This window comes from Lontra canadensis, unplaced genomic scaffold (assembly GCF_010015895.1).
Source record: "Lontra canadensis isolate GAN:19392208 unplaced genomic scaffold, GSC_riverotter_1.0 scaffold5, whole genome shotgun sequence".
In the NCBI taxonomy this organism is placed as follows: Eukaryota; Metazoa; Chordata; class Mammalia; order Carnivora; family Mustelidae; genus Lontra; species Lontra canadensis.
Genome location: NW_022630999.1, coordinates 15,192,361 through 15,334,631, shown reverse-complemented (window position 1 = coordinate 15,334,631; position 142,271 = coordinate 15,192,361). Strand labels below are relative to the sequence as shown.

General features: G+C 45.1%; 1 protein-coding gene, 1 non-coding gene and 1 pseudogene across 6 annotated transcripts; 2 read left to right on the top strand and 1 right to left on the bottom strand.

Moving 5' to 3' along the window:
• Positions 1-21,022: 21,022 nt before the first annotated feature.
• On the top strand, positions 21,023-22,020 carry LOC116864416 (annotated as a pseudogene).
• Positions 22,021-33,840: 11,820 nt separating this feature from the next.
• Positions 33,841-33,943, bottom strand: LOC116864466. Its single transcript, XR_004382022.1, has one exon. It is a non-coding gene; the product is annotated as a U6 spliceosomal RNA (small nuclear RNA).
• Positions 33,944-36,148: 2,205 nt separating this feature from the next.
• On the top strand, positions 36,149-88,141 carry SH3TC2 (SH3 domain and tetratricopeptide repeats 2). 5 transcript variants are annotated; one of them, XM_032851491.1, is made up of 17 exons: positions 36,149-36,399; positions 46,379-46,477; positions 49,916-50,025; positions 53,222-53,327; positions 55,529-55,672; positions 56,763-56,964; positions 57,766-57,839; positions 60,191-60,386; positions 68,172-68,305; positions 70,713-70,754; positions 70,878-72,575; positions 72,682-72,862; positions 79,744-79,894; positions 82,919-83,041; positions 84,231-84,381; positions 86,070-86,266; positions 87,902-88,141. In XM_032851491.1, exons 1-17 carry the CDS (start codon positions 36,321-36,323, stop codon positions 88,091-88,093), a joined length of 3,879 nt encoding a protein of 1,292 aa, XP_032707382.1. In that variant the 5' UTR covers positions 36,149-36,320; the 3' UTR covers positions 88,094-88,141. The 5 variants fall into 5 exon arrangements, with proteins under 5 accessions (XP_032707382.1, XP_032707380.1, XP_032707383.1 ...); XM_032851489.1 differs by having other exon boundaries at positions 49,916-50,043; XM_032851488.1 differs by lacking the exon at positions 36,149-36,399 and adding an exon at positions 36,475-36,671 and having other exon boundaries at positions 49,916-50,043.
• Positions 88,142-142,271: the final 54,130 nt, after the last annotated feature.

The window sequence follows — 142,271 nt, the reverse complement described above, 5'->3', positions numbered from 1 at the left end:
AGGTTCAGAAAGAAAAAAAAAAAAAAAGAAAAAAGAAACAAAAAAAAGAAAACCAATAATGAAAAAAATTTAAAAAGGAAAAAAAATATATATATTAGATAAACTAGTTAAAAAACGTTAAAAAAGAAAAGGGTAAAAGTTTAAAAAAATTTAGCAGAAGAAGAGAAAAAAATTGAAAAAGAAAAAAAAATTAAATTAACTGCAAGGCTAAAGAATCATGGGGAGAAAGCCATGAGTTCCGTGCTTTGCTTTCTCCTCCTCTGGAATTCCGCTGCTCTCCTTGATATTGAAACTGCACTCCTCGTAAGTGAACTTGGTCCTGGCTGGGTTTCTTGTTGATCTTCTGGGGGAGGGGCCTGTTGTAGTGATTCTCAAGTGTCTTTGCCGCAGGCGGAGTTGCACCGCCCTTACCAGGGCCCGGGCTGAGTAATCCGCTCGGGTTTGCTTTCGGGAGCTTTTGTTCCCTGGGCGCTTTCCGTAGAGTCCGGAGGACGGGAAGGAAGATGGCGGCCTCCCAGTCTCCGGCCCGGAGGAGCCGAGAGCTCGGGGTCCCACTCCTCAGTGCGCCCTCAGGGAACAGCGTCCAATTACTCCCGTCTGCCTGGCCTCCGGCTGCGCTCCGAGCTCACCGAGCCTGCGACCGGTTCAAGGTAAGCCCGAGCTGTGAGCTCACTCCTCGGCTCCGTCTCTGTAGCCGGCTTCCCCGTTCTAATACCTGCGAGCTCTGCGACACTCAGACACCCCGATCCTTCTGTGACCCTGCGGGACCTGAGGCCACACTGGCCCCGCGTGGGCTTCACCCCAGTTAAGCCTCTGGAGCGATGTCCCTCAGCGGAACAGACTTTTAAAAGTCCCGATTTTGTGCTCCGTTGCTCCGCCGCTTGCCGGGAGCCGGCCCCTCCCCCCGGGGTCTGTCTTCCCGTCCCTTTGGATTCACTTCTCCGCCAGTCCTACCTTTCAGCAAGTGGTTGATTTTCTGTTTCTAGAATTGCTGTTCTTCTTCTCTTCGATCTCCCGTTGGATTTGTAGGTGTTTGCAATCTTTAGATAAGCTATCTAGCTGATCTCCCGCAACCTGAAGTAGTCTCAGCTGCTACTTCTCCGCCATCTTGACTCTGCATCCCTTCTTCTTCTTTTTTTTAAGATTTTATTTATTTATTTGACAGAGAGAGAGAGACACAACAAGTAAGCAGAGAGGCAGGCAGAGAGAGACTGGGGGAAGCAGGCTCCCTGCCGAGCAGAGAGCCCAATGTGGGTCTTGATCCCAGGACCCCGAGACCATGACCCGAGACGAAGGCAGAGGCTCAACCCACTGAGCCACCCAGGCGCCCCAGGATATCCTTCTTTTTTAATGGCTAAATATTATTCCATTAAAAAATAGATATTTGGGGTGCCTGGGTGGCTCAGTGGCTTAAAGCCTCTGCCTTCAGCTCAGGTCATGATCTCAGGGTCTTGGGATTGAGCCCCGCATCAGGCTCTCTGCTCAGCAGGGAGCCTGCTTCCTCCTCTCTCCCTCTCTGCCTGCCTCTCTGCCTACTTGTGATCTCTATCAAATAAATAAATAAAATCTTTAAAAAAATAGATATTTAAATATATACATTTGCTAATATTGTTATTTATATATATCTCACATATGTATCTTACATTTTCTTTATATATATTTATGCCTCATGTTTTCTTTATCCAGTCATCTGCCCATGGACACTGAAGTTGTTTCCGCGTCTTTGCTCTTGTAAATAATTCTGCAGTGAACATGGGGTGTAGATCTCTCTCTAAGGAGGGATTTCATTTACTTCAGGTAAATACCCAGAAGCGGAATTGCTGGATCATATTGCTGGTAGTTCTATTTTTAATTTGTTGAGAAACTTGCATACTGTTTTCCGTAGTGGCTGTACCAATTTACATTCCCACCAACAGTGCCCAAGAGATTCCTTTTCTATACATCCTTGCCAACACTTGTTATCTCTTATCTTTTTGCTAACAGCCATTCTAACAGGTGTGAGGCGATATCTCATTGTGGTTTTGGATTTGTGTTAATCTCATGATTAATGTTGTTCAGGACCTTTTTGTGTACCTGTTGGCCAAATGTCTGTCTTTGGAAAAATATCTGTTCTGTTCCTTTGCTGATTTTTTAATCAGAATCTTGTTATTTATTTATTTATTTATTTATTTTTGCTATTGAGTTGTATGAGGTTTTTAAAAAATATATTTTGGATAATAACCCCTTATCAGATACATGATTTGCAAACATTTTCTCCCATTCCATTAATTGCCTTTTCATTTTATTGATGCTGACTTTTTTCCCCTTCGAGTGCATAATTACTGCTCAACACGTGTTTTTATTATTAATATTCAAAACAGGGCATAACACCTAGAACAAAGAGGTGGTCCAGAAATGTTTGATGAGTATATGACAGCTGCATGAATGAGCTGGAAATGAGGAGCCACATTTTCACTCTATTTCTGCCATCGACTTCATCTACCACCAAGCTTACAGCTCCTCCTGACTATCGGCCTTCCCCAAACCTGCCTCTAATTTCCTATCATAGCATTTTTCCGTGGGGCTTTGCCTCCATCTGGAAAGCTCTTTTCATTTACTTCTGCTGTCAAAATTCCATCCTTCAAGAGGCAAACAATATGCCACCCCTCCTCTGTGAAGCTTTCTCTGTTTCTCTATTTTGTAGTGTTTCTTCCTTCTCATATTTGCAACATATTTCATCATTGATGATTCCCAAATTTATATTTTCGGTCTGAATCTTCCTTATGAGCTCCAAACTAGTGTCTTCAAGTGTCTACTCAGTATCTTTATCTGGATGTCTAATAGACTCAAATGTAATCTGTCCACCCCTTACCCCTCCACCCACACAGCTATGCAGGCTCTCCCATCTCAGTTAAAGGCAACTCGATCTTTCTACATGCCCAGGCCAAAACATTAGTCATCCTGATGCATGCCTTTCTCTTACATCCTACTCTTAGTCCATCTGGAAATCTTTTTAGATCTTCTTGGAAATATCCAAAATTAGAACACTTCTCACCACCTCCACTGTTACCACCACGGTCCCAATTGGGGCCAGTGGACTCCACCCCTGCCCTCCCCTCACGCACAATCCATTTTTACAGAGCAGCCAGAGTGAGTCTTAGTAAAATATAGGTCAGAACATCAGTCTCCTGCTAACGATCCCACAGGAGCTCCACGTTTCACTTAAAGCAAAAGCCAACGTTCTTGAAACAGCCTATCAGGCTTTACAAAACCACACATCTCTCTGACCTCCTCTCCCACTGCTCTTTCGGTCTTGGACATTCTCCTCTTGTCCCTCCCAGATTCACTCTCCAGCCTTTTCTATCCTACTCTCTTCTCCAGGAGACTGGTTCCAGGAATCTCCAAACTTTCTCAACAGTCTTTGGCTTGTAGTCTGGTCAGTCGATGGCAGGTGCTGGTTTGCCATGGGGAGATGGGAGCTGAGAGAGGTTGTTATTTATCTCTCTGTTTCCTTCCCTGCTAAGCCTGGTCATGGCCATGACTCTGTTCTTTATCAAAGACCCCATCTGTTAGCCCTCTTCTACAGCCTGCCTTCTCCAGGCTCCAGGAATCCTGCTCTCTACTGCTGGCCCCTTCTGGCTGAGGAGTGCTATTGCTAACTCTCAAGGGCTTGACCTTGCAGGTTTACGTTACCTCTGTCCACAGCTTCGTAAATAGTCTTTACACTTAACACTCTTCAGTTACTCCTATTAAGGTGCTCTCTGCTTCCTGCCTAATATTGAATGATCTCTTACCCGGCCTAATGTTGTTGAAGCAACACTTTTGGGATATTGTGATTTATAAGAAAAACGTATATTTGTCATTAAGATGATCAAAATATATTTCTCATATATATTTGGTCTTCGTGTGGAGTTCACAACTCTCCAAACTCTTCCAACTTCCTTGGTGCTGAAAGTGATAAAGATGTCTCTTTTATGTTAATAAGGTGGCTTTTGAAACTAGCCGAAGGATGGGTTGCCAGGAGAACCAAACATGTAATTAGACAATTGGAACTTTTTTAAAAAAGATTTTATTTATTTATTTGACACACACAGAGAGAGAGAGAGAGAGTGCACAGGCACGGGGAGTGGCAGAGGGAAAAACAAGAAGCAGGGAGCCCAATGCAGCACTAGATCCCAGGACTCTGAAATCATGACCTGAGCCAAAGGCAGACGCTTATCTGAACGAGCCATCCAAGTGCCCCTAGATGACTGAACTTTCAGTCCCACCTCTGACCTCTGGGGAGGGGAGAAGGCCTGGAGGTTGAATCAATTGCCAAAGGCCAATGATTTAATCAGTCATGACTACCTAATGAAACTTCCATAAAAATGCAAGAGAACAGGGCTGGGAGAGCTTCCGGTTTGGTGGACGCCTGGGGATTTGTAAGAATGATGTACCTGGAGAGGTCATGGAAGTTCTGCACCTTCCCCATACCTTTCCCTATGCATCTCTTCCATCTGGATGTCCCTAAGTTATGTCCTTTTATAATAAACTAGCAGTCTAGTAAGGAAAATGTTTTTCTGCATTCTATGAGCCATTCTAGCAAATTAGTCAAATGCAAGGAGGAAGTTTTGGGAACTTCTGATTTATAGCCAGGTGGTCAGAGCACAGGTAGTAACCTGGGTTTGCAACTGGCATCTGAAGTTGGTGTGTGAGGGGTGCAGTCTTGCAGAACTGAAACCTTAACTTATAGAATCTGATGCTGTTTCTGAGTAAACTGTATCTGAATTGAGTTGAATTCTTGGATACCCTGATTGTGTCTGAGAATTGCTCATTGGGGGTGTGGGAAGCACCACTCCTCCCACGTTGGAATTGGTATGACAACCAATTTTACTTTCCATCCTGGTCTTCCTCTAGCATGCTAGGCACACTATTGCCCTAGGGTCTTTGCATTGGTTCTTCCCTTTTCTTGGTATATTCTTCTGGATGTCCATGGATCCCTCCCTCTTGTCTTCAAATCTTTGCTCAGTTGTCACCTTCTCAGGGATCATGTTTCTTTGTTCTAATAAAATTGTAGCCCTTCTACCCTGGCATTTAGTCCTTTTAAAAAAATAATGCTTATCATATAACTCATGATGTTATTTATTTATTTTTCACTTATTTATTGTGATTTTCACTATCTTTATCCTCTCACTAGATTATAAGATCCTTGAGGGCAAGGGTTTCATCTGTTTTCACTGATAAATATCCACTATTAGAATAATGCCTGGCATATGGTAGATGATAAGTGAGTGTTTGTTGAATGAGTAAATGTTTGAATATATCCTGCTTTGTTTTCAATGGGTCCCTTCATGAACTATATAACCCAAGTGCTTATCTCATTACTCCAACTAATAGTGCATTCTCCAAGAGGAATAATTAGCATTTATACCTGAGATTGCAAGGCAGAAACCCTTAGGCTGGACTTAGCCTACAGGCAAGTTTACTTAAAGTATTGGCGCACACCAGGTTTCAAGTACTATTTTGATTCATCTTTCCAACATTAAGATATGGGGGATATTTCACTTGAAGATGCGGATTCCTGGTTTCTATGCAAAAAGAGAAGTTCTGGTCATATTTTACATCATGTTTCTCATTCTTTAACAGCTGAATAGGGCCTTTCCCCTTAGACTGGGAATGTCCTCCCCTATGCCATCAGGGCTATACCTCTTCCTAGTGTTTCCTTGACTCTTCTAAAGCTGGTGTCATTCAGCAACTCCGCTAAGCTCTTGTAAACAAAGAAGTCTGCAGCCTCTTGTGGTCATGTATATACCAAGGAGACAATAAATGTTTGATAATGATGATGTAGAAAGGAGTCAAGTTTCCATTTCACCTACTCTTTTCTTTGGCAACTTCTCTTCATTTACTTGTTCTATCAGTTAGTGTTGATGCCTCCAAATATAATTATGGATATGTCTTTTTCTTCCTTTTTTTTTTGTTACATCACTTCGCTTTATGTATTCTCAAATTCTATTATTACGTGCATACATATTTTTGATTGTGTCACTCCTGAAGATCAAGACCTGAAATATATCAGAGGAACTGAAGGACACTGAGGACAGGATCAACCAACTTGTGGTTGATGAGCTGAAAGATGCTATCTGTCAACCTGACTTAATTAACATATGTAGAACCTGATGGCAAAGTTAAAAAAAAAAAAAAGCAAAATAAGCATTCTTTTCAGATATACATGGGAACATTCACTAAGGTAATTTATATTCTGGGCCACAAAACTAATCTCTACAAATTTATAAGAACTTAAATAACACAAAACATGTTCTTTGATAATAATAAGATTAAACTAGAAGTGAGTAAAAGGAAGATATAGCAAAAAGCTCTAAATAATTAGAAATTTAAAAAATACACTTCTAAATAACCCATGGATCAAAGAAGGAATCATGAAGGAAATTCTAATGTATTTTAAGTTAAACAAATGGAAACACAACATATTAAAAAAATGTGATGTAGCTAAAGAAATGCTCGGGGAAGATGTATAGAATTAATTACTTATGAAGAAGGAAAGTCTCACAACATTGGTCTTCATTACTACCTTAAGAAATTATAAAAGGAAAGCAGGTTAAACACAAAGGAAGCCAAAGGAAGGAAACACAGAGAGCAGAAATCAGTGAAGTAAAAAATAGAAAAACAATAGAGAAAAGTCAATGGAACCATAATTTATAAATTTCTAGCAGTCTAATCAGGAAAAAGAAGAGAGAATATGCCAGTTAGCAACATCATAAATGAAAGAAAGGACTTTATTATAGATCCTACCGAAATTAAAATGTTAGTGATGGAATATTATGACCAACTTTATGTTGATGAACTTGAGAACTTACATGAAGTGGAAAAATTGCCTGAAAGACCGAAATTTCCAAAGCTCACTCAAGGGGAAACAAAAAGAGGTGCATGGGTGGTGCAGTGAGTTAAGGGGCCGACTCTTGATTTCAGCTCAGGTAATGGGCTCAGGGTCCTGGGATCCAGCCCTCCTTCAGGTTCTATGTTCAGCGGGGAGTCTGTTTGAGGAATCTCTCTCTCCCGCTGCCCCTCCCTGACTTGTGCTCGTGCATGCACATCCTCTCTTTTTCTCTCTAGAATCAATCAATCTATCTTAAAAAAAAAAAAAAACAAAGAAATATAGGCTGAGTAGTGCTATATGTATTAAAAAAATTAAATTTGTAGCTATAAAATTTCCAAAAAAGAAAACTCCTAGGCCATATAAGTTTGGTGGTGAATTTTGGCAAATACTAAAGGAAGAAATAATACCATTCTAGAGAAATTTTTCCAAAAAAAAGGAAGAGGGTAGAATATTTTCCAATTTATTTATGAAGCCAATATTAACCTGACACCAAAATCAGACAAAGACATTACACGAAAAGAAATCTAAATCCCAAATATACCTCATGGACAGAGATGCAAAAGTCCTTGGCAACATGTGAGCAAATCAAATCCAGCAATGTATTAAAAGGCTAACACATAATGAACAAGTGGGGGATGCAAGGTTGGTTCAACATCTGAAAATCAATCAATGTAATTTACCATATCAGCAGATGAGAGAAGAAAAATAACTATTTCAATGATGCAGATGAAGTATTTTAGCAAAATTCAACACCCATTCATAATAAAATCTCTAAAGAAAAAAGAAGCTATGAAACAGAAATCTGTTCACAACGTCCCTTTGCCGAAAACCCTATACCATTTCTATTGTTCCTGTCCCCTATAACTCTAGTACTTTGCCAGCTTCCTACACCAGCATTCACTCATTCATTCAAGATCTCTCAGTATCTACTGTGTGGGAGTTGCTGGGGGACACAGCAGTGGGCAAAATAATAAAAATTCTCTACCTTCATGGAGCTTACATTCTAGCAGGTTAATGCGGCTCTTCCTGGCTCCTCGCACAGTGCTCAGTGGCCTTTCATTCCCTCACACTTGTCGTTTCCCTCCAGGCACAGGACCTCTGAGGGACATGCTAGGACCTCTGAGGGACATGCTGGTCCCTCTGGAATTCTTTTCCTTCCTTCCTTCCTTTTTTTTTTTTTTTTTTTTTTTAAGATTTTACTTACTTATTTTAAGGGGGGGGACACAAGTAAGGGGGAAGGGCAGAGGGAGAGATTTGCAGGCTCTCCATTGAGCAGGGACCCTGATGGACGTGGGGCTCGACCCCAGGACCTTGGGATCATGACCTGATCCAAAGGCAGATGCTTAACAGACTGAGCCACCCAGGCGCCCCTCCCTCCCATCTTTGTCTGTGTAACTCTTACTTATTTTTCAGATGTTAGTTGGAGTCATTCTGTGGGGAAGTCCTCCCTGATACTCTTGCCTAGATGCCTCTTCTTTTATATACTCTTACTGTGCTTACCTTCCCCCTCATTATAGCCCTTATTGTATAATTATTTATGAGACACTCTGACCTCTAGGCTTCTGATGGATTATGGGTTCTGTGAAGGCAGGGGCTCTGTTTTCACTCACTAGCACCCAGTACAGAGTAGGTGCTCATTCAATATTGTTTAAAAGCCCGAACTTGTGCCAAAACTTTATTCAACTTTTTATTCAACTTTGGCCTGGAATGGGATAAGAACTGGTCTAAGAACGTGCTCGGGAAATAGCATCCAAGATGTGGAGAAAAGGGAATCCTGGTTCATGGTGGTGGGAATGTACACTGGTGCAGTCACCGTGGGAAACTGTGGCGTTTCCTCAAAATATTAAAACTAGAAATACTATGTGGTCTAGAAATTCCACTGCTGGGTACTTCCCCAAAGAAAAGGAAAACAAAACACTGATTTAAAAAGATATGCACCCCTATGTTGCTTGCAGCATTATTTACAATGGCCAGGATATGGAACCAGCTTGTGCCCATCGATAGATAAATGGGTACAGAAGTGGTATTTACACACAATGGAATGTTACTCAGCCATAGAAAGGATGAAATCTTGGCATTTCTGACAATATGGATGAACTTGGATTGTATGATGCTAAGTAAAATAAGTCAGACAGAGAAAGACAAATACCATATGATTTCACTGATATGTGGAATCTAAAAAATAAAACAAATGAACACACATATAGACACAAACCATAGAAACAGCTGTTAAATACAGAGAATGAACTGGTGGTGGCCAGAGGGGAGGGGGTAGGGGATGGGCAAAATAGATGAAGGGGATTATGAGGTATAAACTTCCAGTTGTAAAATAAAGAAGTCAGAGGGATGAAAAGTACAGCATAAGAAATATGTCAATAATATTTAATAACGTTATACGGTGATAGACAGTATCTACACTTACCCTGGTGAGCACTGCAAAATGTATAAAATGGTTGAGTCTTTACGTTGTATCCTTGAAACGAACATAACATTGTATGCCAACTACAAGCCAATTAAAAAAAAAAAAAAAAGGAAAGCGGCGCCCAAGGAAGCATTAAGTAATTTATCAGTGGTCTTTAAATTAGTCATCCACCTGTCTAACCTTGTTTGGATTCAGCGTGTACTTTTTCCGCTTCCTTTGTGAGATCTCACGGGAGGCTTCTGAAGTTCAGCTCCTACGTCAGCCGAATTCCTCTGCTCTTCTGACTTATCCAAAAGGCAAATGAGGCTCGTTTTGTGCAAGTAGATTTGCGCATGCTCTTCCCAGACGGGATGCTCCATCTCTAAGGTGCTGGGCTCCACCGGGGCCATTTCCCAGATCCCTTCTGACCAAAGCTTTGGGAGCAGGGGCTGGGGCCCCGCACACTCACTGGCGAGGAGTCGCTCCCCCGTGCTGCTGGGGTTCCAGCCCCACCTTTACCCAGAGAGCCCAGGGAGGTGTGCCCAGGGAGACGCTGGGTGGGGATGGCTTTCTCATTGGCAGGCAAGTCAGTGTGGGCCCAGTCAGTCCGGGGAGAACGAGAACAGCAGCCTGGATGTCTGGGATGGTCTCTGCCCTCCTCCCCCACCCTGGCCTCCCCCGCAGGAACCTGACTGTGTATCTCAGTCCTAGAATGTGAGGAATGTGCCAGAGCCTGATAGGCCTGAAGCGATCTGAGAGAGGCAGGGAGGAGCGCTGCTCCTCAGTCAGAGGCCTGAGAGGTTGACTCTGGGTCCTGAGAGCTGGGCTGCCCCTCCCCTCCTCCCTGGGCCTCCTGCAGCAGCAGGATCTCAAAGGCTCCATTGTGCACTGAGCTGGCTTTGGGTGCCTCCCGTGTCTGCTAGGAGGTTGGAGAAGGGACACTGTTAGAAAAGTGCCCCCACCAGCCTGTTCAAGCTCATGTCCCTTGGTCTTTCACCCCTGAAGGATGGTGTAGACACAGACGGTTGTTTCTGCCTCCCAGGAAGCAGTCTGTCCTCTGTCCGTTGGCTTTTACTAATTTTTTTCTTTTTTTTTTCTTAAAGATTTTATTTATTTGACAGCAGATCACAAGTAGGCAGAGAGGCAGGCAGAGAGAGGAGGGGAGGCAGGCTCTCCGCTGAGCAGAAAGCCCTATGCTGGGCTCCATCTCAGGACCCGGGGATCATGACATGAGCCAAAGGCAGAGGCTTCAACCCACTGAGCCACCTAGGTGCCCCTGTTTTTTTTTTTTTTTCCAAAGAAACAAACAGCTGTGTAGTTTTATTGATGTTCTCGATTTTTTCGCAGTTTTATTGAGATATAATTGACATACAGCATTGTAGAAGATGAAGATATATAACACAAGGATTTGACTTACCGTCAAATCACAATAAATTTAAGTTAAATGTCTATGTGTTTGTTCAGTTTCTATATGATTCCTGCCCTTCCTTATCTTTACTATTTTCTTTCCTCCTTCGCCTTGCTTGTTTTGTTTGTGCTGCTTAAACAACTGATTTGAAACTGTCCTCTTTTCTCATATAAGCATGTAATGTGCTGAAGTTCCTTTTAAGTACTGCTTTTGCTGTATCCCCCAAATTTTGATAGGTTGACTTCATTGCAAACTATTTTTTAATTTCCCTTGTGATTTCTCCCTCATCCTTTGAGTTATTTAGGAGTGTTTTGTTTAATTTGCACATATCTGGGGATTTTCCTGATATTTCTCTTTTACTGGTTTCCAATTCAATTCCTTTGTGTTCAGAAAACATTCTTGAATGATTTCAATTTTTTAAATTTCTTGACTTTTTTTTTTGGTCTCAGAATATGTTCTTCTTGGTGAATGTTCTGTCTGAGCTTGAAAAGGCTGTCTATTCCAATTTTGGGGAGGCATTGTTATATAAATGTCAATTGGACCAAGTTGATCAAAAGTGTTGTTCAAGTCTTCCGTATGCTTACTGATTTTTGGTGGTGGTGGTGGTGGTTTTTTTTTTTTTTTTTTTTTTTTTAAGATTTCATTTTTATGTAATCTCTATACTTAACGTGGGGCTCAAACTCACAACCTGGAGATCAAGAGTCACACACCCTACTGACTGACCCACTCAAGTGCCCCAGTACATATACTTTTTTTTTTTCTTTTTAAGCAGGCCTCATACCCAGCATGGAGCCTAATGCAGGGCCTAACTAATGTCCCTGAGATCAAGACCTGAGCTGAGATCAAGAGTCAGATGCTTAAATGACTGAGCAACCGGATGTCCCAACTTTGAAGACTGATATGTTTTTAAAATAAATTAACTCCTTTATTCATGTTCCTATTTATCCCTGGTCATGTTCCTTGTTTTGAAATTCACTTTAATTGATATGAGACATTTCCTTTGATTGTTTTTTTTTAATGTGTTTTAGTATTTTTTTGATTGGTGTTTGAATGGCATTTCTATTTTTATCCTCTTATTTTTAACCTAGTTTGTCTTTATATTTATATATTTGGTTCCCTTTATCCACTCTGGCAATCTCTGAATTTTAAATGGAGAGTTTAGGCCATTTTCATTTAATGTAATTATTATTTGTTTGGGCCTACTTGTTGTTGTTGTTGTTGTTGTTAATATTTAAAGAGAGAGAGAGAGAGAGCACATGTACACACCCATAAACATTTGGGGGAGGGGCAGAGGGAGAGAGAATCTTAAGCAGTCTCCACACTCAGCGCAGAGCCCAAATCAGGATTTGATCTCAAGACCCTGAGATCATGACCTGAGTGGAAATCAAGAGTTGATGCTTAACTGAATGAGCCACCCAGATGCCCCAATTATTATTATTTTTTTGGTTCCATTTGTTCTTTGTTCCTTTTTCCTTTTTTCCTGTCTTCTTTTGGTTTGCCTATTTTTTAATGATTATATTTAACATTAGGTATACTTCTAAAAATTTTAAAACACACCTTAGCAAATTTAATAGAATCATACAATTTCTGCTATCACACTACCATCGAATTAATCTAGAAATTAATAATAGAAAGATAACTGAAAAATCCCAGCATATGTGGAGATTAAACAACACACTTTTAAATAATACATGGATTCTAGAAGAAATCTCAAGAGAAATTCATGAGAAACTTAAAAAATATTTTGAACTCAATGAAATTGAAATCATAACTTATCAAAGTTTGTGGGATGCAGTGAAAGCAGGCTTAGAGAGAAATTTATAACACTGAATGTCTAAAAAAAAAAAAAGGAAAGACTAAAATTGATATCTAAGTTTCCACCTTAGGAAACTAGAAAAAGAAGAGCAAATAAAATCCAAAGTAAGTAGAGGAAAAGGAATAATAATAATTAGAGCAGAGATCAGTGAAATGGAAAATAAGAGGTCAATAGAGAAAAAACAATGAAACCAAAAACTGGCCTTTGAAAAGATCATTAAACAGATAAAAAGTAAAATAGATGAAAAAAAGAAGGAGGACACAAATCACTAATATCAGAAATGAAAAGGGGTCATTATTACAGATCCCATGGAAATTAAAGGATAATAAAGGAATACCATGAATAACACTATGCCCACAAATCTGATAATGCAAACAAAATGGACCAATTCCTTGAAATGAACAATCTGTCCAAAGTCACACAAGAAGAAATAGATGATTCAAATAGGACCGTATCTATTAAAGAAATTGAATCAATAATTAAGAACCTTCCAAAACAGCAAGAACCAGACCCAGATGAGTTCATGGGTGAATTGTACCAGATGTTTAAGTTAGAAATTATACCAAAGCGCTAAAATCTTTTAGAAGATAGAAGCAGAGGAAATACTTCCTAATTCAATCTATGATGCCAGCATTACCTCAATACCCAAACCAGACAAAAATAGGCCAATATCTTTCATGGGCATAGATGCAGAAGTTCTCAACAAAATATTAACAAATTGAATCAAAAAAGTATAAAAAGACATTTTTACCATGACCAACTGCGATTTATTCCAAATATGCAAATAGGTTTAATATTCAAAATCAATTAATGTAATCTATCCCATAGAAAAATCACATGATTATATGAATAGATGCAGAAAACGCATTTAATAAAATCTAACACTCATGCATGATAAAAACTCTTAGTAAGCTAGGAATAGAGGGAAACTGTCTCAACTTGATAAAAACTACAAGAAACCTACAGCTAACATCATACTTAATTGTGAGAAACTCAAGACTTTCCTTCTAAGATCAGGTAAAAGGTAAGCATACCCTTACAATTCTGTTTCAACATTATACTGGAAGTCTTTGCTAATGAGTAATGCAAGAAAAAGAAACCAAAAGTATACAGGTTGGGAAGGAATACTTAAAAAACTGTCATTCTTCACCTATATATAATAAGTGATTATATCAAGGTTGTAAGATACAAGGTTAACATATAAAGTCAATTGCTTTTCTAAATACTAACAGTGAACAAGTGGAATTCGAATTAAAAACACAATACCGTTTACATTAGCACCCACCAGAAGGAAATACTTGAGTTTAAAGAATTTTTTTTTTTAAGATTTAATTAATTTATTTATTTGTCAGAGAGAGAGAAAGCACACAAGCAGGCAGAGAGGCAGGCAGAGGTGGAGAGAGAGGCAGGCTCCCTGACAAGCAAGGAGCCCGATGGGGGACTAGATCCCAGGACCCCGGGATCATGACCTGAGCCGAAGGCAGCGGCTTAACCCACTGAGCCACCCAGGCGTCCCGGAAATACTTGAGTTTAAATTTAACAAAATATGTACAAGTTCTTTATGAGGAAATGTGATAAATGAAATCATTTATCTGACTCTGATAAATGAAATAAAAGAAGAACTACATAAATGGAGATATATTCCATGTTCATGAATAGGAAGACTCAATATTATTAAGCCGTTAAGCTGTTCTTCCTAGTTTGATCTATAGATTCAATGCAATCTCAATTAAAATCCCAGCAAGTTATTTTATGGATATTGACGAACTGATTCTAAAATTTTTTGGAGAGTCAAATGACTCAGAATAGCTAACACAATATTGAAAGAGAAGAACAAAATTGGAGGACTGATGCTACCTGATTTCAAGACTTACTATAAAGCTTCAGTAAACAAGACAGTGTGGTATTGGCAAAAGACAAATAGATTAATGGAGTAGAATAGAAAGCCCAGGAAATTGACTTCTATAAATATAGTCAACTGATCTTTGATAAAGGGGCAAAGGCAAAAGAATGGAACAAAGATAGTCTTCTCAACAAATGGTGCTGGAATAACTAGACACATAGACCTGTGTCTGGTGTAGACACAGACCTTACACCCTTCCCAATAATTAATCAAAATGGATGACAACCCTAAACGTAAAACATGAAACTATAAAACTCCTAGATGATAACATAGGAGAAAGCCTAGATGACCTTGGGTATAGTGATGCCTTCTTAGATACTACACCAGAGACATGATCCATGGAAGAAATAATTGATAAACTGGACTATATTAAAGTTAAAAACAAAATGAAACCACTGCTTTTGGGAAAGACAATGTCAAGAGAATGAGAAGACAAGCCACAGACTGGGAGAACACATTTGCAAAGAATGTATCTGATAAAGGTCTGGTGTCCAAAATACGCGAAGAACTATTAAAACTCAACAATAAGAAAACAGCCCAAATAAAGAATAGGCCAAAAACCATAACAGACACCTCACCAAATAAGGCATGCAGAAGGAAATAGACATATGAAAAGATGTTCTTCATCATTTGTCATTAGGGAAATGCAAATTAATACCACTACATATGTAGTAGAATGACTAACATCTAGAACACTAACACCACCAAGTGCTGGTGAGGATGTGGAGCAACAGGAATTCTCATTCATTGTTAGTAGAAATGCAAATGGTACCGACAATTTGGAATACAGTTTAGTGGCTTCTTAGAAAACTAAATACACTCTTATCATAAGATCTAGTAATTGTACCTCTTGGTGTAAAGGTAGTTGGTCTAGGTAGTTGAAATTTTGTGTTCCAGTAAAAAATTGCACATGGATGTTTATAATAGGTTTATAATTGCCAAAAGTTGGAAGCAACCAAGATGTTCCTCAGTAGGTAAAAGGATAAATAAACTGTGGCTCATCCAGACAACAGAATATTGTTCAATGCTAAAAAGAAATGTTATCAAGCCATAGAAAGATGGAGGAAACTTAAGTGCATATCACTAAGTGAAAGAAGTTGCTCTGAAAAGTCTATGTACTGCATGATTCCAACTATATGACACTCTGGAAAAGGCGAAACTATGGAGACAGTGAAATGATCTGTGGTTATGGAGGAGGAGGGTTGTAATGAATACACAGAGCATAGAGGATTTTTAAAACAGTGAAAATATTTTATATGATGTTATATTGATGGCTCTATGTCATTATACATTGTTGAAAGCCATAGCATATCCAACACCAAGAATGAGTCCTGGGGCACCTGGGAGGCTCAGTGGGTTAAGCTTCTGCCTTTGGCTTGGGTCATGATCTAAGTGTCCTGGGATCCAGCCTCGCATCAGGCTCTCTGCTCAGCAGGGAGCCTGCTTCTGCCTGCCTCTCTACTTACTTGTGATCTCATTCTCTCTGTCAAATAAATAATAAAATTCTTTTTTTAAAAAAAAGAATGAGTCCTAAAACTATGACTTAGGGTGATTATGCTGTGTTGATGTGGGTTCATCCTTGGTAAGAATTATACCATTCTGGTTGTCATGTTAACGACGGAGGCCGTGCATGTGGGGGTGGGTAGTGGGTATATAGGAAATCTCTGTGTCATCTTCTTAACTTTGTTGTAAACCTGAAACTCTTCCAAAAAAGTTTTAAAAAATCAACAGAGCCTCACGGACATGGGAGACTATATCAAAAGGTGTAACACTATAGACTCCCCGCCTAACTGGACTCCTCAAATAAGAGGAGAGAGAGAATGGGGCAGACATCTTCTCAAAGGTACAAATTCAAGAAGCTCCACAAGATAAATTAGAAGAAAACTATATCTAGTCACATCATAGTAAAAGCACTGAAAACCAAAGGTAAAATGAAAATATTGAAAGAGCTAGAGGAAAAGACACACGACATACAAGGGAATATGACAAACTCTCTACTTTGACCGAACTTGAATGAAGCTCTTGAGTCTTCTTCCTGATTAGGTCCCAACATTAGGCTCTGTCCTTGGTCCACCTGCCTAGTCCAGGGTTAAGAAGAATTCTGCTGATTGGCTAACAGACACATGAGAAAATATTCCTCATCATTAGCCATCAGGGAAATTCAAATCAAAACCACACTGAGATACCATCTTACACCAGATAGAATGGCAAAAATTAACAAGGCAAGAAGCGACAAATGTTGGAGAGGCCGTAGAGAAAGGGGAACCCTCTTACACTGTTGGTGGGAATGCAAGTTGGTGCAGCCACTTTGGAAGACAGCATGAAGATCCCTCAAAAATTAAAAATAGAGCTACCCTATGATCTTGCAATTGCACTACTGGGTATTTACCCCAAAGATACAGATGTAGTGAAAAGAAGGGCCATATGTACCCCAATGATCATAGCAGCAATAGCCACAGTCCCCAAACTGTCAAAAGAGCCAAGATGCCCTCCAACGGACAAATAGATAAAGAAGATATGGTCCATATATACAATGGAATAATACGCCTCCATCAGAAAGGATGAATACCTAGCTTTTGTATCAACATGGATGGAACTGGAGGAGATTATGCTGAGTGAAATAAGTCAAGCAGAGAAAGTCAATTATCATATGGTTACGCTTACTTGTGGTACATAAGGAATAACATGGAGGACGTTAGGAGAAAGAAGGGAAAAGTGAAGGAGGGGAATCGGAGGGGGAGATGAACCATGAAAGGCTGTGGATTCTGAGAAACAAACTGAGGGTTTTATAGGGGAGGGGGTAGGGGAATGGGTGAGCCCGGTGATGGGTCTTAAGAAGGGCACGTATTGCATGGAGCACTGGGTGTTATATATAAACAATGAATCCTGGAACACTATATCAAAAACTAATGATGTACTGTATGGTGACTAACATAACATAAAGATCATAATCATAATAAAAAGAAGAATCCTGCTGAGTCAGTTTAGCAAAAATTCCTTACTTAGTATCTGATCACCCTTGATGTCTGATCAAATTCCTCATCTGCCCTCAATATCTTATCACTCTGGCTTGCCTTCAGCAAGAACTCTGTTGAGCAAGCTTAGCGAGAATCTATTCCTGATGTTTTGTCTCAGTAATTTTCCACTTACTTCCCCCTATCCTACTCCTTGGCTATAAGTTTTCACTTTTCTTTGTTGTATTTGGGGTTGAGGCTGATCTCTCTTCCCTACTGCAAAACCCCATTATAATAGTCCCTTCTTGAATAGACCATTTCTTATCATGTTTAACAAGTGTCATGAATACTTTTTCCTTACAAAATAATTCCAAAAATGTCTGACTTCTCGTCACAAACCATGGGGGCCAGAACCCTGTAAAACAAGACTCTGATTCATTGGCAGTGATTGTCAGAACTAAAAAAAAAGTTGAGACCTAACAAATACTCTTCATGAGATATACACTTTAAACATAAAAACAGATTAAAAACAAATGGATTGGAAAAGATATGTAAACCGTAAGCAGCAACAAGCCTGGAGTGGCCGTGGTATTGAAAAGATATGCCATCATTACTGTGTGGGCTCAGTAATAGATCCTTAAAGTCCAAAGAAGCAATTGAGAGAATTCAAGGGAGGAATAGAAATTCTACCGCAGCTGGTGGTCTTAACACCCTCAGTAATGAAAAGAACAACAACAAAAAATCACACACAATTGAAAGAACACAAAAAATTCAGTTAAAAGGAAAGGTCATCCGAAAAACAATCATCTTGACATAATCAATGTTTAGAGAACACCATATCTTAGCACCATAGATTTTTTTTTTCCTCCTGCACTTGGTACCTTTATGGAGACAGACCAAATGTGTGGAAGAATATGAGCCATACTCAAACTCATACTTCATCTGCATACGGTCTAGACACCACAACCAAATACATCGTTGTAATTAATTTTGGCTATGACATTTACTTGTTTATAAATCTTCCATCACTCACCGCTGCCTACAAGGTTAATTTAAATCTCTTCAGGCTGACATACGAAATGAAGCCCAATCTGCCTGCCATGTTCCACCCCCTACCATCATGACTCATGATACTCCCGTATAATTTTTTTTTGACCATAGCTCATATATACTCTGTATTATCTGCTAAGCATACATTGAGTATTTGACTGCCAAGTCTTCATCTGTTTCTTTCCCACTACTTTTGATACCCTTTGTCATGTTTTCACCTGGGATCATCTACATCCTCCCAGGTTCAGACTGCCTCAAAGGTATTTGGGGGCCATGTGAGAACGTCATGTGTTTCCATCAGTTCGCCAGCTGTATGACTTAGGACACATTGATTTCTCTGCCTATGCCTCAGTTTTCTCATCTGTAAAATGTGTATAATATTAATAATTGCCTAATAGGATTGTCATGAATCTAAATGAGCTAATGCCTGAGACCCTTAGTGTGGTTCCTGGCCCAGTGTGTATGTGTATAATCAATACGTGCTAGTTCTTATTTTGTGATTATTATTGGTGGTAACTTGAAAGACCATTGTAATTGGATGGTGGGACAGGTGTCAGATTTTATAATTTTCTTACGGGCTTTTGCATCTCGGCCAGCGTTTCCTTAGCATAATCTCCAAGCTGGCTGTTGTTCGAGAGTTTAGAAACATACCCGCAGCTCTGTTTGCAGAGATGAGTTGGATCTAACCAGGTCTAATTTCATCAAGTCTTTTTTGTGATAAAATGGATTGTCTATACTGGCCCTCCAATATCTTATACCCCTCCCTGAACTTCAGTAAATTAGTACCACTCAATTAATTTATTACATTTTAGCCGGCTTAGTTGTAGAGGCTCCACTCTTGCCATGAGGAACATTGCCCCCTGTTCTGCAGTGGTGGCGTGAGAACTTCCCCTGATTTCTACAGTGTCTTCTGTTGGCTTCTCCACCTGGTCACCTGTGGCATCCCATCCCCAGAGACTGCACATTGTCTAGGGAAAGGGAGGGTGAGCCAGGAGATGGGGAGAGGTGGAAGAAGGAGGGGAGAGGGAAACTGGCTCATCCCCCCACCCAAACACGCTCTAGATCACAGATCTCCCCAAAACACATCAATAAGAGAAAAAGCCCACAAACCACATGGCCACAAAGCCGCAGCCAGGGTGTGGAGGTCCTGGGAATCATCCTGTGGGCTATGCAGGTGGTCTGGCCACTGGGTGTCACTGTTAGTCTGTGTTCCTTTGATTTGGTGTCAGGTTTCTGGCATTTGCTGGTCTCCTTCCACTTCCCACAGCCTCCCTCCCTGTGCTGGTCTATCTCCCTGGGCAACTTTACTGACTGCATAGACAGTTCACTGAGAGTGAAATGACCCAGAAGTGGATTTCTGATCTGCACATGGGAAAGTAGTCTGTTTGTCACAGAAGCAAGCAGTAACCAGTTCTACAACAAGAGCACCTAGGATGTGAACTCTAAAAACACAGAAATATCTCATTGATTTTATCATTTATTGCTATTCTTTCCTCCTTTATATAGTATTTGCTTTTTATCTTATTAATCTATATTCTTATACTTTTCTTTAGTTCTTTCATTCGATAAAATTGAACATTTAGTTGAAGTAGAAATTAAATCCAGAAAGAAGGATTGGGAGGAAAGACCTGAACACACAAAGCCTTTAAAGAAATAGAAATCATATTTAACAAGACCTGTTATTTTTACTTACCCTCTTTAGAACTTGGTGTGCATTTTCAATCTGAAGATTCATGTCTTCAATTCTGGAATATTCTCCATCATTTTCCTTGTGAATACTGACTCGTGAGTCCCTCCTGTGGAAGTTTTAGTAGTTATGCTGGACATCTCATTCTATCTTCCATCTTTCTTGGTTAATTCTTCCATTTACTTGTTTCCCTATGCTACATTCTGAGTGATTTCTGCAGATCTGTGCTCGGGTTCATGAATTTTTTCCTCTGCTATGCTGAATCTTTTGTTTGACTTATCCAGTGAGTCCTTAATTGAAGGACTTTGTTTTTTGTTTCCAGGAGTTGAATTTTGCTATTTATCAAATCTGTCTCTTTCTCTTCTCATAATAGTCTATTCTTTCATTATGGTTCCTAAGTTTAAACATATATATATATATATAATATTTAAGTAGGCCATGCCCAGTGTGGAGTCCAACATAGGGCTTGAACTCACAACCCTGAGATTGAGAACTGAGCCAAGATCAAGAGTCAGACATTTAACCAACTGAACCTGTGTGCCCCAGTTTAAAAATATTTTAAATTACTTTGACCTGCTTATTCTTTCATTTCCAAGTCTATTATTTCCCATTCTTGCAATGCTGATATATGGGCTGGCTGCATCTGCTGGTTTTCTGTCTCAGTAGTTAATTTCCTTGTGTGATTTGTATCTCTCTGTGATCTACGGTTGACCCTTGAACAATGCAGGGGTTAAGAATGCTGACCCATTGCACAGTTAAAAATACGTGTGTAACTTTTATATCCCCCAAACTTAACTATTAATGCCTACTATTGACCAGAACCCTTACTGATAACATAAACAGTTGATTAACCCATATTTTGTATGTTCTATGTATTATATACTGTATTCTTACAATAAAGTAAGCTTGAGAAAAGAAAACGTAGTTAAGACAATCATCAGGAAGGAGAAATGGTGACCCCAGGAAAGAGCGGGGCTCCTGCTGGGAGAAGGAGCCCTGAGGAAGCATTTATGACCTTCTACAATGAAATGAAACGAATAGAGAAGAGAGATTTAGTTCTAACATCCAAAAATCAGCTTGAAAGACCACCTCTTCTGGCTCCTCTAACTTCACTTTGAACCCATTTGAGGTTCTTCAGATGGATCCTGAAGTGACGGATGAAGGAATAAAAAAGAAGTTTCGACAGTGCTCCATATTAGTGTATCTTGACTGGAATCGAGATGATGTTGACAGCACAAAAGTCTTTTGAGGCTGTGGACAAAGCTTACAAGTTGCTCCTGGGTCAGGAACCAAAGAAAAAGGCTGTGGATCTCATTCAAGCAGGAAAAGAATACACAGATCACACAGAGAGTGAAAGAAGCAATGAAGGGCGAAGGAAAACCCACAAATGTGGGGGAGGATGATTCTGAGCTGTTCAAACAAGCAGTGTATAAGAACAGACCAGGGCGCCTGCCTTTTGGCTCAGGTCATAATTCCAAGGACCTGGGATAGAACCTCTAACATGCTTCCTGCTCAGTGGGGAGTCTGCTTCTTCCTCTCCCTCTGCCCCTCCCCTCCTCGTGTGCATGCACGGGTGCGCTTGCGCTCTCTCTCTCGGTCTCAAATAAATGAATAAAATCTTAAAAAAAAAAAAAACGAACAAAGAACAGACCATAAAACTCTTTGCTGACCTGGAAATTAAAAGGAAAGAGAAGCCAGAGAGATGCATGAAAGGAAGCAACAAAGGGAAGAAGAGATAGAAGCTGGAGAAAAAGCCAAATGAGAAAGGGAGTGGTAGAAAAACTTTGGGGAAACTCGAGATGATCGTGTGGGCAGCTGGTGAACCTTCCAAGCATATCCAAAGGTGCAGAAAGAGAAGAAAAACTGACCCTTCCTGAGACAACCGAAAGTAGAAATGAAGCAGCGTGAACCACAGAACCTTCCCCCAATTGTCTCCCTCCTGCTTTGAAGGACTCGTTCTTTCTTCCTATTTCCACCCCAACACAGAGTAGTATTTGCTTTTTATTTAGTCCACTTGTTTTCAATACAATTTAATAGAGATCAGAGTAAGTTCTTTGCACACTGAAATGAGGGGTTTGGTTTAAAAAGAAACCTTCCCCCACTCCTACCCTTGGACCAGCCACCACAATTGCTTGCCTTCCCTTCCTGCAGCTTAAAATGTACCATTTTGTACTTCACTGAATTGTGATGATTAGAAATTTCATGTACAGATTGTGGAAATCAGCCAATTAAATGTTTTGAGTTAAAAAAAAAAAAGAGAAGGCAGTGCCTGAATGGCTCAGTGGGTTAAAGCCTCTGCCTTCAACTCAGGTCATGATCTCAGGGTCATGTGATGGAGCCCCGCATGGGGCTCTCTGCTTGGCAGGGAACCTGCTCCCTTTCCCCTGCCCCCTGCCTGCCTCTCTGACTACTTGTGATCTCTGTCAAATAAGTAAATAAAATCTTCAAAAAGAAAAAATAAGAGAGGGGTGCCTGGGGGGCTCAGATGGTTAAGCATCTGCCTCTGGCTTAGGTCATGATCCCGGCATCCTGGGATTGAGTCCCACATTGGACTCCTTGCTCAGTGGGGAGTCTGCTTTTCCCTCTGCCTCTCTGTCCCTGTCTCTCATGAATAAATAAATAAACAATCTTAAAAAAAGAGAAAATCATAGGGAAGAGAAAATACATTTACAGTACTCTATTTATCAAAAATACACTTAAGTGTACCCATGCAGTTTAAACCTGTGTTATTCAAGGGTCAACCATACTCTGAGCTACTCTTTAACATTAAAAAAAAATTGGGTTTCTCATGAACCCTACACTGTGGAAGAGTAGTTTTTGGGATTGTGTCTGTTGTCTCTCTAGAGAATTAACATCCAGGGGCTAGTTTTTGCCCCTTGACTGGCATACCTAGAGCCTTTAGGATAAATTCAGATCTCATACCTTCTCAAGAAGCACGACTGGGTTTTGATTTTTCCACACAAGTCCTCAGGCAGACGCATAGCTCCTCTGGGGTGTCCTTGGAAGGTGGGAGGAAGTTTTCAAATCCCTTTTTGATGGAATAGCAACACTTCCAGACTTCAAGTTGTATGCAGGGAGCAACCTTCCAGCTCCCTGCTTGACCTAAGCCCAAAGTCATCTCTAGGAAGGAGGAAGGGGAATTAGAATTCCAGCCCCAGCTCCGACTCATCTGACTGAGAACCCCCAGGGATCCATGGCATCTGCTCCCATTTATTCATAGGCCTTCAATTTCTATGGTTGTTTCTGGATCCTAAGGATTTCTCTTTCTTTCTTTAAAAGTAAGTATGTATTAAAATATTTATCTTTGTCACATTTTTATCCTTCCTTGACCTTTAGTGACTCAGTTTACCTTCTGGTTTTCTTTCCTTCTTCTTTTATTTTTTTTTTTCCCCAGTAGAACAATCTAGGTTATTTATTTAAGCCATCTCCTGCCATAAGCAAAGCGATGGAAGCTCAGTATATGGGTCATCACTTGATATAAGTAAGGAAGTGAGGTTAAGGTCCCATATACTTTACTGGTCCCTGGGCAGAGTAATGGTTCAAACCAATGCTGTGGTTCCCACTGGGTAGTGGTCTGGGTTCTCCTTATTCATCTCCTCATAGCCGGTCAGAAGTGGATTCTCACGAGGGTTAAGGATAGAGTCTGATTACCATCTCCCCAGGGAAAGAGCTTGGCTCTCCTGTGGAGACAGGGTAAGTGACGCACTGGGGTCTTTCCTGTTCTCCGTGATGTGACTTCAGGAAGACGTTCAGCACGCTCACCCCCATGCTGGGGAGTGTCACAGAGTAGGTGAGGGCCTTCCCCCTGTGAGCTGACCCCTCCTCGCCATGACTACCATGAGACACAGGCAGCCGCAGCTGTGCCCTGGACCGACCTAGCAGCCCAGAAAGTTGGGACCCAGCTGCTGCTGCCATTTTCTACTTCCATCTCCCAGTTTTCTTATCAGAGGTCTTCAAACAGGGTCATGTGAGCTGTGGGGCGAGCAGGATGAGCTGCGGGGATAGTGACAGTTTCCTCACTCTGAACCCTGCCATCTACCCTGCTTCCAACAGGGAAACTCTTCTTGTGTCCTACGCTATAGCAACCAAGCTGGGTGACCCTGGCAAGTACTTCATCCTTGTGTACCTCAGTTTCTTCACCTGTAAAAAGGGAACAATTACAGTGCTGACTCGCTGGACTATTGTGGGGACAAATGAGACATACACAAAGCACTCCATGCCTGGTTCAAAATAAGCATGCAGTAAGTGATCTTTGTTGTTAATTATTGAGATCCAAGTTATATCTCTTCTAAAAAAATGATTCTGAGCTAAAAGAAAAGTCTTTTCAGATAGATGGGGCTTTAAAAGCTAGATAGATATGTTCTAGACTGGTTCTTTCCTAAAAGAACTTCTAGTTCAAGAATTCTTTATTTCTATGCTAACTCTACCAGCAGGAAAGCTAATTTGAGCCCAGCTTGGCTAGCAAAGTTAGTTTTAGCCAAGCTTGGCTTGTGCCTAGCACGACAGGCATAAAGATCTCTATTGTTTATGATAATTTTCTTCCAGCCCCCTGACATTCCTTCAACCCCACTTCCCATCCCATAGCAATTCTTTCTTTCCTTAATGCTGCACAATGAACTTGTTGTAACAGCTGTACAAGCTTCCTTCTGACTTGAGTCAGCCTTGCTTCATGGTTTGTCAACGTTGTATCACCCGTCCCTCGATTTTTTGCTGAAATTGCCGAAGTATAAAGAAATTGCATCTAATGGACCCTTTCTAACCTTTACATATATGGTAACCTTTTCTCTATTTCTTATGAAAGTGGGGGCCGTGTAGTCTCAAAAGGATAGGGTTAGGGAAAGGGCTTTGTTCTGTTTTCTAATAGAAAGTGCTAGTGGGAGGGACATTTTCATTCTGACTTCAACCTACTTGGCAAATGTTCTGTCCAGGTCCACACTGATGAGCTAGTGACAGTGCTACTTACTTGTGAGCATAATTATGTTATGAATCAATGAGATGATGAGTCAGGATTCAGCCATGAAGAGTGAGGGGTGATGGTCTTCTACCACCTCCCATTGTGAAGGGCAAGAAGTCGCAGGTCTGAGGCCTTGCAGTGACTCCCCCTCTTCTCCCCACCCTCCTTGAGCCTTATAATTCAGGTGCAAGAAATGCTAGCATTTTCAGTGATGATATGAGATGTTCTCTTTAGGTTTCAGAAAATGACAGAAAATTGGAGTGGGCCTGCTTCTCTGTAGGTTGCCCATATTGATATAACATCTGCTACCAGCTGATTGTACAATCAGGCCAAACTGATTTGAGGCCAAACTCCTCAAGATCAATAGGGTCTTTTTAACTGTAAATAGGGTTGTTCTAGTCCTATCCATGAATTTGGAGATATGGTCACAATTTAGCCGATAACATGGATAATAGTTGTTTGGTACAATTTGTATAAGAAAAAAAAAACAGGGTTACATAGAGCATGTTGTTTTATACTTAGTGGAAGCAAGGTGAATAGGAAGCCAGGCCTGACCAACCTCTTAACCATACTGAGGTTTGAGGATATAATGTGGTTGAGGAGTCCCTCAGAAAAGGAAGACTTGGATTACTTTAGCTCGGTTAGAGGGGTTGGTGACCAACTTAGCTTTCCCTGGAGGGTCACAAGGAAAATGTGGGCTCTTTTTTCCAAGGCCTTTTGAGGGCCAAAATTTGATACTTTCTTCAGAAGGCCAAAAGCTGCCTCATTATCAAAATGAACCAATTTCATTAGTTAAAGGCAATGCTCTATTTCCATTACTGTGAGTTAATTTATATATACAGTGTGAGGTAGGGATCCAACTTCATTCTTTTGCAATTCTCCCAGCACCATTTGTTGAAAGACTATTTTTTTCCTCCATTGATTTGGTACCCTTGTGGAAAATCAATTGATGTGGGCTCAATTCTATTACAATGATTTATCCTTATATTAGTACTTCACTGTCTTGATTACCATTGCTTTACAGTAACTTTTGAGATCAAAAAGTATAAAATTGAGAACTTTGCCTTTTGTTTTCAAGACTGTTTTTGCCATTCTGGGTTCCTAAGTCTCTATATGAATTTTAGTGTCAGCTTGTCAATTTCCAGAGAAGAAGCTGCTGGGATTTTGATAGAGATTATGTTGAATCTATAGATTAATTTGGGGAGTCCTGCCATCTTAACAAAATTAAGTCTTCCAGATTCATGAACATAGATGTTTTTCCTTCACTGAGATCTTTAATTTCTTTCAATGATGTTTTGTAGCTTCCAGAGTATAAGTTTTCTACTTGAGTTTTCTTCAAATGTAAAAGGTGGTGGCTGGACAAGTGGATGGAGAAATCAGGGGTTTCCCAAGCCTGTGATGTTATATCCTGGCATTTTCTGCGCTTTACCTGTCCCCCTTCCACTTCTGTTGTTAATTAATTTGTTGCTTATTTGTTATCTTTCTCCTCCAATGAAATGTTAGCTCCATGAAAGAAGTTACCCTGTCTGTTGACTCTACCAGTGGGCTACTCTCTCCACCCCAACCTAGATCCCAACCTAGTGCCTGCCCATAGTTTGTGCTTAATCAACTCTTTTGAATGAAATCCTCAGGTCATCTTCAGGATTTCTTCCACTCTTCCTACTCCAGGACTCTACAAATGTAGATTGTATCATTCTTTGCCAGATGAAAGATTAGGAATACTCAGTGGTGTCCCAGTCAAGAGCCCAGCTCTGGATTCAGTCCACTGAGTTCTGAATCCCGACTCTACCACTTGCCAACTATGCAAACTTTGGAAATCTACTTGGCTTCCTAGACCCTCAAGTTCTTCATCTTTAGATGGAGATAATGATAGGACCTGCCTCTCCGGGTGGTTGTGTGTGTTAAATGAGTAATCCTTTAAAATACTCATGTGGTGCATCTGAATGAAATTGTCCATGTATGTTAACTTGCATTATCGTTATTCACGTATACCTACCCATGTGACAAGCCCATCAGCTCTCTTTTCATGCAGGCCTGCTGGACCTTCCCACAGTTTGTTTCTGTTAGCCTTTCCCTGCCTGGGAATGCTCGGGAAGCTCTGTTGTCCTGTGGATTGCAGGGCGTGGTCCTTCCTCTCGGCCAATTACAAGGATGCTAAATGAAGCTGGTCTTTGTCCCAGGTTTCCCTCTCCTTGCAGAGAAGCACTCATGTAGAGACCTGGCTGAGGAGAGCAGGCCTCCTTCTCAGTCTCCATCCCTTCTCTTGAAAATGCAATAAGCATTTCACCCTGCCTCTTCCTTTCACAGGCTTATGAGGATCTGAATGAAAGGGCTTTCAAAGCAGCCTAACTTCATAGAGGAAGGTGACCTGGTCTTGAATTCTTTCCCTTTATTCCAGGATAAGATGAATTTCCCTCTCTCTGACCAAATGTTTCCCCCAGTTGTGTGGACTCAGTTTAAAGAAACACATACCATGCTTCCCAGTGCTTCAAATTAACAAAATGCTTTCAGGGATCTTTCTACTTTTCTCTTCACAGCCGCTATGGAAAACCCTTATGTCAAGAGTTCCTTTCCCATTTGACAGCTGACGAACCTCACCCTCAATCCACCAAGCAGCCTCTCAGCCTCCCGCTGAGGCAGGCACAGCATCAGGCTTGGATGTGGGGCCCCTCACCTTGGTCTAGACTCTTTTTCACCTTGCTCAGCTGGATGCTGATAGATCAGGCTTTTAGGGGAGACCATTGAACTGTGGGCCATCTAAAAGCCCCGAATAATTTCTATTGAGAAAACAATCTTTTCCTTGCATCATTATGAGGATGTGAAGAAAGGGGTTAATAGGAATAAAAATCTATCCCCATGAGGATGTTCACAACAATTGGACCAGGAAGGTGCAGGAGGAAGGCCTGGGGCTCTGCTGGGAAAATCATCAGAGGAGGAGTATCTTGGCTCCCTCCTCTCAGGGAATGGACTTGAGATCTGGGAAAGCAGAGGATCCCTTTGTTTAGAATTTTGTTTTGAACTTTGTTTAGATTCCAGGAAGCAAGGCTAACAACTCTCACCCAGAAATAGGAAAATGATAGCCATCCACATGCCTAACCCATCGGGACTCACTTGTTCTGATTTTGTGCAGGGGAAAGAGGGGCCCTTTCTGGGACAGCTTTGCCCATGCCTGTTGCTGGGGCTGCCCTCCTGAAGCCTCTCTTTCCCACAGGAGTTCCCATCTTTCTAAGTTGTGGCTCCAGCCAAGAGTCAAGCAAAACAGGCCAGGTGAGGATTGTCATTCTCACAATGTGGGCTAAATCCAGGCCAAGAGTGAAGCAGGAGCCTATTAAGATATATGATATTATATATAAGATGATCCTCTAGGGAATAAGTGTATTATGTATATAAACCATGTGTATAGAATCCATGTATATATAATTTACCCTCCAGAGATGGGATCAGACAAGTGTGGTCTAGAATGCAGAACCAGACTTTGGAAGGATACTGCAAATTGCCTGTGGTTGCCTTCAGGGAGGGGACCGGGCTTTGGTTAGGAGCCAAGTGGTTTGAAAGTGGACTCACCTTTTATTCAATATGCAGTCTGAACTTTTGCACACATACATGACCGTGGTTGTGATGACACTGTTTTAAACAGAGTACCTGGCCTTCCTGCAGGACATCACTCCTTGCCACGCCCTGCACGGGCTCCTCTTCACCCTCCACCGCTACAGACATGATCTCTGAAATTCCGCTTGGCAGCTTCCACCTTTTGGTTCACCCACTCCCCAAAATTGTCCAAGCTGCTGGACGGTCTCCTTAGGACTTTGTGACGTGGTCTCTCTGATCTCCTATCTCCGTACGTCCCTCTGGGCCTCCTCATCGAGCCTGACTCCAGGGTGGCCCGTTTCAGTCACCATCTCACTGGCCCTCCAGATTCTTGCATGCTAGTGCCCCCTGACACCCTTGCTTTGTCAGCTCTGAACTGTTGTGTGCTGTCCCTGCTCCATTTTGAGGCTCCTAGAAGAAAGATATAACACCCCATGACTGGGTTCCAGCGACCCACCCATTCTTTTCTGATCAGCTTCTTATTATGCTTACCCCCCGTGGACCCCCTTGTTCTCCTTCTCCCTGGTTACATTGTGGCCTTCACCCATGAGTTGCTCTGAACGCGCACCTCACTCCTCCGTACTCTCGACACCTCCCCACACGTCCCACCTCAGAGGAATCCTATCTCCAAGACAGGCTCTGCGCCCACCCTCAAGGCCGTCCCAGTTTCCCTCCTTCTGGACTCTTCCACATCGGTATTCTTCTCTCTGAATCTCTATTCCTCTCTAGTTCATACTGGTGTGACACAGAGCTCTATTCCGGGCTTTGCTTGATTTAATAGTCTCCTTCCCCCAGCACCCGAGGAAACAGAAGGCATGCGTGGTGAACGTTGTGGAGTCTGGAGCTCCACCTATCACGACTGGCCCACTCCTTACCCCGTTGCTGGAAGCTTTCAAGGTCGACGGCTCTCAGCCGATCCCTCTCTGGGGCTCACCTCCAACAGAAGAGCGCCATCTCCAGTCCATGCTCCCCACGGGGGGCAGCTGCCCTCAATGACTGGCCATTATGAGGGTGTAGCCGGTTCAGTGACTGGTTGTTAATCAGGAGCCCTTGGCCCAGGATGACTCTGCATGACCCACCGACCCCTGAGCTCCCTGTGGGAACCAGCTGGGGACTCTCTTGAGTCTGCGTTGCAGGCCACTCATCCTCTGTTTTCTGCACCGCCACCCCCAGGGATCCTGCGAGCACAACTCCAGAAGCTTCTTACCTGCCAATCTTCCGCCTCAGAGTCTGCTTCTTGGGAACGGACCACAAGGCTTTTTAGGATTGGGGGAGAAATCTTGAACAGGGATGGGAAAGATCTGTATTCAGATTGATTTCATCTGCTTGGAACATAGAGGTCAGTCTCAGAAAATTAAGAAAAAGGAACTAAGAATTTTCTTAATTTTGTTTTCGTTTGTTCATTCGTTCGTTCCTTCCTTCCTTCACATAAGAGGGCCTATTCTATGTCAGGCACTGTGTCGCATGGTGGAAACAGGGCAGCAGAAATGTGAAGGGGAGATGATAAATGAACACCCAGACTTAGAACTATTAGTTCTTTTTTTCAAATAGATGCCTGGCTATATCTCTCACAACTTGTATTTGTACAACTGAGTTTTTTTTTTTAAGCTACCAATCCAAAAGTTTACACTGATCAAGGAGCTTAATTAATCTCGTAGTTCCAAATGTCAGAAGTCTGAAGTGGGTCTCACTAGGCTAAAATCAAGGTGTTGGCGGGGCTGTGTTTCTCTTGGAAGTTCTAGAGGAGAATCCATTCTGCACCTTTTCCGGCTTTTAGAGGCTTCCCACACTCCTTGCCTTGTGGCCCCACGGTTCCATCTAAAACCAACATTGTAGCGACATCTTCAGATCGTTTTCTCTGATTCTGACCTCTGGCTTCTAGTTTTCTTGTCTTGTCTTCTTCTGACTCTGACCTTCCCACTGTCCTTGCTGTCACATCTAGATGATCCAAACAATGTTCCTTTCTCAAGTTCTTCCACTTAATCCTATCATCAAAGTCCCTTGAGCCAGGTAAAGTAACATATTCACAGGCTCTGGGGGTACAGATATCTTTGGGGGGCATTATTCTGCCTGTCATGCTGGATAATTAATATCCATATTTAAGTTTGAGAAACACTGGCCCATTGTATTTAAATGGTTTTCCTTTCCTACTTTCTCTGCATGTTCACATATTGTTGAAACCTTCTTAAATTAAGACCATGTATGATAAACTTGTTTTTCTCATTTGCTTGACCTCTGCACATATGTGGTTCTGTGAAGGTTGAGACAATTCTGATCTTTATTGCTAGACAGATGTTGCTGGAGGGAGGGGTTGGGGGCTGGGATGCTGTGTATATGTGTCTGGTTATTTACTCCTGGCTGTCTTAAGTGGTGAAGCCTACTGTGTATGCTGGTGCTGGCTGAAATGTTTGAGAAAGCTATTTCTGTCAGTTACTAGCAGTAAGACCTTGGAGAAGTCACATGACTGTTCTCACACAACTCTTTCATCGCTTACAAAATGGCGGGTCCAACTCATGTTACTGATACAAGTGTGAGGATATAGTAAGATGGAGGATTTAATCAACAAGGAACTCTTGAATGATTACATCAATTTTTGGTTATTTGTGGATGCTGAACCTTGACGATGAGAGGGACTCTCTCACCTCACATTCTTTTCTTTTCTTTTTTTTTCCTTTTGTCTGTTTTTTAAAGATCTACTTATTCATCTGAGGGAGAGAACACAGTGGGGAGGGAAAGAGGGGGAAGGAGAGAGAGAATCTCCAGCAGATTCTATGCTGAGCATGGAGTCCAACTTGGGACTCCATCCCATGATCCTGAGATCATGACCTGAGCTGAAACCAAGAGTCCATGACCCAAGTGACTGGGCTACCCAGTTGCCCCCTCACATTATTTTCTTTGAGAGAGCCAGAGTCCCTGCATGTGGTCCACCCTTATGGTTAAGGCTTTTAACTAACTTTGGAGTAGATCAGGGGTTCCTGGGTGGCTCAGTTGGCTAAGTATCTGCCTTCGGCTCAGGTCATGATTCTAGGGTTCTGGGATCAAGTCCCACATCGGATTCCTTGCTCAACGGGGAGTCTGCTTCTCCCTCTACCTGCCACTCACCCTGCTTGTGCATCCTTGCTCTCTCTCTCTCTCTCTGATAAATAAATAAATAAATAAAAATTTTTAAAGAAAAAAAAAACTTTGGCTTAGATCAGAAGATTAAGAAAAGGAGAGCTAGATGGACATTAAGACCCCTGAAGTCTACACCTGGGCCTGTCCTTCATCCCTGTGAAAGAAACCCCTGGGGCATTATTTGCTGAAATCTGGATGCACATTAGAATTACATGGAATGGGTCTAATCAGTGTTTCTGTTTCACTGGGGCTGGGTAAGATCTAGGAACCTGAATCTTGATAAATCTCTCCAAGTGGATAGAATGGGATCTCTATCTCCTGACTCCTGTAGGCTAATGTAAGCTTGGGATCCATTAGCAGAAGAACAATACATGAAACAAAGGAGGGGACAGTGTCTCAGAGCTGTGTACAGAACACACAGTTTTGCTGCATAGTAGGATGGAGATCTGGGGACCCCACTGCCAGAGGAACTTGAACAAAGTCATCACGGGAACAAGACCTGAATGGGTGGGGACACAAAATGACTTTATGTAAGGAAAGCCCAGAAGGGCAAATGGTTCACTTTCTCAAGGTCACCCAGTGAAATTTATCAATGAAAACACCTGCAAAAGAGACATATATTTCCTTTTGCCTGAAACTGATTTACTAAATCACAGTTTGGTTTACTGATTTCAAGCTTGAAACTGATTTACTAAATCACAAAAACCAAATACCATAGTGATGAAAACAGTTGGGCATGCGGATTCATTTTTCTTTCCTAACTGAACTGCTTGCAAAACTCGCGTCTATCAAAAACAATGGCCAGTCAAGAAGTAAGGAGAGAAATGCAGCTAGGGTGGCTAGGTTGGATGCCTTCTTTGCCCGAGGTAATGAAAGGAATCTTCCTGATTATCTGAGGACAGGAAGACCTGGTTTTACTTGGATGCATTTCCTTGTAGGCTTTCTGATAGGAACTGAGATTTTGTCTCTGTCGTGGCTGATAGGTACATTCTACTCACCAATGATGTCCCTTCTTCCTCAGAGCCGTACGCATGGACAACATGCCAAAGACTGGTATAACAGTGATCACACACACACACACACACACACACACACACACACAAGATTTGCACAAGTGAAAAATCAACACCTATAAACACTTTTTAAATCCTTACAATTGTTTTGTGAGGCAAAACTGTTTTTGTGATCTTGCCGTGACTATCGCCATCATTGTTATTTGCAAAGGAGACTCCATACCAAACAGCATACAACTTGGAAATGGCAGAGCCAGGATTTGAACTTCAGTCTTCTGGCCACAAATTTAATGCCCAAACTGACCTCTGAGTGGTAACAACACAGAAGTGTGGAGTTTCCTGGGGCTGTCCTAAGAAACTGCCTGAACTGGGGGGCTTCAAACAACAGAAATATATTTTCTCATGTCTATTGGGGGCTGGATCCCAAATCAAGGAGTCTGCATGACTCTGCTCCCTTTGAAAGCTTCAGGGAGAAGTCTCCCTTGCTTCTTCCTGACTTCCGGTGATTTGCTGGCAATCCCGGCACTCCTTGGCTTGTGGATGTGTAACTCTACTCCCCTCATTGTTTCTAGGGCTTCTGCTTCTGTGTTGGTGTCCTCAGAGGACTTTCTTTTTATAAGGACACCAGTTATTTTGGATTAGGGGCCCTCCCCACTCCAGTATGACCCCAACTTAAATAATTATATCCTCAACAATCCTATTTTCAAATAAAGTCACCTTCTGGGGGTTAAGTCCTCCACATATCATTTTTGGAGGGGACAGAATTCCACCCATGACATTGTCTTCCAGCTTTCCCCTTGAGTTATAGTTCTACAGTCCATATTTTATTATCCCAACTAGATTGTGAACTTCCCAGGAAAGAAAATTCAATTTTACATCTGAAGGGTCCAGCTGGCTGCTCTTGGGCTGGATCTGGACTATGGGCATGTTTGTCTGCTCTGAAATACTGACCTACACAGTGCTGTGGAAGATTTTTTGAATTAGTCTGTGAGCATTCATTTTTTTAATTCTTACTGTTCTTACTGAAGTATAATTAACATACAGTGAAATATTAGTTTCCAGTGAACAACATACTGATTCCACAGTTCTATACAATGCTCAAAATGGTGGATGCTTCACGAATGTGCAGGTCTTCCTTGCGTAGAAGCCATGTTGGTCTCTGTATCGTTCCAATTTTAGTGTATGTGCTGCTGAAGAGAGACTAGTCTGTGACCATTAAAAAGTTTGGGAGCTTCACATGCAAATCTTGATGTCAGGTTTCCATGACAAACCAGAATGTCTGGCTACTCACCAGAGGAACATGGCACCATAGTCTTCATTGCCTGAAGCCTAGCAGGGGCTTCTTAGGTGGGGCAGTGACCTTCTTGTACCACAGATATATTTATACCCTAGTGATTCTACTTCTCTGGAGAGCCTCAGTTAATACACTCTTCACTCAGAAATATGTCTAATATCTAAGCCCCTTTTACGATGTTCACTGCTATCACTCTGGTGCAGGCCATCATTATCTCTCAACTGATCTAGCCACCCAGTCACCTCCAACCTATTTTCCAAGTAGCAGCCAGGGTGACCCTTTAAAGCTGTAAGTCTATCATGATACAACTTTACTTAGTAACCTCCATTGTCTCCCATCCCACTCACAGGAGAAGCTGAAGTCCTTAGATAGCCTTCAAGGTCTTATGCAATCTGGCCTACAGTTGCTTTCTCCAAGCACATCTCTATATCCTGCCCTGCCTCATAGCCTCCAACCACACATGCTTTTCCTTCCACTTGACACCCATGGTCCAGCCTCAGGGCCTTGGAACCTGCTTCTCTCTCTGCCTGGAAAGCCCTTTGTGCAGGCTAATCCATCTGAGTTACCCATATATAAGATAGCACTAGTTTCTTGCATCTCAAGAGAAGCAATGACTTTATCCAGAATGGACTTGCCAAAATGTGTGTCTCAGCCAACTGCCTCAGGGCGTCATCCGGGACAGATGGGCTTCTTTTCATTGGTTTTGGTCATGTGCAATTTTGGCCTCTGTTGCTGCACCTGTGTAAGAATGGTGTGCAGGCTACTCAAGGAGAAATGATAAATCTGAGTATTGGTCATCATGTGCACATTAAACCATGCTTTCTCTTCATTGTCCGATTCTCATGTACCTCCCAAAATTTTGAGTGACTATTTTCTCAAGAAACTCTTGCTCTTTTATCTTAAGTCTGAGAAAACATCCTAAAACACTGCTTTGTGAGGGAAAAGGCATGAGACATTATGGGAAGTAGATCCTTTAGGCAGATGTGTGCAGAGCAAACATCCTCCACATGATCCCCATGTGATCAGAGAGATCCTGTCTGTCCTTCCCCCAACTTCCTGCCCCAGCCCACCTCTCCTGGGCCTTCCATCATGGTTGGAAAGCTCTGAGGGTTCACTTCAGATCATGTACTTGTTTTCATCATCGTCACAGAAAGAGCTCGTATGTCAGAAGAGTAAAGCTCCTGATCTGTGGAATCAATTAAACGGGGCTCCAGTCCCAAATGTGACATCCTAGGTAGTGGGGCTCTGGACAAGTTATATGCCTCTCTTTGTGAGTTTCCTCACTTAGGATAGAGCTGCTAGGGCCTTCATTATGGGGCTGTTACGGGATTTAAATGCAGTCGTGTATACTGAGTGCCAGGCCCGTGGCAAGCATTCAGTGCCGGGGAGTCAAGATGAGTCAGCATCGAAACTGAAGACGAACTCTGTCACCTGAGGCTGAGCTGCTGTGTGCGGTGGACACTCGTGATGGCTCCAGGGAGACTGACCCCTGGGCCATCCTTCACACCATCACCCCAGTGCTCCTCCCAGAACATGAACATGGCCAGGCCACCCCCCTCCTTAAAATGTGTGTGACACTGACCTCCAGGCCAGCCCAGACGGAGCCCGCACGCCAGCCCTTAAGACCCTTGCATCCTGTTGGCCGCCCCTCCTCCCTCCTTGGTTCACTCACCACCGAACTTTGCTCTAGGCATTAAGAAAATAAGTAATTAGTGACCCATGAGCTTGGTCACTAAATCAGTCGTGTCTCTGCTCAGTCTTGTGGACATTCAGCCATATTTTCTCTGCCTCCTTTGAAAGATGTCACGGGAAGTTTTCTGTGCTGTGTCTGCTGTATTCTCCGGCTCAGCTCCTTGGCCACAATGGGAAAGAGGCTGGTCTGGGGTGGCCAGGTTTTTGTGCATACTCAGAGCCTTATCAGATGTGGTCCTCCAGCGTCTCATCTGTAAAGGTGCTGGGGTCCATTGGGGCTATTTTCCAGATCCTTTCTGACTAAAGCTTTGGGAGCAGGGGCTGGGGCCCCGCACACTCACTGGCGAGGAGTCGCTCCCCCGTGCTGCTGGGGTTCCAGCCCCACCTTTACCCAGAGAGCCCAGGGAGGTGTGCCCAGGGAGACGCTGGGTGGGGATGGCTTTCTCATTGGCAGGCAAGTCAGTGTGGGCCCAGTCAGTCCGGGGAGAACGAGAACAGCAGCCTGGATGTCTGGGATGGTCTCTGCCCTCCTCCCCCACCCTGGCCTCCCCCGCAGGAACCTGACTGTGTATCTCAGTCCTAGAATGTGAGGAATGTGCCAGAGCCTGATAGGCCTGAAGCGATCTGAGAGAGGCAGGGAGGAGCGCTGCTCCTCAGTCAGAGGCCTGAGAGGTTGACTCTGGGTCCTGAGAGCTGGGCTGCCCCTCCCCTCCTCCCTGGGCCTCCTGCAGCAGCAGGATCTCAAAGGCTCCATTGTGCACTGAGCTGGATTTTGGTCCCTAGTGTGCCAGGGAGGAGGCGGGAGGAGGGACACTGTCGGGAGGGTGTCCCCTCCCAGTGCTCTTCTGGCTGGTGTTCCCAGGGGCCTTGGCCTGGGGAGAATGATACACACATGGGTGGCTGCTTCTGCATTCCCGGGGAGCCAAGTCTGTCCTGGGGCCCAGGTGAGTTTCCTGGGGGGGGGGGGGGGGTTGGGTTTGGCCTGTGGCTTCGCTTGAGGTGGTTGGTCCAGTGAAGACTCAGGGATCTGCTGGGTAAGGAAAGCGACTTTTCTAAAGACGGGGAGATGGCTCTGCTTTCTGACCCCCTCTTCTCCTTCCCTCATTCAGTATTTGTCATTCTGGCTTTGTAAAAAGGGAGTAGATCCTGGGAAACGTCTACTTTTCCTGAAGAGAGACTTTGAGCTCACTCTGTGAGGAGACGGTGCTGTCTTGGCTTCAGCTCGCAGGGTGTGACTAACCCTTCCGTCTTTTCTTCCCAGGATTCCCTAGGTCAGGAAGGAACCTCGGGCAGGGAGTGCCTCTGGGGCCCATGGGTGGTCATAAATTTGGCCTCTGTCACTCAAACCTATTTTAATCAGGGTTGCTGTCACTAGAGAGAAACGTGCAATTTCCTACCTCCTACCTATTAGAGTGTGATTTTTTTTTAATTATTTTTTTTTTACGTCAACTTGAAGCCTTGGAGACCTGTCGCCTTAAGAAATTGTCAAGTCATCTGGGACTTGACATCAGGTGATCTGCCATTCCAGTTTGCCTGGACCCGAAGACTTTCTCAGGGTGTAGTTACTGCTAAAACCAGAAGAGTCCCCGGCAACCGAGGTGGTTAGTCACCCTAATGGAAGCTCCTTGCTTCTTTTAGGAGCAGGACCAAGGTGGGGCCCTGCCATCTTGAGTAGAGAATTTATCAGGATGCGTGGCAGCTTTGCAGGAAGGTGGCTGTCAGGGAGGACTCCTTGGAAGATAGGAGAGCGTCACACCAAGGAATCATTCCTAACCCTTGTTAGGATTCCATGTCTTCCTAGAGTACCGTGTGGTTCCTTGGTCAGGGAACCCAGGAGAACCCCTAGCCAAGGCAAACAGATTTGTAAATGATGCCCTTGGCACAAAAGGCACAACCTCTAGCTATGAAAACATTTTGCTTCTCCAGATTTCTAAGAATCAGAAACTTTTAAGATCCTTTCGCTAAATCCTGTGTCCATTGTACCCCACAGGAGCAGATGCCGAATGGAGTGTAGGGAAACATGAGGGATCCCTGGTCTGCCAGCCAGGGACCTGAGTTCTAGATCTGACTCAGTCTACCCACACTTGGGCAGGCATAATCATGGTGAATCCCCGGGTCTTTGAGGCCACAGTGTCTGGCTTGATCGTTGTTCTTAGACTTGACTTGAGCAATTTACTTACCCTCTCTGTTTTAGTTCCCCTGTCTGTGGATTTGTGATATCATTATGCATTCTTCATAGAGTTGTGGTAGGGATTAAGTCTATGTGTGAAACACTTAAAATGACCTGACACACAGTGAATTAAGCACAAGAAATGTCAACCGTATTAATTATACTTCTATGACCCTAGCACATCAAGCTCTCTCTTAGGCCTTTGTTTGCTCATCTATAAGAGGAGGGATTGTAGGCATGGCCTGCAGAGGTGCCCTCGGCAGCTCTGCTCCGGCTCTCTGAGCCCCAGGTGCAGATCTGCTTCTGTCTGATATCCTGTCCTCAGCCCAAGATTTCATGTACAAGAGTTCTGAGGCTCAAAACCAACCAGCCAATCAACCAACACCAAAGAAAGCATCCTCAGAGTTCTTAGGACATTATCATCCAGTGATTTCATTGTTTCACCTGGTTTGGGGCATCACTAAGTGGTTGGCATCCTGAATCCACTATTTCTCTGAGTCAACTTGCTATTTCCTTTATCGAGGCTTCTCATGCCATGTCCCCAAACTGTTTTCTACACTTGTCAGGGCCTTTCCCTAGGGAGGATGATAGGGATGTTGTAGGTCTGAGGACCGTTGATATAAAGACCCCCTGTTACGCTCCCCTATTTATCCTAGAGAAATGGAACAAAGTATGAGATATATCCTGGAGTGACTCTGTAGTTCTGCGACTTTGGGCAAATCTCTTACATTCTTCAAACCTCAGTTTTCCTGTCTGTAAACTGGATTGAATGGGACTATCTGTCACATGGAGTTTTGGGTGAGGATTACATCAGATAATTCATCTCATGGATTTGGTGAACGGTTTGGCTTCTGATTACCCCTTAGTACTTGTGGGCTGTTTTATTGCTCCCTAGTAAAGACTATTCCTACAACCCTTCTCCCTATTCCTGGCTCCACTGTGCTCCTGTTTCTGGCTGCTTCTGCCATTACAACTGTTTAAGGGGGAATCAACAGGGAGAACCAGCAGTCCTCAGGGGAAGGGAGGCAGGAAAGGAGGAGGCCCTTGGTAACACTGAGCCCTGGACAGATGCCTAGCTGGTTTGCTGCGGTGTCACACGATGATGAATGTTGGCTCTGGCCACCTCAGGTGACCTGCATTCCCACACGTGGGCTCTGCCTGTGGCATCTGTTCCCCGTAATGCTTCTCATTGGCTCACATAAATCTCCCCAGTGCACATGGTGAGAGGTGCTGGTTCTGGTCAATTGCCATCATGTCTGTCTTTCTGGAACCTTGGAGAGTCTGGCCGCTGTTTAATAAAGTATAGTTGCTCACAGAGGATCGCAGAGTAAGTCATGTCAAAGTTCATTGACCTAAAAGCTTCTAGCGCTGCCCCATAATCGTCAACACTTTCTTGAAGAAATTTAGCAGACTTACACTCCTAAACAGGGGATGTGAGAGAGAACATTTGCCTATATTGATCACTGGTGTTTTTAACTTTCAACACTTTTGGTAAATGTGAATCATGAGTATAATATAGGAAATTGAGGGAGAATGCTGGTAATAGTGAATGATGCCTCATATTTGAACTTTAGAAAGCTTGTGAGGCATTTTGAACTTACTGATAATAGAGAATTTCAGAACAATAAACCCACCATCTAGCTCTAACACATTTCTACATTACACCATATCCACTTCAGAATATTTTTATTTCATTCTCTTACTTAAAAAAAAAAAATCAGGGGTGCCTGGGTGGCTCAGTGGGTTAAGCCTCTGCCTTCTGCTCAGGTCATGGTCTCAGGGTCCTGGGATCGAGCCCCGTATCAGGCTTTCTGCTCAACAGGGAGCCTGCTTCTTCCCTTTCTCCCTGCCTTCCTTGCTGCCTACTTGTGCTCTCTCTGTCTCTCTCTCTGTCAAATAAATAAATAAATCTTAGAAAAAAAAAATCATTGCAGGGGCAAGGAAGGTCCCCTGGTAGTTCTCCCCAGTCTCAGTTCCCTCCCTCCCTTCCTTCCTAGTGTTAATCACTTTTATGAATTCAGTGATTTTGTTCTTTTAGTACATGTCCATGTGCCCCTATCATTGCAACTAATTTTTTTCTGAAGATTTTGATACTGAAACAAAATGATACAGTTACGCACCTTGCTTTCCCCCCCCTCCCTCCATGTGATGATCGGAGAGACATCCATGTAGGGAGATGGAGCCATGGTTGTGATTAGCATCTGTCCTAACAAGGACAGTGTAGGGTTACATATTAAAACCTGCCAATCGTGTAACCATCAGGACAAAGAAGGAAAAAAAATATGCATGCAGGGAAACCCTTCTTCAACTTTTCTTCTTAAAGTTGGGGTGGAAGGTGGGGGCTCATATCCAGCAAGTTGCTGAGAGTGAGATGTTTCCAGATTATCGACTTCAGACTTCAGAGATCAGAGGTCAGGTTAATGTCATGATGGCAGCACGGTCTGCCCCCGGGGATCTGGAGGGCCTCTGACTCTGTCACAAACTTGCTACGTGACCTTGGTAGAATCACTACTCCTTTGTTTCTTTGCAGTAAAATGAGGAGGAGAACAAAATGATCTCTTAAATCCCTTTTATCTCTTCATTTTCTATAAGTATTGCCTCTTCCTTATTTTTATCCCTCATCTGCGATATGTCAAGATGCTTTCTCTTTTCTATCTTTAAAATACCACGTCATTCACGATATCCCCTCACCTCTCATTTGCCAAAATCACAGCGCACAGTCTTACACATATACTCCTGGATTGCCGTACAGCTTTTAGCTGGCCTTCCTCCCTCTCGTCTTTCTTTTTCCCCTGTCCTTCTCATGCCACCCCAGGTAGAATTTCCATTGTTATTATGGTATTCCCATGCTCATGCCTCCCTATTGCTGGCTGTATCTATTCTAAATTCCTCTGCTTGCTTTGAAATGCCGTCCCTATCCTGACTCTGCCTTATTTATCAATTTTAGTCCTATGATCCCTGACCTCTCTGGTACGTACAGGCTGGCTTCTGCTGTCTCTGTGTATGCAAAGTTCATTCCCCCTTATCTTGCTGATCTCTGTGCCAGTAATTTTGCCCCCCCCCCATATAAATCTACCAAGAAAATGAAAAGGAAGCCACAGACTCAGGTATAATACATGAAAACCACACATCTGATACTTGTATCCAGAACACTAAAAACAAACAAACAAAAACCACCCTGGGACACCTGGGTGTCTTAGTCAGTTAAGCATCTGCCTTTGGCTCAGGTCATGATCCCAGGGTCTTTGGATTGAGTCCCACATAGGGCTCCTCGCTCAGTGGGGAGTATCCTTCTCCCTCCGCCTGCTTGGCCTTCTGCTCTCTCTCTCTCTCTCTGGCAAATAAATAAATAAGATCTAAAAAAACCCACCCTTATAACTCAATAATGAGGAGGTAAATAACCTAATGCAATGGAGCAAAATGTTTGTAAAGACACTTTCATTCAGAAAAATGTATGTATGGTAAATAAGCACATGAAAGAAATGCTCAATATCATTATTTATTAAGGAAATGTCAACTGAAACTGTGAGATAAAGCTACACACCCACAGAATGGCTAAAATTAAAAAGCCCGGTACTTTCAGAGGTTGGTGGGGGATATGGAGTAACCAGAAACCAGAACTCTCTTACATTGCTGATGGGAATGCAAAACGGTATAGCAGTTTTGGAAAGGAGTTTGGCAGTTTTTAACTAAATGTCAATTTTTTTTAATTAGTACCTTTTTATCACCCATAATAATAATAAGAACAAAAATGAAACTAGCTTATACCAAAAGTAACTTGTTGATTCATAAATGAAAAGTCCAGGGGTTGTTGGCTTTAGGTATGGTCAGATCAAGATAGCCAAATTATATTATCAGAAAGTAGCTTTCCTAAACTCCTAAACTTTAACTGGGTTTGGCCTCAACCTCAGGCACACCTTCACCGGGGCGGGTAGGCCCCACCAAGCTGTCATAGCCACAGCTCCAGCTGCAATGGAAAGAAATCTCTTCTGCAGAGTGCTGATGTGGGTCCGAGGACTAGTTCTCATCGGCTCCACCTTGGTTATGTGGCCATGGGATAACATAACGTGATTGGCTTATGCTTAGTCCGGTGCTCACTTTTGGAGCTGAGAATGGAGTCAGCCCTGCTTGAACCCCATGGACTGGGTTTACGGGGCTCATCTGGCTAATGAGGAAGCTCAAGGTTGAGTCTGGGACTGTGTCATTGCCGTCTTAGCCCTTAGTCACTTCTCTACCTGCTTCCAGTGTTAGAAAACAAATGTGCGTCTACTACAGAATATTTGGAAAGTAGACAAAAGTAGACAAAAAGATAATGAAAAATGACCCAGCAGTAGCCTCTATGGACCTGCTTGGTCTCTTTCCTTTCAGTCATTAAAAAAATCATACATCTTTTTAAACATACTGTATTCTATATGATAGCTTTTTGCCTTGATTTGTCTCTAGTCCCTTTTTAAGGCCCAGCTAAGTCTTCATATTCTTCCATGTTGAAATATAGTCCATGTGCCAAAGAGCTCCGTAAAGTATGAATCCCTGTGCTGTTCTTCATATATTATGTGGCTCACCCAAATTTTCCAGATTCCTTCTTGTCTCTCAAGCGGCCACCCTCTGGCTCATGGGTCCCCAGGCAGCTGGCACACAGGCTCTCTCTACTCCAGAGATCCTCACACTTTAGAGGACAAGAGAAATCCTCAAAAATGCTCATTGAAAATGCACATCTTCAGATCTACCCCTAGATATTCGGAGGTGAAGTAGGTAGAGAAGAGCTCAAGGAATATTTCTAAAATTTTCTTCTATTAAAATTTACCGTTTATACAAAACTACCCTCAAAATCACATGTGTACCGCTCAGTGAATTTTCACAAGGTGAGTATATCCATCTCTGCTGCTTCCTGGAGTTGCCGTTCATTTATTGTACTTAATGGTATAGACCGGCACTTACTTACTCATTCTCGTGTAGAGGGACATTTGGGCTGTTGCCAGGTTCTGCATATTATCCATATTGCTGCTGTGAATATTTTAGTAGATGCATTTTGGTGAACACATATACATATTCTTTTGAGTATATGCCTAGGAATGGAATTTCTGGATCTTACCGCATGCATATATCCAACTTGAACTGATAAGTCAGTTTCTCCCAAGCAAAATATCTTCAAGCCTTAGTCTCACACTTGCTGTATATAGGATGGGAGTTCTATCAGTCTTTTTTATTTTAGCCAGTCTGTGTGGAGGTGTTCCACTGTAATTTTTTTTTTAAAGATTTTACTTATTTATTTGACAGAGAGAGAGAGATCACAAGTAGGCAGAGAGGCAGGGAGAAAGAAAGGGGGAAGCAGGCTCCCTGCTGTGGGGCTTGACCCCAGGACCCTGAGATCATGACCTGAGCCAAAGGCAGAGGCTTAACCCACTGAGCCACCCAGGCACCCCACCTTTAGTCCATTTTTCTAACAGGTTGCCTATCTGTTTCTGAAAGCTGCTTAGAATTCTTCATATATTCTGGATTTGAGTTCTTTACATTCTATACATTCTTTATATTTTCTTCGACTCCCTCACTTACCTTTCGCTCTGTTATTTGCATCTTTTGATCAACAAAAGTTCTTCATTTTATTTATTATTTGTATGTGTGTGTGTGTGGGGGGGGTAATGCTTTCCCATTTAGGAAATGGGAAATTCCGGTTTAGGAAAGAGCTGGTTACTTCAAGTCATGCAGATATTCTTCTTTCTTTTTCTTTTTCTTTTTTTCTTTTTAAGATCGTATTTATTTATTTGTCAGAGAGAGAGCGTGTATGCATGAGCAGGGGGAAGGGCAGAGCGAGAAGAAGAAGCAGGCTCCCTGCTGAGCAGAGAACCCGATATGGGGCTCCATCCCAGGACCTTGGGATCATGACTTTAGCCCAAAGCAGATGCTTCACTGACTGAGCCATTCAGGCGTCCCTCTTCTCTATTCTTCTACCAGTTGGCTTGGACAGACAACTCTTTAAAACCCAGCACCTAGGTAATTCTGATGCAGTCTATAAATTATGGCCTGTGAAACCTGCCATTTTCTGCTCTAAACCTCACACATCTTTTCAGAGCTTTCTGCCCTGCCCTCTCCCTCAAAGCAGGGTGTCACGAACGTCCTTCTTCAAGGTGGGCTTACAGGGCGGGCATTCACCATCCTTAAGCCGTTGTTTCTTTCCATGCAGTCTTGCGATGGGACGCTCTCTCAAAGCTCGAGGGGGCCGGATGGGAATGAGTAAATTTGATGGTGTGCAGAATGTGGTGGTCAGAGAAGAACGAATGACTGCAGAGGGACAGCAAATGCTTGGCTCCAGCCGACTGGGGCCACATGAGACTGAGGGTCCCAAACTACAGATCTTCCTGTTTTCAAAGTCAAGCCAAGCATCTGGGTTATGTAAAATATCCCAATTTCTGAGTGATGTTGAGCAATTCAAATTCAAACTTTGAAAATTCACTGGGTGGGGAAAAGAAAGAAAGAATAACAAAAAAGAACAAAACAAAAAAAAAGAAAAGAAAAGAAAAGAAAAGAAAAGAAAAATGTTGTTTGTGATGGCCTCTGGCCCCTTTATCACTTTTCAAATTGTCACAGAGTAGAGAGGCAGGTGGCCACTCCAAGTGTGATCCTGGGACCAGCAGTAGACAACCCCATAAGCCCCCCGCCCAACTCCAGGAGCACATTAGACACGCAGACCTTAGGCTTTCAACCTATTGAGGCAGAATCTAAATTTTACCAATACTCTCAGGCCTTTCATACACACATGAAAGTTTGAGAAGCACCAGTCTAGATGTATCGTTCCAAACACTGGCTCAAATTAGAATCGTTTGGGGAACTTAAAAGAATTTCTATGGCTGGGCTGCACTATGGACCACGTCAATCAGCCTTCCTGGAGATGTGGCTCAGGCGCTGCTATTTTTAAAAAGCAATCTGAGTGATTCAAACAGGCAGTCAGAGTTGAGAACCACTAACTCAGATCAATCTGTCATTTGCGAGTGGGAAAAGTGAAACCTCAGAAAACGGATGGATGAAATGTCTTGCCCAAGGTCATTAACTAATGTATGGGAGAATCTGATTTGTGCTCAACCTCTTATCTCATGATTCCCAAGCCAGTGCTCCAGTTACCTTTGGTTCCTAGGGGCAGAAGTACAAAATGATCTAGTTCAATGAGAGCTCATTACTCTCAGCTTTCCTGCTAAGCTGCTTTCAACACTGAACCCCTAACAAGACGAGAAGCTGTGAGTTGACAGGTCCTTCCTTCTGCCTATTCAAACCCAAGTCCATTTCATTCTCCCTATACATCACCCCAAAAAGTGCTGACCACTCTCACTATGAAGAAATGGAAGGTCCTCCACTTAGGTGTCAAAATGGGTGACACTTGGTGTCAAAAATCTCGCTGTGTAGGCCTGGAGCAGGGAGCAGAGGCCCAGACTCCTGGCAGCCGTGTGAGGATCTGGGGTCACCATTCATCAGCAGTGAGTGGATGAAGTGTGATGGCTGGCCCCTTATCCGTCTTGGGCTGCATCAGTAGAAGAACAGGTACACAATGCAAAACGGGTAGGTCTGCTTGACTCTGATCCAGCACAATTTTACAATCAAAGAAACTGGGAGAAGTGAGGGGCTTGCAAACAGTGGTAGAACCAAGATTCCCAATCCCTCTTTCCAGACCCAGGCAGTGCTTATAATATTCTGACCCCCCACTCTGGTATAGTCCTTGAACAGTCTCATGGTCAAAGGAAAAGAGTAAATAAAAGTAATGTGTTACAGACTTGAGTTCTCTTGTATCTTGGGGATATCACGAGGGAGGCCCACATTTCATAGTGGTGCTTATGAAATTTCCCTTTATTCGTTTATATCCACTGCCTCATGCTTTACAGCTGTACACTCTTCTCTTTTCAACTCTCTGCTGTCAAAAGTGCTTCCTCCCTAAGCATCTTCTTTCTTCCCCTTTTTGCTCCAGTTCAACAGTGGCAAAGACAGGAACATTTTGGAGATCTGAGGAGAGGCCCCATACAGGACTCTAGTGGGCAAACAGTCTGGGGGCCATCAATACATTTCAAGTCCATTACAAGCATGTCCTGCCATCTCCTTCATGATGCCACCTTCCCTGGCTCTGCTCCAGCACTTCCGTTATCCACCCATTACCTTAAACCTTGCTGCAGTCAAATCTTTAATGACCTTGTAGCTTCAACATATATTGAGCATTTCAGTGTCCTCAGTCCTCAGCCGTGATACTCAGTCTGACCTGTGGGTAGGGATCTGTTTTATTTATTTACCTTAAATAAAACAGGGATACTCAGGCTACTGAAGAATTGAGATGAGAGGCATGACTGTTGAGTACCGAATAATTATTAGGCAAGGGTGCTAGTAAGGAGAATTTTTCCAGGCCACCTGCCCTGGAGACAAAATGGTCACTTGACAATGATTTGCAGTCCATGCTTATAACTTGCTTACACTCACACAAATGCTTTTTCATTTGCTCTCCTCCAGGTAAAGAAACTCCTTCCAAAGATCCAACCATATCAAGTGAGTTTATAGCCTCATCTGAAGACAAGGAAAGATGTTGCCTGCCACAGAACATGAATCCAGGTATCTAAGCTCCTGAAGAGAAGCCCCATTTTTTTTTCATATTTTCCATGTAGAATACCACAGTACCTTCCTTATCTCTCTCATTTGCAGGCTCCCTTCCTTTTATCCTTTCTAGGCACCAGCACCAAATGCATCTTTGTAGGCACGACCTTGACCATGGTATCCACTTCCTTTCAAACTTTCCAATGCTCTCCATTGCCTGCAAGATGAAAGCTTTTCAGGTGAACACTCAAAGACCTTCACAATCTGGGCCGTATCAGGAGCTCCATACATATTTGCTCTACAAAAAAAGTATATCAGCAATTAAATTTTAAGGTGCCAGAGGGCAGCGTTAATTTTTTTGGGATACTTCTATATTTATTCTACATGGTATCCTAAAGAGTTATTTATACATGGCTGTTTTTTCAGAAAATGTTTGGTAAATAAATACACAAAGGGTTGAGTAAATATTTGCAGGTCATCTTTGTAGTCTATATACAGTACCTTGTACATAGCAGGTTCTTGAAAATCCCTTGTTGAATAAATGCGTAAGTGAATAAAGGGTTGAATATGTGGGGTGAGAGGCGACCAGCAGAAGAGCCCCTATATGAATCTTTCAGAAGCAGAACAAGATTTTGAAATTAACGTGAAGGAAATCTTATTCTCAAGACATGTCTTTCACAAGGTTCTGGGTTAGAGACCTCAGCAGAACTGGCAGGAAGTTGGCAGCAGAGGGCTCTATGCCTGGGTTGAACTTTGTGCCGGAAACTCTGGGGATCAACCTGTGGAAAACTCAGCATCTGTCCTCCAGTAACAGGGGCCATTTTGGGGGGCAAGTCGTGTGCCAAGTAGGTGCTAAATGACCAACTCTCATTCTCACGTGCACACGTCTAAGAGGTGCCCCCAAGTGCCCCATGTCAAAGGTGCCAGAGTCTCAGAGAGAAAGGCAACCTCCCCAATGCCGCAAACACGGCCAGTCTGTGATGAGACACGGGTTCAAGCCCCCGTCCTTGTTCATAGCCACCTTGCTTCATTGTCCCTCCAAACACGTACTTCTCTCAGGCAGACAAATGATTGATTTGTGAAAAAGATTTACATTAAGAATGGTTCAAAGGACAGAGACCAGGTAAATAGATGGTGTGTACATGTCATACCAGGTTCCTTCCTTCCCCAGTTGCAAATTCAGTCAAACTGCTGGGCTGGCCATGAGAAAAACCTTGCCCTTTCTTGTTCTTATATCAGTCTGCTTCTTTGTCTGTTAGCTTGGGCTGTCCTTGACAAAAGGTGACTTGCCGCCTTTTGTTTCCAGAAAGCAGTACAGTCAGCATTTTGCCTTATCAGTGCATGAAGCCCAATGAACAAATGAGGGGCTGAACTTGTCTGTCTTTTAGCATTTTCCACCGTGATGCTGTTTCCAGGAAGGTCACTGAGTGAGAAGGGGATGTTCTACCCCAGCCTCCAATCTCACCTTCATGCGGAAGAGTCATGGACAAAATCAATCAGATACATTAGCATGATTAAACCACCGGTATTCAGAAGGACTTAAAAAAAAATGGCAAAGTGTATTTCATACTAACACTGGAGTGAGCTTGATTTATTTCCCTGTCTGGTCATGCTGAGGGGACCACTGTATCCCACAGTGGGCCCAGACGGGAGGCTCTGAGTGGCAACTCTTACATGTCGAGATCTCAAAGGCAGTTTGCTTATTTAAATTCAGGTCTTTTGAGTGACATATCTGTGGATTCATATTCGGGGCAAGGAGATCCACACTGAAGGCTGTCATTCACTGGGGACTATTGTGAGAGATTCTAGAAGGGAGTTTGGATCAGGCTGTGGAAGGACAGGAGAGATGGATTTGGTGAAAAGTCACAATTGGAGTCTGGGTTGATTACAGGTGTGACAAGATGAGGGCAGAGGGACAGTAATCCCTGCAGTGCTGGGGTGGGGGATTTTGTGAGAGTCAACAGCTAACGCTTAATGTGTTAATTGAATATTTATTATGTAGGAGGCACTGAACAAAAAGCTTTATATGCATAATCTCCTTTGTAAGCCTCTTAAAAGCTCTGTGAAATAGATACTCGGCAAGTCATTTTGCTAATGGGAAAAGTCAAGTGTAGAGAGATAATTAACTGTTCAGCACGGCACAGCGAGGGAGGGCAGAGCCAAGCCTTGAGCCCAGGTCTGTGTGACTCCACCTCCCTGGCTTCGCCTCCTCTTAGAGGTCAGTGTGCTGATCCATGAGGCTACCAGACAGAGGGCTGGGTGGGACGGCTGAAGATGGAGGGTTGGTTGAAGTTAGAACACAGGCCAGGAAGGAACAGAGTGGAAAACTTCTGCCCGCAGTTTGCACCCATGCCAGGTCAGTTGCAGATGTCCTATTGGAGCTGGATGGCAGCCACAGCATTTTTAGAACTTCTAGGTTAAAAATGGGCCTTTAAACATAGGAGTCCAGGCTGCTTTGTGTTATCCGGCCAGCATGAAAAGGGCTGTCTTTAATGGGCTCAAGGATTGTCAAAGTCCCTGGCAAGTTAAGGCTTGAAAGGAGACCTCCATGATTATCCAGTCCAATGACTTTTTGGTTCATTGTGTTTGATAATTAACAAGATTGCTACTTATTGTCTAAAGAAGACGTGGCAAAGTGCAGTTATAAGATGAACCTCCTCAGGGTTGTCTTTTCCAACAACACCGTCCGAGGCGCACCCCTGCCCCTTGCAACCACTGCATCACACTGTTAACCTGATTACATTGCTTTCCTAGCACTTTTCTCTATCTGAATGTATTGTGTTCATAGAATCAGTTACTTGCAAAGAATACGAGCTCCATGAGAACAGGGACCATGTCAATTTTGTTTCCTGCTGTATCCCAGAACCTAAGACAGCTTTTGCTCATAGTATTGGTTGAATAAATGTGCATTTCAAAGAAATTAAACATAGACTTTAGTACATTAAGCAACTATCCTGGAAAACATTAATGGACTCATCATTAGAAACAGTTTAGAGAAAATGTATGGTGTATACATAATGCATAAAGTATAGACCATCTATTACATATCATAGATTTGACATATAAATGATTTCCACATATAGAAATAAATTAATATTTGTTCAAAACTTTCACAAATCATCCACAGGAAGGTGTATATGTCTAGCTCTTTTTGTTGGCACTGTCACCTTGGTGCCAGGCAGCCTAGAAATAAACCTTGTTCAAAGCAGAAATAACAACAGCAACTCCTGGGATTCCAGAAAATTCCCAGGCTTCAGCCTCTTTCTTTTTTCCCCCTTGGAGGTCATTTTAAAGGAGGTGCTCAGGAGATCGTGAAGATTACTTATAATCTCTAATTAATGAGGGCACCAATTTAAGATTTAGGTGTGGGAAACATTGGGGTTCACCTAATTCTTTTTTCCCTTTTGTTGCATTTCTAGCCTGCCCTGATTGGCATTCCTGTCTTTTCTGTTTAAGATCTGACGCTCTCCTTCAGTGTGAAGAGCCGCTCCCAGCGGTGTGTAAATGGCCTCCTGCAGGAAGCGGCCAGGAGGCGGCTCTGGGCGCTGGAGAATGAGGACCAGGAGGTGCGTGCCCTGTTTCAGGTGAGCTGGGGTGGCCCCATGCGGTGCTGACGCTGCCTTGTGTCCGGCTGCGGCAAGGCTCGCCAGCACCTAGGACAGCGCCGGGAACAGAGTAGGCTCTCAAGAAAACCGCTAAAGGAAGGAAAGAATGAATGAAATCTACACATTTGCGGTTGGCAAGAATAGGCACGACTCAGAAGGGGGCAATCTCTGGGGTTGCAGAGTCAGAGAAAAAACGGTTTAAAATCTGCCACTCATGGCTCTTTGACCTTCTACAAGTGACTCACCTGTCTTGGACAAGAATGGTTATGATATTTACCTCATGAAGTATACCTCTTAAAAAATGTGATAAATTCGAATTTTGTTTTTTTTTCATTGTGATAAGATAGATGTAATGTAAATTTTCAATGTGAATTATTTTCTGTGTACATTTCAATGGCATCAGTGCACTCACATTGTTACGTACCTGTCACCACTATTCATTCCAGAACTTTTTCATCGTCCCAAACTGAAACTCTATATCTACTAAATAGTAACCCCTTCCATCCCCTTTCCTCACCACGGGTAACCACTAAGTATACTTTTTTTCCCTGAGGTACCAAAATTGCCAATCAAAAATTAATAACTATATATTTTAGAATGAGAGGAGAAAAAGGCAATAAAATAAATAAACCAGTCCTTCCTCTTTCATAGTGGGTAGCTAGTACCTTCAGTTGTTAAACCAAGGAAGAAGGGTGTGACCAAATTATTTACAGTTTAGGAGGAACTTTTTTTTTTTTTTTTCTTTTTAAGAACTTATCCACTTATTTGACAGGGAGAGCACAAGCAGGAGGAGCAGCAGAAAGAGGGAGAGAGAGAATCAGACTTTCTGCTGAGCAGGGAGCCCAACATAGGGCTGGATCCCAGGACCCTGGGATCAAGACCTAAGCTGAAAGCAGACACTTAACTGACTGAGCCACCCAGGTGTCCCCTAGGAGGGACTTACAAAGAAAACCAAAGTCAGAAATGGTTAAAAGTTGTTGCAACTAGAGGTGGGAGAGAAAGAATATTACTTCATGTAATAAGCTAATATGTTCTAGTTATTTTTATAGTCTCTGAATTAATTTGATACAAATTAAAAAGGGAAACATGTTCTATTAATCTGTCACATTAAAAAAAAAAAAAAGACTGGTTTGTTGGGAGGAGCCGGTGAGTCAGTATCTGTAGAGAGCTTGGCACTTGGCCTGGGTGGTGGCATGTTCTCCCTAAATAGCAGAGAAATTATAAATTGTACGTTTTTTTTTTTTTTAATTTCCAGAATTCAGAAAGTTGGGGGCATGAGCTGCTAACTGGCACCATAGTTCTTTTAAAAATTTGAGTCACTTTTGGTGTGGGCCAGGGCTGGGTTGGATTGAGTCAGGTGAGTCACTTTTGGTGTGGGCCAGGGCTGGGTTGGATTGAGTCAGGTGATCTGCTGGGCTGAAGGTTGAGCTGGGCCAGCTTGTGCAAGGGAGCAGAGACCTGGAGTCAGCCGGATCTAGGCTCCTGTCAGGGGCCACGGGGTAAGCACAGGTGACCTGGGGTAACTGCTTAACTTGTCCGTGCCTGGGCTTCCTTGACTAAAACACAGGGATAATGCCATCTTCTATTAAATCTGAGATGCTGCTTCATTATAAAATGCAGCGATATTTTCTATACCTCGAAGAAGGGGAAATAAATGCTGCCAGTTAAGTATGTCACATGTCTTTATCTTTAACTTCAGAAGTGATTAAATGTGGTAAAAGTGCATCTTGAATGGATTAAGTAGTGTAATTGTACTCTTTGCATAGGTTATTGTGAGTTAAATGAGGCATTGTTGGTAGAGGAGTGGAGTGCATAAGAATGGATGAATCTCTAGGAAATCAGTATTTATCCAGAATCCCTTCCCTTATCAACAGGATCTGGGGACTCCTGGGGCCTCGTATGGGTTCTCTTCCTTCCTCTCTTTCTATCCTCTTCTTCTTTCCACAGGGTTCTCCCACAACAGTGTTCCAGGGGTTGATCTTTGATGGCAGGACCTGGCCTGGGGGAGGAAGGATGTTCTGACCATCACTCATGATAGTCAACTCTAGAAGCTTGGACAAGCAACAGAGAAAGATTTTAGGGGAAAACCAAGTCTGTACAGTAGGTCAGGCCTATTTTCTCAGGTACTAAAAAAAAAAAAAAAAAAGGGAGAGGGGGAGCATGCAAATTGGCATAGCCCAGCCTTTCTAGAGGGCATTTTAGGATGGAAAACGTGAATATCTACATTCCCAACTGCACATCTCAGAATTACTTGTGTCAAGACCTCAAAGATGCGTACAAACATTTAGCTCTAGGATGTTTATCACCATACGGTTCAGGATGGTAAAAAAAATGAAAACAACTCAATCATCTAACCGTAAGGAAATGCTAAGAACTTTGTTAATGTAATAATGGCATGAGTAACTGTTACAAATACTGTAAATTGATTAATGATGTGGGAGATGGTTCATTTCCAAAGATTACAAAGCAATTTATGGAATGTGATTCTATTTATATAAATAGAATCATGCATAGGAAAAAGGATTCAAAGTTAATACACTGAAGTGTTAACCAAGATGAGCTCCTGGAGGAGGGACTGTGGATGATTTTTTTTTGTGTGTGTGTAATTTGCTTTTTCCATTTGTCAACTTTATAAAAATAATCATTAGACATAGATTCACAGTCAGACCTGCTTCCAATGTGCCTTCTCTTATTTATCCTTCACCTTCCCCCATCCTCCTCCTTTTTTTTTTTTTTTTTTTTTTTAAACACGAAAGGTAGAATTCTTTGCACGCAGTTCTGCATCCTGGTTCCTTCTGTTGCTGCTATTGTTCTGTGTAGCGGGATATTTTGGAGGCTGCCTCAGAGCACAAAGAATTTCCTCACTCTCTTTTACGGCTGCGTAGTATCATAATGTTCTATTGCATGGGTGAATCAGAATTCATTTTATCCAGTCTCCTATTGATGGACTTTTAGGTTATTTCCTTTTTTTTCTTTTTCTATTTTTTTTTGTTTTTGTTTTTGTGTGTGTGCATGTGTGTGTGTGTGTGTGTGTGTGTGTGGTGTAAGAAAACTCCAGCGCTACAATCAAGAAATTTATACGAAGCATTTTGCACTTGTCTGAGTTTGTTAACAGGATATGGTCATCCCGGGCTGACTCACTCTTCTCTTTACCCAGGACCTCTCAGCCAGGCTGGTGGGCATCCAGTCCCAGAGGGCTCAATTCCTCATCACCTTCAAGACCATGGAGGAAATCTGGAAGTTTTCCACCTACTTGAACTTAGGTATGACATGGAGCAGGCAGGTGGAAGAGAACCTACATCTTGGTTCCACCCATCAGGAGGGATTGACATTAGGGAATTGGTCTGGATCTGATAATTAAAAGAGGTAGAGCCCTGACACAGATGGTTAAATTTTAATATCACAAACTGCCTGGAACTAAATCTAAAGCAAATATTAACTATTACTCTCAAATGCTAGCAAATCTAGATTTTGTTAGATTTGAGACCATTTGAGAGTAATGCTAGATACTCAAATGCTAGATACTCTCAAATTACTCTCAAATTACTTTGTTTTCAGGGACAGACTACTTTCTTCAACAGTCAATCCATTGGTAAACTGTTCTTGGTGATCACTAAATTTGAAGGATGAACTGAAAGGCAGATTGATGGTTTAAAAAAAAAAAAAAGGAACCAGTCTTGAGTCAGATCAAAGTAGCTGCTCAAAATAGTAAAGTTGTGGATACTTTAGCCTATGTTTTTGGACAAGAGTCAAAGAAAGAGATGGGCGAGTTATCTGCTAAATGGGACTCAGATTGCAGGATTTTATAGAAAATGACTGCATGGGGTAGAGGGTCAAGATGGCTCTTGGCTAAAAGGTAGAACTTCTCTCGTAGTCATATTGATTTCCTGCTCACCACACTGTGTGTCTCCTTCCGTGATCATTTAGAGACCCGTCTTTAATTCAAAGTGTGCTCCATGGACCAGCACTTTTGGCATTGCATGGAGTTTGTTAGGAAAGTAGAATCCCAGGCCCCAGCCCAGACCTACTGAACCAGCATCTGTATTTTAATAAGATCCTCAGGAAATTTGTGTGCATGATGATAGAAAACACACAAGGCCTAATCACAACAGTCAGAATGGAAAGAAACAGGTTTTTGCATCTTAAGAAAGAGGATGTCTCAAAAGAAGCAAAATGTTAACACAAATAACTCACATTCGTAGGAATGCTTGAAATACTATCCGTAATTGCAATTTGCTTAGTATCTAGTTCGGTTTTAACAAGGGAGCACACGCTGGGCATGAATAATGGAAAGAATCAGAGAAGGGATGATAAAGCCAATCCTGACTCCTTTGTGGGTCATAGACAACCCTCTAGCCACTGCATCGTTAGGGGTTCGGGAATTTTTTTTTTAATCAACATATAATGTATTATTTGTTTCAGGGGTACAGATCTGTGACTCATCAGTCTTAAACAATTCACAGCACTCACCATAGCACATACCCTCCCCAATGTCCATCACCCAAGTACCCCATCTCTCCCACCTCCCTCCCCTCCATCAACCCTCAATTTGTTTCCTGAGATTAATAATCTCTTATGGTTTGTCTCCCTCTCTGGTTTCATCTTGTTTCATTTTTCCCTCCCTTCCCCTATGATCCTCTGTCTTGTTTCTCAGATTCCTCCTATCAGTGAGATCATATGATAATTGTCTTTCTTTGACTCACTTATTTAACTTAGTATAATACTCTCTAGTTCTATCCATGTGGTTGCAAATGGCAAGATTTCATTTTTGATGACTGCATAGTATTCATATATATATATACACACCACATCTTCTTTATCCTTTCATCTGTTGATGGACATTTGGGCTCTTTCCATAGTTTGGCTATTGTGGATATTGCTGCTATGAACATTGGGGTGCATTTGTCCCTTCGGATCACTATATTTATATCTTCAGGATAAATACCCAGTAGTGCAATTGGTGGGTCATAGGGTAGCTCTATTTTCAACCGTTTGAGGAACCTCCATACTGTTTTCCAGAATGGCTGCACCAGCTTGCATTCCCACCAACAGTGTAAGAGGAGAGGTACAGGAATTTGAACCTCAGTCAGGATAACTTTAAGGGGAGGGAACCAGGACCCCCCAGAGCTCAAATTAGAATCTCAAAATTCCTCTATGGATGTATTAGAAGAAGGTAGTTAGGTTTGGTTATCTTATTATCCATTATGGAGACCCATAATGTGTTGAAAGGAGTAAATGTCATTTAAAAATGACTTGTGTTTCCCAACAGATGCTGAGAAGAATCAATTCACTCTAGAAATTTCCCAGCTACCTCTCTATGCTCTTCTAATTTCAGTTAAATGGGATCAGGTTGGGGATGAAGGTCTGGGAGGGACCTTCAGAAAGGAGCTTCCTCACCCTTTTCTGTGCTCAGCTTGTGGCAGAAATCATGCTGTTCAGGACTCATGTTGACTTGACCTCTTAGGCTATGTGTCTGCATGTCTGGAACATCTCCTCTTTGACCATAAGTACTGGCTCAGCTGCAGATTGGTGGAAGATACAGAGATCCAAGTGTCAGTGGATGAGAAACACCTGGAAACAATATACCTGGGCCTCCTGATACAGGAAGGTGAGCATGGGGGAGAGGTGGGGTGGGGTTTTATCTGGGTATTTATTATCAGAGCCCCTGAAATAATTAGGATACAAAAGGAGGCAAAAAAATGTTTCCAAGGTGAGAATATTCATAAATGGACCCACCTATTACAATATTACCCCAAACATCTCTGTCCATTGGACACTGATATCACATGAACAGGTGTGGGTGAGGCTCTCTGATTGTCTGATGTGAAACCCCCTTGTGGAGTTTGGAGAAGATGCCCCATGCCAAGTTTCCACCCGGGCCAATTAGATCTCCAGAGATTGGGGCCTAGGCTCTGGTATTTTCTAAAAGTTGCCCAGATAATTTTAACGTGCATCCAGGAGTAAGAATCCCTTTTTATAATATAATATGATTGTGAAATAAAATTGCAAATCTTGCAAAACCTGCGAGATTTCCTGAGATGGAGGAAAATGGTGTTGGGGAACTTCTTGGAGCATAGGCCAATCTGTTTACAAGGAAGGATTCGACTGGGGCTACAACCAACCAGTTAAGGACCCATGACATCACAGGCACAATGAAAGAGTTAGATTTGCTTAGAATGTTTTGCATTCTAGATTCTAGATTTGCATTGCAATCTAGATTTGCATTCTAGATTCTGTTTGTGATCACGTTGAACAAATCACAATCGAAGGAATGAATGTCATACTGTGCTACTATAAAATCTAGTTAGAGAAGCATCAACCAAATTTATTCTTTTTTTGGCCCTAAGACTAAGCAGAAGGTTACAGTTGTAACTAAGTTTCTGTTAACTTTTGTCCCCCCCACCCTTTTTTTTTTTGGTTCAAGGTAAAGCTCCAATTCAACCTTACTCTCACAAACCACTCTGAGCTTATGGTGTCTAATTTAAGAGAATTCCCTCCCAGTGACTTTTTTGTCCCCCTGCACCCCCGGTCCAGTTTTTCTGGAATCACAAAGATTTCCTGTGGTGCTTCTCCCTTGGCCGTGTCCTTTACTCCTAGGAAGAAAAGCAGCCGGACTTCTGGTTAGAAATGTTACGTTGTGTGTTAATCCCTTTTCACCTAGTGCTACTCCTTGGAGGGGCTTTTCTCATTATGTACAGGCCACTTCTTCTGCAGAGCCATGTGCTCCGTGGCTCCGCCAGCTGAGAAGGAAGGAGAGTATTTGACGCTGTGCAAGAAGGAGTTAATCTCTGTGAAGATCACTGACAGCGAATCCGAGTGGGAGGGCGTATCCTTGGTGACTGGTCAGCGGGGTCTGGTGCCCCTGTCAGCTCTGGAACCTCTGCCCCTGCCTTTCCACCAGTGAGTAACCAACTACATCTTGGGAGTGGGTCCCAGAGCAGACTAAGGTCTGCACAGTGCATGGGAGATAGGTTTGTAGACATGGGCATCTACGGTCCTATGGAGGGAACAAAATCTGTGTGGGGTTGTTTTGTTTCTGTTTTTTTTTTCCCTTTCATCATTCCTTTATTTTTTTAACAGTCAAAATTTGTACAATTTGGTGAAATATGAGACAACTCAAAATTTCAGATGGACATTGTACCTACTGCCTGGTCTTCAAATGCAGTGTTTCTCTGTATGGGGACTGGGGACTATTTGTATCAGAATCACTTGGGGATTGACTACAAATTCAGCCTGCCTGGCCATCATCAGGCTCTTTTGGGATCAGATTCAGGAATTTGCTTTTTCTATAAGCTCCCCTTGAATCTAAGGGGATGTATTCCACACTTAAGTTTGAGAATCTGGACCTGAAGGCTTTGTAACCTCAAACATCCAGAGGGGCCATACACATGATCCCAGGCTGTGGACCCTGTGCTTGGCCTTGGCAGAGAATCTGACAGTGAGAATGGAAAGAGATCCTCTGTTAGTCAGTTAACTGACAAATTAATTTAGAGCCAGAAAACATCATAGGCCTGCTGGACTCTCCTTTTCACAGCACCTGATACAAAGGAAGTTCTCAATAAATGTTTGTCATCGTTTTAATAGGAGTACTAACCATGATACTTATGATCATGGCCATTGTTGTTATTCTAATGAACTATTCTGCTCGCTGGTGTCATTTTTTGAAATCCGTCTTTGCAAATCCCATGTTTCCATTGGCAGATGGTTTCTAAAAAATTATCCGGGAAGCTGTGGCCTTTCCAGGAAGAGGGATTGGACAGGCTCCTATCAGATCGGTATGGCTGAGTTGAAGACAGTATCGTCAGGAAGATAATACCGCCCTGCCTCCTAATTTTATCTGCAAGTTTGGAATGATTTGGTGTGAATTCCTGCCTAGCTTGTGTGGCTGGCTGGACGTGGAGAAGCCAGTTGCTGCTTGTAGCACAGGCTTCCTTGCCTGTGACATGAGAGGTCTCAATCTGGGGCTGCTGGTACAAAGGTTCACAGACAGACAAACATGCGTGGCAGACAGAACGCACACATCCATGAGAGCCTGGGTGGGAGACGTTAGCGAATGGTGGGGACCGTGGGGATTTAATGATAGGTCAGGTGAATAAAAAGCCCAGTGTGAGCCAAATGTGGCTGCAGGCTGCCTGTTTTCAATCTCGGGTCAAAATGTTTTCAATTTCCCTTAAAATTTTGTGAAATTGGTCTTGAATTCCGGCAGAGTAAGAATGCCTGGCACGTGATGGATAGACTCAGTTAATATTTGTTGAATAAATAAATGAAAGAGATATATAAAGGCATGCATTATATAAACATGCATGTATTTTGGGTAATCTCTTGTGTGTACAGAGGCACATACATACATATACATGTGTTTCTGTAAGGACATATGTATCCACGGAGATGAACTTCAATGTTCTCTAGTATCTGGAACATATATTCCTTTCATCTTCATCCTTAGAGCCCTCCCACTGCCAACCAGCCTAGCTCAAGTGCGATTTTGTAAGCTGTGAGCCCAAATAACACTTTAAAAAAAAGAAATGGAGGGGCACCTGGGTGGCTCAGTCTGTTGGGTGTCTTGGATTTCGGCTCAGGTCATGATCTCAGGGTCCCAAGATCGAGGCCTGTGTTGGGCTCCATGTTCAGCCAGGAGCCTCCTTCAGATTCCTTCTCTCCCTCTCCCTCAGTCCCTCCCCCTGCTCATGCACTCTCTGTCTGTCTGTCTGTCTCTCTAAAATAAATAAATAAATCTTAAAAAAAAAAAAGAGAAAGAAATGGAGGGATTAATGGAACCCAGATAGGGCTAATCAGTTAACTCACCGTAAACAAGATTTTTGGCTATCTGCGGTAAGATAAGCATTCCTTGAATTATGAATACCGGGCTGTGAAATTTGTTCTCGGTTCGAATTCTGGCTCCACACCTGAAAACCAGTGTGACCTCGGCCAGTTCGTGAGCTCTCACTATGCTACAAGTTTCTCATGAGTAAAACATTACCATAAAACTGGTTTTGAAGGCTGTGAAAAATCGATTGAGTGACATCTGAAAATCACTCAGTACAGTTTTCTCACACTGCAAGTGTTCAATGCTATTTGCCCACAAAGTGTAGAAATTTCTGCTCTTGAGGACGCAATCCATAGAAACTTGGTCAAAAATGTCAGGGGGGGAAACAAAGCCAGTAGCTACAGCAGAGAAGCTAAAGGAAACATGGAAACCAAGATATATAAGAGCCATTATCTCCAGGAAAGTAACATTAGTTGTGGAAAGAAGGGTTAACCAGCAGTTGGTTAACCCAGGGCCTTGGACAAATCACAGATCTTCTCTGTTCTTCCACCTTTTAACCTATAAGAAGGAGAGTGTGATGGCAGCTCTACCTACTCTTTAGGACCTTGGAAAGATTTAAGAAAATGGGCTTACAAGTACTTTGTAAGCTGGACAGCACAGAGGTTGTAAATATGTCATTACTAGATCTTAGCTGGACAGCTTACCAAGTTGAGTCATGACCGTAGTCAGGAGGCGAGTCTTCCAAATCCTTCTGGGGCTTAAGAAGTTTTCCGTTTACCAGTAATAGGAGGTTAACATTTACTGAAGGTTGGTTAGGTACCAGGCATGGTGCACTTAATCTCTTTGACTTTTCCTAATATCTATGAGATGAGTATTCTTACTGTTCCCGTTTTACAGTTGGGGAGACTGAGGGTCATAGTAGCCAAAGGATCGGAAGGAAATGGAGAGATCTCACACAGTTTCTCCCTCTGGTCTGTAGATTTGTGCTAACCATGATGAAGCATTTATATGATAATGGCAAATCAGACACAGTAAGGCAATATAGTAAGCTTTCCAGTTCTCTAGGAGTGAACTTTATTCAGTTTTAGGTATTCTGAGGTGAGCTTTCCTCCATTTGTTAACACATCTTTTCTTTCATAAAGTGTTGGTGAACGTGGATGGTAGTTCCTTTCTTTGAATGTCCCAGTTTGGCAAAATTAAAAGCCAGTTACCCTATGTCAGTCCTGCCAATTTCTTCTTTTTTGTGGGAGGAGGGGAGGATACTGATCCTCAAAATTCCGAATTCTGGGAATCCTTCATTTCCTATTACACCAGGAGCCGTTTCTGCCTTATTTGGTTGACGATGTTGTTTCTCCACAGGCAGAGGAAAATGTAAGGCCTGGAAGGAATATGAGAGGGAAGAAAAGGATGAACTGAATTTTCACCGAGGAGAAAGCATCGAGATCATCGGCTTTGTCGTACCCGGGCTTCAGTGGTTCATCGGGAAGTCGACACGCTCAGGAGAAGTGGGCTTTGTTCCCACCAGGAACATAGATCCTGAGTCGTATTCCCCGATGTGAGTATAGCGGAGGGGCCCCCTGGGATGTCCTGGGGTGGGGCGCCTTCCCCAGGGGCCCCGCCCCATGCTGAGCAGGGCTGCAGATGTGCTGCAGGGTTTCCCGGCAAGGTGGAGTCAGAGGAGCGCGTCCTGACCACTAAGGCTGCCACAAGGGGTGCTGGGAAGGAGAGGATGAGTGATCCGGGAATGAGTCAGTTCAGTTCTGTCCAGCAGGTGGTCCCTGAGACCTTCTTGTATGCGAGGAGAGAGGCAAACTCTGAGCCATAGGGCCTGCTGTTATCCCTGCAGGCATGGTATCAGTACTTGTAGTCTGCCTCTCACCCCAGCCAATCAAGGGGCTCCATTAAGGGAAGGGCACACCCAGGGACCTATAGATTACAGCTTAGTGAGAGGAGACACCCTCCCATGGAGGTCTGAGGAAAGCTTAATGTATGGCGACAGTGTGGGCCAGGATGATAGAGGGCATCCTTTCCTCTTTTCTGCCTCGGGTCTGGAAGGGCTAGTTCTGAGGAGCAGACCCATCCATGGGACCAGTGAGGAGCAGATGGCCAGCTTGGGCCGCCCACCCCTCATGGGGGAGCAGAGCTCAGGAATATTGATGGTGTCTCTGGGGTGGGCTTCCTGCATGAGGATAGGAAATTAAGAGGAAACCTGTGCCCTGTAAGTACCACACAGAACACAGACTTGGCTGCTAGCATGGAGACGTTGGGAAAATGAGGCCCCAGGATTGTTTAAGGCCTTGCACACCCAGATTAGAATGTCTTCCCTTGTACAAAAGAGCCACCGAAGAGAGTGAACCAACGGCAGAAGCTCCCTCTAAGCCTTGTCCTTTGTAGAGGGAGGAGACAGGTCATTTTCCCTACACAGAAATGTGGGAGCTCAAGTGACCTTAAGCAAGGAAGAGTGCTCACTGAGCCCCTACAGGATTATGGAGTGGATGGGAGATTATAAGCAGGAAAAGGGTGTCAGGAGAACTTTCATGAAATAGACAATATTTGAGTTCAACTTTGTAGGATGCATTTCAACAGATGGAAATGGGGAAAAGTGATCACAGGTAGGAAAGCGAGGGACTGTGTGACAAATGACTGGTGTTGGTTGAGAGGCAGGTTATGAGGAGGGCATTGGTGTGACAAAGGTCAGTGGGGCCAAGACGTGGCAGACAGAGAATGTCTGTTCTGGGCCTGGCAGAGAATGGGGAGCCACTGAGTGGAACCCTGGCTTTGAGTGAGGAGTGCAAGGGCAGGGGAGACCTGGAGGTAGGAGACCAAGGAGAAGATGCAGGCTGGCACTTGGGAAGGGGCGGGGGAATGGGAAGGAGAGGGCACGGCTAAGGACCAATCAATAGGAATTTAGAGATTCCAGGAGCTTCACAAATATAGATGCTGGTGTTCTATCCTCAGAAGTTCTATCTCATTGCTGTGGGTGGGGCCTGGCAGCCAGAGTTATGGAAGCTCCCCAGGTGGGGCTAATGGGCAGCCAAGGTGGGAACCACTGCTCAAAGCACCCCCTCATTTACTGCAGGGGCAAGGGAGGACCCCAGGAGTGAAAGGGCTGAACCCAAGGCCTTGGGTCTGGATCTCCAGAATCCCGATGTGAAATCTAGGTTTCTTTTTTGGCCAGCTCTGAAGCTGAGGTCCTGGTAAGAGAGAGAAAGAATAAACACAGAGATGTGGTGAGGAAGAACAATTTACAGAGCAGAGGAAGAAAGAATGTAGCCAAGGAGACAAAAGAGCAAAGGAGCTGCGTGAGTGGAAGGAAGGGGGTTGGGAGGGCAGTTAACATTGTTGCAGACTGCAAAAGGTAGAACAGGGCTGCCTGCTGAAAGGCCTTGGGGACTGGCCCCTGGAAGGTCACTGGTCATTGAGAGGTCAGTGGCCATTGGAGGGAACCTGGTCATAAGGGGGCAGAATAGCTTAATAAGCAGACTTCCAGAGCCAGACTGCCTGAAAGACATTCATGGCCACGTAAGTACATTGTGTGTCTCCATTGGCTTACCAGCTTGGTGACTTTGGACATGTTAATTGGTCTCTTTATACCTCAGGGTTCTCATCTGTAAAATGCTTATGATTATAGTATTTGCCCATAGGATTGTCAGGAGTTGACATGAGCTAACACATGTGAAGCACTTAGAATGGTGTCTGGCACAGTGTGTGTGTGTGTGTGTGTGTGACCAATATGCTCTAACTCTTCCTATGGCCATTCCTGCCATGGGGGGTCTTCTTTGAGAGGCAGTTTTAATAAGCATCAGATTTCATAAACTATATTCGGACCTCTGTACTTCCTACCTTGTCCCAACTCGCAATAATTTATACCACTAAATTAATTTGATTATCGTATTTTAAGAGGCTTAGTTGTAGGGGATCTACTCTTGCCATGAGGAACATTGCGCCCTGTACTGTCGCTGTGGTATGAGAACTTCTTATTTCTACAGTGTCTTCTGTTGGCTTCTCTACCTGGTCACCTTTGGCACCTGGTCACCAGAGACCACACATTGCCTAGGGAAGGGGAGGGTGAGCCGGGAGATGGGGAGAGGTGGAAGAAGGAGGGGAGAGGGAAGGTGGCTCATCGCCACCCCCCACCCCTCCAGTACTCTTTAGATCACACACCTCCCCAAAACACAGCAGTAAGAGAAAAAGCCTACTAACAACCTGGTCGCAGGCAGTGGCCAGGGTGTGGAGTCCTGGGAATCATTCTGTGTGCTATGCAGGTGGTCTGGCCACTGGGTGTCACTCTTAGTCTGTGTTCACTTGATACAAGGTTTCTGAAGAAGGTCCAGCATTTGATGGTCTCCATCCTCTTCCCACAGGCTCCCTCCCTGTGCTAGTTAGTATATTACTCCTTAAAGTGTACCCATTCATTCACTCACTCACTCTCTCACTCACTCACTCATCCGTCCATCCATCCGTCCGTCCATCCATCCATCCATCCATCCATCCATCTGTATTTATTTAACCAAATAGGCAGTCTTTTGAGAGTAAAATTTCTCAGAAGCTGTTTTGTGAGTCAGATTTAGTCTGTGCCTCTGACACGTGGGAAAGGGATCCTGTTTTTTACTTTGTGGCAGCAAAGTTGTGGGTTTCCTTTTATTTACAGCCCGTATTTCAACACCAGCTACCTGGTTTCACAGGAACAGCAGCTGGAAAACCAGTTGCTAAAAGGGGGCAGGCATTCTGTCTGACTAGACAGGGTATTTGTTTTGGCCAGAGTGCCTTTAGAGATTTAAGAGTTACTGATGGTGACAGAATGCCACACCTTTCCTTTCCTTTGGTTTTAGGCTTTTAAAAAGTATTTGATGTGTGTGTGTGTGTGTGTGTGTGTGTGTGTGTGTGTTGAGGGGAAAATGTCTTTAGATATAACTGAAGACCCCCTGTTACTCCTTCCTACTTTCATCCTGTGACCCTGATTCTTACTCAGGGAAGACTGGTTGAAGCTGATTTGTAACTTCCCAGTCATCATTCTGAGACATTTTAGAAACGGACATTTGTAAAAAAACCAAAACAAAAAATAAAACCAAACCAAAACAACACACACACACACCACACACACACACACACACACACACACACACACACGAGTATTGTGTATTTAAAAATATATATACATGTCTTTTTTTTTCTTGTAACTGGTCCCTTTTTTTTCAGTTATGGTAAATTTAAGACTTATTCACATTGTAGTAGATATGGTTCCTTTAAATAAAGTGTTATTTAAAGGAAATGTATGTACTTAAACTTGTAAATTAAAAAATAAAGAAGATTTGAAAAATTAATGCACTCAATACCAGAAAAAAGAACACAGGAGATTAGCTTGTAATTTATAGTATTAGAAGTTTGAAAAATTCTATGTTTCTTATATCCCCTCTTTTATTCTTCCTGTTGTTTATCTCTGTCTTCTTAATGATTCCATTTCTTGTGGCATCTATTTTTGCTGATGAGAAGTTTGCTGTTAGTCTTGTAGCCATTTCCGGGCAGGTAGGCAGCTTTTCTCTCTCTCTCTGTCTTTTTTTTTTTTTTTTTAGGTTTTTCTTACTGATATTTTGTACTATGATACATCTAGATGTGATATATTCTGGTACATATTTATTGTAAGGTGTCTCCCGTGTATCGTTTAGTAGTTATTTCGGTGAAGATCTGTGAGTTGCTGCTACTCTCGGTCTTTTGTGCTTGTTTGTCTTAAATATACTTAAAATATACTTGTGAATGATCATTCAGCTAAGTGTAGAATTACCTCTGAAGTGTAGGGAAAAATGACTATTAGTATAAAATTTCAAATCTGTTTTGCCAGGGTTTTGTCCTTTTCATTAATCCTTAGAGAAAAATAATTTTTCTTGCATTGACCGTCTTTATTGTTTCTTTGTTTTCTATCTCGCTAATTTCTTATTTATCTTTATTATTTTCTTCTGCTTTGTTTTTATTTCATTGATTTATGCCCTTATCCTTTCTGTTTAACTCTTTCATCCTGTAAATTGAACTGTCAAGTGGTAGATCACTGAATCCTGAAAGAAGGATCAGGAGAAATAGAAAACATGAAAAGAAAGGTTAAATCTAAAGGAATGGAGTCATGTTGAAATGATATTGTTTTTATTTATTTTGCTTAGGATGTGGTGTACTTCTTCAGTCTGAAGACTCATGTCTCTCTTCAATTCTGGAAAATTTTCAGTCATTCTCCCTTTGAATATTTGCCTCTCTCTCATTCTTTTTAGTCTCTCTTCTGGAATTCCTAACAGAGGTATGTTGGACTTGCCATTCTAGCCTCAGTCTTGCTTTATCAGTTCTTTTGTATTTTTCATCTTTTTGTCCCTCTAGGTGCATTCTGGGTGATTTCCTCCAAATAGTCTTGAGTTTCACTAATTCTTTCCTCTGCTGGGACTAAACGTGCTGCTGACCTCACTCATGTAGTTCTAAGTGTCCATGCCTTTATCTTCATTTCTAGAATTTCCACGTATACTTATTTCTGCTCATCAGGTTCCATATTTTCCCTGTAGCTTCTAGCCAGTCTTTCATTTCATAATTTTAACCACACATATTATAAATTAATCTTTAAATTGTTATTTCTAGTTTTTGTAGTGTTGATTTACCTATTTGTGCACCCGCTGGCCTTCACTGTCAGTAGTTCCTTTTCTTGTGTTTGTAGTTTTGGTTATGTGAACGAATTTTCAACATTTTACTTTTAATTTTTTTAAAAAGATTTATTTATCTATTGAGGGAGAGAGAGATCTCACGTTCAAGTGTGCGTGCACGGGGTGGGGGGGACAGGGCAGAGAAACTCACAGATTCCCCATGGGGCGTGAGTCGGATGTGGGGCTCCATTCCATGATCCGTGAGATTATGAACTGACCCGAAATCGCAAGTTGGACGCTTAACCAACTGAGCCACCCAGGCACCCTGAATTTTCAACGTTTTAAAAGATGGTCTTTGCAGGAAGACCAGACTGAAGAAAATATCCCGGTAGAGCAGTTTTGGCATTTGCTTTCCCTGGAAATTTAGGAACTTAGTGGTCCAGGGCTGGTTTTTTAATGTCAAGTTCTTTGATTGTACTTACACTGTCCAGTATAATTCAGAGCCCACACCTTCTTCTTCTTCTTCTTTTTTTTTTTAAAGATTTTATTTATTTATTTATTTGACAGACAGAGATCACAAGTAGGCAGAGAGGCAGGCAGAGAGAGAGGAAGGGAAGCAGGCTCCCCGCTGAGCAGAGAGCCTGATGCGTGGCTTGATCCCAGGACCCTGGGATCATGACCTGAGCTGAAGGCAGAGGCTTTAACCCACTGAGCCACCCAGGCACCCCAGAGACTACACCTTCTAATGGTGTAAGTCCAGGTGTTTGATTTTTTTCCTGGGGTCTCAGACAAATGGTAAGTGTGTCGTTGGCCAGTGAGTTTTCCCATCTCCTCTTCACAGAAGCTGCAGTTCTTGCCGCGGTCAGGCAATAGCGAGCTCATAGCTATGTAAGGAGCTCAGTTCAGCTTCCCTGCTTCGCCCGGACCCAAAGTCCCATGTCCTGTCCCTGGGTAGCATTACAGGGTGAGCCCCAGCTCTGAGGGCCAGGGTCCCAGCTGAGAACTCCCGGGAGCCTCTGGGCCATGTGCTGGTGTTTACCAACTTGACTTTGGTTTCATCTTTTGTTTCTGGCTCTCAGACATTTCCTTTTCTTTCTTTCAAGTTAAAGAATGTATGAAAATATTTATCCTTGTCACATTTTATCTACTATTTGTCTGTGTTTGTGGGTGAGAATAGCCCCCTGTGGAAGACCTGTATATTTCTAGAAGTCTTACTCTTCTAACCTCATTTCCATATTTGAAACACCCTAATGTAATTTGTCAGGCTTCTTGGACTCTTTCTAAATACCTGGGACTCAGGACATGAGCAGATCAGCTGTGAGGCAATGGGCCACAGAGGCTGAAGATCACAGTTTCTGTCTCAGCTTGACTGCTTGCTTGCTGTGTCACTCTCAGCACGCTACTAAATGAAATAGCAAATTCAGGAATGCTTTGCAAATTTTAAGCGTTCCACAGAAATTCGAAATCATATAATGATTTTATATAATCATATAATGATGATTTGAAATCCTCTAATGATTTCTTTCGCTCTCAGATGAGCTTAGTTGTAGATTTCAACCAGATGTTCTTCTGAGGATGGCTGCTCTCACGGTGCTGGGAGAGTCTGGAGATCTGAGGACAAATGTAGGTGGCAGAACATGGCACTCCCATCCCTGCCACTCCCTTAATTCTGCTTGAACTAGAGAAGTTTGTTGTTGTTGTTGTTTTTACCACTTCATAGCTACCAACTTTATTTTTCTGTGCCTCAGTTTTGTCCTCTGTAAAAAGGAGTAAGAATAGTACCAGCCTCATCAGGCAATTGTGTAGATTAAATGAGATAAGGGTGTCTGATTCGTAATAGGCTCCCCCCACCCTTCTAAAGACTAGCTGTTGTTACCTCTTGGGCTTCCAAGTTATTTTGGTTAAAAAAATGGTTTCTGAGGTTAATCCTCCACCCCTCCAACTTTATTTAGGCCTGAAAGAGATCTTAGAACTTGTTCAGGTGGACATTCTGGATTGAACGTTTTCTGAGGCACTTCTAGTTTTCACATTCTTTGATTCAATGACAAATGGTAAGTAAGCAAATTAGTCTTAACAATGAGTTTATTCAATACAGTGAGTATAAGGATCTCTATTATTTGTAGTCATTTCTCCTACCCCTTGACCTTCTTTCTACCCACTTCCCATCTCCCCTCTGAATGTCACATAATGCTATTGTTTTGTGCCATGGAATCAGAGGTCAACAGTTGTGAAAGGTTCTTTGGACCAGAGTCAAACTCTCTCCATTGCTTCTCTTGACTGTGTCACCTGTCCTAGTGTTTTCTTGAAATAACCCGACAAAGAAACATCTTTTAATGGCCTATTTTCAACCCTTACCTTGGGGTAGCGAATTCGTATTTCTCTATTAGAAATGGGCACCAGGTGGTCTCAAAGAAAGGGTACGGGTCAAGAGAAGGGACTTTGTTTTTTTCGAGAGATAGAGTTTTAACAGGAGGGGTGTTTTCATCTCCTTTTTGATCTGTTCGGCAGCCACGTAGCTTGTTTCTTCCTGATGGGGTGCTCAGAGCTCTTCTTCCCGGGCAGCAGAGATAAATACATTATACAACAGAGAGATGAGGAGTCTGGCTGTCACTTTGGCAAGCAGGTCCATGGCTTCTCTGTCCTTCACTGTGTCCTGGGCTGGAGAGAGAATGGGTGTGTCTGGAGCCTTGCACTGATCTGTATCCATGTCTTTTGTCTCAACACAGGAACAAGAGCTCTGCCTTTTTCAGTGACGAGGAAAGATGCTCTCTGTGGGTCCTGGGAAGTGACAGGAAAGCTGAGTGTGCCGGCTTCCTCCACACGCTTGCTCATACTGACATAGCGTCCGTCTACCGGCTTAGTGAGTGTTTGCTCCTTGGACCCCTCTGAAAGCTCAGCCCAGCGCTAGCATGAGAGGCCAGCCCTACTGAGCCTTCTGTTCTAACCTTGGAGAAGAAAACCTCCTGAGTTGTGGCTGAGGTCACCTCTTCTAGGGCTGAGGGAGGTCTAGGTCCCTGATGACAAAAGCAGGACCATAGAATGTTACAGCTTCTAAGAGGTGATTTCTCCTCCCATTTTACAGATTGGGAAACTGAGGCCCTGATGAATTTGTGCCTTGCTCCTTTTCTAGTCAGAACAATCCCTAGTCTACCACACTGCGCCCAACACAGACTGACGCTGGGCTGTCAGGGTGTGTTGACTTTGTGGGGGCTGGGACCTCAGTGCCGCCACTTCTCATCAGGGTCTGAATGATTGATTGAGTGAATGAATGCCACTCCCTTCCCTTACTTTGGGAGGGCCCACTGCACCGTGTCAGGAAGTGCATTCATCTTGTGACAGTGGCTGGAGGAAGGATTCGTGTTTCTCCATCTCTTCAGCGATGGCGGTACTGTGTCCCCCCGCCGTGGGGGCAGATTAGATGGGGCACAGTTCATGAGCACAGAAGAGAGAATCTGCAGAAGCAGCGTCAGGCCCGCTCCCTGGGGCAGAGGTGGGCGTCAGGGTCACCATGCACATTTGCGAGGAGCACCTAGCCGTGAACTTTCTTGCCACAAATAGACCACACCAACCACCAGGCTGAACCAGAAAGCTGAAGCTACGGGTACCGCCTGGGAGGGGGAGCTGAGGTCTGAAAATCCAGGAGGAATTTAAGTGTGCCTTGGGCACAGGCAGGCCACAGGCTTAGATCTAAGGGGTCCACCAACTGCTGATCCAATGGTAGGGGGAGATCTAGGGGCAGGTTTCAGGCAGCCCATTGCCTCGTATGTAAAGACCCGGAGGGCCGCTCTGATGGATGCAGGGCGGAGCCTAACGGTGACGCAGGCGTCTCCCGGCACCATGGCAACCAGCAGAGGGGCGTCCTATTGGTAAACTCCAGCTTCGCTCCGCCCTGGGGAAGACGTGCCCTTTCTCCCAGAGGAAGCATCTTTTGTAACTCATGCCCATTGCGTCCTCGGTGGCCCTGGCTTGGAGTGAGCTTGGCACGTGTTCTCAATGTCAACGAGGGCCAGGGCACAAAGCCAGCTCCCTAGCTCTGCCATGTTTGGTAGCGAGCCCTTCTACCTTTGCAGGTTACAGATCTCAAGTAGCTACAACGATTCTTAGAGCAGTTGACCTGGTGCGGGGCCCGCTGTCCGCAAAGCTCACCAGAGAGCCCAGAGTGAGGGCATAGGCGGCTGTTGCATCTTGGCCGGGGAGAGGTAGAATCTCATTTCCAGCAGCCCCTGTCCTGGGAGCCGGGGCGGGGGTGGGGGAGGGAAGAATGGGGGGGCATGAATCCGGCCTTCCCCTCCACGGTTAGGCTTCACCTCCACAGTTACATTCAAGAGGGTTCGGTTCTTTGCTGCCAAACCCAAGGTGTCTTCTTGGTTCTCACCTAGCCTTCTTCTGCTTTTGTAATGTTGGGTGGCTGTCCCAGAGCCACCTTGATCTCTGTGTCTTTTCTTTCCTCTCAGAGTGTGCCTTTGCTGCCTCCCACCTGCTGGGAAATGCTGGTGATTCTCCGACTCCTTCACAAACTCCCCTCCCCCAGCTGCTTTGCCTTCTTGCCCAAATGCTTCTCCTACAACTCGGACCCATTCCTCGTGACACGCTGGGGTTCCTAAATCTGTGTTTGCAAGTCTCAGCCTTTTCCCTCTGGCTACAGATCGACTTCCTTCTTGGCCTAGAGCTCCTGTGAGTCCCTCAGATGCAGAATGTCTGAAACTCTGCTCCAGACTGTCCCTTCTTCCACCTCATCCCCTGAAGTCACTTCAGGGGACAAAACTGGGACCCTTAGAGGCCCCTTCACTCTCTTTTCTTCATTAGTCACTTTTGCTCATCTAGTCTTATGTCGTATTGTGCAGTGGAGTCCCTGGCAGCTGAGAGGATGGATGAGGCATGAGCACATGTAAAGGGGAGGCGATGCCACAGGTTTTGTTCATGACTCTGATGTCAGTAGCTGGGAGATTTGGGCCTTCGGAGTCTGTCATCCTCCTCATACCCCCACCTCCTGGAAAAGAGTTCATGTTTCTAGCTCTCTGTTTTTCTTTTCTGGCTCTGAGTCTTATTTCTCCCTCAGTTCCCAACTGTAAAATGAGCAGCTTACCAAGAAGCTCTGCAGGTCCCTAGAGGTGTTAAACTGATGATGGAGAGAATTCTGCCCAGTTTCTCAGAGAAATTTAAACACAGAGTGTCCCCAGGAACCACGGGGCTGGGGTGCATCTGCAGGCATGGGCACGGTGGCCCATTCTGACCTAACACCAGCTCTGTCCTGCATCTCTATCCAGGTGGGTTTGAATCCATCCAGAATCTTCCAAACGATCTAAGTGGTGAGTAGAGATCATGCTGAACCTGACCTCCCGTCCTTCAGAACAGCATCCTGTCCTCTTGCCAGGAGCTGGCCGCCACAGTTGCATGTGCTCCCATTGCTCAACTCTGCCTGTCCCTTACAGCATCCCAGCCGGAAGGCTTCAAGGAGGCCAGGCCTGGCAGAGCCTGGGAGGAGCATCAGGCCATGAGCTCCAGACAGTCCAGCAGCTCTGAGGACTCCAGCCTGGAGGAGGAGCTCCTCTCAGCTGCCTCGGACAGCTATCACTTGCCTGAGCCCGATGATCTCGATGACCCGGAACTGCTTGTGGACCTAGACACTGGTCAGGAAGAGGAGGAGGCAGAGAACTTCGCCCCCATGTTGGCTTTTCTGGATCACGAGGGTTATGCTGACCACTTCAAGAGCCTCTATGATTTCTCCTTCTCTTTCCTCACGTCTTCTTTCTACAGCTTCTCTGAGGAGGACGAACTTGTGGCCTACCTGGAGGCCTCAAGGAAGTGGGCCAAGCGGGGCCGCAGGACCTGGGCCCACGCCCGGCTCTGCTTCCTCCTCGGCCGGCTGAGTGTCAGGAAGGTCAAACTCTCTCAGGCCCGGGTGTACTTTGAGGAGGCTGTGTACATCCTCGATGGGACATTTGAAGACCTATCCCTGGTGGCTGCTCTGTACACCAATCTGGCTGCCATCTATCTGAGGCAGAGGCTGAGGCATAGAGGCTCAGCTCTGCTGGAAAAAGCAGGGGCCCTGTTGGCCTGCCTGCCTGACCGGGAGTCTAGTACCAAAAATGAGCTCGATGTGGTGGCCTACATACTACGCCAGGGCATTGTGACAGGCAGCTGTCCCTTGGAGGCCAGGGCCTGCTTCCTGGCCATCCGATTGCTCCTAAGCCTGGGCCGCCATGAGGAAGTCCTGCCCTTCGCCGAGCGCCTGCAGCTCCTCTCCGGACACCCTCCTGACTTGGAGGCTACAGCCACCGTCTTGAGTTTTCTGTACGATAAGAAATATCTCCCACACCTCACAGTGGCCTCTGTCCAGGAACGTGGCACCCAGAGCGGCCAAGGGATGTCCCTTCCAATTTGGCAGGTCTACCTGGTTCTCCAGAACACCACCAAGCTCCTTGGAGTTCCCTCTTCAAGCTGGGGTGAAATTTCTGCCCTGGCCTGCCCAGCACTCAGGCAGGCACTGGCTGCCTGTGAGGGGCAGGCCAGTTGGAGCACCCAGAGGGCCCTGTGCCTCATCCTGTCCAAAGTGTACCTCCAACATAGGTCTCCCGATGGGGCCATCCACTACCTGAGCCAGGCCTTGGTGCTAGGGCAGCTGCTGAGTGAGCAGGAAGCCTTCGAGTCTTCCCTCTGCCTGGCATGGGCGTATCTCTTAGCCAGCCAGGCAAAAAAGGCTATGGACATCCTCGAGCCACTCCTATACTCCCAGAAGGAGACAGAGAGTATCACCCAAAAGGGGGTGGTCCATAACCTCCTGGGACTTGCCCTTCAAGGTGAAGGCCGGGTGAACAGGGCAGCCAAGAGCTATCTCCGGGCCTTGAACAGAGCTCAGGAAATGGGGAATGTGCGTAACCAGGCGGTGACTTTGGCCAATCTTGGCCACCTGACCCTTAAGTCCTGGGCTGAGCAGCCAGCCAAGGACTATTTCCTGCAGGCCATCCGACTCTATTCTGAACTCCAGACCAGCATGGAGACGGACATGGAATTAGTACAGGTCCTTCTCTGGTTGGCCCAAGTCCTGGTGCATGGACGCCAGCTGGCCAGTGGCCGCCTTTGTTATGAAATGGCATTGCTGTTTGGCTTAAGGCATCGACACCTAAAGAGTGAGTATGTCCTGTGCTACTGGGAGCTTTAGAGAAAAGTGTGAGAGCACGCTTTGCCCTCATCCTATCTCAAGCGATCTCATTCATGTCCCCGCTTTATGTTCAGGTCAGCTTCAGGTCACCAAATCCCTCTGCCATTTCTACAGCTCTGTATGCCCAAACCCCAAGGCCTGCATCACCTACCACGAGCACTGGCTGACCCTGGCTCAGCAACTCAGGGACCGAGAGATGGAGGGAAGGCTGCTGGAGTCCCTCGGGCAGCTCTATCGGAACTTGAACACGGCCAGGTGAGTCGGGGCTTGGGAACGGGCCTAGACACAGCTCATCTTCCTTCAAGAGAAATAGCATTCTCTTCCTCTGGAAGTAAAGTTCGCAGGCTCATGGTGTGTTTATGGCATCATGGAAAAGAGCGTGGGCCCTGCGGCCACTGCACGGTGTCCTCTCTCACTGGTTAGCTGTGTGCCTCTGAGCAAGCTACTTCATTTCGCCCTACCTCAGCTTCCTCATCAAAGACAATAATGGTGGCATCTACACTCTAGTATTCACATGGGGAATAAATGAGTCAACTCCCATGGAACACTTGGGACAGGGCCCGATCCGTAGAGGCGGCTCGGTGACATTGACTGGATTACAGCTGCTTGGGTGTGTCCGTAACCAGTATCATGTGACTCTGGCTGAGGGTCCCTAAATCGGAGAGGTGCCAGTTACACCCGGGCTGGCACCCTCAGGAGGCCTTGGTTACCTGAGGACGGGTGGGTATTAGAGAACAGCCCAAAGTAAATCAATGCATGGGCAGGCGGGGACAACTTCATTGTAACCAAGTTTGATTTGGAACCTTCCCTCTAAAGTGAAGCCGGAAATGACAGAACGGAGTTTATTTCCACCGTTTCGTGAAGAGACTTAGGTGAGAATGGCAGCCCTGTGGCTAAGTCACAGATTCAACTCCCAAAGGAGTGCTGACTTTTAGCTTGGGTTGAGCAGAATTGTCTAACAGCTCCGTGAACGATCCTTTGTGACTGACTTTTCAGCCCTCTCTTCAAAAGGCTCCTTTGTGCAAAATATACCAAAACGTATCTGTTCCACTGGGCAGCTTCTTTCAACCTCTTGATCTTTAAATTATTCCCATGTGAAGTATCCCGCCATGTCCTGCTGCCTTTCTCTTCTCTCATCTCCTCCCTGGCTGGGATCTGCTTACCCCTCGTTCAGTTCTGCTTCCCAGCAGGCCTTTAATTGATTCCATTACACTCTGCATGGTTTACGAGATGTCCGACTTCATTTGGCAACAGATTAGCATCGTGGCATGGTATTCATAATTATGAAGGACATCTAAAACAGAGCCGGGATCATTGCTACCAGAGAGGTGGTTGAGAAGAAGCTAATTGAATGACAAGTGTTGCTTTTCTAGGCAATGTGGCAACCTTGGGCCCCTGGACAACCAGACTGCTAATAATCAGATAACAAATTCTCTCTCTCTCCCTCTGTTCTCCTCACTCTGTCTCCCTCACCCTTTCCCTTTCTTGCAAGAATCAAGTGTCCTTCAAATCTCCAAGTGTCTCTGCCTTCTGTTCTGGGAAGGGAGTTGCAGATCCTTACAGCATGGGAGGGGACAGGATGTGTGGCCCCAGTGTGACACTGCTTTCATTCTAGGACACCCTTTGAATGTCCTTTTATGGGGGAATGGGTTTTTGGCCATCCTCATTCCATTGTTCTGGAAGTTGATTCAAATGGGGATCTTTAACTCTAATCTTCTATAAGTCTAATCTCTGAGGTTTTGCTTGTGTAATTGGGAGGACGTAAATCTCCCCTGCTCCTGCTTTACCCCCAGTGTGAGTGACCTGAAGAAGTAGATGGAGAAGTGCCTCGGGTGTCAGAGGAAACCGTGCAAACAAAAGGTCATTATTCCTTTACAAGAAGCTCGGTCCATCGGGGAGAACGTGCTATGAGTCTACACTTACTTAGCATGTATAAATCATCTCTTCCTACAGGGTGCCCGGCAGACACAGGTAAACAGTATTTGCACACACCTGGAGGAGTTACTGTAATTTCACTGTAAGCTTCCTGGTAGCTGAGATAGAAAGGGGAAAGCCACAAGAGGTTCTCACCATCTGATTAAAAAAACAAACAAACAAAAAAAAAAAACCCCAACAGAAACAAATGTATTTGTTGGAGCAAATGTTTTTCTGGCCCTGATTTCTAGGGGATATGCATGAAGTGGGTCTTGATATACAGACAGATTTCTTCAACTAAACTCTCCCAGTGAGGTTTCCATCCTCATGAATCTCAAAAGCAGCAAACAAACACTCCTGGGCGAGGTGGTAGGCATCTGTGGGGGCAGATGTGGAGGGAAAGAAGAGGACACTTTCAGCTGAGGGTTGGGGATCTGTCACAGAAGTCTTCATGAAGGTGGTGACATTTGAGGAGGGCCATGAGGGACAAGTAAGATTTTGGAAAGTGGAGGAGGGTAAGAGAACAAGCATTTTGGGTGGAGGGACCAACAATAGCTGTGGAAAGGTGGGGACACATTTGGAAGGCATTCTGTAGGTTTGAGGAAGGAGGGTGTTCAAGTGGATGTGGGTAGTGGAGGAGAGAGAGGCCTCCAGCCCATGACCGAGGAGGGAGTGTGGGGGTGGGCTGGGGTGGGGAGCAGTGGGCCTCCAGACTGGGACAGCAAGCAGCCATAGTGAAAATGGTGGTGGTAATGGTGACTGATGCGTTCAGTGAGCACATGGCGTTTGCCAAGCAACGTGTACTCTCAGGATAACTGCGTGGGGCACAGGGAACTGTAGGAACAGAATGAAAGAAGATGATGTGGCCCAGCCTTTGGGGTTTTGCTTTGGAACACTTTGCTGTCCCTTTGTCCAGTACCTTTAGAGTCTGGCTCTCTCTGCCTCCAGGGTGACAACTGTAGGAGCTGGTGTTTTTGATCTCTCAAAACACAGTCCTTGGGGATCTTGTTTTTTGTGTTCAGGTGACATAATGCAGACTGTACCTTGTTCTAGAGCTGAACCAGGTGGGATCCATGGGAATTCTGAAGCGCTATTGAATCCATGCAATAAGAATTTACTGAGCATTTACTATAGCCCAGACACCTGACAGAGAGATATGGTCCCTGAGCTCACAACGCTTACAGACTAGTTCAAGAAATTGACAATATTTATGTCCATATTCACCAAAGGTATCCTATAAATGGCGGTAGGTGCCACGGAGGACGTGCATGTTATCTTTAGAAAGAAGACATGCCTGGCATGCAGTAACACCTCACAAAGTAATAGTTCTTTGCACATGAATATATCCGTAGCCCAGAAGTCATTAATCCTGGCTTTTATTCTCATTCTTATGCTCCTTATTCCCTTGGAACAAAAAAAGGAAATGCCTCACCATTTGGTTTTCAGTGTAACGAACGCAACCAATCACGGACATTTCTGTAATCCCAGGCAAGGAAAGAACTGCTTTCACTGATCTGTCCTCATTTGCTCACGAGGCTAGGACACACTTCACCACCCCACTTCTGTAGGTGAGGAAACTTTGTTCAGGGTTTGAAGTAGCTTGTGTTCTTCAAAACTTCCAGGTTGTTGGACTGGTAAAAGAAGAAGAAACCTGGGGCACCTGGGTGGCTCATATCATGATCTTGGGGTCCTGGGATCGAGCCCGAATCGGGCTCTCTCCTCAGTAGGGAGCCTGCTTCCCCCTCTCCCTCTGCCTGCCTCTCTGCTTACTTGTGATCTCTCTCTCTCTTTCTGTCAAATAAATTAAAAAAAAAATAAAAAAAAAAAAAGAAGCAGAAACCTTAACATAGGCTGGTTTCGGAGCCCACGATGGAGCCCTGCTTGAAGGAGTGTGTGGGGTTCTGGAGTGAGATTCTCAGGGTCACACTCTGGTTTAAACAGCATTTATTACCCGGTCCCTGTCACTTACCCTTTCTGAGCCTTATTTTTCCCATGAGAAGAATGGATGTAATAATGTTACTGCGCGCCTAGTGTTGCTGTGATGATTACATGCGGTAATGCATGCTGAGTGCTCAGTAAGTATCAGGGTACAATTACTGTCACGTATTGCGAGACAAAACCGCAGAGGGCTCAGCGTAAAGCTTTAGAAATGAACAGTGCAAACTTGGACAAGATAGAAAGTCCCCCCTGGGTTTCCTTATTTGTATAATGGGCTAAAGTCCCTTGTGGTTTAGTGTTTCTGAGGTTTACATGGGAGAACGTATGCTGGAAATTCATATGTCATCCCTTGGCACAGGGTCAGCCCTTGGCAGGAGCCGTTCTTATTATGGCGATGGGGCAGGACCAATGAGTGAGGGCTGGACCTGGAGGTCAGATGGGCGCTCATTCAGGTGGGGCAGGGATCTGGAAAGCCCCGGTAGGGGAGGGAAAGAGGAAGTCTGGGGATGCAGGTACATCAGAGTCACTTGGCCACAAGTTCATGGCTGAGGGCCAGGTGGGAAGGAAGGAATAGGACCTAGCTGTAATACTAGACCCAAAACTTAGGGAAAGGAGAAATGGGAAACAGAGGACTTAGGATTGGAGAAGAGGAGAGATACCCTGACAGGGCCTAGGCATAGGTGGCCCAGGAGTGCACATTTGGGATGAAGGCTATCCCCCCACCCCGCCCCCTTCCCTGCCCCAGCAGGCTCCTTACTTCTTTTGATTTGGGAACTAAACCACACCTAGAGCCTGTGGCAGGCAGGGCTGAAGGAACTGGGACATTGAGCCATTCCAGGCCAAGCCAGTGGGTGACATGCCACAGCTACTGGCATATGCAAACGAATGGGGTGACAAAGGCTGGCGATGGCTGGCATGACAAGACCAAGGAGACTGGAAACCACCTCCCATGTCCAGAACTTAATGTGTGTTTTTATTGGACATCATGGGTCAGGTGTACATGCTGGTGGGAGGCACGTTGCATGCACAAGAAGTCTTGATGGTGCTGTGTGAGTAGCTAGGCTTCTGTAAGTCCTTCCTGCCTTTATTGGGGGTTTCTTGGAAATACTGATCTCTCATCAGCAGTCATAGTGAGCTTGGAGAGAAAAGGTCTAAGAAGCAAAGTTCCTCTCTTCTTCTGTAATTGGCTTCTTTGCTATAACCCAAATCTTGCTCCCTGGGGGTCTGGAGAAAACAACCATAGCCCAAGGGTCTCCCAGAACAGCAAATGGTAATAAAGAAAAGCAGAGCAGGAAATAGGAGGATGTGATATATGTGTTCTGTCTTCATCAACTGTTCCAGTGGGAGTGGGAAGAGCAGCTCTTGGAAACTGTGCTTGAGGTCTGGGAGGGGGTGGTACGAAGCAGGCAAGAGAATAACAGGGCTTCAGTGATAAAAGAGTGTTTGTCCTAGCTCCACCGGGGAGGCCAGTGAACAGCCCAGCATCGCCTGCTGCTTTCAGCTCCTGGCGTGGTCTCAGCAGCAAGTTTGACGTTCTAACACTTGAGAGAGGGTGGCCAGTGCCCATCCTGGATGTCATACTGGGAGCTATGCAGTGGGGAAAACCTGATTTCTTTCTTCTCAAGGCTTCCAAGGGCCAAACAGCTGGCACTTTCTCTAGCAGGCCAATAGCTGCCTCTTCACCAAGATAAATCAGGAAGTTGAAGGCGATGCTTGTTTCCATCAGTGTGCACGAAGGGGCTGGGGTCGAGCTGTCCATCATGAGGTTCAATGAGGACCTCCTAACTCTGAGTGTTCATACACTCAGTTGATGAGGACCAGTGTTTCTAGAAGGATCTGTATGGTTTGGAGTAGTGGTTCTCAGACTTTAACAATAACAGACAATAACCTCAGTGCATTACAAATCAGATTCAGGGCTTGCATCGATAATTATTAGGACTTAGTGAGTCTGAGATAGATCTAGGGGTCTGTTTGTTTGTTGTTGTTTTTTTTTTAAGATTTTATTTATTTATTTGACAGACAGAGATGATAAGTAGGAAGAGAGAGAGAGAGAGGGAAGCAAGCTTCCTGCCGAGCAGAGAGCCCGATGCAGGGCTCTATCCCAGGACCCTGGGATCATGACCTGAGCTGAAGGCAGAAGCTTTAACCCACTGAGCCACCCAGGCGCCCCAGGGGTCTGTGTTTTTAATAAACTCCCAGATAATGCTGCTGCTGGAGCTCCATGAGTCTGAGAGGAGGGTAGGCACTGTGGGATGAGGTCTGGGCTGGGACTCAAGAGAAGGGAGTTCTACCCCTGGATCTTCCCCTGAAGTGTTGTGCAACCTTGTGCAAATTACTTCCCACCCTTGGGCCTGTTTCCCTATAACATAAGGGGTTGGGTTGGATCTTGCAGTCAAGTTGTTACTGAGCTTTGACAAAATGCTCCCAGAGTCTCCTAGCTACTGTGGTGTGTCAATGCACTGGGATCACTTTGCCTGTGTTTGTATGTTCGAAGATCTTCTGGGTGATTCTAATTGCTGCTGGAACAGAGAACTACGAGATGATGTTCGATGTTCCTTCTTGTTCTAGGATTCTAAATCTAGAATTAGATTACCTGTGCCTCATATTGTCATTAATGCCTGTCATGGGAGAAGAGTTTTCTGCCCAAGACAATTTTCCAGATAATTAGAGTCCTCCATTAAGCATCAACCTTTTAAAACTTTTGCCCTTCTTTGATTTTTTCTTCTTAAACAAAACATCAGCATCTTTTTGAGGATTTAAAGTTACCACCATGGTCATTTGTTCATGCGTTTGTTCAATAAATATGCATTTGGCATCCCCTATATGTTATAGGTGCTTATGGGAAAATCATAGCTTTCCCCAAAGTGCAGTCGAAAGATGGATGGACCATGGGCCTTACTAATGAAAGTGACAACTAACATGAGCATTCATTACTGTTACTTACTCTGTGGGGGGGGGGGCACTGTTCTTGGCACTCCAGTTTCTCCATCCCATTTAATTCTTCCACCAATCCTCTGAGTCAGGTACAATGATACCCTCATTCTCTATATGGGGAAACTAAGGCACAGAAAGGTTTTCTGTTTTGTTTTTTTTTAATATGTTCTCAAGGTTGCACAGATGTTTGAGGCAGAGCCAGGATTCAAATCAGGGCCCAACCTCTCTGGATGACCAGGGTTAATGTTGCTTCCTCCAGAGCCTCAGTTTCCTCTGGTGCTGAATGACTCCAAGGCCCCTTGGAGGGGTCCCTTGACTCACAGCTAATGGGTCTGTGTCTGTCCCCCCAGGTCTCTCAGGAAGTCTCTCACCTGCATCAAGGAGAGCCTGCGTATCTTCATTGACCTTGGGGAGAAAGACAAGGCTGCTGAGGCCTGGCTTGGAGCTGGGCGACTCCACTACCTCATGCAGGAGGACGAGCTGGTGGAGTTGTTCCTGCAGGTAGGCCTCCTGCAGAGCTCACCTGCCCATCTTGGCCATTGGAGGAGACAGATCTACCTTCCAAAGTGACCAGATGTAGCTAGAGAGTGGTGATATCCATGCTAAGCCCTTGGAGGGTCGACCCTGGGATGTTCCATGGGCAGAAGATAGAGACCAGGGTGGTATGATGACTGGCAGTCCCTGAGTCCCAGATACCTGTATGAGCTCTCTAAGAATGTGGTAGGAGACTCAGTCATCTGTCATGTCAAGTAGATCTATTTTTGCTGAGCTCAACACACAACTTGACTTTGGGGTTTTGCTGCAATATGAGGCAAGGTTGATGTGTGCAAGGCATTAACATTATCGTCCTCTTCTAGTCTTTTTTGTTGTGTTCCTTTAATACCTGAGTGTAGTGATTAAAATTCTGGGCTTTGGAGAGGGACAGGCCTGGAATCCAATAACAGGGCCATCAATTCTGGACATGTGACCTTGGGCTTGCTACATCAGCTGTCATGGGACCTCAGTGTCTTCATGGACAAAGTAAACCCAGTCTCTTAGGGTAAGGTTTAGGTGCGTCACTTGCATAAATGCCTATGCGAAGCAAGCATTCACTAAATGCTTGGGACTTAGTAAATTCTTTTTTTTTTTCATTTTCTCATTGTGCTTTATTTAATAATTCCCCAATGACAAATCATGTTATGTGCCTTTTTGTGTCCTATTGACCATTTTTATACTTTCTTTTATCTGCTCAAGAATTTTTCCCATTCTTTTATTGATGTGTTTTTATTATTGATTTTTAAAAGTTCTTTATATGTCATTCATGAAACCCCTTTATTAGATGTATGCATTGTGAATGTTTTACAATTACTTGATTTTTTTCTTTTCTTTTTTTATTTCTTTTTAGCGTAACAGAATTCATTGTTTATGCACCACACCCAGTCCTCCATGCAATACGTGCCCTCCATAATACCCACCACTTGGCTCCCCCAATCTCCCACCCCCCCGCCCCTTCAAAACCCTCAGATAGTTTTTCAGAGTCCACAGTCTCTCATGGTTCATCTCCCCTTCCAATTTCCCTCAACTCCCTTCTCCTCTCCATCTCCCCATGTCCTCCATGTTATTTGTTATGCTCCACAAATAAGTGAAACCATATGATAATTGACTCTCTCTGCTTGACTTATTTCACTCAGCATAATCTCTTCCAGTCCCATCTATGTTGTTATAAAAGTTGGGTATTCATCCTTTCTGATGGAGGCATAATACTCCAGAGTATGTATGAACCACATCTTCCTTATCCATTTGTCCGTTGAAGGGCATCTTGGTTCTTTCCACAGTTTGGCGACCGTGGCCATTGCTGCTATAAACATTGGGGTAGAGATGGCCTTTCTTTTCACTACATCTGTATCTTTGGGGTAGATACCCAGCAGTGCAATGGCAGGGTCATAGGGAAGCTCTATTTTTAGTTTCTTAAGGAATCCCCACGCTGTTCTCCAAAGTGGCTGCACCAACTTGCATTCCCACCAACAGTGTAAGAGGGTTCCCCTTTCTCCACATCCTCTCCAACACACGTTGTTTCCTGTCTTGCTAATAAATGGTATTTTAATATTATTATTAAAAATCTATTATTGTTAAAAATCCCTTGGATTTTTTCTTTTTAATCATCATTTCTGTTATCTGCATAATGCTGACATTATGATGTTATATATTATTTGTTCCATTGAAAATATGCCAGTTATCTTTTCTTCCTTCTCATTTCTTATTTACTCCCTTATTATTGCCCTTATTACTAAGCTCACACAAACCCACGTCCACGGAGTCTTAACTGTGGCTGTGTGACATTGAGTGCGAGCTCACTGTGCACAGGGGCTTTGCAAGCACGTCACATACCTGCTGTAGTTGAACCCTCATTCCAAATGTAGCAGGAGTTTCTACTCAACTTCCCATTTTATGGATGTGGCTCAGTGAGCCTGAGTAACCTACTCAAGGTGATGCAGCTGGTACGTTGTGAGAACTGCACACAGACATTGTGACATAATGCCTTTGCTCTCAGTCTCTGCATTTTTCTGCCGTGGGATGTTAGAGCTGGAAGGGCTTTCGGAGAGCAGATAATTAGGTCTCGCCTTTCCCTCTCCAGGAGGAGAGGCCCAGAGGGAGCCATGGGGTCGTGTGTGTTGCTCAGCAGCAGCACCTCCAGATGGCAGGATCCCATCTCCTCGCCTGTTCCACTGTGTGGCCATGTGGGGTCTTGCCCCATTGACTTCCTGCCCAGGCCCAGTCCCAGGCCTCCACAACCCCAGACTGCCGCCTGCTGTTCTGTGGGGCCATTCTTGACCTCAGGCTCTCTGAGGTCCCATAGTAGTGCTGCAGATGTTCTGGGGTCCATCCCTCACTTGAACTTCGTCTCCGAATTCTGTTTAGATGCAATATGGAAGTGTCTGAGAGAGAAAGAGCTCCTGGGTGCCAGGAGAGGGGTATGGGACTGGAGGGCACCAGGATGTCTTTACCACTAACTATTATGTAAACACGGTTTCCTTCGCCTTTCTGAGCCTCAGTTTCTCCATCTGCGAAGTGCAGGTGTCGGATGAGATCACTGTTTTCCAAACTGCAGTCATTTATAGGCGAAGTTCATGGCTTGGCCATGTTCATGTATTTTCTGTATTGTTACTATTTTCTTTGACTCAACTTCAAATCAACTTAGTTTTTTACACTAAGTAACACTATCTGAAGTCACAGGTGTGAATGTATTATTCAGCTTTTCCTCTAAAACACATCAAAATAAATACTGAGCTATTAAAACATAAGATGTTTGTCTATGTACTGCTCAAAACTGTCTCTAGGTCTCCTAATACCATCATACCATGATGGAGAAATGCTGGACTAGGGGGTCGCAAAGGTTTCCTGCTGGTCCTGTGAGTGTGGAGGACAATTCAGCATTTGGAGGTTGTGAGCAGAGCGTTAAACCAGGTGGTTAGGATGTCACTCTGGCCACTCTGTGCATATTTGGAAGGCTTCTCTGCCTTTGACATCTGTCTCTGTCCCATCCAGGCAGCCATCCAGAAGGCCTTGAAGTCTGAGGAGCCCTCTCTGGCTCTCAAACTCTATGAAGAAGCAGGTGATGTGTTCTTCAATGGGACACGCCACAGACACTGTGCCATGGAGTATTATCGAGTAAGTCCTGGGCTGTGCCATGCACCCACCTGGACCCTGGAACAAATGTGGGCAGGGCCACGTGGCCTGGGGTCCCTGTCCCCTCTCATGCTGGGATTCCTTTTTCTTTCCTTCCTCATCCAGTGCCCATGCGCTCTTCCTTTTTCCAATCAATAGGCTCTCAAAGAAGGGGTCGATAAACTCTGTCATTCCTAGATTTGATAAATTGTCCTTTCTGGCAAAACACACCAAAATAATTACACCTCTTGGGTATGCCATACTTCACCATTTCTGGCATAGTTCTGTGTTTACCAGAACATTCCTGTGTACCACTGGTGGCATGGTGGGAGATGACGGTTCCCCAGATGAATACTTTTGTTTTATTATGTTTTTATCAAGTGTGCATTCACATATGTTTTAAAAATTAAAAGTGTGTAACACTAGCACATCAAACCCATGACTTCACAGATATTATTGTCAAAGATGAGGTAAAGTAGTAAAAGAGAGTTGACTTAAAAATAATAGTAATTAAATAGTTGTGCATATGTTAAGCAGATATGTCAAAATTGTAATTGTTCATCACTGACTGAAGGTTGGAAACCTCAGGATCTTATTTGGCCCTAAAATTTCATTTATGCATTCATTTGCTTATTCAGATCTTTATTCAGTCATCAAGCATTTATCAAACACCCAGGACATGCCAGGCACTGAGCTAGGGGTGGGGAGAACAAGAAGCATGTCCCTGGCTATTGAGCTAGTCATTTTCATATGCACTTTATAGAAGAGAGAATTAAGTCTAGAGAGATGAAGTGACCTGCCTACAATTCTATCATAATAAAAATAATAGAAATGACCATTTGTTGGGCACTCTCTGACACCATGGGCATACCCCACAGATGGCACTGTGGGTGCTAATGGATCACGTGGTTGGGAGGTGACTACATTCCCACGTGGCCTCAAGAAATGTCATCTTCCTTTTCCCCATCTGCGTTCTTCTGGTCTTAGGAGGTCTCATGACCTTCAGTTCTCCTACTTCTAAAATCTGGGCAGAGCAACCAAGAGCAAGGACCAGGAGAGTGAGCTGTGAAGAGCCATGCATGGAAACACAGCCATCCCCCCAACCCTTACCAGCAGAACGTAAGCCTCCTAGAGTATGGTCTATACCAAGGATTCTTAGCTGGACTAAGCTTCCACGTGCTTCTGTTCTCAGGCTGGGGCCATTCCTTTAGCGAGGAGGATGAAGGCCATGAGAACAGAGCTCCGGGTTTTCAACAAGCTGACAGAGCTGCAGATCAGCCTAGAAGGCTATGAGAAGGCTTTGGAGTTTGCCACCCTGGCGGCCAGACTCAGCACTGTCATAGGTAGGTGGTCCTGATGGTCGGCCATATTGAATGAGAGGGCTAACGGCTTATCCAATGGGGGAATGACGAAGCAGTAACAACAGAAGCTCTGGAGTCAGGCCATGTGGGTTCGAATCCCAGGTCCGACTGCAATCTCTGTTGTAAGCAAGTGTGTCATTTGCAAATGGGAATGGTTCCACTGTTGGGCTTGTTCCCAGTTCAGGGTAAATGGTATTTTATCCTGTGCACAGGCAGTGCCCCTGTTACTAGAGGCTTCTGCCCTAAATTTTTAATGGTTTGATGGTTAGTCGAAAGCACATTTTCCACGTGGAATTGAAAAGTAAATGAAGATCAAACTCCCGTGAACGTAACTCACTGTGTCGCTGAAAAAGCTTGCAATGACCACAGACGCTGGTAGGAAACAATGTGTGCCATTAGAATAGGAAAAAGGCAGAATTTAAAAGAAAAACAAAATAAAAAAAAAACCCTGTCCTCTTGAATGTTGGTCTTGAGGAAAAGCAGGTTTGATTAGAGAAGGCTTGATTCGATGTAGGGGCAAATGGAGTCTTCTGAGAGGATTCTAGAAGGGACTTCTGGGCATTCTCAAGGGCTTGAGATGTGGATGGCATGGACTTTATTGTGTCTAATTGCACTTCAGAGCTCTCTGTCTGTTTTTCCTACCTTTTTCTTTACTGCAGCAAATCTTATCTGAGTGACAGCCTGCTATCTCAGGAAAGGCGGTGGGAGCCCCAGGCAGCTCCCGCTCTGAACACTCTTTATCCCTCCCTGGACACAAGCTGAAAGGAGGATATATCCACCCTTTTATGTACTTCCCTGTGACTGGATTTTTCCATATCAGAAAATTTTCTCTCCCTTGGATTTTTTCTTTTATTTTTGGCTTTTGTCTCTTTGAAGCTTAAAAGTGATGTTTTTCAAATTGCATCAAACAGCCACCTTGCGAATATTCCAGAAACACAATGGGAAGCGTTTGTTCTCTCTGAAAGGCCACTGTGTATTAAAGGAGTTGGTTATTAAAACAACAGAGCCGCCAAAAACCAAAGTAACAAATCATAGACCCATTAGAAACCAAGGTTCTAAACACGAGTTAAAAGTGGCAGGGAGAGGGGGGTCGGTTCTCTGTAGTCATCTGAGACCTTGGGCTGGTGAAGGAGCCAGAGGGTGATTGCTTCTGGGGGTAGCCCCAGGAAGCTCTCTGAAGGGGGAAACTTCCATGTGGTGAAGGCGTTTGTACTACAGAGTCATTCATTACAAAAAATCCTTGGCTACCCCATCAAGCTAGTCTTGTCTCATTATAGGGACTTGGGGATAATTATTTCCCAGAATCCTGAGTTACAGAGATTTCTGTAATAAAGAGAAAATTTTTTTCAGGGCATTGTCCTTGAATCTTGAAGAGCACACGTGCTCTGAGCAGTCATTCCCAGAGCCTGGAGTTTTCTTACGCATCCCTTACCACAGGTGAAATTTTGCCTTTGTGTGTGAGGAAGTGTGAGATTATTTGAGGAACTTCTATGTCCCAGGAGATGATGAACCTCCCACGAGGGCAGGGACCTCTTCTGCTTTGTTCCATGCATCCCAAGCAAAGTCCCCGATCCCTAGAAGACCTTCAAAAAATAGCAGCGCCTGGGTGAGTAATTGGATGTCGGCAAGTGTCGGCTGCGAGATCTCTCCCTTGGTCTTCCGATTCCTAGGAGATCAGAAGCAGGAGCTGGTGGCCTTTCACCGTCTGGCTACAGTCTATTATTCCCTGCACATGTACGAGATGGCTGAGGACTGCTACCTGAAGACTCTGTCCCTTTGTCCCCCCTGGCTGCAGAGCCCCAAGGAGGCCCTGTACTATGTGAAGGTGTATTATCGCCTGGGGCGACTCACCTTTTACCAGCTGAAGGTAAGAGCCAGGCTTAAGACGAGGTCCTGAGAGAGCTGCATTCCCACCCTATTCTTCCCTGGATGCCTTCAGGGTACAGTCGAGTGGCCCAAGATGGGAAGTCACATCTCATAGGGTGGGGAATGACTCCTCTGGAGACATGATGGCTATTTTCACTTAGCCCCATGGGAGATCTCAAAGATGCTCCCATCCGATGAGGAGAGAGATCCTAGCTCCTCTTTCTCCCTGCCCTGCTATGACTTCCGGAGCCACTTTATCTGTCAGGGACCATGAGGACCTTGCCCCGTGCCTGGGAGTTCCTGAGGGGCCTATGGAAATACACGACGCACGAAACAAAGGAACTATAAGCTCCAACATTAAAATAAAAAATTAATACTTAACGGTGCGTCTTCAAAATATTATAGGGTAACTAGTCAGTCATCGTGTACTTCTTATAAAGTTAAATGAAACTCTAAGAGAAATCTGGGTACACGCTACCACATTTGAGATCGCGAGGTGCGGTCTACGAATGCAGGCGTGCCTCTGTCCTAACCAGGCCTCAGCCCTGACCCTCCTGTTTGTTCAGCAGGAGTTGAATTTAGAGCTTCTTATTTTTCCAGCCACTTCTCTGTGTTGGTGGTCTGGAAGTCTCTGTTACCATTCTGGCCCTCAAACTTTGTCTCTGGCATTGGCTTCCCCTTACCAGAGGTCCCTGTCTGCACCAGTATGGCCCTTAATCTCTTAATATCCTTCTGAGTCACGCCTGTGTTTGGCCCCCAGGGGAACCTCAGGGCAACTCTGCTGTCCTTTTCTTATTTGCCAGACGTTGTTTCTGGCCTGAATTAATTATTGACTTGTGAGGGTTAATGGGAACCAGACATCCCTTTTTGAATCTCACCCAAAGGAGCATCTGTTACTCATTCCTACCATGTGGGGAGGGACCACGGGGTAGTGAAGGACTTGCAGCCATCTTGCTTCTGTCCCATAGCTCCGGAGAAATGGTTCAGGGACAAAGTGCATCTGATCAGGTTCGCCCAACCAGGGAATCTAGGGATTGCCAGGCGGAAGAACGCAACTCAAATTAGCTTAAACAAAAAAGGCAATTTATTGGCTCAAGTGACTGGCAAGTTTGAGTATAAATTCAGGAGTTTTAGGGAGTTCTGGATGCTGGTACTCAAACATCATCCTGGATTTCCTCACCTTTTCCTGTTTCTCTTTGCTCTGTATGTTTCTACTTCTCTATTTCCTGGGGGTCCTTTGGGTCCAGCTATTAGCCCGTGGCTAAAAGAGGGAGGGAACATTAGCTCTTTGAGGTTACACTGAGAGGTCCCAGGAAGTGAATGGGCTAGGTCGGCCTGGGTCATTTAGAGATCCCTGAGGTCCCCAGCCCAGGACGATGCCGCTTCATGATTGGCTGAGCCTGGGTAAGGTACCACCCCTGTGACCATGGCAGAGGGCCACTGCAGGGAGCACTGTCACCTGTCTAGTTCACAGTAGAGTGAGGTGGGAGCTCCCCCAGGAACCAGGGGGAAGGGGGTGGAAAGTGTGTGGGGGCAGACCAAAGCTCGAGTTCGAGTCCCCAGCACTGCCTCTTATCCTCTCTCGGAAACGTTTGCTGACCGCTGTCTCTTCTCTGCCCCCTTGCCATGGGGTTAGGATGCCCACGATGCCACCGAGTACTTCCAGCTGGCCTTGGCAGCAGCGGTGCTGCTGGGTGACGAGGAGCTGCAGGACAGCATCAGGAACAGGCTGGACCACATCTGCCGGAGCCCCCTGTGGCACAGCAGCCCCTCCGGGCGCTCCTCAGAGAGGGCACGGTGGCTGAGCGGCGGGGGGCTAGCCCTCTGAGGACCGCTGGCCCAGATCTGACCGGGGACCCATGGCCGGAGCTGCCTCCCTTCCTGAGGTCCTCCACCCTGACCTGGAGCGTCCTTCCAGGGGACGAGCACAGCTCAGAGGGACAGGGGCTCCTTTCAGGAGGGTCACAAAAGGAGTGGATGATAGAGCGGGGATTGGAAGTCCTAGCTTTGTGTCTAGAGTGTTTCCAGTGGACTCTAGTCTGCAGGTACATCCGCTGAAATGTACTTTGTCAACACGCAGTTCTCCTAGAGAAACAGAGAAAGCTTGCCCCTGCAGGGAGCCTCTCTCCTGCCCACAGTAGGGAAATCAGGCACTGCCCTGGAGAGTCTGGAAGCTAGACTTTGTTCCCCTCACTGACTTCTCTCAGGGAAAGCCCCCTCCCCTTGCCCCAGAGAAACTGGTAGTTTCTTGCTTCTCTTTCTTCAGCCACAGGAGGTGCTCTACCTCCTGCTCCTGGGGTTGGTGGCTGGGAACTCACCATGCTCTCAGCTCAAAAGACGGCCTTAGAATGGCCAGGTCGGTGCAAAGGTCCTGGGGCATCTCATGCAGATTCACCTCTCCATCCTGCCTGAGGCTCTGCTCCTCCATAACCTTCTGGAAAGTCCGGGAGGCTCCCCAAGGGCCAAGGCTGAAACACCGAACACTAAGAAAATTACCACATTACATGTAAATAGTGTATATTATTAAATATTGCTCATCCACATTTATGCATATTTGTGTCCTTTCTAACGGGGAGAGGTGAGGAGGGGGAGGCCTGAAAGTTGGGTTAAGTACCAAGGTGCCATATGGATTTCAGGGCTGCTCCTCAAAAAATCATCTCTATTAGTTTTCTGTCACTGCATAACATGTGTGTGGCTTGAACACCCTTTATCTCACAGTTTCTGTTGGAAGGCCGGAACCCAAGCATGGCTTTGCTGGTCTTCTGGCTCAGGGCGGCTCACAAGGCTACAGTCAAGGCTTGTCAGCTGCAGTCTTCTCAAGCTTAGCTAGCGGAAGTCCCTGCTTCTAAACTCACACCCACGGCTGTTGGCAGGAGTCAGTTCCTTGCTTGCTGTTGGCTGGAGGCTGCCCCCTGATCCCCGCCATGTGGGCCTCTCCACAGGGCAGCTCACAACATGGCCGCCAGCTTCGTCAGAGAGCACGTGAGTGAGACAGAGCCGAGTGAGAGAACAGAGTCTTGGCAGAACCTCATCTCAGAAGTGACATCCTATTAGTTTTGCCTATTCTGTTCATTATAAGGGAGTCACTAGGTCCAGCCCACAGGAGGAGGGAGAGGTATTTACCAAGGGTGTAAACACCAGGAAGCAGGGAATCACTGGGGGCCTTTTCAGAAGCTGCCTACCTCCGTATCTGAGTGTTTTGAGGATGGAATCAGGAATTCCCTAAGGCAGGGAGCTCCAACTACTGTACGCTGACTAGAGCAGCGGCAACAGCCTCACCTGTGGGATTGTTTGAAATGCAGATTCTGGGGCCCCCCTAGGACCTCTGAATCAGAATCTCTGGAGCCCTAGCTTTTGCCTTTCTTTCTAGATGATTCTAATGCCCATGAAAGCATTAGAAACACTGCTTTGGAGCCACGGCTCTCAGATAATGTGCAAAAGAATTGTCCACAGAACTTGCTGGAAATGAACTTTTTGGTTCTGACTCCAGGAATTCTGATTCGGTAGGTCTGGGCGATGCCCCAGGTACACGCGTTTTAAAATGAGCAACTCAGGTGATCCTGACTCAGGGGTTCACCCTTGTTCTGAAATGTGGGAACGTCCTGGACGATCTAGCCATAGGACTGGCCACAGATGCCCAGCAGCTTAGATTTTATTGTCGGACTCGCTGCCCTTGATTTCTAGCTTCTTGGGCCCACCAGACGGTTGGTAGTGTGGTGGGTTGGGATTGGGGCGAGGAGTTGAGTCCACATGGCATCTTCTAGTCATTAAGGTCATCTACGCATCAGTACATCTTATTTTCCTTTGGATCTCGGTTGGTTGTCAAACGCTCTCTGTTCTAGAATAGTCTTCTCCAGGAAGGAAATGAAGTGACCTAATCCACTACCATGTAAAATAGATGTGATTTTGTTCCCACCACAAACCGTAAAATCCCTGAGCCGGGAGGGATGTTTTGGATGGGTCTAACATCCCACGCAGCGTCCTTCCCACAACATTCCTGGGAGACAGACAGGGGCACATGCGTTCCAGGACAGTTACACATCTTATTTTGAAGAGAGCTTGTTTGGCCCTGCAACCCATGCCATGAACCGTTCCCCATTTGCCTCAGGTTACAGTCCCTCTCCCTTTCCCCCCTGACCTATTACTCTCCTCTGGCCAGATGCCAGGTTCAGCTCCTCTGCAAGTGTGCTTCCCACAACCTGCCAGTCTTCAGAATGGGCTTGTGGGGAGAGTACAGAGGGAGGTTACTGTACTTAATGTACTTTAGTGTTGTAGTCTAAGGTTGCAATAAGATATTTCTTCTCTCTGGCAGTCGTATCTTTCCTCTGGCTCACATTCAGCTTATGATCGGTTGAATCCTCCTTCCACGTGAGCTTCTGTTTCTCTAGATCTTTCTCAATTGCTGCAAATCTGTATATGTTGTGTGTGTGTGTGTGTGTGTGTGTGTGTCTCTGTGTGTATATATATGTATATATATATATACATATATATATCCCCTCTATTTATTTATTCATTTTTACGGGAAGGACATTAATGCACCTATTTTATATTTCATTGGGAATTTTGGCTAAAATTTTCTGGTTCTACACACTTTGGTTCATCTGTAAACCTGGTACATTTGCCTCTACCCAGATCAGTTATAAACATGTTCAACATAGGGGTGCCTGGGTGGCTCAGTGGGTTAAAGCCCCTGCCTTCAGCTCAGGTCATGATCCCGGGATCCTGGGATCGAGCCCCACGTCCTACTCTCTGCTCAGCAGGGAGCCTGCTTCCCCCTCTCTCTCTGCCTGCCTCTCTGCCTCCTTGTGATCTTTCTCTGTCAAATAAATAAATAAAATCTTTTAAAAAAATGTTCAACATAATCCCAAAGATGAGGATAGGATTAATTTTTAAATGAGGAAAACATTGCACGGTATCATTGCCATTACTACATCCTGTATGAAATCTCTCTGCTAACATAGTCTTTAAAAGTATTTAAGAATCTCATTTTAAAAATATGAAATCATGTTGATGCTCCCCCCGCCCCCAATCCACAGAGCATGGAGTGGTGGTGATTGGATCTGGTCCATATTTAAGCAGGTTCTCTTATAGTAGAGAAGGGGAATGAATCAGTTTTGCTCTTTATCCTAATCCTCCACTAAAAGTTGTGAGAGCCACCAAACTCCTGGCTGCCTGTACCTAACCTACATAAAGATTAAGAAGGGAATTGCACCATTGTGGAAAATCCCGTAACGTATTTTCTCAGCTTTCAGGTGCATTTTTTTCCTACCCAACAGTGTTACCACTCTGAAATCCGATATGCTTTCACCCTTTTCTTATTTGCTTCTTGGTTATTTTAAGATGTCTTCAAATTGTTTCTCTGTGTACATGTGCATGTGTGTGTGTGTGTATGTGTGTGTTTGCTTGTGCTTTGTAAGTATTATGTAACTCTTCTGACAGAAGTTTACCTGGGGAGGGAGTGTATAGGGGTGGAAAGTGTGTCAGAATTAGGGGGAGAAACAGGTCACCAGGTTAGGTGAGACCTGTATTTTGGTCTTGAATTTGACGTTAAATTGCACTGTGACCGTGGGTAAGTCCCTGAGACTCTATACCTGTCAGATCTCTGATATGTGATATAAAAAGTTTAATCACCTCTGGGTTCCTTCTCAGCAATGTTGTTTCCATATCATATGAGAGTAGGAAATGAGATTTGTATCTGGGAGATGAAATCATATATATTTTTTATGACCCTATTTTATTCTCTTCTTTTGTAGGTGAGTAAACTGAGAAATAAAAAAGTAATTTTTTTTCCCTGTTACAGAGGATGTTAGTGGCAAAGACAGCAGTACCCTGGATCTCATGACCCAAGGACTTTGCGGCACTAATAGTGCTTCTCTTGCTCAGGGCGGCCTTCCTGCAGGGATGCGTGTGCGTACGTGTGTGCGCGCGCGCGTGTGTGCGCATGCGTGCATGTGTGTATGTGTGCATGTGTGTGTGCGCATTTGTGTAGGCACTTGGGCAGTTCTCACTATTATGTGCCATCCGAGCAACCATTTCTCAAACTTCTTCTAAACTGATTTGTTTTCTTTACTTAAATAAATTAATTTTATAAAGGATGACTGATCTGTGTAGAAGGAAAACACAAGTTGTACTTTCCAGAAATAGAATTTCATAAAGGAAAACAAATACAGTGAAAACAAAACAATGCGCGACATTCAAGCTAGGTCCTGTTGCCCATGGCAAGTGGCTGGCCTCGGCTTGATCTGGCATTATTATTTGACAATACAAAGATGAACAAGTGGCAGGGAACATTGCAAACGACTGACACGGTTGTCTTGGAGCAATCAAAGAAATGCAGGCAGCAGCACAAAGGACTAAAATCCTCACAATGACAGTGTTATTCAGCGCCATGCCTGACACCTACTTCCCACTTCAGGGAAGTGGGGGTTCAGTGTTGAGAGATGTAAGGGGGAAATATGAATGTGATCCAGGATGGGAAGTTCTGTGGTGGGAGCAAATTACAGGGTGTTATGGGAACTCAGGTGAGGGCACCTCACCCAGCACGGGACCCAGGGCGTCAGGGAGGACTTCGTGGAGGAAGTAACAACTGAACTGAGTTAGAGAGAGAGATAGACAGAGATCTACTTAATTCCAGTTGCAGGTTGTGGGGTATGGAGTTGACAGGCATGTGTCAAGCAAAATTCCAGAAGATGGAGGGGACCTGCTGTTTTCTGAAAATAGCACTGAGTTTAGTAAAGCTGGAGCAGAGTTAGGGAGGTAGGGAAGCAGAAGCGGGAGAAGCTGCTAGAGGGGGAGCCAAGAGTGAGTGGGAACCATGGAAAAGTTATAAGCGGGAGAGCAAGACATGGTCAGATTTGTGCATTAGAAAGATGATTCTGGAAGCTGTACGGAATGGCTGACAAGGCATGGGAATGTAAGGACCTATTTAGCCAGAGCAACTCCATCACAGTTAAATAGCCATTTTGTTGTTTGTGTGGTAAACTTAAATTGACCCTCCCCCCTAACTAAGAAACTTACTTAGAAACAATCCGAGAAACCAGTAAAATGTAGTCAGCTAGTTCCTGATAACAGAGCCCAGAATACAAGGACGAGTCAGGCCAGATAGAGACATCTAATCAGTACGAAGTACTGATTGTAACAGTGAGAAGGTCTTGCCCAAACCAAAATGATTCCATCTTGGGAAGGACGACGATCTTATTATTCACACTGAATATGTTAGCTGACTAAAGCCTTCCCAGAAAATACTGTTTGTAACAGTTCCTAGTATGGAGTAATCTTGAATAACACGTCACCAGACCGGATGAAATGAGCCAATCAGCAAGAGACACACAAACCCGGTGGGTTGAGATGCCAAGATATGGGTTGCAGTTTTACCCAATAAAAGGTAGCCTGTAAGAATGGGAGGCATCGCTCTCTTCGGAGGCGGCCCTGACTGGTCAGTCAGTCAGTCAATTCTTGAGCCTGTAAGCTGGGGGGTCGTCGCTCTCTTCGGGGACAGCCCTGGCCGGTCAGTCTGACTTCTAATGCTTGACATAGAATAGAGCGATGCATAACTTTCACCTCAGTCTCAGTCTTGTTCCCCTGGCCGGGGAACTTCTAATACTTGGCATAAAATAAAGCTTTACATAACTCTCGTTCCTTTGATAACGGACCCTAACAGGGAAGGCAGCTGGTAAGCCCACTAGGACCTGGCTATGACAACACCACACTCCAGTCTTTACGTAGATTTCATCGGTTTCCCCACAAAAGTCCTTTTTTTGTGATCCAGAATCCCAGGGTACCACGCTGCATTTCACTGTCATGTACCCCTAGTCACCTCTGGTCTGTGTTAGTTTCTCAGTCTTTTCTTGTTCTTCATGACTTGGTTGGCCCTTGCGATCTCCTTCCTGTTTGATAACTGCTCCCATTGAGATGTGTGGACAAGGGGAGGAGAGGAAGGAGAAGTCCCAGGGAGTGGGCCCGGCCCTCTATCAAGCAGGCAGCTGGGTGCGAAGGCGGTGAGGGAGGAAGGCGGATTGAGTCAGAAGAATCTGGTTCTTACTAGCAGTGAGGCCTTCAACAGGTTGATTAAGTTCTCTGAGCCCAGCATCACCAGAATGAGATGAGATGACACAGAAAAGTCCCGAACACACAGTGGCTGGCACCTGATATAACACAGGGTGACAGGACAGGTTTGTCGACCTTCTTCCATCTCGTAGACAAGGAAATGGCTGAAGCACATCTCTCTTTGGGGGCCAGACCTTTACCCAAGGAAGAAACAAGTTTGATTCAAGATGCAAAACAAACAAGACTGTTTTTAAGGGGGTTAATACAAATGGTTTACGTTATAAAAAATGCCTGACTCCATCCATCAGTTTTATTTTAAAGCCAAGATTTAAACTTACTTGCCGCTTTGTAATCCAATCATGTGTTTCTTGATGTACGCCTTGAAGTCTCCCCAGAGGAAGTAGAGACAGCTGGCCGCTCAGGGGCTGGGGAGGCTCCCTGATGCCCAGAAGGGTCTGGGGTAGGGGTGAGGCAGGGAGAACACGGGTGGGGGAGACTCAGTCATCCGGCTGCTTGGCTTGTGGAAGGTGGGTGGGAGGGAAGGACACAGCGCTTTCCAAATTATTTTAAAGGTGAGAACTCCAGCTCCCACTCCTGCGGGTGCCTTTGACTCAGTGCTCAGGGCATCGGGATAGCTCCCGGGAAGAATTCCCTCTGGGTGAGCCTTGGGAGAGGGTACAGGGAGGGTGACCAGGTCACAAAGGGCGAAGAGAAGCAAGGCTTCTTTCTGTGAGAAATCAAGAATTCCAGTAGGGGGCAGCAATGTCTTCTTAAATAGTACAACATTACCAAAGAATGTATAATAGTCCTGGATCAGCCTCCAGCAGTGGCTTTCAGACATCCCCCCCCCACCCCCCACCGTGACACACAGTGAGAAATGCATTTTACTTTGTATCTCAGTATGCATATGCACAAACATACGTATAATACACGTTTTGACAGAACATCGCTTAGTTCTTATAACATGAGGTGCACTGACCTACTCTAACCACTTTAAAACTCTTTTCTTTTTTTTAAAGATTTTATTTATTTATTTGACAGACAGAGATCACAAGTAGGCAGAGAGGCAGGCAGAGAGAGAGGGGGAAGCAGGCTCCCTGCTGAGTAGAGAGCCCGATGCGGAGCTTGATCCCAGGACCCTGAGATCATGACCTCAGCCGAAGGCTGAGCCACCCAGGCGCCGCAAAAACTCTTCTTTTCTAACTGAAAAATATTCAGCTTATGACCTGCTAAATTGGTTTCTCACAGACTCACTAATTTGCAGTTTGAGAAGTGCTGGCCTGGGGGGACGTCGCAAAGAGCACAGGAGAGCGCTGGCCTTTGTTCTTCCTTACGTATCATTTGATGGACAACTTTATTGAGAACAGAGAATGAGCAAATATCAAAATAAAAAGAGGGGCTGATATTTTTGAATAAATATTATGCAGGAGGACCTATTTTCTCATGTAATCCGACTACATTTGGAGGAAGATACAATTGCTTTTCATCTCCATTGAGATTCAAAGACTGGAAGTGGCTTAGTCTATAGCTAGTAAGTGGTGGAGGTGGGATTTGAACTCGTGTCTCCCTGATACTGAAACAAGAGCATTAACTGATTACACTGTATTATGGGTCCGTATCAGGTGACACGTGTCTGGGACAGACACCATCACTAACGAAATCACCCATAGGAGCAAGATGAAGAGTTGTTGCATCAGCCTAGAATATGGGGCTGAAATCAACACAGTGAGTCTGGTGGGTCAGAAAATTAATTGCTCCAGAACAGGACTGGAGGGAACTGATTTTCTAGGAGATCTTAAGAAAAATATGGAGGTTATCATTGACCAGTCAAGTAGCAGCTTAGAAGAGAGGATAAACTGCCTTTCCCAAAAGGAAAATGAAAGGAGGAACACAAAGTTCCTCCACAAGGGGAGCCTTGAGGGCTTCACTCATCATGGTACCAGCAGCTTGAATGGCAGAAATGAGATATAGACATGTGTTTTTTTTTAAAAAATTATTTAAATTCAATTTAGTTAACATATAGTGTATTACTAGTTTCAGGGGTAGAATTTAGTGATTTGTCAGTTGCATACAACACCCAGTGCTCATGACATCACGTGCCCTCCTTAATGTCCATCACCCAGTTACCCCATTTCCCCACCCACTTCCCTTCCAGCAACCCTCAATTTGTTTCCTTTAGTTAAGAGACTCTTACGGTCTGTCTCCCTCTCTGTTTTTATCTTATTTTATTTTTCCTTCCTTTCCCCATGTTCATCTGTTTTGTTTCATAAATTCCACAGATTGAGTGAAACCATATGGCAATTCTCTTTCTCTGACTTATTTCGCTTAGCATAATACCCTCCAATTCCATCGAGGATTGCCTACTTTTGATATCATGAAGGAGCTCTTGGGAATACCATCAACCTCCAGACCCATCTCGTGAAACAAACACGCTGGGGAAAGTCATGCTCGAGCGGAGATGCTTTCATTCTTATGGATAGAGAGTGCTAGAAACAGTTTTTCACAGACTGAAAGTATTTAGAAATGTTTATCTATGCTCTTAAACTTCTATTTTATTTGGGATTATGAAATTTCACCGATTATAAATTATTTATCTATGGATAGAATTTTTTTAAATAGGTGATCTCTTCTGCCTTTGATTCTAACCTTTCAGATCTTGAGTATCATATTAATAGACACGATCCGGGTGACTCTCAACTACTTTCCTGTTCCCGCCGGGGTCAACTATTGTGTGCGAAGGTGAAATGTTTGTTTTTGAACTTTCTTGTAAATTGAGGACTTTTGCTGTTTGTTCATCTGGAGATAGATCAGACATTTGCTTTGTAGAGATGCTCACAGGAATGCCCCTGACTTCTCTGCCCATCATACCAGACGGCAGTGACATCTGCTACATCTGCTTTCCTCCCTGGGGATCTGCCGTGGGACAGGCTAAGTAACAGCTGCACGGTAATCCTGGGGACCAAACAGCCACTTATTCATGAAACAAACAAAATGGACTTTTGTCTGTCCTAGAACGCGTAGCTTGGGGGACTCTGGTGGGTGGAGGGAAAGAGAGCCAAACAGACAGATGACCTGGAGGATTTGCACTTTGGATTGTTTTAAAGTTCTAAGGGATTATGTAGACCGAAATCCTGACACTCTTTCAAGTCATGTGGCTTTCCTTACTCTTCTTTCCAGTTAGGGAAAGTCTGTGTCTCTTTCTTTCCTCTAGTATTCTTAGATTAAGTTCTCTCTTTTGCAAGCATTCAAGGATCCCTGTGCTTTTCCTTCAGAGAACTTAACACAGTTTATCATTATAGTGTCTGTGTGGCTTTAAAAAAATAACCACACCTCGTTGGAAGCTCCATGAGAGCAGGGACCTGGTCTGGGTCATTCAGCTCTGTGGTTTTAGAGTTGTGCCCAGTGTTGACACATTGTAGCATCTCAGTAAAGGTTTGGTGAATGGGTTCATAGAAAAATGAATGAATGAGAATTTGGATTCAGATTGTGACACTTCTTATCACTTACGAGAGGGAGAGATTATTAAAACAATAATCTACCTGCTTATTGCTCATGAGTGACTCAGGATTTGGGTGATAGGGCTGCTTACATTCAGAGCAGATGCTTAGTTGGTGTTTATTGAGAATAGTCAGCATAATTTTCATTTGTTTAGGATGAGTTGCAAAATATGCGCTGGTGTCTTCCTAATTTTGAAGGAGGTATCAGTCATGACCGGGGATAGTCTTGATCTGTTACTGAGCACCTGTCCTATGGTGGGCCTTGTGCTAAGCGATTCACCTACAGTATAGGACCTCTTCCCCCAAATGGCTTCACAGAGAAGGTGTTGTTGTTGTCTCCACTTTTCAGGTGAAGGAATCAAGGCTTAAAGTCATTAAGATACTCGCAGACATTTTCTGACCTGAACATCAGTGCTTTTAATAACTATGTAATTTTGGCTTCACATTTTCTTGTTTAGAACTTAGGATCTCCCAGAGAAGTATTTCTCTTGAGAGCATGTGCTGGTTTCCCTTTGTCTTAAGGAGGAACAGTGACCAGGAAACCCAGGGGCAGGACTGTTGGTTTATATAAACATTGTGCCATCACCTGTGGCCACAGGTGTTTCTGAAGGCCTATGGAGTAAAGAGTGACAGGTGAGAGGTGACATCTTTAAGGTATTTTCTGGCCTAAGTGCATAGAATAATGTTTCAGAACCCCCAGGCTCCTTCCTTGGGAAATCAGAATTTGGGGATGTGGTGAGATGAATGACAAAAAACCCAGTCCCAGATTTGGAATATCCACTATTAGTCTGCTTGGAGGAGACTGGATACACATGTGAAAAGCTTTAGGAGGGAAGGTCATGGGATAGCTCCTGTGGGACAGAGGGGACAGCAAACCATGCTTTACTCTCTCTCCCTCCATCCAACCAGTTAACCACTAACCAATCACCCAACCACCCAACCAACCAATGTTCAACACCTCTCATGTAGTAGGCTTTATACTCCAGTAAGTAAGGTAATCACAGTCCATGACCCATTGAAGCCTAGGGGCTCCTGGGTGACCAGGGTCCTCTTATGAACTTCTCCAACATTCTTGTCTTCACAGCTGAGATTTGAATACTCACTCCAGACACTGCACTAAATATGTGCTCCCACTATATCATGGACTCCTCCTAACGGTCTCTCCCCACCCAAGAAGTAATTGCATGTGATAGCTGTTCATACAGTACATAAAAGAAAACAAGTTCAAAGAGGTTAAGTAAGAGATGAACTTTTACTCCAAGTCCTATAGGTAGAAAGTAGCAAAGTCAGGAAAGGAGTCTAAGCCTTGCCCATATTGTTATTGCCAAAACTGAAGTTAGACTTTTGCTGAATTTCCTGGGACTTCAGCTAGATTGATCTTGCTCACCTACACATTCTTCCCGGGATGAGTGGTGGTACCAATGCACAACTCTAGAGCTTATCAAATGTGTGGCTTCACTCTGCTTTTGGCTCAGGTCATGATCTCAGCGTCCTGGGATTGAGTCCTGCATCGGGCTCTCTGCTCAGCAGGAGCCTGCCTCCTCCTCCTGTCTCTCTCGGCCTGCCTCTCTGCCTACTTGTTATCTGTCAAATTAAAAAAGAAATGTGTGGCTTCAGACAAAGTTTTAGGTCTTGGTGCCTCACTCTCTTCATTGGTAAAGTGAGGGTACTAATAGTACTTATCCCATGGGGGTTCTTGTGCGGGTTAAATCAGTTAATGTATGAGAAGTGCTTAGACTAGTGCTGGGCCCATGTCATGTACGTGGTGGCTATGATGGCTGTTGTTCTACTGATAGACATTTCAGAAGAGTATGGGTTTGGGTGAAGATCACGAATTCAACTTGGAGACTGTGGAACTTATAGTTTGCGTCCAGTGGGATGCAAACCAGTTTAATGCTCATATTGTCCCCTTGACCTCATATACCTGAGATCAGAGATCTTCTGGGTCACTGATGCAGCCACAGTATGAGAACAGTGCCTGATCCATCGAAGGTGCTCAATATTGATTGATTAGACAAATGAGTGAATGAATAAATCAATGGACCATAAACATTATTTGTGGTATAGATGATACCTAGATAACATGATGAAATAAAGAAATATGCCCTTGGTAGGACATCAGAAGACTTGAATTAGAGATGTACGTGAGTGAGTAAGTATGGACTTCCTGCAGAGCCTCTGTACGACATGGGGCCTCCGGGAAGAAGCAAGGTCATTCTCTTTCCAGTTCTAATATGAGCTGTCATTCCAGGGATCTGGGAGGTCCTGGGCCAGACCTTCACAGCATCCCGAAGTTCCAAGCCATGTGGCCAATCCCCATCCCAAAGAAAAGAACCTTTCTTCCTGTGCTCTGACTTCAAGCTGGGGTCAAAGGCATTAGGCTGGTTGGAAAATAAATAAAGTTCCTGGGTAGACAAAGGCCATTCTGAAGCCAGACCTCACTGTAAACACTGGCCTTCCTTTTCTTTGGCCTGAAGCTTCCAGGTACTTCCTTGGGCCCACCACGACCTCACTTGGCCTAAAGGCCTGGTGGCCACAGCAGATTCTGGTGGTCTTGTGGGAAGAGCTGGAGGGGCTCCTGAGGGAAATCAGAGGTAAGTGTCTAACAGCTGATTCTCTGAAAAAGAATATGTGTGTGTTTTTATGCATACTCAAGTTTATCATAAATTTTCCTTTTCTAAAGGATGTACAGCAACAATTTACAAATAACAATAAATATGAGTATTTTCATTGTAAATTTTCATATAGCCAATCGATTCTCAGACAATGAACGCATTCATTGATTTACTTGGAACTCTTGTACCTAGAGTCAGCTATGGTTGCAATTAGATAACAATCATAGTTGTGGTATGAATGTTGGCTGGTATTTCCTTTAGAAGTAAGATAAAGGAGGTCTGAAATCACTTGTCAATAGCGTGAGTAACTTTTTGGTATTTGAATTTATTATTTTTTTATAATTTTTTAATTTTTTATAAACATATAATGTTGTATTTGAATTTGAAAGAATAATGCCTCAATGTTTTTTGTGCTCATCAAATGGAATGGCTACAGAAGTGACCATTTTAAGTATAATCTGCATTATTAGCATCACTTTCTTAAATCCAGACAATCAATGAAGCCATCAGTTAAGTCCCAATTTTTAGGATTTGCAAATTTCTGTGGTATAAATACTCCCACCTTGGCTGATTTCAAGCTACTAATGCGATGTTGCTGAGTCTAGCCTGGGGAAGAGGCGCACATGGCCATATACGATTTGTACCACAGAGATGATGGGTGTGAACAAGTTCCAGAGCACATCTAACAGCAGAGACTACTAAGCTAACTAGGAAGTGAGGAATATTGAGTATTTATGACCTCTTTTTAATGTGATACATGAAATCGTAAGTTTGTATTCTTTGTGTAATTTAACTATTAGTAGTGACTATGTTTAACAACCAGCTCACAAAATTCCTGAAATCTAACAACTGGCTCTTGGGAGTAGGTTCAAGCCAGCTCTAGCCCACCACTGACCCCAGCTCTACCAAAGAAGATGAGGTCATGAGAGTGAGTGGGCCAGAGGTCTGGTGGATGAGCCAGTGCCTAGTACTGGAGATGACACGGGACAAGTAAACTGATGGGGCCTTCCAAAATGCAAAGAAAGAAGAGACCCCTCTTGGTCAGAAAGTAAAGGAAATTCTCCAGGAACCCTCCAGAACGTCCTTCACTCACTCACTCATAGCATATATTCTTTGGTGTTTCACTTTGTCCTTGACCTTGTAGGGTTAAAGCATGTGTGAGAAGAATGTAGTCCGTGCCAGATGCTTGGCTCTTCAAGCGAGCTTTGCAAAGGCAGTGATTAGCTCAGTTTGCCCCTCCTCAGAGCCTCGCCTACAGGTGACTGCCTCCTTACTTACCAAACACAGCTATGGGAAGCTTTGTCCTCCTTACCTTGGAGTTTCCATTTGAGCCTTTTGTTTAATGTGATAGACACTTTAATTTTAATTTTTTCTTTTTTAGAGAGAGAGAGAGAGAGCAAGTGGTGGTTGGCAGAGGGAGAGAGAGAGAGAATCTTAAGCCCACTCCACACCCCGGACAGAGACTGACACAGGGCTCCATCTCACAACCCTGACTGATATTATGACTTGTGCCAAAATCAAGATTTGGACGCTTAACTGACTGAACCACCCAGGTGCCCCTAACATGGCAGACACTGTGGCCTCTGTGATTTGGCACTGAGGTTGCTTTGATTCCATACTCGTAACTACCATCATTTAAAGGACCAACAGGGCTGAATTGTTTTTTAAGATTTTATTTATTTTATTTACAGACAGAGATCACAAGTAGGCAGAGAGGCAGGCAGAGAGAGAGAGAGAGAGAGAGAGAAGAGGAAGCAGGCTCCCTGCTGAGCAGAGAGCCCGATATGGGGCTCGATCCCAGGACCCTGAAATCATGACCTGAGCCAAAGGAAAAGGCTTTAACCTGAGCCACCCAGGTGCCCCAGGGCTGAATTTTTGTCAAGAACGTTCTTAATTAACTCTCATTAAACCATTTTAATTTCAAGTCGATGTTCGATATAGTGCAGTGAAACCATTTCTACTTCTTGCCATTTTCCTTTTTCTGTGATCAAAATCATTTTATAGAGTTAATTCTACTGCATGTGAATTTTTCTAAGAACTTCTTAACTTACTGAGTGTGATGTATCTGTATCAGATTTAATTGTACCACAATTTAGCTTCTGCCCAAGTGAATTTTGCATTGTGGCTTTTCTCTGGTGAGTCCCATTTCCCCAGTTCACATTCTGTTGGTCTGAATTGTGTCAGGACAATTTGAGTCTTTCACCAGTGTTTAGTCTTTAATACATGTTACTTTGTGTGGTTTAACTGTTGCCGGTCTTATTTTGGATTGATTGCTTCAAGCAAAACACCGAGACACAAAAGCCCAGACGCCTTCAGCTTCTATGCTGGGATGCAACCAGTCACAGTCCGACTGATCATGTCTTAGGGACGTGCCATCACCTAAGTTTTCATCCAGAGCAGACAGGTGGATCAGCGAGTAAATATCAACAACAAGAACTTAGGAGCAACAGTGAGATGCAGAGGCCCAAGGCTAAACTCAAAGACATACACGAAGCACAGTGACTTTCTAAACGATCCCCAAAGCCTGTGAGCGGCACATGGGATCCCCACTAAGGCAGCTAGACTCTGGCAGGGTTTGGGTGTTCAGGGGTATAGAGTGAGGTCAGTGTGATACAGCTGACAGCCTTGAGCTCCAGGTTAGGTGCTCCGGGGTCTGAACCCAGCTCTGTTACTCTTTGCTGTGGTCCTCAGGCAAGTCCATTTTCCTCTCTAGGTCTCAGTTTTACCAACTGCCAAAGGATGGATTGGTCCTAAAAGCTCATAGGCCCTTTGGAAAAATCTAAGGAAATCTATGAGATCTGCCTCAGAACTGTACACACACACTCACATTTTGTACATATCTTCAGAGAGCCCCAGGACCCTTTAGCGCATGTTCCAGGAAGATGAGTTAGGAACACCTAGCCCAGGTGATCTGCTAGGACCTGTCCAGGGTTGACATGCCAGGACAAAAGTAAGGGATATATATGCATCAGCCAGGTGATTCCTCAGAGCTGACACACACACTGTTTATAGATAAAAATGGAGAAATCCAGAAAAGAAGGATCTGGAATACTTTGTATGCATGGCTGGTTCATTAGTATTTTCATTAATTCTATAAATGGTCAAGAGCTTAGACCCTGGGATTATAAGGTTCAGTTTAAAATCCCCATTCTGGGCATGATATCAGGCAAGACACTTAACCATTCTGGACCTTAATTTCTGCATCTATAAAATAGGACTATTATAGTATCAACTTCAAAGGGCCTTTGTGTGAGCCAGCTAGATATTTGATTAAATCACCTCCTACCACCTCTTATATGAACAAATCTTCAAAGAATTTTATGTCATACAAGTGGTGAACTGCTAAAGCCTTTGGGCTTAGGAAACCATCAAATTCAACTTTTTCATTTTAGGAAGGATCAGAAAAGGGAGGAGCCTCACCGTACTCACCAATGTCAGTTCAAGGTTGCTCTCTGACACTCCCCTTAGATACTGGAAAAATTTGGCAACTAACATGACATCATCAGTATACCACTTCTCAGTGCAAGAGGAGGCCTATGCCCTCAGACCAAGTCCCATGTGATTATCTGCTGTATGTATAGACTTTTCCAATTACCAGCTGTTTCTGAGCATGAGCACAGGATGATTCAGGGAAGTTGAACACCAGTGGGTATGACTTCTGCAAAAGCAATTTGTAGGAGCCTCTCATTCCATGGAAATTAGTCACACTAATTCTAATTACAAGGCTTCGATGACCTTGGCTTCCATGACTGGCCGCCCCTCCTAGAACAGGCATTTCAACCTCCCAACTGCCATATCTGGGGACTGCTTAACGTCGCCACTCCTGAAAGGACTGGAGCCTCCAGGGGAAACCCTTCTGACTCAATCACCTTATTATCTGACTCAATCACCTTATTATCTGACTCAAGGCAAAAACCAAGGTAGAAAGCTGCTTGAGAAATTTCTGAATTCAACCAAGGCACTGGGACATACAAGATGACCCCATAAAGACGGGGTTAACTTTGCTTTTGAGGGAACTGTGGATTATCGACCCAGTAGAATGACGTGTGTGTGTGTGTCTGTGTTGACAAAGGCCACCCCACTTGTGAGAGGGTGTACGAACATTTACAGACAAGGAAACTGAGGCTCTGAGAGTCACATGCTTGCATTGCCAAAGAAGGACTGTTGAGTATCTTCATGTGGGTACATTTTAAATGGCCAATGTTCCGGAAGGAAAGACGAACTGCAGGTGTGGCTAGACACAGGAATAAGTCAGAAAAAAAAAAAAATAACAAACAGAGCAACCCATCCCACCCTCCGTTCCTGCATCAACTCTCACTTCAAGGCTGTCAGGCGGTCTGATTCCTCCGGCCGGTCTGTCTGTGAGAGAAAACAGAGCAAACCGGCTTGAAGGGTAGACAGGTTGCAATGACTCAGGGAAGAAAGCAGCCCCCACCCCATCCAACACACAGACACAGACACACACACATACAAACATGCACACATGCACACAAGTGTACCCACACACCCACTCCAAGAACCCATTCTTTTCTGTTTTTTATCCTATTCTTTCCCCAGTGGTCATGCGTCACTTCCTAGTGATAGTTCTAAGTATTCTGCTTGCTACTTAGCTCTTCTGTTGTAGCCCATTCCAGCTGCTTCTGAGTTCCAGAGGGTTGAGTCTTGTGGGTCTCTGTGACTATCGTGTCCCTCTCCAAAGCCCCCTGAATCGGTAATCCCCAGCAACTGTGCACTTGAAAGATGGCACAAATGCTTATCGGTCAGAGAAACCACCAGGACACCCTGGGCAATAGAGAATTGTGCCAATGGTGGTTCTAATATAAGCAAGCAGTTGGAAAACTTTAACACTTTGCAATCTCCCAAACTCAGATTTAAGTGCTTCCATCGGGGTGATTCCCAAGGTTGCACAGTTCTGTTGGCCAGGCTATGGCTCCTGCCCAGGGATTCCATAACTCAGGGGTGATTTCTGGATGTGTGGGATTTCAGATATGTTTTGTTCTGCTTAAGAGGCGGACCTAGGTTCAGATCCAAGCTCAGGGTACTAGTATCCGTGAAGTGTTAACAAATTATATCCCTGTCCCCAGCCATGATTCTTCCAACTGTAAAGTGGGGTAATAAGTATATCTAAAGCACTTAGTGTGGTGCCTGGAATATAGGAGATATTACCTTATAGCTCTGTTTAAGCCTATATATTTATCTGGGGGAAAAAAGACTCACAAAGGGCATTTAATAATTCCAAAAGGAACCCAGAGAACCTTAAAGAAAGTAAGTCACAAAACAACCTTGACCTCCAAGATCTTCCATGAACCAATGCATTGTTTTATGTGTGTTTTGTGTGTTTATTGTAATGTGCAGTTGGGGGTTCTTTTTACTTCCCTCCTCCTTGGGCCCACTGGGGCCCAACTAGACCAGATAAATCAGCATCCCAAATCCAAAGAAGAAAGCAAAGTGACAAACCTGGGAAGTTGAAGTTACAGGGCTTATATTCTTTGAACTATAAAAGGAAATACTTGAGCTGACCTAGGATTTCTGTACAATTCTTTGGTGTGAGAGGCATCTTGCAAGATGCAGATTGGATGCAGAACTGTAACTTCCAGAAAATTCCTGTGAATGATGGGCAAGATTATTTGAAATCATGATAATTTTGAAAAACATAAGAGCTATAGAGCCATAGTCACAGACATGCATTGTAGCCAAGTTTATAAAGTTGGTCTTATGTTATATTTTTTAAAACTTAACTTCATTGTTCCATATCTAGTGCGAACCTTTCCAAATTTAATAGGAAAGAAACCCTAACTTCAAAATTTAATTTGAGGCATTTACAACAAAATCAGCTGTTTGTGAACCTCTGCTAAGAAAGGGCAAAGTCTTAGATCGTGAGTGTGAGTGACTTGTGAGGGCAGCTCAGGGTCCCAGAAACTTGTGAAGGGATTTGAGGCAGTGTTCCAGTTATTTCTTGCTGGATAGCAAGCCACTCCAAAACACCACAATACCTTACTATCTCGCTTTGTCTGGTGGGTTAGCTGGACTTATCTGGGCAGTTCTCACCTGGGTCTCTCTCAGATGGTGGCTGGGGTTGGGTCATCCAAAGACCAAAAAGGGCCAGACCTCCAAGGTGGCTCCCTTAGGGGGCTGGTGGTCAATACTAGCTATTTACTGGGAGCCCAGCTGGGGCCATGGTCAACTGCAGTGCTGAGACATGGCCTCTCCACTTAGCTTGAGCTTTTTACAGCATGTGACTGGGATCCAAGAGTGAACATTCCAAGAGCTGACATTCCAAGAGACTAAAATGGGAGCTGCAAGACTCCTTATGATCTAGGTTCAGAAGTCATACAGTGTCATTGCTGTTGCCTTCTGTTGGTTGTATAGGCCCGGCCCCGATTTGATGTGGGAGGGCATGAGACCTGGGAGGGGTGGTTCCTTGGGGTCACCTTTGAAGACTAGATGTCAAAAGGCTTTTTGAGATCAGATAGCACTGTTATCTAGGTAGTATTTTTGAAAATTATTTTTGTTTCCATGGAAAAGGAGTAAAGATGCTTCACTGCCTGTTTTTCGTAAAGTTCAGCTGGTTATCTTGAACCTTCCATCATGCAGCTCCTAGCATGCATGCACAAGTTTTTATTACCTACTGAGACAAAAAGAAACCAGCCTTGTCCCAAAGAGCTGCAGAAAGTGTAGTAGCCCAGGTATCTTCTCTGTCCCCAAGTGGGCAGGCATGACTCTCTCCCCAAAGGCTGGTGCAACAGAATTCTCAGATTTTTCTTATGGGCCTCTGGAGGAGTAGCAGAAATGTAGATGGGCTCAGCTTCAGGTGCAGGGTATATCAACTTACTCTAGGCCACAGAGTGGAGATTTTGGGGCAAGAAAACCTAAGGTTTAAAGAACCCCCTCAGTTTTTGAACGAAGTCTCCAGTCAGGACGTGACATGGCGAGCTTCGCACACTAGTTAAGTGATGTGAGAGTGACCAGAACTGTGTTCTTATGAGTCTTAATCTGATGATCCTCACCGAGTCACTCTAGCTCCCTCCCTGTAAGGTCTCCCTTTGTTTCTGTAGTGGTTCCCGGTACTTAGTTATTTCAGGGCTTGTATGTAGTGAGGCTCTCAGAAAAGGACCATAAGTTAGCCTGAGCCGAAAGCCCAGCTGAACACTGGTGCACCCATGGAATATGCCTGAGATCATTGATGTAAAGGCCACATAGGTCTCCTCTGAGACAGGCCTGGGGGCTGGAGGCCCAGTCTGTTCTCTCCCTGAAGAAGCCATGGGAGGGTTTCAACGTGAGTAAATAACCCCAACTTTATTTATGCACTCAGCCAATAGTTATAGATTTCTCACATGAGCCTAGCACTGTCCAGGCTCTGGAAATAGACCCATGAACAAGGTCTATCAAGCCCTTGACCTCCTGGAGCATAGACTCAGTGATGGCAAATGGTACTGACCTTTGTTCAGAACAAAGATGGTTGGCAATTTGGGGTTTCTTCTCCACACTGATGGGTTACAATGGCTAAAGTTTAAATTAAATTTAGAAGCATTTCCTTCACATATTTTTTTTTTCCTAAAAATTGAGACTGGAGCACCTAGGTGGCTCAGTTAGTTAAGTATCTGACTCTTGATCTCGGCCCAGATCTTGATCTCAGGGTTGTGAGTTTGAGCCCTCCACGCCCAGCTTGGAGCCTACTTAAAAAAAAAAAAGGAGACTCATAAAACGGTTATGGAATGGATCTAAAATAAAGAATTTCAAGTTAGAGAGTTAAGAACAATGAATTCCCATGAAGGAGATTAGTTGACTGAGTTAATTCTTCGTTTTCCAAAAATCATTTCCTAAACAATAGTTCCCTGGCATGGAACGGGGCTCTTTGGAAACTCTGCCTCTCCTCAGAGTTCTTGATATGACCTCATCTTATTGCATTGTTAAATAATCTAAATCCTTTTGGGTGTAACTGATTTAACAAGTTAACACTTGATGCTGTTTAGACAACGTGTCCCTCAAAGGAGCAAGACGGAGCAGGACTGGGTGATTACGGCATGGGAATGGGATTTGGGTCCCTCACACCTGGCTGGCTGAACAGTTCCTATGCTTTGGTTTGGCCGGTGACACCCACAGGGCACCCAAACAAATGGGTTCAAAATGTTGTCAAAGAAGATATGTGTTATGGAGCCAAACTCATTTAATCAAATGAATAATTTGATCAAAGTCGATATTCTTAATCATCACTCAAGACACATTTATTGAGGACCTATTATATACCAGGCAATACAGCTACTAGAGGTGCCTACCCTGGCAGAGCTTAACTTCCAGTCTGACAGGGTGAAGACAGTAGAACAAATAAGTGAAGGTGGGAATTAGGGCCATGCAGTTGCACAGGGAGCTGTGATAGGGAGTGGCTGGGGGTTATTTTAAGTTGGGTGGTAATTTCATCACGGTGGGGCCTGGCCTAAAAACTGCCTCTGAGTGAGTGCTGGTCAGACCAGCCTTTAGAAGAAGGTTGTGCAGAATAATGAGAACCATGTCATAGGAACAGAAGTTTAGACTCTCTAGCTAGCTTTGCAATGGTGACTTGGTGTGACTTTGGCCTTGCGCAGCCTCTGCTTCCTCTCTAAGACAGTCATTAACGGCTATTACTCAGTGGACCATCTCAAACGTTCTTTTAATTCTAATATTTAAAAATCATGTGGTCTGTACTTTAGGCTTTAAGGACATTTGAGCCTGTAAGTTTTCCCATAGAGAGCTAGACTCACTAGCAAGGACTGGTTTTTCTAATATTGGATGCTTAATTGCTTTCTGATTTCAGACCTCTTTCCTACATATTTTTCTCTTGATCCTCACAAAAATGCTGAAGAGCCTGAGGTTTAAAGCAGCAAAGTAATGTGCCTGGTTTCACATGGGCAGTGAACATAGAGTCTGTGGGACAGGGTCTTACTGAGTGACAGTTGATTATGATCAGATCAAAATAACCGTACTCAACTCACAGTATTTCCTTCTTTTTTAAGGTGGAGTATATGTGTGTATCCAATTATATATATGTCACATTTTCTTTATCCACTCCTGTGTTGGCAGACATTCCCGCTGTTTCCATATCTAGCCGATGTGAATAATGCTACGGCAAACATAAAGACACCTGCCATTTACAACAATGTGGACAAATCTGGAGGACATCATGTCAAGTAAAATAAGCCAAACACACAAAAAAACAAATACTGCATGATGCCACTTCCATGTGGAATCTAGAAGAACTTGAACTCTTAGAAGCAAAGAGAATGGTGGTTAGCAGCGCTAAAGGTGTAGGGAGTGGGCAAACGTTGGCCAAAGGGGCGCAAAGTTCCAGATTTTCAGGATGAGTAAGTTCAGAAGATCTAATGCACAGCTTGATCATTGTACTTGTCAGTTCTGTATTGTATACTTGAAATTTGCTAAGAGACTATACTTTAATTGCGGTTACCAAAAAAAAAAAAAGCTAATTATGTGGAGGCGATGGTATGTTAATTAACTTGATTGTGGTAAACATTACACCATGCATACATATGTCAAACCATCACCTTGTACACATTAAATATATACAATTTTAATTGGTCAATTATACCTCAATAAAGCGGGAACCCCCCCACTCAGCCCTACCCAAAAATGTTAAACCAGTGACCTTTGATATCCTTCCAATACCAAAGTTCAACTTTTGTGTCTTCTAAAAAAAAAAAAAAAAAACACAACATTGTGGAACTAGGATGCCACAGATACGATTGAGTAATTGAGTGATATCTATAGGCTGCTTTGCTGCTAAGGCAGACAGGAAGTTCTGTAAGCCTTGAAGGCAATGTGACAGTGTAGCAAAACATAAAATGAGATTCACCCACTGGAAAATGAAGGTGGGCACATTGCTGCTGGGAAGGTAAAATGGAACAGCTGCTTTGGAAAATGCTTTTCCAGTTTTTTTTTTTTTAAATTTAAATTCAATTAGCCAACATATAATACATCATTAGTTTTTGATGTAGTGTTCAACGATTCATTAGTTGTGTATAACACCCAGCCCTCATCACAGCACGTGCCCTCCCTAATGCTCATCACCCAGCTTGGCTGGTTTCTTATAAATAAACATACACTTACCAAATGACCCAATAGTTCCACTCCTATTTGTAGGAGAGAAATGAAAATTTGTGTACACAAAAACCTGTACACAAATGTTTATGGTGGCTTTATTCATCATTGCCCCAAACAGGAGCCCCCAATGTCCTTCAACTAGAATGGATAAAGTGTGGTGTGTCATGGCAATGGGATACTGCTCAGTAATAAAAAAGGATGGCTTGCCAACACAGGCAATAATTTGGATGAACCTCCAGTGAATTATGGTAATTGAAGGAAGTCAGGTGCAAAAGGCTGTCTACTGTATGATTCCATTGATGTGACAGTTTGGAAAACAGATATATGATGCCTACCAGACGTTGGGAGTTGGGGGAGGAGTGGATGATCAGGGAACCCAGGGAATCGTTTGAAGTGATGGAACTGGGTTTTTTTTTTTAATTTTAATTTTTTTCCTTTTAGGGAGCGAGACGGAGTGTGAGCAAAAACGTAATAATAAATACTTGTGTGCGTTTTGATTTTAAAATGTTTTGAATTACTAGTCAATTGTTAATGTCAGCAAGGCACCCCATTTTTACATCGTGTCTATTTTCTGAGGATGTCAGATGGGCTCAGAATTAATAAAATTTCTGTCAGAAAGAGTCTCAGTTAACAAGATCAGTTTGCCCAAGTTGGAGGAGCCATGAATACTGGGTTAGACATAATCAGCCGGGAATATTTATTGCCTTGTTCCCTAGGACTCACATCTTATCCTCTGTCTTGTAAACTTATAAAATGTGACTTCTATAATCTATTATGCTTTGAGCACTGTCACTCATTCTAACCAGATATAGTTTGCAAATTTTTTGAGGTCAGGGACGTGAGTGGAGCACAGAGCATGCGGCTGAGGCAGATTTTCCCTTCACAGTATAAATTCTGTGAGGACAGCTCTTAGAAACTGATTTACTCATGGGACCAAGCACAGTTCTGTGAAGGCAAGGACGCCCACTAAACCCCTAAGCAAATTTGGACATACATCGCTCCGGGGTGTGTACTGATGAGTGCTTTCCCATATCCCCACCTGAAGGACCACGCCTTGGAAAAATATGAAACACTGCCCAGTCCAGAGTGAGGCAGAGGACTGAGTCAGGGGTTTCATCTTTGTCGAAGGGATGCACCATGTTACACATCTTCTTTTCTGTCTCCTGGCATTCCTGCCTCATGAGTCGGGAGCCTCAAGAAGTTCTTCTCAATATTGTTCTTCATGACGTCACTCTCAGGCTGCAGGAGCTGGCATTGGTCTGCGGGTCCTTTTGACTGCAAGAGACTGAAGGTGAAACCTATGTAATTACAAAGGAAGGAAGGAAGGAAGGAAGGAAAGAAGGAAGGGGAGAAGGAAGGAAGGAACAGGTTTACATGACTTAAAAACCAAGTCATTTCCAGGAACAGGTTAACGGTATCCACGATGTCCCCATCTCTTGTCTCTGCTTCTCTCCATTCCCTGACTTCATGCCGTGTAAGCGTGGTGACCGGTAGCTCCACTTTGCACATCCCCCCCACAGCAAAGAGAGCACCTTGTTACCAATGCTTTGCACAAAACCTCCGGGTCTGACCATCACTGTGGCAGGGAGGGAGGATGCTGGAGTTGGGCCAGGCTGGCACACCCAGATCCGAGGATGGAATACGTGGCCTGGGGACAGTAGGGGTGGGCAGGAAACCTCCCCAGTAGAAAACTAGGATGTTGTTACTGGAAGTGGAAAGGTTCACTTCAGAGAGATGAAACCCATGTGTCTGACCTCATCTCAGATCTGATGACTCAGAACAGGTCAGCCCCCAGGTATGCGGAAGTGGGAAGAAGGGAGCTGAGTTTGGTTTCTTGGAACATCCACTGGGAAAACGGAGGCCAGGTGTTCAGTATGCGCTTAAGATGCTGCTCCCATCCTAGGGAATTTGTTTCTTGGTGCTCCTTGCTGTCTGTCTCTTTTTGGGTCATCATACACTCAGGATCTGCATGTCTTCTCCACCAAATCCTGGGCCATAGTCAACTTCATGGCCCAGGTGACCCTCAGCAGAGACAAGGTGAGTGTTTTTCAAAAGAAGCCCTTACTAAATAGGTGAGTGGCAATTTTTAAAAAAGGAAACAAATGAAGCAGAGTAAAACAAAATGCAGAGTTCACAATGCCTCAACAGGATCTATTTAACAGAACATGCGGTTTAATTCAAATTAAGTGTCGTCATAGATTAGATGCCAGAACATCAGAACAGTCAGGGACCTTTAAAAAGTCCCCTAGCAGGGGCACCTGGGTGGCACCTAGGCTCAGTCAGTTAAGCATCTGCCTTCAGCTTAGGTCATGATCTCAGGGTTCTGGGACATGGGCTCCCTGCTCCGTGGGGAGTCTGCTGCTCCTTCTCCCTTTGCCAATCCCCAGCCGCACCCCAACTTGTGCTCTCTCTCACCCACTCTTTCTCTCTCAAATGGATAAATAAAATCTTTTTAAAAAAATCTAAAAAGAAAAAATTCCCCTAGTCCACTCTCATTATCCTACAAATGGGGGTACTGAGGTCCTGGGAAGGAGTGACTTCCCTAAAGTTCACATCAGCATCAATGTTGATGTCGATGTGAGTATCAGGGTTGACCTAGGACCAACATCTTTTCCTGGCACAGTTCTTTTTTCAGACACAACACTTCTGCTGCTCCTTCCTCCTGAAATGATCTTCTGTAGGGTCCACACATGTGGAAAGAGCTCATTTTTATTTAAAAAATATCTTTTGGCAACCTATATGAACAGATAATGCATTGTCATGGTTCCCAAATCAAAAACTAAATAGGGAATGGTGGCATATAAACTTCTCTCCCTCCCTGCCTCCATTTCCCTTACCCACAGGCAATGCATTTTATTGTTTCTTGTGTATTCTTCCAGGAATATTTTGTGCATATGTGAACCATTCCATGACATACTTACTCCCTATTTTTAAAAAAATGTTATAACACACTATATGCTCTCCTTTGTATTTTGCTTTTTTCACTCAGGTGCTTATCTTGGAAAACTTTCCATATGAGTATCTGAAGCACAACCTCATTCAATTTTACAGCTGCAAAGTTTTCCATCGTGAGATGGGGGTCATAGTTTACGAAACTGGTCCTGTAATGGCCGCAATTTTGATGACATTCAACGTTTTGCTATTCTCAACAATCTGTTACAAATAACTTTATAAACACGTCATTTCACCTGTCTGTGATTGCACTTGTAAGATAATTTCTCCCAAAACAAAATAGCAAAATCCTAAGGGTACTTCCTTTTGTTGTTTTCGCGGATGTGGTTGAACTTGCCCTCCACGATAGTTCTGCCTCTTTCTTCAGGTAACAATTTGTTACCAAATTTTGTATCTTTGTGTATATATATATATATTTTTTTTAAAGATTTTATTTATTTATTTACAGAAAGAGACAGTGAGAGGGAACACAAGCAGTGGGAGTGGGAGAGGGAGAAGCAGGCTTCCTGCTGAGCAGGGAGCCGGATATAGGGCTAGACCCCAGGACCTTGGGATCATGACCCGAGCCAAAGGCAGACGCTTAACGACTGAGCCACCCGGGAGCCCCTATCTTTGTATATTTGATCATGGTGAGATGTTACCTCACTACTTCTCAATTCAAACTACAGAAATATAAGCAATCACTGAATGCCCATTTCCCATTTCTTCCGAATCCCATCTCCGAGATAAATTTCTATTATCACCCTGGTGATAGGCTCTCAGGTGTTTGCAGCTTTTTTTTTTTTTTTTTCCTACTCAAAAGACATCATTGTCATTACCCAGAACGTACAGATCTGCTTCAGTCAGTCATCTGATAACTGTTTCCGGAGCACCTATCAGGTTTTAGATCCTGGAGATAAAACCCCAAATAAGACACGTTCCCTGTCTTGTGGAGCTTATACTCTAGTAGTGAAGACATTATTGGATGAACAGCAGACTGTCATTCAGGAGAAAGTCAAGTGCTCCGAAGAACAACATCGGGACGTGTGGTAGAGGGAGTGGAGATGGGGGCAGAACCACGTGCTTCCCTCCCCGGGTATCATTAGAGCAAAAAGGTCAGTATGTAAAGTGAGCAAAATGCTCTCACAAACCTACTGTTAATAATAGTAATTTTTTTATTTATTAGTTTTGGCCTGAACTGACCTGTTGCTTTGGTGTTACGTAAACAGAACTTTCAGATTGCCATTAAGGCTGCCCCGGGGACACTGAGTGCGCGAAAGAAAAAACCATTCCGGTCCCTCCAAGTGAGCTGGTGCTAATTCCAGAGATCACGAGTGAGAAACAAGAAAAAAAAAATTGTTTCCTCCCTTTCACCAAGCACTCCAGAAACAACGCCTTGTCTCTTGTAGGTTTAGAAAATCCTGTCTGGATTTGGAATCTGGTTCAGTTTGCCGCATACGGATTAGGAGGTGCAAAGAGCATTGCACAGAGAATCTCGTAATGGGGCTTGTGTTTCTGAGGCCATCCTTGCTGCCCACGTGACCACGGACAAGCCTCTGTGGGAGACTCGAAGACTTCTGGACACGGAGCTTGAAAAGTCAGCTGCAGTTTGACTCTGGCTTTTGCGTGGGTCATGGTTCCCTTTTCAGAAACCAGCTGGATCTCCACTTTGGACTTCAGTTCTGGTCTAAGTCTTGTCTCTCAGAACTGCTGGAAAATTTGCTGGCCACTGCCAGCTCCCAGGCAGACAGTTCTGTGTGCCTGGGACCCGGAGAGTGCCTGTCCCTGCCTCATTTTGCTGGATCTCCATTAGGCTGCCCCCTCTCTCTGGCTAGCGCCCGGACTGTCCTTCCTCAGACATGGCTTCTCTTTCCCAGAGGGGCCTTCCACTGCCTACAGCTGGCCTGCTTCTTCTGTCCCCAATTCAGAGGCATGTCTAGTTTCTGCCTTCTTTCACTCTGGCCCACACCGTGGCCAAGGGCAGTGTCTTCCAACCATCTTTTTCCTTCACACATGAACTTTTAAATGGAACCCCAAACAGAAGACAATAAAAAAGGAAGGAAAGAAAACTTAGGCTAAAATCTTCCTTAAGAGAAACACATCATGGTTTACTGAGCCAAGAGTCACCACAGACCCTTAGAACCCTCGAAATTCAGTTTAAAACTCTGAACCAGGTGATCTAGTCTATTCCTTTCTACTTTGTAGGCTGCCCTGAAATTTAAGGCCCTCGCTCAGATCACACAGTGAGACTGGCGGGATCCAGTCTCTAGGATATGTTACTTTCAAATAAAATCCCACCTCTGGGAGCGTAGAGACCTTCGCTGCCACGTGTCACTCCTGCGGCCTCGATGTACCCTGCAACACTTGGCTTCTTGTAGGACCTTGATCAGTCATGGTGAATGAAGAACGAGCCTCGTTGAGGAGCTTTCATGGGCCAGGCTCCCTGACCTTGGCTCTGGGGCTAGAACCATGGATGAAGCTGACCAATAGAACTGTGGCTCCTTCTTGTACCGAGTTTAGGGATAAACCAGAACTTGGACCTGAAACAGATTACCACGGAGGTTTGTGCAATAATCACAACTCTCTAACTCTGACTCTCGGAGCCAGGAAGGCCTCTGGGAGCCCACGGGGTGCAGAAAGGAGGAGAGGGTAGTAGTGGGGGTGAAGCCTGACCCTCAGACCCACCCGCCCTCTACTAAAACTTTGTCTTGCTTTGGAGAGCTGGGCCGAGTCATCTTGGCAAGGGTGTGGCTAGGCTGGCTTGGGAGAAGGCGGTGACCTCAGCTATTCAGCTGTGGGAGCCCTGCCAGACTCTCACACCTACAGTGAGGGCTGCCTCTGCCTGGAGCCCTGGGCTGGGCAGGGACAGGGCAGGGACTGAGTCTCCACCCGCAGCTCTGTGTTGTGTTCCCTAAGGCCTCCCACTCGGTCAGCCTCTGCCCAGTTGTTCTTTCCACCTGGGGAGGCCGCTCCACTTCTCATCACCCGAAAAAGTTCTTCCCATGCTTTGAGGTGAAGTTTAAACACCACCTCCTACAGGAAGGCTGCCCTGATTACTCCATGTACCTCTTCATCCAGGAGGATGTGATTGTTCCTCTTCTGGCCTCACACAGGGCTCAATCTCTCCTTTTCCTGTTGCAGCCACAGGGGCAAATTATGGGGTCCTTGGGTTGTGTTAGCTCATTCATCTATTCATTCCAGAGCCATGTATCAAGTACCTATTATTGGCTGGGGGTTGTCAACAATGTCCCAGTTTTCATAAAATTTCCTTTTTGATAGGAGAGTCAGGGAAAAATAGCAAATTAAAAAAGAAAATATTTTCTGTTGATAAGGGTAGAAAAAAAAAAAGTATGATAGATAGTTTTGGGGTGGAGAGTTTGTACCAGGTTAGACAGGTCAGTCAGGGATGGCCTTGCTGAGGAGGTGAAATTTGGAGGTGAGGTATGAATGAGGAGAAGCAGCCAGCTAGGGAAAGAGCTAGAGGAAGGGCATTCCAGTAAAGGGGAGAGCAGGTGCCAAGACCCTGAGGCAGGAAAAGGCTTGGTGTGTGTGAGAAACAAAAAAAAGGCTAGTGTTGTGGAAATGAGTTGGGGAGAAGGAAGAAGGGTTTGGGGAGGTGGACAGGACCCGGCAACGTGTGGCTTTCAGCTTGGCTGATTCAGATGTTTGATTTGTCATGTTCCTTGTTATTGGGAGTGTAGTCCCTGAGCCCCGCTGTCTCACCTGAGAGCAGGCAAGAAATGCAGACTCTGGGGCCCACCTCAGATGGTTGGACTCAGAATCCACATCCCCATTTGATTTGTGTTCAGCTCTCAAGATCAGGAAGGACTGACCTAGAAGTCATCTCAGCATGGAGGAACAGGATCTCACTAACCACGCTGAGAAGACAGTAACGAGTCTACTAGGAGCTCAACACTGCAGAGCGGCGGCTAGTGACCTCATACATTAGCGCTTCCCAAGACTCTAAAGTGTGGACACATCGCCTGGGAATCTTAAGACGCAGATTCTGACTCCATAGGTCTGGAAGGGGACCCCAACTTCTGCATTCCCAACCAGCTTGAAGGGGCTGTTTTTGCTCCAAGCCCAAGGGGCCTGGAACCTTGCAGGACCCTTGCGTGAACCCACTTGATTTTTCAAGACCCTGCCCTATTGTGAGATGTTTGTTTGCATGATGTGGATTGGGAAACACCCTCGCAGAGCTTAAAATGAAGCTGCGTGACCTCGAACAGGGAGCCAGCCTTGCTTTCCTCATCTGTAAAATGAGGCTGATTAAAATGATCTGTAAAACTATTGCTTTAAGAGGGTCTTTGGCAAGAGTAAATGGAAGAGCCACGTGTTTCGCTCAGGGCTCGACGCACGGCAAGACTTCACTATTTGGCAGCGTTTTTGTTTCCTGGGACTTGGGTCCAGGTTTTCTGAGTCTAAAACTGGGGGTCCTCTCCCCCAGGTTACTAGAAGCCTGGGTTTGGCTCAGTTAGAAGATGAAGTTAAGGCTGAAAAACTTTAGCAAGAATTGAAGATGGTTGGAGCTGCTTGGGTACCTTTCCCAGGGAAGTAGGTCAAGTTCACTTTTCCACTTGAGATATTTGTGTCCTTGGAGCTGGTTGCCTATCAGGACCTCCCCTTCCCCTGCCTAGATGGGAGATACACAGACCGCATATTCTTTATTCTCCTTTTTCCCTTTTGCCCCACATGCTCACAGCTTGTCTGTTCTAACAACCAAGCCCTTAGTTGAATCACAGAGATCTGTCTTGTTCCGGGCATGGCGTCTTGAAGAGACGCCCTGATTCCTGGCTGGCTTCAAGCATGTCTCCGTGGCCACCTCCATTTCAACAAGGAGGCCACCTCTGAGACAAAGTCATGGCTCCATTCACAAGTAGCTGGGCTCCTGCTTTCGATGTTGACATTTCTGGAAGTGCTCCAAATCCTGGGGACGTGTTCTGTCAGTAGAACCTTACTAAAAATGGTCTATAGGACCCTCAGTGACTTACAAAGCTCTTCGTCTTATTTCAGTGCTTTGAAAAGGACATAGAACTGATATAATCCATTCCGTAAGTAAGAAAATGAGAGAGAAATAATTCACCCACTCGCACCCGTGCGATATCTGCCTTCCGATGCCGAGTTCATTAGTTCAGCTGATATTTGCTGAGCAGTCAGGGCGTGCAGATCGTGCTAGAACATGAGATTTCTATATGGAGAAAGATAGGTCCTTGCCCTTGTGGAGCTCACATTCTAGCGAGCTGTGATGAGCTGTGAAGGAGAGACACATGTCCCTGTGAGCACCTAACAGAGGGAGATCTGACATGAAACAGAAGGCTGATGTGGCTGCTGAGCTGACACTTGAAGATGAGCAGACGGGGCCCTGACAAGGACCTGGGACTTTACCCCCACAGTCCTGTGAGGCTGCCGGAGGGGCTGAGCAGCAGTGATAGGTCAGGCATGTGTTTTTCATAGAAACTCCTTAGCACCAACCTTACAGCACCTTTTTCAAACTTGGCTTATTCTCCTGCTTCCTTGAGACATGTTTGAAGATAGAGATCAGCTCTTCAGCAGCATGAGACCCAGGGGGGTTACACTGGAGTGGGGTGACTCACTCAAGGCCGTGGCCAGGCATGGCATCCTCAGGGAAGACCTCAGAATGCAGCTGGCAAAAGCCAACGTTCTCCACACAGAGCAAAGTGGATGATATGCTTGCAAATGGGAAGACCAAAGACTCTGGAACACCCTGTCTTGCCCATCCTTTCATGGAAGGTCAGGCACGGGCTTGGCAGATTCCTGGGTTCAAATCCAAGCTCTGTGGGAACTGTTCACCTGCGAACAGTTTGCCTGGCCACCTCCCAAAGTCACATCCTCCCGAAGCCTTTCCTGATTTCTCCGCGTAGAATACTCGCTCATCCAGTGATCCAACATTTACTGTTGGCATATCTAACCCATGCCAAGTCTGTTCTAGACATTGAGGCTACAGTTCGTGCTCTGGTGGAGAATGCATTTTATTCGGGGGGAAACAGACAATATGCAGTGTACAGTTCAATAAACAAGGTCATGTCAGATGGTGAAAAACTCACCCGGGGGTAAAATGTAATGTGATAGGGCTTTGAGGAGGGTGTATAATCGAGGCTGATTGACAGTAAGGAGCTGGCCAAGTGAAGAGACGGGGAAAGATCATTCCAGGCAAGGGAAGAGAAGGACAGAGGCACAGAAGGAGGGACAGGGATGCCAATGCAGAGCGAGGACAAGAGCACTGTGACCTGAACTGGAGAAGCTGGGGTTGCCAGATCCTGCGGCCTCTCTCTGTCACCCCTGGCTTGCTTTGATAAGAACTCTGTGAAGTCCCTTCCATGTTGGAGTGCAATTGTGGCACCGAGGACTGGGCCCTCCCAAGTCTGGAGCCCCAGCACAGCATCTGGTTCGCAGTCAGGACTCATTAAATGTTGCCTGAATGAAGTGTCATTAGAGACAGGGATGGAGAGTCTGGTATGGATTCTAGATAGCGCAGCATGCCTGAGGTCATCTTTGCTGAATCGGCACCCTCGATCCACTTTTCTCCAATTAATTCCAGTAGTCACTGGGCATATGCCCCAAATTTGAAAAAAAGGTTCCAGAAGAAGTCCTGCTTCTGGTTGAGATAAACACAAATCACCATCTCTCCCAGATGCAGGCAGAGCCCGACGGGAGGGGTTCTGGGAATGATAAAAAGTGGCTGATCAAGACCTAATCCATTTCGAAAGAGAGACCGGAACTGAGCGCGGAGTGTAAATGACATAAGAGTAAGGACAGAGGCATGGCCTCCCCAGGAAATCAAATGCCCTGGCAGGACATTGAGCACTGGCAAAGAGGGAATCCAACGGCTGAGCATGATAACTGGAAAAATGTCAGACCCAAGCAGGATGAGTGCGTGCCCAGGAGCGAGAGTCTGAGTCATCGCTAATGAAACGTGGAACCACACTCAGCTTTTCCTGCCCGCCTAGTGAAAACCGTTTGCTCAAATCCTGTTCTATTTCAGGAAACGCCAGCTGCATCGTTGGAAGTCCAGCTCTTTCCACATTAGGAACAAGGGTCACTTCTTTTTGCTTTTGGGTGCTCTCATGGCACCAGCCTGGAGGCCCTAGGGTTATGCTGCTCCGGCACTACAGATGGCTCCAGCCTGTCCTGGGGGGCTGAAGCAGGAATCCTGCCCTCAGGGAAGGCAGGAAAAAGCTGAGCTTAAGAGCTGTCACCATAAAACATGGATTTCAGTCCACCCAAGGAGGCTTAACTGTTCCTACACCTGCTTCAAAGGAAAGAGGAAAAAGGGGCCAGATTTCATGAGCCGTCATTTCTCCCTTTCCATCCCTCCTGCCCTGCAAGAGGAACTTTGAAGCCCTGGCTTCACCTTCCCAGAGAAGCCGCATGAGCAAGGATGCTGGAATGTACCCACCTTGAGAGGCTGATGGCTTCTGTGTACTTCGATGTCCAATTATTTCCCGGGGACTGTTGCCGAAAGCTGTTCTTGGAGGTGGACTGTGGGCGGGCAAATTGTAGGTGGCCTTCTCAGTGGGGGCAGAGAGGACTTTTTCTCCCTTTATCTCCTATGCCTGATTTAAAATGTTATAATCGATATGCGGTGAGGGCCTGAGGAGAGGATGGGCCCACGGAGGGTTTGTACAAGACAAAGAGTCCATAGGGGGTGGGGCTGACTATTCTTTCCCCATTGAATTATTTTTCAAAGCAGGTTAACTAGGGACACTGTCTGAACACTGGGATGTTCAGAAGTCTCTACATACTTTCTAGGTTTTACTTGGGATCTTAGTGGATATTTCTACTACAAGGACCTCCAGAACACATGGAAAATGAGGGGAGTCACAAAACAGAAAAAAAGAAAAAAAAGAAAACTTTCCAGTTTTGCTAATGAGAGGGTTCCCCATGGTGGCCAGTCTTAGATGAACTCTGGTTTCTTCCAGTTGCAAAGTAAGGTGGATCAAGCCTGGTCTTCGGTCACGGTGAATTGCAAACAGAGGGATTTGTTTAATGTTGGTTTGGTGGTCTGCAGCCCCTTGTGGTGGAGCATGCTGGTCTGGGCAGAAGACAGGGACTTGGGGTTGGATATCCACTCTACCACTCAGTTGCTGTTTGCCCTTGGTCAAGTTGCCACCCGTCTCTGGGCCCCACCTTCCTTTGGAAAATGAGAAACCTGAATTAGATCACGATTCCCTAAACACTGTGACTAATTATCACAACATTATAAACCATTAAGCACATAGTAGAAACCTGTGCATAATCTAATCCTTTCATCTTCCTGATTAGGGAAAGGAGAATGTCTCAGGAGTGTTCATGTGTCTTTAACACCTTTCAACACCTCCTGATTTTGTTTTTTTTTTTACAAACTGAGAGCAGACTTCGGGCTCAGAGTCTTCCTTGGACTGCACAGAACTATCTGGGTGAGAGTTTAGTCGTACTGTGTTGTTTTCCTCTTATTTGTTTTTATGGTTACCTTTTATTTATTTACTTATTTTTTGTTAACAACCAGGGATATGGGTTTTCCATTTGTGGCAGTGATGTGGAGTTTTCCCCTTAAAATAAAAGGGTTGATGTAGACGGGAACATTTAGAGAAATAGATCAAGGCAGTATTGGCATCATGGCAAAACCCATGAGGTTGGTAGATAGAAGGCGGCCCTGTGGAAAACTCTGGTTGAGATGACCTCTCAGTGCCTTTCCAGCTCTGAGGGTCTGTGGATGTGAACACCCCAGTTTCTGCATGGAGCACACACTACTGGGCTCGAACTGTCTTGAATGTAAGGCTTGTGTGTGCAGAGACTGTAGGTGGCCTTTTGGCCACTGTGTCTGAAACACCGGATTCAGCAGGTGGCACGTAGTTGGATTTCAACAAGTGATTTTGAAAGAATGAATGCATGATTCAGGTGGCAAATACGGGGTTGTGACATCTTAATATGGTCAGGAACAAAAGAGAAAGAGATGCATGCATTTCACACTCTGCTGAGCAGTGATAGGCACAGGTGGGCATGTGTGCCCACACGTGCAAAAACACGTTACATTTTGGACGTCAACCTAAGTTGAATTTTTGTGATATCATTAGAATTTGTAGAACACATGTAATACTGTTTAAAAAAATACATATAATTTGTCTCTTGACATCTTAAGGATCCTCTCCGGAAAAAGGCAAAGTTTAAATAATGAATGAATGAACAAATAAATACATGCATTTACCTTTTCTTTTCAGTTTTCTTTGTTTTCAAGTTTTCATTGGTTCTCTGCTTGGAGCACTTTTAAACTGACTGGCTGTTTGGTTCAAATTACATTTTAAAGTTTTGGCGCGGGCTACAGACCTGGTGTGTTTGCTGAGTTGGAGTTTGGGCGTGTCACCAAGTTGCTTTGGCTGGGTGACAGCATAAACACAGCCAAACAGCTGGTCTAGCCGGGACAGTCATCGGTGGGAGGAGTCCCCACAAACAGTGTCCTGGCCTGGGCATCCCTGACCCTGCGGGGGACATCTAAGGGGCCAGGTGGTCTCTTCAGGTCCGAGGGCGAACACTGGATTCAGGGGAGCCTTGAGGACCCCTCCCCACCTCTGTTTTCCCTTTTCCTTCTTCCCCTGGAGCTGTCATTGACTCTGACTTCCGGTCGTCATGGGGAATGGCTGCCTGTGGAGCCAGAGTTGGTGGAACCAAGAGCTGGAGACTGGACTGTCTCAGATAGGAGCATCCTGCCCCCTCTGCCCAGCTCTAGCCATTCAGTTTCCTTTAATAGCATTTTCTGAGGGCAAAGGAACTTCAAGGGCATGGAGGATGGAAGCAGAATTATTGCAACGCACTGAAAAGCGGTCTAGCTGCTCAAGCAGCACAGATCATTATTACAAAAAGAATAGAGTGCTGTGCTCCCCAGGGCTGTCACGGTGATGAACTGAGACAATGTGGATAAAGCTTTGTGCCCATCAGAGGCACTCCATAAATAATAACTGGGATTTTTTCCCTCTTCACATAGTAAATGGCTCCCAGTGGGTCTCAGTATACGATTGTGGAGTGAGAAAATGATGAGCTGGCTGCCTTTGAGGGAGGAAGCCAGAGGTGTCCAAACCGAAGATGTGTATCACTGAGTTACGGTCTTGGTCCTCCCATCAAACAGCAGAGTGGAATGAAGTGAGCTCCCAGACAAGCTTGAGATCTGCTGCCAGTCAGTTGTGCTGATGTCCTTCAGGGCAGGGTGGCTTTGACGGGCCAGACAACTGGAGAATGACTTTCCATGTACCCTTCCTTTTCTGCATAATTGATTTTGAAGGCAGAATATGTCTCAGGTGAGGCCAACCTGTCTTCGGAAGCCAGAGTCTCGAATGACAGGGAGAATGAAGTCTGCGTCAAATGCTCTTTCTGAGCCATGGTTTGTCCCATCCCAGATACTGCTGGGCACTTAGCAGACTGGGCTATATGAATCATGGTCCATAAAATCTCTGTAAGTTCCCCAACCAAATGGTGCATACATTCAAGAAACCTCAAATCACAATTCCCAAGGGGAGGGGGTCTCAGCGGTCAGGCATGCCATAGAGGGGTTCTAGTGCCACACAGGAGCACAAGTGACAATGGAAGACACTAAAGGTTAATAAAAGGCTTGCTCTGAGCCAGGCAAGATGTAGATGTCTCTGCCAGCCCTCTGAGCTGCCTGTAGCAGGTGCACAGTTGTAGGTGGCATTGTTTATGGTCCCAGGCAGCTTTCCCACATGCCAAGAGCCCCCGGTTTCCCTTTCGGAGTTCCATCACGTCAGTGTTTATGGTCTTGCTGGGGGTAAATCAGATGTCTTCCCCTGTCCCTCCTGCGCCTTGGGTTTTCTTCAAGTCACACAGGTGAGGCAAGGGTAAGTCCAATGGGTATTTCTTCCAGGGCTTGGAATCCGGGGTTTATCATCTGGTAGCAGAAGAAATCCTCAGGATGTGTTGATTGTAGCTCATTTTCTCACCAGATTTCAGATAATTTCTGCTGCTCACTCTGAGTTTGTCCTATACCTTCTCTTGTCTTCCCTCTATGAGCTGCCCCATGCCCTCCAGCAGATTTCTTTTTAGCCAAAGTCTTGGGGGGATCCTGAGTTCAGCTCTGTATGCCCCCAGAACCCATGAACCTAACTAAGCATTACACTATATTGCTGCCTCTCTTGTTTGGTCCTAGGCGTGAGGTTCGAAGCTCCTGAGAAGCTGAGGATATAGGATTCTAATAGATGATTAATTCCTTTTTCTGTTCTTTCAGAGCTGGTCAGTGTGCACACCTGCAAACCCCCTCCCAAATTAGCCATCGACAACTCAGTTGAGCTGACAAGTGAGTCAGCAGCCAGGCGGGGAGGTTGGTGGACTTGGGCTCGGCAGACAGAACACATCCCTTTACTCATGCCAGCCTCACCCTGGGGCTCCATGTCACACGGCCCCACCAGTGGAAGCCCCTGGCTTGTCCCGGTTCCCTGGGAGAAATCTGCAGACTACACAGAAGAAATCTGAACTTGAGCACCAAGGTGAAGATCCCAGGAGCTGGGACACACCAAGAGTTTTTGCCGCGTGCTGTCCCCGGCACGGCCCCAGGATGGTCAGCCACTCTGCAGGGATGAGCCGGCCCTTGTGGAGGCTTCAAGAAACACTCGACAGTCTACTTGCAGCTGCACCATGAGAAATGGTCCCCCGCATGGCCACTAGGCGAATATAAACAGATCCTCACAGCTAAGTGGCCACAAAGTAATACTCATTTCCTCAGTGTTATTCTTCATTATCAACGAAGTAGATGGTTTGAATTGTGTGAACGTTTTTCCCACACAAGACACAGCAAAGCTATTTTTACTTTGAACAAAAATTTGGCCCAGGTTTTCCTGAATTTCCCTTTGCCAGAAGATGTTGCTTACCATAAGCTAGCCTCTTGGCTTCTTCGGCGTAAGGACTTGCCTTCTTCCTTCTGTTTTAGGCACGGTGGCTGGCATAGAAGTTTCCGAACTTTTTTTTTTTTAGTAACAGGATCAGTTTTTGGGTCATAGTTGAATGAGGGACTATAATATACAAAAGACCTCAGATGGAGTTCCTTTGTTGAAGTCACCCCTGACCTGTGGCATCTCTTAGAATTAATTCTTCTCTCTGGGTCCCTGAGGTGTCTCTGAAGAGTTACGGCTGTGGGGAAAGCATCGGACAGGGAAGCCCTGGACACCTGCTGGCCGAGCACGTGCCCGATTTGAACTGAATTGGGTTCGGTGGTCATCGGTCTGTACGACGCCTGAGCGAAGACGTGTGCATCTTTTTTTCTTGCGTTTCTGTCTCACCCTCCCCTCTGCCCCCAGATACGGTTTGCCAGCAAAGGCAGGTCAGTGTATCTTTTAAATCTGAGGCTCCTGGCAGCCAAGGGCAGAAGGCCGGATGATGGGAGAGGTGAGCTGGGCAGGAGAGGAACTCACGGCGCCTCAGATTTACAGGAACTGGTGGGAAGAACAAAGAAGTCAGTGACTAGGTGAGGACAGAAGCTCAGAAACGGCCAAGGACAGGGTGTCACACGCTGAACTGTCTGCAGCCTGGGGCGTTTGGGTGGTGCCTGGGCTTCCTCAGAGGCGGGTCAGACAAAGATTAAAAGGGCCTTTGGGGGCGCCTGGGTGGCTCAGTCGGTTAAAGCCTCGCCTTCGGCTAGGGTCATAATTCCAGGGTCCTGGGATCGAGCCCCACATCGGGCTCTCTGCTCAGCGGAGAGCCTGCTTCCTCCTCTCTCTCTCTCTGCCTGCCTCTCTGCCTACGTGTGATCTCTGTCAAATTAATAAAATCTTAAAAAAAAAAAAAAAGGGCCTTCGTCCCAGCAAGGTATCTTGTTGAGTCCTTCCGTTTTGCGTCTGTCCTGGGGCAGGGCTACCTTGACATCTCTCTAAAAAATACACTCCTTATGAGAACTTTTGAGTTAGTATTTGGGGCTATGGAGCCCAGAAACCGGTCAAGGTGACATATATGTAGTTTTATGGTTCGCACATTATCTTTCTACATGCGACCTCATTGCTTCTCTGAGGAACTTAACAGAGGTATGGATAAAGAATGTTCCAGAACACCTGATGTCACAGAGCACTGGTGATGCCCTCTCTGTGCATGGGAAGGAAAATATTAGCAAGGTAGGAAGGGAAATACAGCACAGGCCAGCGGATTGCTGTCTTTTCTCTGTGAGGCCTCTGACATACGCCCGGCCACCCAGGCAGGATGGTAGCTGTGGTGCATTCCATTTGTGATAGGTCACACTGGCTTTGTGCTAAGTTTCCTGGATTGTGTCACTCACAGGTGTCATGTGTACTTGGTTGTCAGAGCACGTTGCTCTTCTAGGCCAGAGGTCACAAACTCCTTGCCCCCAAGCTGTGCTGGTCTCTAGATGGGTTGGGTTTGGTCTGCGTCAGATTTAAAATTTGAATTGATAGCTGACACTTAAAAATGAGAAGATAAAAATAGCTGCATTTCTGCTTCACTTGAAAAGTGGGAGGATCTGACAATACTGGTTTTTGCAACTGCCCCCCTTGCGTGAGTCAGCTGTTGTCCACATTGGCTCAGACTCCACCCAGCCTGCTTCACTTCTCTACTTGGGTAGATTCGTCTGCGCTGGAGCTTAAGACCTTTAGCCAAGGTTGTCTTATGTAACTTGCCATGTAGCGCAGGGGTTGGCAAACTGTGACCTGTGGGCCAAATCTGGCCCTCCACCTGTTTGTATAAATAAAGTTTTATTGGAACACAGTCGCACATATTTGTTGACATATTGCCCATGGCTGCCTTCATACTACTCAGAGTATAACATTGCAAAAATGTTATTATATTGCCTACAAAGCCTAAACTGTTTTACTTTCAGGAGATTTATAGAAAAAGTTAACTGATCCCTGATCCAGACCATGGCTGGAGGGCTGACTTTTCATTACAAAATGGCCGATCAAAGTGTTTTCTAAACAAAAGTTTTCTCCTCTCAGAAGGATTCTACCACTGTTTCTTGAACTAACTTTATTTTTTTCCCCCTCCTGGCTTTATTTATAACCTACAAACTGAGAGGGGAAGTTGGTGACCGATTGTTCCCTGGGTTTGGGTTATGGTGAGGTCATATAATGTCAGTGTTAGTAGTCAGGGTCATGAGGCAGTTGGCTTCCTTTCATTTTTCCCTTGCCTGCCACATCCATAGGGAAGGAACAGGACTACCTAGAATTATTGGCATCCTGTTTTCTGGAGACTCTGTCTCCAAGCCACAGGGGTTAGCACTGCTGTTATTATTATTTATGAGAACAATATCTTCAGTGTGCGTAGGTATGTTTCGTACCATTTGTGTACCTTTTCTCTAGTTTCCTTCTCAAGATATTCTGCAAAGCAGGTTGGTTGCTCATCTAACAGCTCTCTTCTTCCTCCCATCCTCTCTGCCATGGAGCCCAGTTGTAGGTAGTGACTGAAAATAGTAGAACTGTGCTTTTCCAGGCTTCTACAGTGACAAGAACAATCACATAATCTTATTCTGGCTAGTGTCAGCTAAGGGAAGTCTTCTGGGAGGTTTCTAGGAAATATTTCCTTTCTTCATAAGGAAGCAATAGGTTCAAGAGAGATCCCCATGTTCCTTCCTTTCTGTTTCTGGGTATGAGCTTGTGAGGAAGTGATACTTGGAGCTGCTGCAGCCATCTTGGGACATGAGGGGAAGCATCACTGATATGCAGAGGATATTGGGAGGAAGGATGGGAAGATCTTGAGTTCCTGGAGACATCTTGCCCTTCAAAAGGTTCTCATTATAGAAGTCACTCATAAAGCCTTGTTAAAGCCATTTGTCAGGCATTCTATTATTTTATAGCAAGTATCTTTGTTTAAACAATCAGGTACTATTAACTCAAGTTTGAATAATTTTTTAAGAAGTCTAGCAAAATGTTTATAGTTCTTACCCTGCGTCAGGTATCTGGGTGCTTTCCAAGTAGTGACCCATTTAGTCCTCATAATGACACTATAAAATAGGTATTATTATCTCGATTTTACAGAATAGGCAAGTGACACCCAGTAAATGCTAATCCCACAAGGGATCATGCATGGAGTCAGAGCAGAGCTAGGATTTAACTCCGGGCAGTCTGGCTCCAGAGTTTAATTGCTCTCTGGTGTCCCCCTTGTAGAGGACAGGAAATGGTTTGCTCCATGTCACACGACACAAGTTACCTCATAGCGTCTGGCGCCACACTGAGCCTGGGACAGGCACCGGAACAGTCTGTTTGGCTGTCCATCCAGCCCCTCACCAGACAGTGAGCACTCCCTCATTCCATCTTTATCACCCTGAGCTTGCACGGTCCTGGATCTTAGTGGGTGCTCAGTCCTCGGGCTGGATTTCAAGCCTCCCTACTGCTCATCCACTCTTCCTTCCTCCCTCTCAGAAGCAGACACCACACCATCAACAGCCTGGATGAGCTCAGAAGGGGATCAGACAGGGCTTGTCCCCTGCACCCTGTATCCTACAGAGGGACATGGCATGGCGGTCCTGGGGCCTGGGTTTGGAGTCAGGCAGAGTTAAACTCAATTATGGTTTTGTGACTTCTGTCTGAGTTACCAAGGGAAAATCCTCTCTGAGCCTCAGTGTCCTACTCCATAAAATGGCATAATAAGGACCATCCCGATGAAGTGGTTTTGAGTAGTAAAGGATAGGCACCTCAAATTCTTCACAAACTGCCCGGCCCTGAATGGTCCCCCAGGAAATGATACATACTGTTCTTAGTGAGATTGCTTTTTCCTTCTTACTGTCAATGTTTGGGGTGCTTTTTTGGGCTAAATTGTCTCAAGAACTCTCACCGTTCTGTGTGAGGAGGACCTGACAGCTTGTGGCTTCTTTGGGAATGAGGGAGCCGCTCGCTGGGGTGGAGGTACGCTAGGCGTCCGGAGACCAGGGGTCTATTGCAGCTTTGCGATCTCAGTGGCTTCTTTCCCCTTCCTTCTGCCTCCCCACCTGTGAGTGCCTGTGTTGTCTGAGATGACCCCTGAGGGCCTGTTCCAGCTCAGACAAGCCACCCCGGCCCACGTGGGCTTTCTCTCCAGACTCCGCACAGCCCAGGAACAGCTACCCTTCCCAAGGGCTCTGATTCGGTCTTCTCTCCAATCAGCCAAGCCTCCCACGGGTTCCTGTCCCCTCAGCCACCAGCGTGCTGAGATCCCGGTGACAGGCAGCGAGTGCATGGTCAACAGCTCTGAGCTGGATAAATGAATGAACCCCATTGAGCTGGTGAGTGGCACCTGCGGCCCCTGAACGTTGGGCAGGTTTGGTTTCTTGCAGGATCAATATTTAGAATATGACCATGATTACAGTTTCTGGCAAGAGTGAATTACTTAGTCACGCTCATGGCCTTGAACCTAACAGAACTATGAGCTAGCACCAGAATACACTTCACTGAGCCTCTTGGCTTCAGAGCCAAGGAAAGGAAAACGAACTTTCCATTGACCCATGAGTCAGGTCTGGTTTTAGAAAAAAATTTTTTTTACAAACCAACTGCTAGCCAACCTGGTCAAACCAGATGCTGCCTTGCATTTTCTTCTAAAACACTGAACCGGAATGTAATTAGACCCTGAATAATCCTTATTTCTCATATTGCGCAACATAGGCAGATAATACGATGAGCTAGCATTGCAGGGCGACCCCTTTGTGCTCAGGGCATCATCTCCTTTACTCCTCAAACAAACCTATGAAGTAGGTACTATTTTTATTCCTGTTTTATGATCAAGGAAAGTTGGACAGTAAAACAGCTCTTGCCAAGGTCACATGGCCATGAGAAGGCAGAAACGGACATTTGCACCCTGGTCCATTGGATTCTTGGCATCAGGCACGGCGGCTGTTTGCTGAGCAGGCATGAGGAGGTGTTCAGTGTGCTGACAATTCCGTATGTGTGAGCCATTCATTCCGAGGACAGTGCTGTCTGGAGAGCACTGCTGCGAGTTCCACTTAAGAGATGAGGAAACAGCTTTTTTTTTTTTTAAAGATTTTATTTTATTTATTTATTTGACAGAGAGAGAGAGAGATCACAAGCAGGCAGAGAGGCAGGCAGAGAGAGAGGAGGAAGCAGGCTCCCCGCTGAGCAGAGAGACCGATGCGGGGCTCGATCCCAGGAGCCTGGGATCATGATCTGAGCTGAAGGCAGAGGCTTTAACCCACTGAGCCACCCACGCGCCCCGAGGAAACAGCTTTTGAGAGCTTATGTAACCTGCCTGCCTTGTGTGGGCGGTGGAGCCAAGCCATCACCACGGAATGGCAGAGCTCTGGAAGCCCTCGGGAGCTAGGAGGGTGGAGGGACTTGACCAAGGTCACAGGGTGACTCTCTGATTGAAACTGAGGCAGGGCTTCGCGGAAGACTTTTTCGAATCACTGCTGGGAGGGTGTCACTGACACAGCAGTGGAGGGCGGGGAGACCTGCGTAAGATCCTCCACTGTTGGCATTGCCTTTGCGACAGGAAAGAGAGTTCAGTGAATTGGAGTGCACGCTTTGAAGTCAGACAGACCTGTGTTCGGATCACAGCTTCAGAACTAACTTGCTGGGTGACCCTGGGAAAAACCCTTTGTCTTCCTGAGCCTCTGTTTCCTCTTCTGCAAAATGGGACAGCAGCCGTGCCTGCCTCCTGGCATTGCTGGAGCTGATGAGAGAACACACAGGAAATGTCTGGTACAAAGGCCGCCACGCCATTAACGCGGGCCAGCTGTTGTTACTGTTACTGACGTGATCTGCCAGCCAAACCTGCTCTGAGACCCACAGTTCCCATGCAGAGCAGCCCTGAAATCCGCTTCATTAAGACAACCTAGTATGATGGGAAGGACCACCAAGGGCGCACAGCATATGTGGTGTGTGTGTTCACACGTACATGTGCCCACATGCACACGCACTACACCGATGGCTATTGCTCGCACGTGTTTGTGTGCACCCACGTGGTTGTGCATGCACACACATCACACGTGCACACACTCCCCTTTTCTTGTCTAATGAACAGCTACTCATCCTTTAGCTCTCAGCCGGGAGGTCCCAGTCTCGGGGCGGCTGCCTGACCTCCCAGGGGAGCCGGGACCACTCAGGTTGTGTTCTTCTGGCACTTTGCCCATTTCATCCCTGGTCCGCCTCTCCTCTCTCCTGGAATAACGTAATAAGCTGCTTAATTCTGCCTTTCCTGCTTAAGTGGTAGCTCTGCAGAGAGCAGGGACGGAGCCTGGCTATTTTCCACTGAAGTATGTGCCCCAGCCTGCCACGTAGGAGGCCTTCGATGGACAGGCGCCCTTGACTGAACAGAGCCACCCGGATCCCTTTTGCATGCAAGCTGGGGGAGAAGCTGCTGCATTGCGGGGCCACCTTGGACAGGTTGTTTGGCCCTGCGGTCTATTCTGGTTTGCAGGTTCACCCAGAGAGAAGCAAACCTTAGAATGCTTGGAAGTGGTAAGAAAGAAAATCCAACTTGCAAGTGCTTCCCCAGGATAACAAGTGTTGGTGGCAGATGGAAAGCCTGAGAAGTCTGGCACGCACACAGCTCCTTACTGCTTCTGGCTCTGCTTTCCCCGGGGAGACCAGGGGATACCAGCGGCTGCCACTGGTAATAATGTTGATGAGTTGTTACCTGGGTTGGGATGGAGCAGTTTTCTCTCTCTCACACCAGATGGTAGCAGAAAGCAGGCACCTTTAGACATCAGAGCACAGAGGCTGATGGACTGATGGGGATGAGAAAGGCAGCACTGGGCGGTGACCCACAGGTGACTCGGGTTAGAGTAACCTACCTGCCTTCATTTATTTATTTATGGAATGGTTCTGGGCACCTTTTAAGTGCCAGGCACTGAGCTAGCTGCTGGGGACATGGAAGAAAAGGAGATATATCTGACCTCTGGGTGCTCAGGTCTGCCGGTGAGTGCTGTGTGATCAGGGCTCTGATGGGGGAGTCTGGCCGAGGGCCTCCTGGAGAAGATGGCGTCCAGGCTAAGACCCAGAGAATGCGTAACTGTCAGCCAGGCGGTGAGAGGGGAGGAGAGTGGTCTGAGGGAGAAGGGTCTACGGGCAGGCCCCAAAGGAACAGAGGGTACAGCCTGCCAAGGAACATGGCAGACACTGAGTGTGGCCTCAGCTGGTGGGTCTGGGCCAGGGTAGTTGGAGGGCAGGGGCGGGCAATGGTAGCTTGTCCATGTGGACTCTGAAGTCCCCAGCCCCTAAGGTGGTGGCAGATGGGTCCTAGGACTGACGTACTCAGAGGCTGAGAGGGGAGTTTGCTGAGGAGTCGTGGAGTCCTTCCAAAGAACCGGAGCTTCGTTCGAGGCTGGGCCTCCAGGCTGGAGCATCTCCGCAACAGTGAGTTCTCCAGGCCTTGGTATACAGGATGTGGGAGCCAGTGCTTTGCTGTTGCCTCTACACGAGCCGCCAGTCTCTGGGGGTTTTCTCACCTGTCAGACGGACAGGAGGCCTAGGTGACCTTAAAAGTACCTTCTAGCAGCTGTCGCCCGAATGCCTGTTGGGCTGGAGAAGCTGTGGGCTCCCCTCTCTCATTCTCAGGTCACCACAGACCCCACAGCTCCTAGTACCCTGTGGCATCTGCACTGGCCACCCTCGCCGTCTCCGTCACTACTCAGAAGCCGTGTCACCACAAGCAACTCGTGTCACATCTCTGGGCCTCAGTTCTCACATGAATGTCCCAGTCGTGGGAGTAATAATGCCAGCCTACTTCTTCAGCCTCATCCTGTGGCCCTCTCTACCCCCAGGCCATCTGACCTCCACCTCAAGCTCACAGAACTCCTTGCTTAGGATTCTTTGCCTTTTCCTTCTCTTGCACCCACTCCTCACTTTTGCCTTGCTAATTCTTTCTCCCCTTTCCCATCTAAGCTTCAGAGAAGCCTTCCGAAGAAGGCCCAAAGATTACTGAATGCCCCCATCCCTCCTAAGACAGAAGCGTTCAGGGGATACATCCCACAAATGGAACCATGATGATCTCATGGATTTAATATATTTTGTTTATATATATATATAATTAACTATGCTCAGGCCAGGCCTACCTATAAATTTATTTAAGCTGTTTTTCGAGGACCATCACACACTATGGGGGCATATCCTGGCCACTAGAGGGCGATGTGAAACCATAAAGCTGGGTGGCCTCCGGAACCCGACCCCTTTGGAGAAGGGGAAGGGTGATACTCATTTTCTCTTGTCCATACCCTAGACTCATCAAATAAAATTTAAAAATATATAGGCTGGAATGATTGTAAGACCCACCAGAGCTTGTTTGGTCCACTCCTGGATACTGAAGCCTGAGGGAGAAAGCGTCTCCTCTGCCTTCATTAGCCCCGTGGCATAGACTTGTTCCTAGCTGTGGGCAAACCCCTCTCCTTTGCAATATTGCTATTTTCCACTATGTAGGAAAGACAATTGTAACTTTTGTCTATCTATATATCCAATTAATATTTATTGATTTTGTAGTCTGTGCTAAGCACTATGCAAGCCGCTAGAAAGTCCAGTGTGTAAAATAGGTCCCTGTCTCATGGAGTCCAGTGCCTAGTTGTGGAGAACATGGAGAGATGCATAGATACCAACTGTGGTTCATTCAGAGAAGAAAGGCAGAGCCTGAAGTCAGGAGGTAACAAGTGCCCCTGATTGTTTCTTGTGCTCCCTCTCAAAGGAGGGCCATTTAGTGGAGACCCAGAACTGAGCAGCCCCTGGCGGAGGGATCAGAAGACAGGGCCTCTGCCCACCTGCCCTTCTGGGCTGCATGTGCTGTTGGGCAAGTCTTTTCCTCTTTTTCCCTTTTGCTCCCCCATCTGCATAATTGCAGAGCATTTCAATCCTGAGCTTTTGCCTGTAGGAACTTGTACGTTAGATATCTGTGGTGCTCGTGTATGAGGTTCTCAGTCACAGGAGCTTGGGGTCCAACACTTGGGTGATAAAGGGCATCAGAATTGATGGCCTCTGACTGAGCCTGTGTGAGGGGCTGAACCTCCAAACTTATAAGCTCTGAGGAAACTTGGTTCAGGCGTAGGAGGACGGCCCCCTTAAGACCTAGCCCAGGCCTCTGACTGTGTGGCTCGGATTGCCTGCTTCCCATCACTGGGGATCTGGTTAAGTATGCACATTCTTGGGCCTCATCCCCCCAAATGAAGATCAGGTAGATCTAGAGGAAGCCCCCCAAACCTGCACACTAATGAACTCTCCGGGAGATTCAGATGCACGTAAAGGTCTGGGGATTGCTACCGTGCCTGCCATCTTTCTGTAGAGAGGGTTTATGACACTCAGCCTTCCAGCTGCCCTTGGTTTGTGTTCTATTATGTGTATTCCAGAAAAGCTGTGGCTAAACTGAATTTTTGTCATTCAAATTATATTCGCAACAGGAATAGGGATCTCTCTTTAAGGAGTCAACCACTTGTGATGTGAATTTTCACCCCAGTGCTGTTCTTTCATGTGTGTTAATTTTCCTAAACAAGGGTCACATTTATTTATGCTTCATGAACTAATTAATTAATTAATTTTAAATACCTAGAATTTAGCTTTGCAGAAGATTGGTAGTCATAGCTTCCAGCAAGGGGAGATGGGGATCATTCGTGGTGGAAGGCACAAGAAATTAAATCTCAAAGCCTAGAGTTAAGCTCCTCCAGGTTAAGGTATTTATTTATTCATAATCACTAACCACCTGGGACAGGTGAGCCCTGGCCCAGCGTCCCCTGGATGAAGCTAAAAACCTGATGCCCTTGAGGTCACCCATGGTTCCTGCCCAGGACAACCATCTGTGGAGTTAGGGAATGATCTGGTTCCCTTCATTCTGGGCTAAAAAAAAAGGGGGGGGGGTGAGTCTCCATCATGCCAATGTCTTGGCTTTTGACAAGGAATATTTCCATGAGAAACCTTATCCCCTTGACCTGTCCCTCTGGTCGCTGGCCCATCTATCCTTTCTCTTTCATGAGACCATGGCAGCAGGCAGCTAGGCTGGCTGAGGGCAGGACAGCGATCCTCAGAGCTGTGGTCACCCTCACGTGGCTGCCTCTGGCGGGTTGTGAGAAGAGAGGTCTTACAATGGAGATGTTGACCCATTCCTCTTTTGCCTGTTATGGAGGACCAGAGATCTCTGGGGAAGAGACGGGGAGGTGATGAGGACCCGGACAAGCCAAGAAGTGGCAGGTGCATCTATGCTGGTGATTACTCGGGTCATGCCAAATCAGCGGCCAGGCTGTTGGATCCGAGAGGACAATTTAGAACCCAACCATCTGTAATTAGCATTGATGGGGAGGGAGGAGATGGCATCCAGAGGGGGTGAGGAAGACAAAACAGACATGAACAGGGGATCAGCATTGATGGAACCCAGGATGTGTGGAAGAAAAGAAGGGAAAAGAGATTGTTTCAACGCTAGGGAGAGGTGATACTTTTAATTTTAATTCTTCGTGGGTTTGTTGACATGTAAACTTTATGTGTCCTTTGCCTGTGTACACCAATCTTGTCCACTGTCTCTGCTCAGATCCCCCACCAGTGCCATAAGACAGGCTGCTCATTTCCTCAGTCCCAATGGGGAGACTGAGGCCGGAGATGCTACTTGGTGGCGTGACCAGGAGCAAGCCAGGGCCTCTGGAATCTGTGTCCAAAGCTGTTCTGTCAGGAAGTATTCCAAGTTTGACAATTTATGCAGGGAATACTTGTATCGTAAAGACAAAGCGGGCCTGCCCTCTTGGCAATAGAGAGCCTGTTTTCTGTGCCTGTGGTTGTGTTCTCTCATGACTGCACCCCTGCACACTTCCCCATCCTGCAGCCCAGCACCTCCACTCCCACTGCTGGCCTGAGTCCAACAAGAACCCCCTCAGCCTCCTAAGGCAGGGCCTGGAGACCCCCTGCTCTGCCCCCTTCTGTGACAGAGAGGAAGGGTCCCCACGCAGAAGCCAGATGCGGCCTTCATGCGTGTACACATCCTTGTACTGAAAGTGTTGCTTGTCCATGTATGGCCTTCCCCTTCTGCATTATTAGGTGCACTGTTCACTAGCTCCTGGATTATCTTCATTTGGATTGGAACATATTCTAATATCTCCCTTCTCAAACTAACCAGCAAAAACCTGCCATCTTGGTGTTATGTCCCCGTTGAGTCCAATGGTCTCTTCATTCCAAATGCCCTGAGACGATCGCCCCTTCCTGATTCTTCTCTGCTGAGTTGCCTCGGAGAAGCTGTGTGCCTCCCCTCTCTTCTTGAGGCCCCACAGTGGAGCTCCCTTTAGAAGTCACCACATTCACTGGTGCTTTGCGCCATCGGTCACCCTGAGCCACTGGCACTCCTTGGCAAAGGGCAGGGTGCTGGCTTCCATGATGAAGGCCTAGCTCAGGCACTTTAACCTGGTGAAACATGCAGGAAGGATTGGAAAGGAAAAGACAGGAAGGGGTTGGCTCAAAAGGAAGTTGACCGTTGCAAGAGATAAGGCACAGGTTGCAAAGTCTTATCCGGAATCATATTCGATTGTCGTAGGACGAGCAAGAGAGCCTGTGGAAGGGAGTGGGTGGTCAGCTCCAAGCCTGGAGGAGTCATGCCCACAATGCCCAGTTCAGAAACCCCCTGCCATTGGGGTTGAGAGCAGGGGCCCTGGAGTCAGACAGACTTGAGCTCAGTCCCTGCTCTGTCACGTTCTCATTGGTTCTTTGGACCAGACACTTCAGCTCACTGAACCTTAATTTCTTCATTTGTGGAGTGGGAATAATAGTGCTGGTGAAGATTAATTGATATCATGCTTCAAAAGCACTTAACACAATAGTAACCACTCAATAAGGATCAGCTAGGGCCATCATAATTATACTGAATAATGTGACTTACACTGAGTAATGCGAATTATTGCATAATGTAATCATGCTCCTATCTCCTCTGATTTCCACCCTTCCGGACTACCACCGGAGTTGCCTCTCCCTTTTTCACCCAAATTACTTTTATCATTTTTGTTTTTTTCAGATTCCATTCGCTGAAGAAAAGATTATCCTCATTTTGTAGCTAAAGAAACTGATCTTGGCGAAGGGAGCTAACACTTAGTAAGGTTTGTGGGCACGGCCCCTGGGTCCCAGGCTGTCTGGCACTGCGGAACTCAGCCACTGTGTGTTAGCAGGGAAAGCACAATAAACGCTTCGCTGGGGTTGTGCAGAGCAAAGTAGCCTAAGGTAGGGGATCAGGGAGGCTTCCCTGGGCGTTAGCAATGCTGCAAGCGATCAAGGTCTTTCACTGGCAGGATGCCAGAGCTGGAAGCCAGTGATTCCTGAAGCTAGGCTGGGCGTGCTTTCAGGGGTCTGGCATGCGAGAATGATAAAAATTGTAATAATTCCGCGTTTCTTATGCATTTTAACACAAGAGGCTCTGTTTTGACATTTATGGAGTGATAGAGAATTTCCTTTTAAATGTATAAAGAGTGACATTGAGTCAAAACTAGTCACGGTGGTGCTTATGTCTGGCAAAAACCATGATCACAGAAGTCCCTGGAGTTTGGCAGACTGATTTCCTTCCGCGTTCTTTCTGGAAGGAAAAACTGAGACTCGGCTGCTAAATGGCTTGCTCAGTGGCACACAGTGAGGTGGTGACGAGTTTGGTTATAAGAAAATGCACTTCACTTCTCCCCCATCCTAAGATACTGGGGAAAATGATGCACTAATATCTGCTGACCATTTACTATGGGCCAGCCAACGTTACGTCATTAATTCCCAATAAAGATGATAGCATAGTACCTGATATCTAGAAATAAATGGTAGTTTCAAATTAAAACGCTGTTCAGAGTAGAAGCAAAGAAGGAGGGTTTGGCATCAGGCAGACCTGAGTTCAAGTTCTAATGTTTCCAGTATCTAACTTGGGCCCATTACTTAACCTTTCCAAGTCTCTTTTTTCTCATCTGTCAAACAGAATTCAGAATAGTACTTAACTCATCAACATAGCGGAAGCTTGATAAATATTTCTCGGCTAAATGACCATGGCAGGAACCTCCGGGGGTTTGAGAAAGAACGGGAACCATGGCTCCGAAGCCAGCCCCTCCCACAGCACCTGGCACGTGCCACCAAGGCGTGAACTTAGCCGTGCCTTCTACTGAGCTCACCTTTCCTCTGGACATCTGCCAACAGAGTCACGGCTGGCTGCCCTCATGGGGGCTCGACAAGGGGTGGCTTTCAGGAAGGACAGAATGGACAACTTCCTCCCTAACTCAGAGGCCACTTTCTCTTACTTCCTTGGCATCGTTGTTGGGTCGGCCAGGTCTCCCCTGCTCCCAAACTCCCTTCCCAGAGCTCTTGATCTGACTGGCAGGGAGGGCTTGGCTGGGATCCTTCTCCCAAGTACTAACTAATGGGGTCTGGAGCCGGGGGGCACGATGGGTGCTTCCCACTTCACGGCCAGCCCACCATGCCCTATGTATGCAGTTCTGCCTTTTTCCCTGTCCCACGAAGTTTGATTTACCGCCTTGCGGCGGGGATCAGTGAGCTGAAAGCCCTCACTGGTCAGGCGCTCTTGGGGGCACACTCTATGTAGGCTCAGTCATGCAGTCTTTACACCACTTCCCCCCAGGAGGAGTCATCCCTGTGGCCCAGATCCGCTGGTCACAATGATGCACACGCCTTCTTCAGCTTCTCGCTGACTGCAGCATCTATCATAAACCTTTAGCTTGGCATTTCAGATGCTTTGAGATGGAGTTCCAACAGAACTTCCCTGTTGTATTTCCTTTTTAAATTTCGCTGCATCTTAAAATTAACGTTTACTTACATAAGTCATACCCAATTTTGTTTTCATTGTAAAAACTTAATAAAGGTAAATTTAAAGTTTTTTTTTTTTTTTTTTTAATCGCTGCCCTCTCTTCCCCCTCTCTCCTGGGTGCCTCCCCAGAGGTAATACTACAGATGTTTCCAGATAGTTCTAGATATTTCTAAAATCGATATATTTATGGATACATCGAAAGAGTATACAAAACTGTACAAAAGAAATATAATGGTTTTGTGTTTCTTTAATAAACACACACCACTACCTCCAAAATCCTTGGCTAAGACCATCATGAGGCTCTTCTGTTCGAATGAAGGCGCTGTGCGTGGAGGGGACAGGAGGTGTCAGCATTATCCTCTTCCCAGGTGTCTGGAAAGGGAGGGAGACCAGGGTGGACACTAGCAGTTTCTACCATAGATGGTGATTTTAAAAAATGTCCTTTAAAAATAAATTTTTTTCTTTTTTTTTTTTAAGATTTTATTTATATATTTGACAGAGAGAGATCACAAGTAGGCAGAGAGGCAGGCAGAGAGAGAGGAGGAAGCAGGCTCCCTACTGAGCAGAGAGCCCGACTCTGGGCTAGATCCCAGGACCCTGAGATCACGACCTGAGCTGAAGGCAGAGGCTTAACCCACTGAGCCACCCAGGCACCCCTAAAAATAAAATCCTTGAAGGAAAAGTGGAGCCATTTAAAGAAACCATGACTGTAAGGAGTGGCATGGAGGGCCTATGCTTCTGACAAAAATAGAGAAGGTGGTCTAAGGCAGACTCTCCAGCCTGCAAATCTGTCATTCTATGCTCCTATGAATTGTCAGATTTGGTGACAAAGGCCACAGGTCTCTTCCTGCAGAGACATCCAAGACCCTGCAGGTGCCCCCAGGCAGGCTCTCTGTAGGAGACCCAGACTGGAGGGACACAGGCCTCAAGCCACCTCTCTTCTCCGCTCAGAGCCTTTCTCCGCTCAGAGCCTTCGGTTACCAGCCCTCCCAGTCCTCCTCCAGCTGTCCATCTTAAGACTCCCCCTTCCCCCAAATGCCTGGAGACCTTGGCCCTAGGTAATGGCCTTTCGCCTATCACCAGCAGCCCCAGCACCTGGCTGACTCCTTCCCACTTGTCTTTAATGGCTCCTGAAAATGTGATAGGGGACCACCAAGAGGCTCACGTGTTGTTTGGCAGGGTGCTGTTTCAAGAAGCCTTGGAATGCGTCCAGAACGTGGAGCAGCTGCAGGGGGCAGAAAGGGAGGCGGGAGAAAATCCTGGCTGCTCACACTCAGCTCTTCATGTTTCTTCCCACTCGCTATATTCTATTTTTTAAAGAGTTTATTTATTGAGAGAGAGAGAGAGAGAGAGAACGAGCACATGAGTGCTTGCGGAGGGGCAGAAGGAGAGGGAGAAGCAGTCTCCTCACTGAGCAGGGAGCCCAATGCTGGGCTTATTCCCAGGACTCTGGGATCATGACCCGAGCCAAAGGCAGACACTTAAGGACTGAGCTACCCAGGTGTCCCCCACCCATTATATTCTAAAATAAATAGCCACTTTGGGCCGATGTCCATTAGGCAGCACAAAGGAGGCAGCTTTGCAGGAACTAAAGGATCTGCGGATGGAAGGATTGCTGTTCTATTCTACTGTTGGCTCCAGACGCACTTATCCTCCTGTCAGCCTGAGGAGCCTGGAGGAGGGCCTCTGCTGGTGGGGGGAGGGGGAAGGGAGGGGGGCAGAGGACAATGGGGAGGGTGGGCATGAGCTGAGACTTTGGCCCCGGGCTGGTTGCCTGTTAAGTTCCAGAGGCAAGTCACTTCTTGTCACCTATTCCCATGCTTCTCTCCATGCTTTAGAAAGAACTGGACAGAACCAGACTCAGAGGATGTCAGAGGTAGAAAAGCCTGAGCCAGCAGCTTCAAGCCTAACCCTCCCATTTACAAGCAGGTGCAGGGTGCATTGGTTTCTGCTGTTGCGGTAACACATTGCTACAGACTTACTGGCTTGAAACAACACAGATTTATTATCTTACAGCTCTGTAGGTTAGAAGTCCAACACGGGCCTCACTGGACTACACTCAAGATGCCAGCAGGGCTACGTTCCTTTCCAAGGGCTGCCTGCATTCCTTGGCTCATGGCCCCTTTCCAGCTTCAAAGTCAGCAGCATGGGATGAACTCTTCTCCCATCACAGCACCTGACCTCCTGCGCCTGTGCCTTCTGCTCTCAGGGACCCTTGTGATTACCTTTGGCCCTGCTGGATCCAGGATACTCTCCCCATGTTAAACTCAGCTGATCAGCAGCCTGAATTCCATCTGCCACCTGAATTTCTCTTTGTCATGTATCAGAACGTATTCACAAGTTCCAGGAATTAGGATGTGAACGTCTTTGGGGACCATTATTCTATCTTCCCAGAGAGGGTTAATGATTCACCTGAGGCAGGGCTAGGGACAGATCTGATACTCAATATTTTTCTATTCCCTCATGTTGTTTTCAGCACAGAAGGCAGACAGCAGGGTGGTAAAAGCATGGGCTTTGGCCTCAGATCTGGGTTCTGTGATCTGGGTGCAAGGTTTAGCTCTGTTTTTACGAGCTGTGAGTACCCAGGAAAATTACTTCAGCTCTCTGGACCTCAGTTTCCTCATCTGTTAAATGGGAACAATAGCAACAACTTCATGTGAAAATCCATGAAAGGTGCTTAGCGTTGTTTTTGCACACAGCATCCAATAAATTATATCTCTTAGTATGATTTATAATTAAACACCATACTCGATCATAAGCCCCTCATGAGGACAGTATGTCAGCTATCACAGCCATTTTATAGATATGGAAATGAGCCAAGAGAGTTAAAATATCTGGAGTCAGATCATTCAGCAAGTCTTTGATCGTAGTGAGTCAGGAGCAAGATTTATGGACTTCTAACCTTATGTTCGTTAAGTGGACACCTTACCGTTTTATTTAACCTCTAGCAGGTGATCCAAGAAAGATATTAATCTGATTTTTTTTTCTTACATTAGAAGAAAAGAGGCTTTCATCTTTTATTGGAATGTCCTGTAGTTTTCAGGCTCAAAATATTCAGCTGAATTCCTAGTGCAAAATCCTCCGAGGTTAAGTTCACCGGCTTCTCCCTTGGGTAAACATGCTGTGGCTTACCACTAAGGCAACATTATTGAATGCTGAAGCC

Coding starts and splice junctions, on each gene's coding strand:
- SH3TC2 (XM_032851489.1), top strand. CDS start 36,321: ATGTGCCAGAGCCTGATAGGCCTGAAGCGATCTGAGAGAGGCAGGGAG. Junction 53,328..55,528: donor TTCCACCTACTTGAACTTAG/GTATGACATGGA, acceptor TTGACCTCTTAG/GCTATGTGTCTGCATGTCTG. Junction 86,267..87,901: donor TCACCTTTTACCAGCTGAAG/GTAAGAGCCAGG, acceptor CCATGGGGTTAG/GATGCCCACGATGCCACCGA.